General features: G+C 44.7%; 1 protein-coding gene across 5 annotated transcripts; it reads right to left on the reverse strand.

Moving 5' to 3' along the window:
- Nucleotides 1-38,781: 38,781 nt before the first annotated feature.
- C8H16orf89 (chromosome 8 C16orf89 homolog) lies at nt 38,782-106,007 on the reverse strand. 5 transcript variants are annotated; one of them, XR_010786398.1, is made up of 10 exons: nt 105,747-106,005; nt 85,828-85,974; nt 81,817-81,973; nt 76,909-77,026; nt 70,312-70,450; nt 42,420-42,524; nt 40,109-40,246; nt 39,607-39,705; nt 39,377-39,524; nt 38,782-38,924 (listed from the first exon to the last, which is right to left on the reverse strand). XR_010786398.1 is itself a non-coding variant. In XM_066576143.1 (9 exons), the coding sequence occupies exons 1-9, from the start codon at nt 105,916-105,918 to the stop codon at nt 38,889-38,891; spliced, it is 1,284 nt and encodes a 427-aa protein (XP_066432240.1). In that variant the 5' UTR covers nt 105,919-106,007; the 3' UTR covers nt 38,782-38,888. The 5 variants fall into 5 exon arrangements, 4 of the variants coding, with proteins under 4 accessions (XP_066432240.1, XP_066432239.1, XP_066432242.1 ...); XM_066576143.1 differs by having other exon boundaries at nt 39,377-39,705; nt 40,109-40,189; nt 105,747-106,007; XM_066576142.1 differs by having other exon boundaries at nt 39,377-39,705; nt 105,747-106,006.
- Between the last annotated feature and the right edge of the window lie 921 nt (nt 106,008-106,928).

Below are 106,928 nucleotides of genomic sequence, written 5' to 3' on the forward strand. Positions count from 1 at the left end.
TATAATTTTTGTAAACAATTTTTATACGTTTCAATGCTCATTAAAGCGTTGAAACTTTCACCTGAACCAATTTTTATTTTAACTGGGCTGCCTCCAGGCCTAGTTACCAATTAAGCCACATTACCCAAAGTGATTAATGGGTTTCACCTGCCCTCTTGGTTGGGCATGGGCAATTTTTCTGAGGTACATTAGTACTGTTGGTACACCAATTTTTTGGGGCCCTCGCCTACAGTGTAATCAAATTAATTTTTAGCCCACCTGCATTACAGCTGACGTTACATCAGCTGTGTTGGGCACTGCAATGGGATGTATTTATGTACCGCCGGTGGGTTCCAGGGAGCCACCCATGCTGTGGGTCCACAGGGAGTTGTAACTGCATGTGTCCACCTCTAAAGAACCCCAGTCTGACTGGGGCATGCAGTGTGGGCCGAAGCCCACCTGCATTAAGCACGACATTATCTCAGCTGTGTTGGGCAATGCAATGGGATATATTTATGTACCGCCGGTGGGTTCCAGGGAGCCAACCATGCTGTGGGTGCACACGGAATTCCCATTGCGGAGTTGTACCTGCCTGTGAATATTTATAAAAAAACGCGGTCTGACTGGGGCATGCAGACACCTTGACAGAATGAATAGTGTGTGGCACATAGGTTCCCCATTGCTATGCCCACGTGTGCAGCTCCAGATGGAGGTGGCACAGGATTGGATTTCTCATTGCTTCTGTACAGCATTGTGGACTATCACCGCGCCCCTTTTAAAGAGGGTCGCTGCCTAGCCGTGCCAACCCTCTGCAGTGTGTGCTTGCAGTTCCTCCTCATGGCAGACGCACTTATAAATAGACATGAGGGTGGCGTGGCATGAGGGCAGCTGAAGGCTGGGCAGGGACAGTTTGGTGTGCGCTGTGGACACTGGGTCGTGGGGGGGGGGGGTTGGGCAGCATGTAACCCAGGAGAAGTGGCAGCGGAATGTCATGCAGGCAGTGATTGTGCTTTGTTGGAGGTAGTGTGGTGCTTAGCTAAGGTATGCATTGCTAATGAGGGCTTTTCAGAAGTAAAAGTTTTTGGGAGGGGGGGGCCCACTCTTGCCGCTATTGTGGCTTAATAGTGGGACCTGGGAATTTGAGATGCAGCCCAACATGTAGCCCCTTGCCTGCCCTATCCGTTGCTGTGTCGTTCCCATCACTTTCTTGAATTGCCCCGATTTTCACAAATGGAAACCTTAGTGAGCATCGGCGATATACAAAAATGCTCGGGTCGTCCATTGACTTCAATGCGGTTCGTTACTCGAAACGAACCCTCGAGCATCGCGAAAAGTTCGTCTCGAGTAACAAGCACCCGAGCATTTTGGTGCTCGCTCATCTCTAATCCTGTGGTTTAATCCTGTGCTATCGTAAATATACGGCATGGGCTTGAAGCTCCTGCAATCTAGAAGAATCTGGAGGGAAGGAAAAAAAATGGCTTATAATTGCTTCTGCCTTCTCTTTTCCAGCCTACATAGCGCTCTATAAATTTCACCTGGATATGGCAGATGGACCTCATGTTTTGATCACCATATGAGCTAAGAACCTTGCATTTTCAGTTTGTATAAACAATAGTTGTGCAGTTTTATTCAGATATTAGATGTCCACCACATAATAAACATTTAGGTGGATGGCAGTTCTGACTTCATATCCAGTAACAAAAATATATGCTTCAGCAATCCTACACATTTAATATCTGAATAAAATTGCACAACTGTTGTTTATACTAACTTAAAATGCAAGGTTCTCAGCTCATATTGTGATCAAAACATGGGGACCATCTGCCATATCCAGACAGGTACATGTATATGTATGTACATGTGTGTGATCATCCATATGGTGGAGGAAAGATGGGAATCCACTGAGCTCAATTCCCTTCAAGTTGACACATATTATGGAATATGTGGGCAAAGAAAAGGTGCACAACATTGCCATGATGTCCTGTGGTGAGTGGAAAGTGCTGGTTTCCACTGATTAATGTGTTGCAGCTAGAGAGCCAGGATGGCTGAAAGTTGAGGAATTGAATGTGAAAAGTCTGCTGCTGGGATTGCAGATACTTAAATGGGTAGTAGGCCAATTGCAGTGTCTGTGTATGGGAGACTGTCTTTCCTCTGGATGAAAGGTGGCCGTTACTTTTGAGTTGCCATGGAGTGACTCCTACAGATGTACCTTGTGCAGAAGTGAGAGTGGACTGCTATGCTCAAAGCGGATACTGAAAAAATCCGAGTGTGGTTGGAAGCTGACTGTGTGGCTATGAAGACGAAAGTGGTTTCTTTGTCAAAGGACTCTGTTACTAAAGTCCATTGCAGAGCAAGCCACAGTCCACATTTAGGTTCACTCTGTTCCAGAGAGAGGTCCATGAAGAGATCTAATAGAGTGAGCTCTTGCCGGCTGAACAGCCACAAATCTGACAGGGGTGGACGTCCCCTAGGTTGACACTCTGGATGGGTATGATGTGATGGACTTTCACACTATCTGTTAAGGCTCTAGTCATGTATGGTAGACAGGAGCGGTATTAGTGTATCTTAACGCCAACAGGAATAACTGGTGGAGTCAAGGTTGACAGGGGGGGTCACGCCCCCTATACGTGATTGGCTGCAGAGCTCGATGGGCTCAATGTCCTGGCAGCCAACTAAACTCAAGCAGCAGCTGCACTGATTTATGAGAGGGATCGAGGGTTAGGATGAGGGCAAAGTGTAACAGTTAGTGTTATAGATATAATATAAGGCTAACTGTTAAATGTACCCTTTACCCTAACCCTCCATCCCTGGCACAAATTGTCGGACACTGCTTTGGGTGGTAAAGAAAATATACAATTGTGTGGATAGTGGGCATGGCTAAAATGACAAAATTGCACCAAGAATTTGCTGCATACTAAGCCAACTGATGGATATTGTAGTCTTAGATAGATAGTATAAAGATGCACAAAGTTTATCATCTCGTATGAATCACTATGACCAATTTAGCACATTTTTAGACTCCCTGCTCTAAGTTTACATCTTGACTAACCATTAGACAAGATAAGTAAATCTGTGCTAGTGTGCTGAGTATATGATAATAGAACCCTTGGCTCAGTATAGCTTAGGGCAGTGAAGATAAAAAGCTGGACATATGAATAATCCTTATATATCTCACTGTACAGTAGTTCAGCTGCTGGGTGTGCAACAAGGTCTTTGAACGCTAGATGAAAAGCCTTATGAGTAATGATTTCCAGGCATTTTCATCAGCTTAAGTAAGTGCCACTTCCTTGCCTGTCAGGGAAATGCGTTTTTCCTCCTCTGTCAAAGGTTTATTATAATTAACATTTTATGAACTTTACAAACAAGTGAATAAAATGTAGCTTTGAAGAGATTAACCCAGGATGCTCACACAGAACAAACCCAGGTATGTTTCTTGACAGCCATGAGTTGCCTCTTGCTGCTGCCTTCCTCCAGAGCCACGGGGTGCACAACTCCGAAGCTGGTCTTACCCGTCATTGTCTTTCTCCTCTTTCTGTCCGCAGACTACGCTAGCATACTCTTCTCCTTTTTGGCCTCTGTTGACTGGCTCCCCCTCTCTGCTGTTATGTACTGCTCCCCGGAATAAGCACTGTGGTCTATTCTTCAGCCTGTGACATCAAATTCATTGGTCATATAACTTTTCTGCAGCTCAGTCCCATTCAAGTAAATGGCAATGAACTGCAATATCAGGCATCGCTGCAATGCAGTGTATGATGTTATGCCTGCTGTATGGACGTAGCAATGTTTATCTTGACCTTTAATGTGTTATTATAACTTTCTGTGCAACAATTAGCTTATGATTTTAGTTGCTTTTACAGTGGGTTTTGCTACATTAAAGGGAATCTGTCACCACCGAAGAGCACCATAAATTAAGATATGATGCTCATAAAACGGGTTCCGAGGAGTCCAGGATATCGTTTTTATCCTCATCAGGCTCCCCAACCCTGCGCTATCACCTAAGATGACCCATTTCTGCAGCTGTGTGTGCACTCCTATAGAGTGTGTGTGTGGAAGCACAGCAGTCTCATCTTTGCAGGCTGCACACACACTGTTCTCTATGGGAGTGCACACATATCCTACAGAGATAAGTGATGCTGCTGAGTTCCATGGGTGACAGCACGGGAATAGGGAGCCAGGTGAGTATAAAAACTATGTATTCGCAGATTCTTTCTAACCTGGCCTATGAGCACCATAGCATTGTTTATAGTGCTCATAGATGGTGACAAGTTTCATTTAAGGTACCTTAAGCAACAATAGCTTTTGAATAGCTTAAGAAGATATAACTGGTTGAAGAAAGTTATCTTAGTCAAGTTAAACTTTGTTACATCTGTACATTGAACAGGTTATACCACTCACTTCAGTGTGGTAGCCCCTTCAAACAACTTATTGGTAGAGGTATTGGAAGTGGGAATCCCGCCAATTTGATGTTGATGACCCATCCTAGACAATCAATACTTAAAGAGATTTTGTGACCATATTTTGCACTCTTACTAAGAGTAAGATAACGTAATGCATGTCACACTAAGTACAGTGACATGTCTGCTCTGTTAATCTGTGCAGTAGTTGTGGAGAAACTTGCATTTTATTGGTAGTATCTAGACACAGAACTTGTCCTGACTATTTCTGTGATGCAGACTGGTCACACCCACCCTGCCTTCTAGCCAATGATTGGCAGCTCTCTTTCTATGCACAGTGATAGGCAGAGCGCTGTTAGTCATTGGTTGGAGGGTGGGTGTAGGTACCTGCAGCTCATGAATATACAAGACTACTTCAAGTGGTCCTCTATGCATGTGTGCTGCTATTCATGAATGGCAAGTTTCTTGAAAACTCCTGACAGATCCACAGAGCAGACATATCAGTGTGCCTGTCACTACCTTATGCCGCCCACATAGAGGCGTTTAAAAAGATGGTGACAGAGTCTCTTTAAATTCAGGATGAATCTTGGAATGAAAAAATTGTGGCAGACTATGAGAGTGTTACGGGACATTTGTAGAGAAGAGGCATAGCCCTATTTGATCCTATACTGTTTAATACTGAGAACCTGAGAAGGACTCCACTTTCTAGAGGAACTGCATTGTTAGCAACTATAAGTATGGGAAATTAGCTCCATTGTCAGTTTCATCTTTGCTATGGAGCAGCCACAAGAATACTTTATTCTGAAAACAGTGTCAGACTTGTCTACAGGTTGTGTGGTATTATAGATGATTCCCATTCATTTCAATGAAGCCAAGCTGCAATGCCAGACACCACCCATGGGAAGGTGTGGCATTGTTTCTGGAAGAAAGCAGCCTTATTTGTTTTTAATCCCAAACAATTCTGTTCAAGTTGTTGGATGATCAGGGACAAGTTAATGTTGTTATAAAGAATATATCAATTATTTACACTACATATTTGTCAGCAAGCGATTAATAGGGGCATCTGTTTGAATATGCAGCTCTTTGGGATTGATTGCGATTTGTCCACAAAGGTCTTCAAATAAATCTCTTCATAGGGATGGAGACACATCCTCAGACCTCACAAGAGATTGAATTCATAGAATAATTATGGAAGCTTGAGAGCTCCAACCATGTTCTCATTTGACATTTATATAATTTAGCAGTCCACTGGAATGAAGAGTTAATAGGATTGAAATTGGGTACAGAAATTAAAGTGTCACAGTATAGAGCTTCATCAAGGCCTTTCTGCTGAGCTTCAAAATCAATGCAATTTGACAGAAATACAGCCGTATGCAGATCTTCTTGTCAGAATCTTATAGATCGTGTATATTGTACAACAAATTGAGATAAATATTAGCAGGAGGTTGCATTGTAAGAAAGAGCAGAAGTGCAAGACTCCAGTAATATTAAAGTCACTCTCCAGCTTCGGGACAATATTCTGTCCTGGGATTGGAGGGTGGAGGTGTAGCTTACCTGTACTTTAGCTTCTCTTCCCCTCCGTTTTGCTAGCTTGGTGCCTTATTTTTGGGTGGCCATGATGGCCATTACCTAGTAATTTAATAGATACTGATCACATGGGTAGCACTGTCCAATCACAATGTATTGGTTGTCCTAACACTACTAATGCATTATAGATGCTCTGGTAGTCTAAAGATGATGTCAGACAAGAAAAACGGAATGGATAGAGCGGAATAAAGGGCCAGGAAGAGAAAATACAGTACAAGTAGAATACCCCTCTGGTCCAGGGACAGAATTTTGTCCCAAAATGAGATGGTCACTTTAAAGGGGTTTACTGAGACTTTAGGGCTCAGTCACATGGGCGTTTTTTGGTCCGATTTGCAGACGCACTTGCGATCTGCAAATATATATACCCAATGCATAGCAATGGGATCGGTCACATGGCCGTTTTTGATGCGGATGTGCCGATGATTATATGACACACCGATTCGCAGAACGCATGTAACTGCATTCTGCGTAAATCGGTGTCCTTGTATATGCGATCAATGGGGCCGGCGGCAGCAGTGCCGATCCCATTGAGAACATAAGCTAAAGATTGTTCTCCTCTGCCACAGCTGTGGCAGAGAAGAACAATGTTCTCCCATTGAAGCCAATGGAGCCGGCAAGAGTTGGACCCCACTGATCTGATATTGATGGCCTATTCTAAGAAAGACCGCTAATAGCAAAGTCCCAGAAGCCCCTTTAACCTGGAGATTTACCATGTAATAGAGTAAGTTTTAATTGGAAGAGGTTGCCGGATTTCATTTTTTAAAACTACATTCCCCATGCTGAAGCCTATTTAAAGATCCTGTGCTCATCTTTCCTAGCTTCTCGTCCAGTGTTGCACTTACATACCATACGCCGGATCCATTAACAGGCTGCAGACCAGTCTGTGAATGGAACGTCACAGGTTGCTGCAGCCAATCACAGACCTCAGCGCTCAGGCTCTGAGAAATGTGATTGGCTGCAGCAGGCTGTGATGTCCTGGAGAGTGTCAGGTGGGAAACCGGGGCTGCTGTGTTGGAGCTACAGGGATCTGGGAAACGTATGTATAGGATGTTTCAAAATGTTTGGGAGAGGAGAGCACATTAAAAAAACAGATAACCATTTTAAAGAGTTATTCCCACTATTTTAATCTTAATTTTAGTACTAGAAACTTTATCCATGTTACCCATTGAAAGTAACTAGTGTACCTAATAATAGCTTGAGCCCTCTTGCCACTAGCTATGTCCTCATTAATCTAGATGGCTGTTATTGTTGACAGATCAATGGTATATTGTACTGATATTAGGTCCAGAGTTTGGAAATCAAACCCTTAGAACCTCCTGCTCACCAGATGGGTGACTATTAACACTACTATTACCTCAATGGGTCCACTAAATCTTAACACTGAGAATGTGAACTTGACCATGGACCTTTTAGAGCATTGACATCCAATACTAATTTTTATCTCTACTTATACCAATGTAGATATATAATAAACATGCAACAATCTCTCTTTAAACAGTAAAAATCTTCTAAGATAGCAAGTATGTTTTGTACTACAGAACTTTGTCACCATCACAGTATTTAGTCATCAGAGCAAAATAGTGCACAACGGTCATCGTTTGAAATATGCAATATTTTTCAAAGAAATTTTTGAATATAGTTTATTGCTTTTAATTGATTTTCCCATTGGATGAGCTGGATCCTTTACTTTCTGCATGTTCTACTGCACCTGTTCAATTGTCTCCATGCTATGTTTCTTTGGCAAAAGTGGTTGGTGAGCTGGCTTTCCCCTTTGTTGTCTTGTTATTCCTGAACTTTGCTTTTCACTTTTTTTGGTGTCTCATAAGCTTTTAATTAAATGTTAAGTCAGATTTTTCCTTATGTACAGTACTACACTTATCTTTAAACAGTTGTTTTAACACAAAGGTCTATGGCCTTATTTACAGTGGTGAGTGTGATTGGGATCTGTGAAAAGCAGACTGATTTTTAATGTGATTATCATATGTTTTTCATGACTTGTTGCCATTTTAATGCAAATGTCTCCTATTTTTTCCTCGTGTTAAAAAAAATCAAAGGTAACTCAAATTATGTAATTTATGTACTTTTACATTTTGTCCTGATTTAGGCATGCCTCTGTATTGGGGTCACAAAGAATGGACCGATCTTGCTTTAGATGTTGTGGTATTTTAGCTTTTTGGTGCTAATATTTTAGCCTAGAGAAGATGGACAGATAATGTGTTGTGATGCAGTATATATAAAGCCACTTCACTTTCTGGTTCTGTGCTTTTTTTTCTTTATGGCCTCCATAGTTAAGGCATTAAAAACGGATTGCACTTGCATCATTGACTTGATGGGTGATTTTTGTCCGAGAATCAAACCAAGATAAGACATGCTGCATTTTTTTACTAAGACTATCCATCTCTGTAAAAAGCGCTCATATGAATAGAACCGTTGAAATCAATGTGTTTTATTTCCATCCTCAGAATCTACTTCTCCAGATGCTGACAGTCTCATTTCACTAATTATATGATGCACAAGTACCAAATATAATATTATTATTGAAATCACTCCTATGCAAAGTGATTTTTATAATAGAGCAGGGCAGGGGTGGACAAATCAATTCACTGTCTCTTCTCTATTGGCATCATTAGCAGAACAGAGACACCGTGTCACTATGTGCTTGACATCCCTTGTGAGAACATCATTACTATAAACAGCGTCTTACTCTGCTTTGTTATCAGAATTGATCTAATTTGCAAAGAAACCAAACCAAACAATGCCATGATACAAGGAATTAGTTATATCATTCCCAGTGGCTCTAATTGAGACATCACTTTAGGCTGCAGCTCTGGTTTGAAATTAACTTAGGGTGGTTTTATATGGTACAACAGTTGGCTGAAAAATTGCTTAAACGAGTGACTTTCTATGGTAGTTCTCCGATGTAAACATAGGACTCTACAGTGTACAGAGTGAGAAATCATTCAGTTGTTCATTAAAACACTTTATTTTAGCTCACCTCTCATTCATTGTAAACAGGCAGTTGTTCGTCTTTGAATGACTGCCTGTTCACAGTGGATGAGTGTTGGGGGCCTGAAGATTTCTCAATCACGCTTCCCCTCCATTCACTAAAAGACTGTCACTCTAAAGCACAGGAGCGATAAGTCATTGAGACAACTGTTGGGTGCTTATGGACCAACTGTCGTCCCGTGTAAAGTCCTCTTACAAGCATATGTCAACCTTCGAACAACATTTTGCATATAGAAAGAGTATCTATCTACAAAAAGTTAAAGGGATTTCCCTCCCCAAAAAAGTCTAGAGTTACGTCCGTGGGAGATGACCATGAGATGTTCGCCATTTTGTGTATTTTCTGTTGTAAGCTGTGAAGATGTTAAGATGGGGGAAGGGAACATTCCCTACAAGAATTGAAGGAGCAGTATATTGTGTCCAAAAACAGGTCAAACCAGTTTTGACCAGCAGTAGATATCTACAAGGCTCAAGTTACAGCTGCATGGCCAAAAGGAATGTCTTTGTGTTAAAGGACAGGAAATGGCTGGAGAGAAACAGGAAGTATCTCCTTTGGACAGCAAGTCAAGAATAAATAGAGCATGCTCAACAGAAGCTCCTCCCCGGTGAATGAGCTCACAGCTACCTCACAAATACCTCCCCATGAGAATGACCTATCAGCACTAGAGATGAGCAAGTATACTCGCTAAGGCACTACTCGCTCAAGTAATGTGCCTTAGCCAAGTATCTCCCTGCTCGTCCCTAAAGATTAGGGGGCCGCCGTGGTTGACAGGTGAGTTGCGGCGGGGAGCAGGGGAGAGCGAGGGGGAGAGAGAGATCTCCCCTCTGTTCCTCCCCGCTCTCCCCCACCGCTCCCCGCATCCTGCCGGCCCCCAAATCTTTAGGGACGAGCGGGGAGATACTCGGCTAAGGCACATTACTCGAGCGAGTAGTGCCTTAGCGGGTATACTCGCTCATCTCTAATCAGCACACAAAATGCTGTAACTGGACCCTGAATGACCAAACTTCCTGTGTTTGAAACCTTATTTAAACTTTTACCAGCCTAAATAAAGGTTAGATCCCTTTTGGTGTACACAATGTAGATGTGTGTTCATTGGGGGGGTCTCCGGGCCTGTACATTAATCAAATCTAATATGGCACCCACAGTATATCAAATAGCGAAAATTGCGCTAGCACTCCTATGTTTGCATAACCCAACTAGGTAAGAGCACATTCTCCCCTTTTTTCTTAGCCTTGCTTTTGTCTTTCTGATACACATTGGGTTTGGCATTAACTATGCTTGGGTAGCGCCTCCTCTCTCCATTTTCAATTTTTCCTCTTCCTAAAAAGTCTATTGTCTAATATAATGGTAAACATGGCTTCAAACTAGCTTGATTAGCTAGCTTAGATTAATACCACTTTTGCACAACAGATTTATAACATTTCATAGTTTAGTTCTACAATGCTGAACGTATTTCCAAATAGTTTGCTTGACCTTTTTTTTAATTAGAATTATGTCTTACTCCCAATAAATTCTGAATTCTGTTGGAAAACGAGGTATTAGAGCAGAGTGCATTTAGTGAGTTTAGATAGAAGTCACCAACTTAAAGCTGTAACGTCACATAAATGTCTGGAGAGTGCAGATTAACTACATACATTTCAAGAATGACTTTACCTTTTACTTTGGGTTAGAAACCCTGTAAATCTCCAGATCCTAGCGAGAGAACTATATGGTAGTGTTGCAAACTTTTTATGCAAATTTAAAGTGTGAAATATTGTTTAAAAAGGGGTTTTTATTAATATCAATGTTGTTCATGCCACATCGCTACTCTCAGGCTTTAGGCTATATTATGCTATATTCCTATACAGGAGATTTGTTGCAGAAATTCCTATGTTTGTCTTACCTGTCTTAAAGAGATTTGCAAAAATACAGTAACATTCTGCAGAAATAGCCCCATTCCCACATATGGAAGGAATTTTTCAGTCACACAAAATTGCCATACATTATGTGAATATACCATAATCTTTCCAATATTTTTATTAAAGGGGTTGTCCCGCGACAGCAAGTGTGGTTAAACACTTCTGTATGGCCATATTAACGCACTTTGTAATATACATTGTGCATTAAATATTGGCCATACAGAAGTTATACACTTACCCCCTCCGGTGCTGGCGTCCCCGTCTCCATGGCGACGATCAAACTTATCCTCTGGTCACCGCAACAGTCGCGCTTGCGCAGAGAGGTATCCTCTTCTGCAGGGTCCGGGCTCACGAGCTGCGTCCTGGCTCCTACCCCTTCTCAGCGTCATCGCGTAGCTCCGCCCCCGTCACATGGTGCCGATCAGCCAATGAGGTGGCTGTAATCGGCAGTGGAGCTCAGACTGGAGAAGAACATCCATGGTGCACCATGGGAGAAGACCCGCAGTGCACCATGGGAGAAGACCCGCAGTGCACCATGAGAGAAGACCAGCGGTGCACCTTGGGAAATGACGGTGGCCATCTTGGAAGAAGATTTTTATAACTTCATGAAACAGCTTCATGGTGAGTAGAAATGCTCTAAAAAATCGATTTACATGGGTAGTTTGTGATGCTTGCTTAACATGGGGGACTGGGGTGTGAAATTTTTTTTCGTTTTGGCCGCGGGACAACCCCTTTAAGAAGGGTAACAAGCAAAATGTTTTTTATTACTAGATACTCTGAGTAAAACCCATATTTAAATACCCAAATCACTTCTACCCAAGTAGACAAGATGAGATTACAATAGAGCCACGGGAAATCCCAGCAAACGTACAATTATAGACCTGACCGGTATAGATTGATATATTTATTTAGAAAATACAGATGCAATGAGTTTCAAATCTGAAACGGATTCATTATCAAGTACCTGTAGAGGAATCCTGTTCTAATTCGAAATGCATTAAGTAATACTTTACCTGACAAAGAATTCTGATCGGATTCAAAATGAGTTGTATCTGTATTTTTGAGATAAATATATCAATCTGTACCTTCAAAGTCTGTCATCATGCATGTGCCTGTATTTACAGTGGCTCCATTTCTATTTCATCTTGTCTATTACCTGAGGGATTACTAACAGAAACTAACATTGTCAGCAGCTTGTATCTCTCATTGCTGCTTAAAAGGGTTATCCCCCAATCCAAAGTTATTCCCATCTACAGGACACGGGATAACTTTATAATCAGTCGAGTCTCAACCCTAAGATGCCTACTGATGCTGAGAATGTGAGTCCTATTTCTCCCTCTTCTCTTCATTGTGGGGTCGCTTCTCCCACCCACAGTGACGTCAGACTAAATAGAGCACTGGCTGCTCAATGGGGCTGATGGGAATCACTGAGTGCTTATACTTGGCTATCTCTGACAGACCCCTTGAAATGAATGGAGCATCACCACACATGCTCAGCTGTCACTACATGCAATCTTCACATCATCGGGAGTGGTGCAGTGAGCCTATAGTGGGAAGAAGAGGGGGAAACAAGACCCCCATTCTCAGGATCAGTGGGGGTCTCAGAAATGAGACCCCACCACCAATCATAAATGTATCCTCTCCCTATACTGTGAAAAGAAGATAACTGTAGATTTGGGAAAACCCGTTTAATGTTGTATGTACTCGGCCACCGTGGGTGAGTGCATTGGGTGCAAAACCTATAGAAATCATTAATAAAAAAGGTCCTATACATAAAGCACTTATTCTCAGTATCTGTTTTTTATCTCATCCAAGCAAGCTTACAACAACATTCTTAAAACTAATTGGAACAAGTTGTAGTTCCCAACACAGCCAGTTGTCTGGGAATGCTGCTGTGCAGGGAAAACTTAGAAGAGGGCACAGTGCTAGAGTAGCACTTCTGCCCCTTCATTCTCAGGATGAATAGAGGATCTGGAGTTCAAATTCCCACTGATCATAAAATGATGGCAGATCCCCCCACCCCTCCCGACCCCAATGGCTTCCACCACACCTTTTATGGTGGCCATTAAGAGGTTTCATTCTCATATAGCACCTAAGTATAGTGGCTCTAAGACAGACTATGCAACTCTCATTCAGGTGCAACAGACATAAGGCAATCGTGCTGCTTAACCATTTCCCTTCCCAATGACTAAACTGTATGATCGTTAAGCAGTTAGTGTTCAGAAGTAGCTGCTCGAGCCTACTAGACCAGGATCAACTCTCTATGTGACAAACATCTCATAAAAGTAAAAAAGCTATAGATAAACAACTTTTGCTTTAAAAACAGAAATAAAAAAATCACTCTAATGTGCCTGGCCCTACAGACAGCAGAACCTAAAGGCACAGAAAAGCTATAAAATTGTTAAATGATCAGCAATTAAAAACATCTGGATCTGGAGAGTGAAGCCAGCGGAGCACAACATAAGAATTGTTTTGTCAAGTTATGATCAAGTAGGGAGCTTTAAAGAATACTTTTTTATAATCTGTTCCTGAAATCCAAGTAATTAGTGCAAAATTATATACAATTTTTCACCTGACTCGTTACTCTAAAAAAATGGAACAACCCTTACAGAATGGCTAATGATATTGCATTGTAAATCTAGCAAATTTTACAGCACTGTCTAGAATATGTAAAGTACTGTAACTATCAAAGACCATTATTTGATTCTAGCTGTTTTGTAACATCACATTGCATTTAGTTGTCTAAAGAAAGAGGCCAACTTTTGTGTAGAAATGTCTGTAAACATAGCACATATAAAAGGATTTATTCCCCCTCCTTTCCCTCACACTTTTTTTTTATGTTTTATTATGTAATATCACAATGAATGGAATATTAAGCTTTTTTAACACTGATCAACAAAATAGACTCTTTAGTGTTAGGTAGAAACAAATCTCTTAACAAATTATTTTCATTCATTGCATTTATTGAATACAAAATAATTGCGTATGTAATGTTACATTCTCTTCAAGTCAGTATTCAGTAGATTCTCTCCTAACGAAAGCCTTTTGGACAGGTGGACATTGCAATTTTCCTTCATTCTTCTTTGCAAAACTGTTTGAGTTCTCTCTGTACAGGGAATGTGAATAAACAGCTTTTTTCAAGCCCAGGAACTATTCCTTAATTGGCTTCAACTTTGGTCATTAACGTGGTCACATTTTTGTAACACACTGCTCTGAATACCGGCTGCATACGTACCGTAGACCCAAATTTAAAATAAGAATATCTACAAATATAAAAGCCTCTATTGAAGGGAATGTGTAATCAGAAAATGACTCATTGCTAGAGATGAGCGAGCATACTCGTTAAGGACATATACTCGAGTGAGTATGGTCCTTTTCGAGTATCTGCCTGCTCGTCCGCAACGATTCGGGTGCCAGCGGGGGTGAGCGGTGGGTTACGGGAGTGAGCAAAGGGGGTAGCAGGTGGGGAAGAGAGATCTCCCCCCCCTGTTCCCCTCCACTCTCCCCGACCGTCCCCGCCGGCACCCGAATCTTTGCGGACGAGCAGGCGGATACTCAAAAAGGACGATACTCGCTTGAGTATTTGTCCCTAACGAGTATGCTCGCTCATCTCTACTTATTGCATAAATCACATTTTTGTGTTAAACAAATTTTTAAGAATTTTTGGTGACTAAAATTACATTACTCTGAGAGATAACACCTCTATATCAATAACACAGGGCCCACTATTCAGAATAGGTGATCAGCTGTAAGTATCTAGTCCCCCTCCTTGCTAAATGACCCCTGCACAGGTCACAGAGCATGATTGGAACAGTCTCCCATACAAATCAATGGCTTCCCTGCTGTCCATTGTGTGAATGGCCCATAAGGCTGCTGTAAAGCATCTCTCTAAGGCCGCCTACAGACGAGCGGGTCAGATCCGGTGGCGAGGATTCTCGCCGCGGGACCCGACCCCAGCGCCTCCAGGGAGGAGCGCGTACTCACCCGCGCCTGGTGGCCCCGACTCTTTCATGTGCCGGCTGCCGGGCAGCCGGCGCATGCGCAGACTGGAGCCGGCGGCTGGGTAAGTGACATTTCTGTGCGAGGCCACAGAAATAGGACATGCCGCAGTTTGTTTGTCGCGAAATGTCGCGCGGCCAAACCGCGGCCGTCTGCATAGGAGTGCGTATTGTAATGCACTCCTATGCAGGCTTTTAGTGGCGGAAATCCCGCGGATAATCCCACCGCGGGATTTCCGCCCCTGTGCAGGCGGCCTAAATGCTCTTAAATGTAGCTCTGGCAAGATGGCAGCCCCCATAGTCCTGTATAAACAACAAAATAAAAATATATATATACAATCAGAAAATAAAAACAGATTAGAAAAATGCAAAATGTTTCTCTATCTAGTTTTAATTAGTAGAAACATAAAATGGTGATATATTCACTTTAAGCTTATTTTTTATATAGTCTATACATTGCCATATAAGAGATTTTGTGATTGATACTAATTGTAATACATGAGTAACAAAGGCCAAGACACATTCACATATCATTGCCCTATTGACAGTCAAGGAGTCCCATTCTGTTGGCAAATAACAGTGGAGGGGGAACAACACTGACAGGAACCTTGCAAAAGAGAGATGGAGAATCAAAATCTAGCCATGCCTAGCTTGGCTATAGGATTAGTATATAAGATTTTTATCCAGTTGAAAACATTTCCTTGAAGAATACTAGCTTTTATAAACGGTGTTACAGAGGTAGCCTTGCCGCCATTGAAGCATTCGCTCTTCCCCTCTCTTTTTAAAGTCAGGAGTGATGCTATTTCGAGGTCTCTGTGGCCCTTGATGTCCTGGCTCTTTCCCACTCATTCTTAAGTCATTGGTCAAGTTGTTCACTTGTCTCACTCATTCTTAGTAATTTTGCTTTCGGCTGTACTTGTCTGATGGGTTTCTGTTTTATTAGAGGCATTCTGAATCCACCACATGTCTAAATTATTTGCCATGCATAAATCACAAAGCATTTTATTCTACCATAGATTATATAATAGGCCTCATTTATTTAAACAGTGTAAAAAAACAACTAGGCAACTCGATTTTTGTGTCTTAGAAAAGTTTATTAGTTCCTGTTAGCTTATTGTAAAATATAATGGAAAATAACTTTCATTTCAATAAAAGTTAGCTTTTGTGGTCAGGACATCCATAATTTAAAATATATCATTTTTAATTTCGAATGTTTCAAGGACATACACAGTGAGAAAAGAAATTACTTCCAATTATGAGCCAAAATCATTATACAATGCAGAGTATGTCCATACAGTTCAAAATTAATGAAAATGTCTGGTAATATTTGATTGACGATTATGTACTTGGTTACTTTCATGTACCAGCCCCCAGATGTAGTTGCCCATCATATTCTCATTGTATTGTCCTTAATAGCAACGCTCAAATTGTTGCATATCTTTGTGGAACCTTTTTCCTTGTTCCTCGCAGTATGCTACCATTTTCTGCTTGAAGCTATGTTGATTCGAATCCAGGATATGAACCTTGAGCGATATCCTGCAGCCTATAGCGTGGTATTTCTTCACCAACGTTTCCACCAACTCCACATAGTTGCCTGCTTTGTGATTTCCCAAGAACCCCTGAACCACGGCAACAAAACTGTTTGAAGCTGCTTTCTGTACTTCTGTGAGCATGTCAGGAAATTTCAGACATTCTATGATCCTCTTGATTTGTGGTCCCACAAAGATGCCAACTTTTACCTTGGCCCCAGTCAGCTTCAGGAAGTAGCTTAGTAGATGTTTCATCACTGTAGATTCTTTATCTAGAGCTTTGACAAACTGTTTTATAAGCCCAAGTTTTATGTGAAGATGGGGCATCAGAATCATCTTACGATCTGCTATTCCAAAGACAAAGATAGCAAGGAAACTTTGTGAAACCACTTTGAAGACCCATTAGGAAAGCAACCATCTCAAAGTCTCTAATTACCTCCCAACCATACTGATCGTACTTCAGAACTTGTAACAGGAATTGGACACTACTGTACTTATCCTTGAGATGTGCAGAGTGAGCCACTGGAAGGGATGGAAGTTGATTTTCATTGGGGAGCAGAACTGCTTTCAGGCTCTTGGAAGAACTGTCGATGAAAAAACACAAATCCTTTATGTTACAAGGGATCCCAATTTCACTGAATAGACCTGTCACATCATGGCAGTAACAGAGTCCATCTTGTAAGGTGAAGAAGGTAGAAAACATTTGATGACATTTTCTTTGACTTGTAACTTGCATGCTATCATCCAGAAAATTCCACTACTTCAGCCTGGATGACAGAATTTCTGCTTTAGCTTTTGTAAGATCTCTTTGCTGGCATGGAAAGGATCAGTTGCATCTTCACTGTCTGAGCTGATGTTTTCTGAACATGTCTGCACGCTATGCATGCTCTAATGGAGACATCAGTATAGGGAGATCAGAGCAATGTGGTACCGGGGCCATAGATGAAGGAATGTTTGGATACATCACAGCAACTGCATTTTTTTCACTTTGACATTTGGAGGGGTCTACCATGCACAAATAGCAGTTGGTGAAATGATCAGTTGTCTCCCGCCAAATTCTTGGTTTTGCAAACTTCATGGCTCTATTTTCTCCTCTGAACCAACTTTCAAGAGTTTTCTTGCAATTATCGCAGCTGAAGTGAGGTACCCATCACTTATCTTGATCACCCACAGCTATCCCAAAATATGCTTTGTAGGCTGCATTCATTTTTGCAGTTGTTGCCAAAGAGTGCTTCTTTTGAAGCAAAGAGTTTTAATGAACTCTCTGCATACATAACAGAAAGCATCTGCAGGATATTTACAACCTCTTGATGCCATACTTGATTCAAATAATCACCAATTTATCTACAGATGTAACAAAACAGCATTATATTAGCATACAAAATAATTACTGGACATGTATAATCATGAACCTGCACTGTACATATAATCTTAGTCAGCAATGTGACGATCAGAGTTTTGGCTCAATAACTGTTAATAACTATTTGTTTGTTATCCAAATAATGTGAAAATACCACTGAATTCCCAGACACAATTTTTTTTTGGTTGCCTAGTGTAAAAGATGAAGAAATGCACACGACAAATCTGTATATTTCATATATTTTTATGTATTTAAATGATAGGTTAGAGACATTAAAATTCACATCTGCTCTAGCTGACATTTATGACGTGCTTTGATACAAATTCTGATATATATCATAGAGGAATAACTTTACACATTACAATCGAAATGCAAAAATTCTATAGTAAATAAGTAAAGGAAGCTATCCCTGTTACCAACAGTATTACTGATAAAAAACGTCTGGATGCCCAGTGCATACGGCAGCACAGCGTGATAAATGTGTCGTATCAAGGTTGACCATATGTGTATATCAATTGCCTTGCCAGGTAAATCATTTATTTAACTACAGCACTCTTCTTTGCTCTTTTTACTGCAATAAAAATCCAAATAATTTAGTGCTTTTTTATGAAAGCTGCTATTTTTATGCGTTTAAGGTGTTACCTCTATTTGTTTGATTTCGATAATACTAATGTATTTAAGTATTGCATTGTATATGAGATTTAGTTGCATAATTAGTTTGAGTTTAAAATAGGTACAGATGTGTGAAACGGTTTGCCAGTGTGTGCAATATGGCATATTTTGCCCCCTACCCTTTAAAGGCTGCTACATCAACCTGTAATGCAATTATGATTGTATCATGTGGTGAAAAGTGCGATGTGTAATCACTTGTGGTGTAACAATAAAATTAACACCAGGTTTAAGTATATAATATACAACCAACACTACGAGAGAGTACATTACTTTACAATCCCAAAGCTTTATTCAATACATTCAAAAATAATAAAATATGGAGTGGTTTATCTTGATATTGTCTTTGATTTGAAGCAAAATAGGAATGAACAATGGTATTCCTTTTTTTTTTAGGTAGCGCAGCTAGCACTTGCGTTTCCCACTGCCAAGAACGTGGTACCAAGTTGTGCCGCATTTTCAGCAGCGCTGAAACTGCTGCCCATTCATTTCAATAGGCGACGCAGGGCTGAAAACGGCCAAAGACAGAACATGCATCACCGCTGAAGCGCAGAGTTGAAGATGCTGCACTTTGACGCTTGTTTGAACAGCCCCATTGAAATGAATGGGAACCTTGTATAAAAATGTCTGTGTGAGGGAGGCCTAAAAAGGGACTCAGCGTCAATCCACAAACATATGACAAAAGAATAACATACCAATTGTAAATATAATCAGTTTCCCAAAAAGTCCATATATTTGTTAAACTCATAGTATACAAAGCCAGCAAAGTGGTGTCGACTATAAGAAACAACCTGCGCCCGCAGTGTATGGAGGGAGATTACCGCGAGATCTCTCTATATACATAGACTGCCGTAAAAAGGCGTATCGGCAGTTGTTAAGGGGTTAAAGTGTAGCTGAATAGCTTTACAAACCTGCCCCTAAAAGTATTAATAGCAGCTACTTTAGGTTAAAGAAGCTCCTTGCTCACGGCGTGTTATTTACCTGCTTGTTGTGGTTTAGGAAGGACTTGTGATGATGTACTATGTTCCTTGCCTCAGGGAAGTCAATCAAACATGACTGGGCCTGCTTAGGGACCATCCACCATGAGTCTTTAGCCAAGCAGCTCCACCTTCATAACTACAAGCAGGTAATTGACATATAGCATATGCAGCGAGCAAAGAACTTCTTTTGCCTAAAGCAATTGCTAGTGAAACCTTTTACCGGCCAAATCATTTTTACAAAAAAGTCACCAAATGTTTTAGGCAAAGTGGTAAAATTTAGGCCACTAAAAAAATGTGAAAAGTAATGATTCTATTCGGGAAAATTGGCATGTAAAAGGTTTTAAATACTTATTGAAACGTTTAGTAAGCTATACAGCAATGTTGTAATGCAGTGGTGGTGCTTCGGGGGTGATGGGTCAGAGCTGATATTTTGATTTCTCTTTAAGAATTGCAGTACCTTGAGAAGAATGCTGTATAGAGACCCTAACAACTTTTGTGAAGAGGATGTGTTAGTTTTGTAGTTTGGCCAAATGCAGGGTTGCCAAACCTGAATTTTTCTTTTTTTCTGGGCAATGTGTCCAAAAATCATGGACAGCTAATATTTTTCAAAGACACTTTAGAAAGTCATACTGAATAATTATAGGTGATACATGATTATAGATCAGAGCTGGCTTGGACTGGCCCACAAGGGAACGTGAATTTCCCCGGGTAGGCCCTAAGCAAGGGTGGACCCCCAGCCAACCAACCCCTGCATGAGTTACACACATCATCTGCACATATTGGGTGAGTGGAAGGCTACCAATTCCTGCCTGCTGCATTCTTCATATACGTCAGTGAAAACAAGACCACATGCAAACACAAAAGAAGGGAAGAGTGCAGTGACTAGTGTTAAGGATATGATCTAAATATTAAAAGTAGTTTTCCTGAAATAGTTAGTAGGGTGCTGCCAGTCCAATCACCATCACCATGGGTAATGGGGCATGGAAATACCGATTGTAAAAAGAAGAAAATAATGGTGCCACTTCCTCTTTCCTTGGGCTACAGAGTAAGATTATTGAGGAACACCACTGTACTCTATTCAACCAATTCTGAGGAAGGGGCCATGTCCCCGAAACAAGTTATATGTGCTGACTGTCAATTAATTAATAAAATCGAATCAGGTTAATCCCATTGTCTAAATGTACCTTACATTATATCGCTTATAGTCCTATAGTCCATTGTTTTCTCCTTTTTATGATTAGCATTTACATGCAAACACAGTCACCTTTCTATTATAAGGAGAATGCAGTGGTGAAGAATTTGTGAACAGGGATCAGGTAATATTTGCATGTAACTGTATAGTGGACCCCCTAGAATGAATTTTACTGGTGGGAACTGGGCCTACCAGCCCAACACTGGGTCAGAGTCTGACATGAACTCATTACCAGCATTTACTGTGAGCTGTAAAATTATAATAATTACCATGATAATAGCTGGCTCACATACCAAAGTCCTATTTTTATGGTCTGTCCAGGTATTTAGGGAAGGTTGGCAACCCTGGCCACATGTCTAGATAATAAAAATAGTCCTTTGAGATCAACCTGGTTTGCTATTGTCTTTTATAGACTTATTCAAGGGACCATTCACATGGGATGGAATATTTCCCAACAATGTTGCAGAATATGCCGTCTCTGAATTCCACACCAAAATTCGCACTACTAAGTATAGAATTCTGCTATTTTTAATCCCGCACCAAAATCCGCATGCTAGCAGTGCATATTTTGGTGCTGAATATTCCCCAGAAGGTCATATTCCACAACGCTGTTGCGGAATATTCCGTCCAATGTGAAAGGTACCTAAATAGTTATTCTAATGCTAGATATTCCCAATGTTGTAAACTGCTGATCCAGAATTAGCAGTTTTCAGGACTAGGCTATTGGGTTTTGGAAAATCAATGGAGACAAGTGGAGGAGAAAACACTTTCATTCCTGAGACTTCCCAACTTTAGAAATTCATCACATCCTCACCTGTAAACCAGATGAGCAACTTGTGGAGGCTATTTGGCTCACATTACTTCAAATGCTGAAGGACATCTAAAAGATGTGCATGATTTATTAGGGTGGTACAATAACAGACTGGCTTTTCTGAACCATACAATTCTTGATATGTCTGTGCTCCAAAAAAACACATACTTGAAATAATTAATAGAATGAAATTGCACAGTTCATTGAAACACATTTCACTTTTGCTGAGTATGTTTGTGCCTCTAACAGAACTCCCTGTTCTAGGTGCTCAGACCATCTAATATTCTCTCTGCAGGTGCTAGGAGACAATGCTTCCTCAGAACAAATGAGCGTTGCAGTAAAAATGTCCCCTCAAGTTCATTTTTATTTAATGTAATGGTGTTAGCGAGAAGAAAAAATGTTATTTAACTGGTTCTTAAGCTTCTAAAATTGGCAAGTGACTAATGCATTATTTTATAAATGTTAAAACCAAGAAAGAACACATAATTCTGTAATATCCTTGAGTATATACTCTAAGCTGTAACATCGACTTGATTAATATTCCCATGGTCTGCTGAGCAAGGCTATTTGGCTAAAAACAATTTAAGCTTCTTCTTTATGACTGTCTACAATGCAGATGCTCTGCCCTAAATTTATTTCTAAATACATATTAAACTGTTGTAGGCAAATAGGTTACTGATGAGGAAAACAGAATGTTCACTTGGACTTGATACTTTGGTTTCAGCATGGATCTTTGGGCCCATGCATACAGCCATATTACAGACCCATGTTGCATAGATTCATTATATGGTTTCTACAATCTGCTATGGGCCATTCTGTATTGTTTGGTACCTCCAAATTTATATGGCGACACACAAAAGTTTTTTTTATTTCATGAGAAGAAAAAGCCAATTACTATACAGTCCATCACATACTATATTATGCAGGTATTCTCCCTTAGAATCATTTCATCTAGAGGATAATAAAATATTAAAAGCCAAGCGACTCTGGCAAGTGAGCAATTCTTGCTCACTTGCTCTGTTGGGCTCCATGTTTACACAGGATGACAGTCACCCATAATTGAGCAATTACTTGGGCATCTATTGGTGTAAAGCCACTCTAAAGTTAGACACAATGATTATCGCTCAAAAGCCATCTTTTAAGCGATAATCGTTGCGTCTAAACATGCATTCATCATGCACTGTTCGTTCATTGCTCAGAACTAGAAATGAGCGATAAGCCTTATTAGCACTACACACTGATATCTCAGTGGGCGGTTCTGATAATATTCTTTCAGCTGGTATCCCGCTGGCAGTTCTCAGCGGGACACCAGCTGAAAGCACCAAGAACAAATGCAGCTGTTTGTATAATCAAAACAGCTGCACTGTTCTCCAAGCTATTGCGGCCATATCCCGCTCCGCCTGCATAATTCTTAAGTAGCTAATTAGCTACATAGCGTTATACAATGATGATTGCTCAAAACTGTCACTCAAACTGTCATTTGAGCGATTTTTGAGCGATCATCGCTCTGTGTAAATGGGCCTTAACTATAGATGAGCGAGTATACTCGCTAAAGGCAATTGCTCGAGCGAGCATTGCCTTTAGCGAGTATCTCCCCCTGCTCGGGACTGCAGGTTCGGGTGCCGGCGGCGGGCACGGAGCTGCGGGGGAGAGCGGGGCAGAACGGAAGGGAGATCTCCCTCTCTCCCCCCCGCTCCCTCCTGCTGACTGCCGCTACTCACCGCTCCCCCGCGCCGGCACCCGAACCTGCAGTCTCGAGCGGGGGGAGATACTCGCTAAAGGCAATGCTCGCTCGAGCAATTGCCTTTAGCGAGTATACTCGCTCATCTCTAGCCTTAACACTTTGATGCTGTAGGAAGGAAACTGAGTCAGCTATTGTCCAAAGAGTTCCTACAGGAAGTTAATTAAGATAGTGTCATTGAGAAGCAGGGTGCTTTAGAAAATAAACACCAAGCAGAACTTTCCACATAGCTATCATCGGAGTTAAAGCAAAGTCACCAGGGCCTAGAATCTGCAGAGCTGCAAGTCCAACAAAATATCCTCTGTGACTGCATTCAAGGTGCAAAAGAATAAATAATCTTTACTCCTCCATAGTAAGTGCAACATTTTGATTGTGTTGGCTTTTACCAAGCATAAATATAAGTGCCATAGTTTCCACTTCTCCCAACCAAATCATGTCACACTCATCTCCAACCAAAGGCCCACAAATCAGTACAGAAATTTAGAGCTGAGAATTAAGGACCATAAGCATGGTAAATGCTTAGAGTTGGGTGAATCAGGGTGGAGTAACTGACGGGGGAAGTGGATGGTATGTTCTCTATTTATATGGGTGTATATGGCACTTGCATTAATGCTTGACAAAGACCATAATTGTCAATACTTTGCACCTTTAATTCGTCTCCAGAGAATTAATGAGTAGAAAAGGTAGAAAAGGTGCAGCATGCGAGTGGCCAGAGTGTGAGTGGTGTAGTTGCAGCATGTGAGTGGCTAGAGTGGGAGTTGCATAGGTGCAGCATGCGAGTGGCCAAAGTGGGAGTGGCGTAGGTGCAGCATGTGAGTGGCTAGAGTGGGAGTTGCATAGGTGCAGCATGCGAGTGGCCAGAGTGTGAGTGGCGTAGGTGGAGCATGCGAGTGGCTAGAGTGTGAGTGACATAGGTGCAGCATGCGAGTGGCCAGAGTGGGAGTGGCGTAGGTGCAGCATGCGAGTGGCCAGAGTGTGAGTGGCGTAGGTGCAGCATGCGAGTGGCCAGAGTGTGAGTGACATAAGTGTAGAATGCGTCCAGCACATGTGTAATACATTTTTAATTTTTTTGCAGGCACATGTTTGGTGTGTATCTATAGAGTGGGAGGCAGTTGTACAAAATATATTTAATCTATGGGTGGCATGTATGCCGCATGTGGGTACAGCATGTGTACAATATTTTGGGTAACATGTTAAATATATATTATATATGTATATGAAGAATATAACACTTGTTTTTTGTGCTTTTGTTGACATTGGAGGGAAGAGGGCCCCATATACTCTTTTTTCCATAGTGGCTGTTTACTGCCATTGCCCATCCCTGTTTCAATTACTAATCCTGAAAACAAGCATAATTTTTAATTTTTGACCCTCTAAACTAGAGGTCCAGTATGATGCACATATTCCAGGATACTGCACCCACTTTACAGCCTACTCTAGGTTGGTGAAAACTGATTTTCTGTTGTTGTTTAGCCTTTTGTCCTATTAGATGCACTTCTTGCTGTTAAAACTGCATGATGCTGTATGTAAATAACCTCTGTACTTCTGACTAGTCATTGAGGGGTGACAGAAAATGCATCTATAAAGTCTGTGGGCAGAGAAGACTTTCATTAAGGGAATGCACACATTATTAGGGCATTGTCCATCTAGGGACCCATGTCTTTCAAGGTCAAGACTTTGCAAGACTGTTTGCTGCTATAACAGGCATCTTAACAATCAGTGCATCAAGAAAGTGTCATCCCATATTTATTACAGTGTTCTGAAAGAGGCTAACAATGTATCAAAGGTACAAATATATTCTTTGTCAAGGTGACACTATCTATTAATCATCCTCCGTATTGATGATTTTTGCAGAGTAAACCAATAGGATATTAACTTTAAAGTGCTGCATGTATATTGGCTCAGTTCAAGAAATGACCTTTCGTAATACACTGTAGATCTAAAAGTTGACTTGTAATAAGTCATAAATCATGTAATAAAATAATAATAATTTCAACAACTATTATTAATCATACAAGAAAACAGAGAAGGGAATATTTAACGATGGCCAACTAAGGGCCATATCACTCATATTCCTTTAATGAACTGGCTCCGTATAGCTTCTTACATTATTCTGCACACTAATTAAAACATAAAATCTTGTGCCTAGTATTACGGACTACGAGCATTTCCTTATTCCATATTTCCCATTACAGTTATCAAAATGTCACCTAGTATATAAGAATCAGTCCATACAAACATCTACATCAATGTGCAAAAATATACATTACACAAGGAATGGGCGCTGTTCAACATAGTTGAAATTTTTGAAATTGATATGAATGCTGATTTGCATCCCCTTTAACCTTCACTTTTTCATACCATTTGTTATGTAAATGGTAAATACATTTTTCACATCTTTACACACTTCTGTGTAACTTTATACTGCCAATTTAGGTGCAATTGAGGTGCATGTTGGTGCATTTTTGCCACCACATCGTTAAGCGAAGTGCAGTGGATTTGGTTTTTTTTGGTGCATTTACTTCATAAACAGGTCTACAACTTGATGCAACATTACATAGTATGTTAGGCTGAAAGAAGACAATGTCCATCTGGTTCAGCCTGTTTCCACCCTCCCTTGTTGATCCAGAAGAAGGAAAAAAAGGCAATGAAGCAGAACCCAATTTAGCCTATTTGGTGGAAAGAATTCCTTCCCGACTTCATAATGGCAGTCAGAATAATCCCTGGATCAACATTTGAAAGTTCCTACGGGAACCGGATCAACAACCACGCTGGTTATTTAATGTCTATATTCTGTAATATTATAGCTCTCTAAAAATGACGTCTAGTCCCCTCCTAAACTCCTCTATCGATTTTTTTCCAGGGTGAATAATCCCAATTTTGATAGCCTCTCTGGGTATTCCAGTCCTCCCATTCCATTTATTAATTTAGTTGTCCTTCTTTGAACCCCCTCAAGCACTGCAATATCTTTCTTGAGCACCAGTGTCCAGAACTGTATGCAGTATTCCATGTGGGACCTGACAAGAGCCTTATATAGTGGAAGAATAATGTTCTCATCCCTCGCTCCTATACCTCTTTTAATGCACCCCAAGACTTTATTTGCTTTTGCAGCTGCTGACTGGCATTGATTGCTCCAGTGAAGTCTACAGGCCACTAGTACCCCAAGGTCTTTTTCCATATCACTTTTCCCTAGCAGTACCCCATTTAGTGTATATTGGTGACATCCGTTTCTCCTGCCCATGTGCATAACCTTACATTTATCAACATTAAATTTCATTTGCCATTTTTCTATCCAAGCCCCCAGCTTATATAGGTCCATTTGCAACCGTACATTGTCATTCCATCTGGGCCCGGCGATTTGTCAATTTTAATCTTTTTTAATTGACTCTGCACTTCCTCCTGCGTTAGGCAGTTGATATTTAGCGGGGGCTTCTTTTTATTCCTCTGAGTCTTGTGTGACACTTCTTTTTCTTTCGGGAATACACTTGAGAAAACCTATTTAATAAATTCACTTTCCTCCATCATCTTTTCTCCTGCATTATTTGTTAAAGGGCCAGGGAAATTAATTAAATTGTGGTCACTATTTCCCAAGTGTCCCTCAACCTGTACCCCCCTTGATTCTGTCTGGTTTGTTAGTTAAAAATAGGTCCAGAATGGCCCTCCCACTAGTTGGCTCCTGTACAAGTTGGGTAAGGTAGTTATCTTTAATTGTAGTCAGGAACTTCTCACCCTTGTGAGTTGTGGAGGTTTTATTTTCCCATATTATATCCGGATTATTAAAATCTCCAATAATAATTACTTCATTGCGGTTTGACACCTTTTCTATTTGCCTTATTAATAAGTTTCTTTTTTTATTTTTGGTGGCCTATAGAAAACCCCTGTCAGGATTTTGTTATTTTTCCCTCCCTGTATTTCCACATATAGGGATTCCACTTGTTCATCTCCTACACCTATATCTTCTTGTAGCCTCAGCATTAAGTAGAATTTAATGTACAGACATATCCCTCCCTCTTTCTGGTTCCCACGATCTCTTCCGAAGAAATTATAACCCTTTAAATTCACAGCCCAATCACACTAATCATCAAGTCATCTTTCGTTATTCCTACTATATCGTAATTTTCATCAGACATTCTCACTTCAAGCTCACCCACTCTGCTGATCAGACTTCTTGCTTTCGTTGCCATACAATTTATACAGTTGTCCTTTGTAATAATTATGCTACTTATGGTCCTATTAGCTGTTCTGTTAGTTCTAACTGTACTAACCCCACCCCCCGCTCGACCCCAATTCCCATTACTTGGTCCCAGGTTACTGTCTACACTGTGTTCCCCCATTACTCTTTAACACTCCTACAGCCTTCTAGCTATCTTCTCCCCCAGCACAGCTGCACCCTCCCCATTGAGATGCAGCCCATCCCTAAGTAGAGCCTGTAGCCGACAGCAAAGTCAGCCCAGTTCTCCAGGAATCCAAACCCCTCCTTCCTACACCAACTCTGAAGCAACTTGCTTATCTCCCAAATTTCCCATTGCCTTTCTGGTGTGGCTCATGGTACAGGTACTATTTGGAGGTATTCACCCTAAGCTTATATCCTAGGTCCCTGAAACCATTTTTGTGGGTCCTCCATTGACCTATAACCTTGTCATTGGTACCGATGTGCACCATGACCACCAGATTCTCACCAGCCTCTCCCAGTAATCGGTCAACCCGGTCCGCAATGTGTCAAACTTGAGGGCCAGGAAGGCAGCACACCGGTCTTTGTGGCAGATTACATTGTCTGTCCTCCTTATAATTGAGTCCCCCCACCACTAGGACCTGTCTAGCCTACCCTGTGCTCCACCTCCTCTACTTACTGGAGCAGTCATCTCCCTGGTATTCAGAGGGCATGTTGCACTGCAGCAGTGATGACCCTGTAATGGCATCCCCCTCATCTGCCAACTTTGCAAACTTGTTGGGGTGTGCCAGTTCAGGACTAGCCTCCCTGGTCCTCTTCCCTCTACCCCTTCTAACTGTCACCCAGCTAGCTGCCTGCTTGTCCTGCTCTCTTGAACTACCATCCACCGCCGCATCTACCCTAGCGAGTGCCTGCTCAGTGAGCAGCAAACTCCTTTCCATATTGTCAATAGATCTCAGTGTTGCCAGTCACTTATTTAGATCCAGGATCTGGGCTTACAAATGTGTGACATGCATGCATCTTGCGCAATAGTATGTACCCTCAATCAACTGTTCAAGGACCGCATACATTGCACAAGTAGCACACCAGACGGAATTGTCAAGCGTGGAGCACATTCTAGTGGGGATCTACAAATTTACTTACATAAGTAACAAAAATCAACTAGATCACTCTGCTGGTTTGCAACCACTCACTTGCCTTTGCCTGTTCACAACCACTCATGTGCCTCTGCTCGTTCGCAACCACTCACCTGCCTCTGCCTGTGCGCAACCACTCACGTTCCTCCGCCCTTCGTGTCATAATTTTTTTCCTTTTTTTATTTGTTTTTCTTGTTTTTTAAATTGCTCACATGTTCTCATTACCTGCTCACTCAGTCACACTGATTCCCCTTACTTACACACTCACCTACTCACTTACACTCCCTTACTTACACACTCACTTGCTCTTACACCACCTTACTTATACACCCTCACTTATACACTCACTCTCTTACACCCTCTCGCTTACTCTCTTACACCCCCTCACTTACTCTCTTATACCCTTACTTACACACTCACTCTTTTACACCCCCTCAGTTACACTCACTTTCTTACACCTCCTCACTCACTTACACACTCACTTTCACCCACTTACACACACAAAATATACTTATAAGCCCTTGTCAGCAGCAGCCTTCTTCACAGCTGTTCTTAAGCCTGGTTGGGTAGCCAATGATGTCACCCCCAGACGCAGGCTCAGCGTCAGGACCTCTCTCACTGGTGGTCACACTTTCTGGACTCCTGCCTCCTTCAATATCTCCTGTGGTGTAAGAACCGATTGGCCGACAGGGAGATGTTTCCCTTAGCTGGCCAATCAGCCTTAACTGGTGTGTATTTATTCTGGCCCTGCCCTGAGTTATTCACTTGTGTGCATCCATGCTGTAGAGCTCTGGGTGTCTGGTCTAAGTCCTGTCCCATTTGAGCCACCCGACCGATGTTGATTGGATGCCTGATTTGAGTCCTGCCTGTTCCCTTTGTCCAATTGCTTGTCAAACGCCTGAATCATGTCCTGTCTTTCCCTTCCATCCGAATGGTTGTTGGGCTTCAGAGTAATGTCCTGTCTGTTTACCCTCCGTCCATATGGTTGTCAGACACCTGAATAATGTCCTGAGTATTCCTTCCATTCTAAGAGTTGTTGAATACCTGAATCCTGATCCCAGTTTGAATGCTGTCCCGTCTGAGATGTTTGGTGTGGCAGCAGACTCCTGTCTGCTATGCTGCTTTGCCTAGCTGTGATAGCATTTCCATCTGCTATATATATCCTTCTCTATTTTCAATATAGGGTCAGGCTTGGTCCCTTAGTTTTGAGATGTGGGGTTGTCCCTATCGGGAGGATCACCCTGCCAAGCTGAAGTTGGTTAGGGATAGCATTCCCTCTCTTATATTTGTATTTCCCTCATTTAATTGTTAAAATATATGTACAGGTTGATCCATTATTGACATTATCATGTCTTGCTTAGAAGTCTTGGCGATGTTTATGAGTGGCGCCGTATTTGCACAAACATAACATTAACAATTCCGACTCTTGTAGTTGCCTGGGTTGTGTGGCATGCCCTACACTCCAATAATGTACAATTTCTGCTACGAGACACCAAGAAATATCAACACAACACAGCGCATTACAAAATGTATTACTATAACCTGGACTTTACAAAGTATCGAAAATAGTCCTCGTTACCTTAATGTCTGTATAATTGCATATCATGAATCATTTATAGCTGTGAAAATGGTTTTCTGCTTGTCAACTTAAAATGCAATACAAATATTTAACCACGGATACTATTTTAATGAGAAAAATGCATTAACCCCTTAACGACCAGCCCATAGTGTTTTTACGTCCTCCCGAAGTGGGCTCTATTCTCTGAGGACGTAAAAACATGCTTCCTGCAGAGAATAGTGCCCCTCGGGCTGTGGACGTGACAGCTCCATGCTGTCGGTGTCCGCAGGTAGCTGACAGCATGGAGCTGTCATCCCGGGCTGTTCGGAGCCCCCCCCGGCATTGCGATCGGCGCTATGCAATGGATAGCGCCGATCGCAAAAAAAGTAAATAAAAGTATATAAAAGTTAAAGATTCAGCTGCTCTGATGGATCGGATCAATCGGAGCAGCTGAAATTACTCACCCAGGTCCGGCACGCTGCTCCCCGCTCTCCTGCCGCTCCGGGGCCCGAAGCCGGTCTTCTGCGCATGCGCGCCAGGCGGCATTACGTCAGCCGCATGCGCAGAAGGCCCGGCGGCGCGGGAGATTTAAAATCTCCTGGCTCCCGGCTCCTGTAGGTAGCCGGGAGGCAGGAGATGTCAGCGGGGACTGCGGTGAGCGGTCCCCGGTACCGCGATCGCCGTTATCCAATGGTTAGCGGCGATCGCGAAAAAGTAAAAAAAAAGTCAGTTTCACCTCCCCTCATGGATCGGATCCATGAGGGGAGGTGAAAATACTCACCCCCAGTCCTCAGCGGTGTCCCGATGTCCCGGGACCCGAATCCCCGTCTGCGCATGCGCGCCCGATGATTGACATCGGGCGCGTGAACAGACGGGCTCGAGCCCCGGGAAATTTAAAATCCCTCTGCTTCTGGCTGCCATGTGTAGCTAGGAGCAGAGAGATTATACCGGGGACATGATCACTGTCATCCAATGGATGACAGTGATCATGTAAAGTGAGAAAAAAGTGTAAAAAAGTTAAAAAAAAAAAAAGTTAAAAAAGTTTTTAAAAGTTTAAAAAGCGTACGTTTCATCTCCCCTCATGGATCATATCCATGAGGGAGGATGAAAGTACGTACCTAAGGCCCCCAGATTTATCCGCGGACCTTACCACAGCTTCTGCACACGCGCCCGTCGCCAAAATGGCGGGCGCATGCGCAAAAGCTGTGGATTGCCAGGATAATTTAAATTCTCCCTGCTCCTGGCTACAAAACGTAGCCAAGAGCATGGAGATTTAATGGGGGTCCGCAGTGAGCGGTTCCTGGTCACGTGTTCGCCGTTATCCAATAATGGCGATCACGTAAAAGTTTAAAAAAAAATTTGAAGTTTCATCTCCCCTCACTGATGCGATCGGTGAGAGGAGATGAATCTTTTTACCGGAGGCCTCCGTATTTGAATCCCGACGCGATCTTCCTCCGTGGACCTTCCAGGATTCTGCACATGCGATTGCCGGCAAAAAGCCAGACACATGCGCAGGAGTCAGGGAGCCCAGGAAACTTAAAATCTCCTTGCTCCCAGCGACCAACGGTCACAGGGAGCCTGGAGCAGTGACGGGTGGCCTCGTTGAGCGGTCCCCGGTCACGTGATAAAAAGGTAGCGATCTACCTTAGGCCGGTCTCACATGACCGGATAGGAATGACGGATTCCACATGCGTCTGATCCACGGTATTACGCAGATCAATCGCATTGGATTACACAATTCCGCTCACATTAGCGGGTCAGAATTGCGTAATCCACTCGCAGAAAAGAGAACGCAGCAGGTTCTATTTTACTGCGGATATCGGCAACATAGAGCCCATTGTGCTCCATGGTCGCGGATATACCCGCAGTCCATACGCAACTACATTGTATACGGGCTGCGGGTACCCGCGTCATCGCTAAGCGATGGTGCGGGAAATACAAACAAAGGTGTACTGTGCATGACCGCCTGTGTGAGTACGCAGTTATGCGCAGTACATTACGCAGCCGTACGCAGGGTCACAGCCGGGCTCACAGATGGGATCCGCTGTGGGCCTCCGCAAGCGGATTCCGCCTGCACCCGCGTGAGCCCGGCGTTATTCAGACCGCTACCTGTGATACGTATTTTACAAGAAGCCCCGGGAACGCTCGCTTTCCTGCAGTTCCAGGAGCACCTTGTTGAGCGCCTTCTGTGTGAGACCGCCGCACCTCATCAAGCTTACGGAGACTCACGGAACGCCACTTTTTACACCCCATACCCGCCACTGAGGTCATGAAATACCCCCAAAAAGCATGAGAGGAGGGGGGGGGGGGGGGGATACCCGGTTTTATTGCCCCATGGGCCCATTCAACCAGCCTCCGTAATTACCCCTGTCTTCGGAAATACTACACATTTCACATTTTTACTTTTATCTAAGATTTGCGAACGCCAAAAAGGGCGCGGAGGGGGAGGGGGGGAATTTTTAGGGAGTCAATCTTTATTCTGTACAAATAAGCAATGGGGCCTGGAATTTATTCAGTTGTGCCCTAAAATCCAACAGGTGTTCCGTCCTTTATAGGCCTTGCCATGCGTCCTGTAAGTAGATTAGGGCCACAATGGGTATGTTTCTGAACTCGGGACAAACGGGGGTATCCATTTTGGGGTGAACGTCTTCATTCCTATGTGCACTGTACAAAAAAACTGTTTTTAAATTGAAAAAATTGCCAAAAAAATTGAAAATCGTAACTTTTTCCTTCTGCTTTGCTTAGATTCATTCAAATACTGTGGGGTCAAAATACGCAGTACAGCCCTAGATGAATTCGTTAAGGGGTCTAGTTTTCAAAATGGGGTCATTTGAGGGGGTTCTTTATAGTTTTGGCCGCTCAATGGCTCTACAAGGGGGCAATGGGGCCTGGAATTTATTCAGTGGTATCCTGAAATCCAACGGGTATTCCTTTCATTGTAGGCCTAGCCATGGGTCCTGTAAGTCTATTAGGGCCACAATGGGTATGTTTCTGAACACGGGACAAACAGGGGTATCCATTTTGGGGTGAAAGCCTTCATTTATATGTGTGCTGTACAAAAAAAACTGTTTTTAAATTGACACAATAGCCCAAAAAATGAAAATCCTATTTTTTTCCTTTTGCTTTGCTTAAATTTATTCAAAAACTGTGGGGTCAAAATATGCAGTACATCCCTAGATAAATTCGTTAAGGGGTCTAGTTTTCAAAATGGGGTCATTTGTGGGGGTTCTATATGGTTTTGGGCGCTCAAGAGCTCTACAAGTGGGCAATGGGGCCTAAAAGGACTTCAAGCAAAATCTATGTTCTGAAAGCCACCGATTACTCCTTTTATTTTGGGCCCCGTTGTGCATGCGGACATAAGATTAGGGCCACAATGGGTATATTTCTGAAAACAGCACAAACAGGGGTATCCATTTTGGGGTGTAAGTCTTCCTTCATATGTGTGCTGTACAAAAAAAGCTGTTTTTAAAATGACAGAATTGCCAAAAAAACAAAAATCCAAATTTTTTCCTTTTGCTTTGCTTGAATTTATTCAAAAACTGTGGGGTCAAAATGCGCAGTACACCCCTAGATAAATTCGTTAAGGAGTCTAGTTTTCAAAATGGGGTCATTTGTGGGGGTTCTCTATGGTTTTGGGCGCTCAAGAACTCTACAAGTGGGCAATGGGGCCTAAAAGGACTTCAAGCAAAATTTGTGTTCCGAAAGCCACCGGTCGCTCCTTTCATTTTGGGCTCCGTTGTGTATCCAGACATAAGATTAGGGCCACAATGGGTATGTCTCTGAACACGGGACAAACAGGGGTATCCATTTTTGGGTGCAAGTCTTCCTTCATATGTGTGCTGTACAAAAAAAGCTGTTTTTAAAATGACAGAATTGCCGAAAAAACGAAAATCACAATTTTTTCCTTTTGCTTGGTTTGAATTCATTCAAAAACTGTGGGGTCAAAATATGCAGTACACCCCTAGATAAATTCCTTAAGGGGTCTAGTTTTCAAAATGGGGTCATTTGTGGGGGTTTTCTATGGTTTTGGGCGCTCAAGAACTCTACATGTGTGCTATGGGGCCTAAAAGGACTTCAAGCAAAATTTCTGTTTTGAAAGACACTGACTACTCCTTTCATTTTGGGCCCCGTTGTGGACTCAGATATAACAATAGGGCCACAATGGGTATATTTCTGAACACGGCAGAAATAGGGGTATCCATTTTGGGGTGTAAATCCTGATTTTCATGTAAACTATAGGAAAAAAATATGTCTTTAAAATGACAGATTTGCAAAAATATGAAATTTTACTTTTTCTCCTCTAAATTGAATTAATTCCTGAAAAAAAACTGTGGGGTCAAAATACTCATGACACCCCTCAGTGAATACATTAAGGGGTGTAGTTTTTAAAATGAGGTCATTTGGGGGGGTATCTATTATTCTGACACTCATGAGCCTTTCCAATCTCGGCTTGGTATAGGAAAATAAAGTGTTCCTCAAAATGCTAAAAAGTAATGTTAAATTTGTACGTCTCCTAAATAGTTAAAAAAAAACGAAAGTTTTTCCAATGTGCGCCCAAAATAAAGTAAACGGGTGGAAATATAAATCTTAGCAAAAATTTCTATATTATGTTTGCACATATTTAAGATATTGCAGTTGTAAATGTGAAAAAATGACGATTTTTTCAAAATTTTCCCAATTTTGGCGCTTTTAATAAATAAACACAATTTCTATCGGTCTATTTTTTCCGCCTAAATGAAGCACAACATGTGGCGAAAAAACAATGTCAGAATCGCTTGGATATGCAAAACCTTTCTGGTGTTTTTCCATGTTAAAGTGACACATGTCAGATTTGCAAAATTTGGCCTGGTCATTAAGGCGCAAACAGGCTTGGTCACTAAGGGGTTAACATACAAGTTGTAAAATAAATGAGAACTTTCATTATACAGATCCTGCGTCTTATGGGTATCTAATGGATTTTCACTTGACTATACTTAAAAATACTCTTGGGTAAAAAATAAAGCTTTGTAGTGCCACTTGACATTATTCACCAAGGTTACCTATGGTGCTTACAATTCAGGTTGTATAGATTTATATGTCATTTCTCTTTTTAAGCTGGCAGTATGTTTCTTAAGCAAGGGCTGAGAGTAGGAAAGTATGATTATTATACACAGTATTACACTGTGAGTTTTTCTATAGTTTTTTTTTTTTCAAGATTTCTCATTTTAAGGATGTCTATTATTTGTTCAATACATAATATGACAACACTTTATCTTTTCATGTATTTGTTTTCTTTTCTTTGTATTGTTGGTAAATTACCCTTAAATACTAATATGCTCTGATCATTTTTTGCCTTTATGACCATAAGTCATTAGTAAAGAGCATTCATCGAAAAACCCTGGCTCAGCTTCAATTCATCTGATGGTAGCTCTACTGCTTGTGGATTCTATCAGCGACTACATTGGTTATCGGTCTCTTCTATAATGAACTTCAGTTCTCTGCCTAGTGTAGAAAGCGCTGAACAATGCAGTACCCTCACGCATCTTAGGTATCATCTCTATCTAGCAACCTGTTTATAGTCTTCCTACATAGTCTTCCTAGTCATCATCCCCTTCATTGCATCCTCTCACTCCGCTCTCCAATATTTGTGCTGCACTTACCCAACCAGAACATTTGAGGATATGCATTAAACCAGGTGCAAAGAAAATGTGAAGTTATTGCCCATGGGAACCAATCAAATTTCACATCTCAATTATTAAAGACCCAGTAAAAAAATCAAAGCAGTGACCCTATTGGTTGCCATGGGCTAGTTCTCTATACTTCATTCCACCAGTTCTGATGTTTCTCCTCATAGTTTTTACACTTCCTCCAAACAGTCACAGATGTTAGTTCACCTGTCTACATTTGATAATAATCCTTTTTCGTAAGAAAGGTCTTGCATCAATAAGAAAATTGCAACATTCTGCTACTTGCCCTCTACATCAGCAACTGTTAAATTTTCCTACAGCACCACTACAGGTGAAATGAGGTATTACAAAAAAGACATTGAAATTAATGTGCAGTCTTGGTAATGCAGTCTCCAGAATGAGAAACTGAATGAGGAATTCCTTCTTTTGAATAGATATACACACACACACACACATATTTCAAAGAAAGGATGCCTAATGTTTTATACTGCAGGTAACTTGGCTAAGCAAATCATGGAAAATTATTTCAAATAATGGAGCCTCAAAATAGATAGAATTTCATTTTAGTAGCCCAGGTGGTCAAACATAAACACATTAGCTGCAATTAAGAGCTATTCCATCATTAAATCATGATAATGGGTTAGGAGATGTTTCATAAAATTCTGTGATGTGGATGGGATACATATTAGCAGAAAAATTATGTTCAGTTAACACTTTCCAGCCAATTGCAATACAAGCTGTCAGACATTATTCTTTTTTCCTGCCATGGATGTGAAAGTCTAGCCTTGGTATGGATGGTATTTCCTAGCTAGAGATGTAACAGTCATGTCATGACTATAAAACTCCATAGTAAGTTTGAAATCTTGGCTGGTTACTGTGTGATCATGATGCATGATCACAGCGCAGGATGATGATGCCCCAAGAAACCCCCATTTATAAGTAGAGGAGATATTCGCACAGCTTTCACATTGCTTGCAACTATCCCTTGAAGGCTCCAGCATGGAGGACAGAGATGCGACACTGGAGTTGCTGGGAGCCATGAGAGATAATTATATGGTCTTTTATTATTTTTATGTATGGGGAATAGGAATAAAAAATAACTTTGACAACTCCTTTAATTATTGTTTTCATGAAAGTTTTGCCAAAAAAACAGTTAACTGTAAAGTTATGTCTCCATTTTGCCTACATTAAAGGGGTCTTCCAAATTTATAAAAATTAAGAAAAGTACCTATATGCGTCTGAATGCTCACTAGATGATGCCATCATAGATCTGCAGTAGTTCTGATTTCATTATCATGTCCAGCTCTGTGTAGCACCTTTGTTTTGATGCTGCCGGGGTTTGCTATGGATGAGAATACCAATGTGAAGAACTACTGTTCCTATGACTCTTCTCCCCTTCAAAGGCATTTGTAAGGTAGTGCTTCTGTATTTGGTTTTGCTCACAGAATCTGCATTATCTGCTACCCAGCATGTGAAACACAGGAGATAGGAAGGGTGTGCCAGGGGTTTTCTATAATCAAACTGATTAATAGGGCCCATGGTATAGATGTATTCTGCCCCTAGCTGGGACAGACTTTATATTATATCCCCATCTCTTCCTTATTACAAAAATACAAAATTCATTTTCTCCTCTACTTTAGTCCTATTTGCAAACTTTATCATCCCCGTCTCTCATTTTTTTTCATGTGTTATATGTGCTTTGTCCACTGGATGATTATTGACTACCCTTCTATCTTCTCCCAACAACTTTCTGTGTTCCTTGATTATACAATTAAATCCCTGCTTCAGGCTCCAGGATGCATCAACCCTGTAGAATTCATGCAAAACTTGTTATTATGTTACAACTGGAGAGTTTAATCAAGTACCCTCCTAGTTATTTGTAACCTTTCGCTGGACCAGTCCCGTGTGCTGTCTGATGGGAGTTGCGCTTGACTCAGGTGCAACCCGCATTATAGCTAGTGTGCACCTAGACTTAGACTCTGAAATAGTCTTTTAGTCACAAGAATGAACTTCATGCTGAGGTATAAAAATTTCCCCAGATACAGGAAGTCCAAAATGATCAGGCAACCCTAGCAGTGAAAGGGTTAAAATGTAAATACATTTTTTTAAAAACCTAATTTAAAGGGAACCTATCAAGTAAACCTACCTATCAATTTTATTAAAAACTCACAAGTCCCCCTCAATTAAAATGTAACTAATTGGCACCATTCTGCACCACACTTTCACTGACTTTCTAAGAAAGTTGGCCAGGCACTTTCAGTTCACAGCTCCCAGTGGCTCCCATCATGTCCCAACTCCATACCAGCATGTCCCGTCACTCCAGACACTCTAAAAACACAAGCCCTTACCCTTATCGTGATGCATGTATCTCATGTTATGGCTTTAATAAAGAAGTAATGGATCAATAAGCATTATTAAGTCAGTAAATACAGTAGCTCAACTTTAGTCGAAATGCAAGATCTCATGATAAGTTGCGAAATCTTGCATTTCAAGAGTGTCTGAAGCCATGGTGCGAGTCGGGAGCTGCAAAGCAAATGCTTGCTGGAATTTCTTGGAAAGGTCAGCAAAGATGTAGTACAGTATGGGGCCTCTTTTTATTTATTTTTTTAATGTGTCCTAAGTAGTTACAATTTTATTTTTTCTTTTGGGGAGGGACCAGTGAGTTTAAGTGAAAACAATAGGTGGGTTCACTTTATAGGTCTCTTTAAGACTATATCCTGAATTGCTGACATAGACTTTTTTTGATACGTTGTTATGAATAAACTAAATCCTGTTACCTTTAGAAGCAACTATTACTAATGTTATTGTACATTAGGTGAAGCTATTTATAGGAAGTAGCATTTAGCATTTTGGAACGTTACTAGTCTCACGAAACAGCTTTCAGCTATGAACTATTCCTTGGGTTAATAATAATGACATTTTATATAGTCCCTCCACTTTATATCTATTATGTATGTATTTATTTATTTTTCCACTTATTCTGCATATTTCTTATTTTACTGTATACATGTATGGCTTTCTGCTGAATAAAATGAAATTCCAGTGGCAATAATGTATCCTGCTACCATAGGCTCTAATATTATACGGATTCATGTCTGCAGTATGCAATGAAACGAATATTTAAACATTTTTATTTGAAGATATTACTTCATAACATTTTATTGCAATATTAAGTTACATGAATGTCATGGAATACAGATAGCCTCCAAGAGCGCCTACTGCCATTCCTGTTTTGTGGCTCTTGCATATATCTGTGGGGAAAGAGAAAATGTATTACTTAGTAGGATCCAAGCAATTCTCAGAATGAACAGTTCCCGTTTGCCCCAATTCCTGTCGCTTCTGTATCGCAACTCAGAGCAGAGTGACCTCACATTAAATGGAGGGCTGGTTGCGCATTTGCACTGCCACTCCATTCATTTCAGCGGGGCTGACAGAAATAAGTAGTTCTACTATTTTTTTTCAACCCCACTGATTGAATGGAACAGCAGCGTGCATATGTGGCCAGCCTTTCATTTAACGTGAGGTCACTCCGGTCTCGGTTGCGATGCAGACGTCACTGGAGGTTGGGCAAACAAGACCCCCTCTCTCTTTCTCATGATCAGTGCGGGTCTTAGCAGTCATATCCCCAGTGATCACATAGTTATTCCCTATCCCGTAGATAAGGAATAACGTCTTGTTACTGGAATATTTCTTTAAAGGTTACCTGGTTTGAAGATACTTTACATTTGGCCCGTATGCACACAGCATAGGTATTTGTTTGGAGCGTTATGGAAATTAAGCCCAAACTGACAGTCTGCTCTACCAGGCAGATTCCTAGTGGCTTGCTCCATAGTGGACCACTTGGCTCACTCCTGTAAAATAGAACCCGTTGCCTTTCAATTCTACATCTTGCAGGGGCACACAAGTCCCTGATGCTAGACACAAGGTGCTCACCTGAAGCACAGGTAAGAGACATTGGCTTCACCTCCCTCTTTCTCTTGCCCACACTGCCTTCCAGTGTCCTGCTCCTATCTCCAAAGCAGCGGCCAGCTCCTGCAGTAATGCCGTAATTACTAATGCGCAGCAGTTCATTGGAAATCTTGCTGCTACCTACAGTTCCCATGCTTACAGGTAAAATGAAGAAAAGGTTTGGTACCGTGTTAGCCAGTAGAGCAAAATGTGATTATTCTCAGTAAGAGAAACCAAGTAATCTTGTAGATATGATACCTTTTAATGAATAACAAAAATACATGATGTTATTGCGAGCTTTCGAACCTCTCAGGATTCTTATGCCTGAGAGGTTCGAAAGCCCTCAATAACATCATGTATTTTTACTAGCCATTAAAAGGTATCATATCTATAAGATTACTTGGTTTCTCTTACTGAGAACAATCACGTCATGCCTACAGGTACACCAGTTAGATATACTTTAAACTATATCATTTCTTTAACTTACCTGAAAATATTTTCTCCTCTCTTTTAACCCTTTTCCGAGAATGATTTTCATTGACAGCTTTCTTTGAATTTACATCATCTTCTAGGACAGGGATGTAAAACGCATTTTCACCGAGGGCCACATCAGGCTTATGGTGACCTTCAAAGGGCCGATTGTAAGACCATATAGTAAGAGCCTGTTCACACAAGTGTATTTGCGTACATAATATGCAGTGAATATAAGCCATTGATTTCAATCAGTTCAATCACATGATGGATATTTTCACACAGCATGACCTATTTTGTTGCGTACTACGCACCGCAAAGGGCCATTGAAGTGAATGGGCTGCGCAAATAGGTGGTGAATGTGCGGGAAACCTATGTATTCACTGCATATTTGGGCACCATCTCAGTGGGCCCATCTGCATTCTTTTTGGCGTGCGCAAATATGCAGGAAAGAGCGATTTCTGCTTGCGCAAATACACGGCGTATTTGTGCTACCGAAATACCCATGTGAACGAGCCCTAATAGTGACCCCCCACAGTGGCCCCAGTAGTAACATTACCCCCCCCCCCAGTAGCCACCATTAACCCCACCTCTCAGCAGCCACCATTAACCCCCTCTCGTAGCCACCATTAACCCCCCTCTCGGCAACCACCATTAACCCCCCCTCTCAGCAACCACCATTAACCCCCCCTCTCAGCAACCACCATTAACCCCCCCTCTCAGCAGCCACCATTAACCCCCCCTCTCAGCAGCCACCATTAACCCCCCCCTCTCAGCAGCCACCATTAACCCTCCCCCTCTCAGCAGCCACCATTAACCCTCCCCCTCTCTCAGCAGGCACCATTAACCCCCCTCCTCTCAGCAGGCACCACTAACCCCTCAGCAGCCCCCATTAACCCCCCCCTCTCAGCAGCCACCATTAACCCCTCAGCAGCCACCACTTGCCCCTCCCCCCTTAGGCCACCATTACACCCCTCCCCTCCAGCAGCCATCCTTAACCCCCCCTCCCCCAGCAGCAACCACCACCACATTAACTCCCTCCCAGCAGGCACCATTAGCCTTCCTAAACCACATGCTTACCTCCTCCTTGCTGTCTGCGCTGCTTCCCCTCCGCTTGCATATTAAGATTTTCCACATCACTTCTGCCCTATTCAGCAGTTCCAGCAATCTGATTGGTTGTTTGGGTTGGCTGATTCACCTAACAACCAATCAGGTTGCTGGAATTGCTGAATAGGGCAGAAGTGTTGTGGAAAATGTTAATATGCAAGCGGGGAGCTGCAGCACTCCAGCTGGTAATCACTTAGTGGTGAGCAGCGTCGGCACGCCGCGGGCCACATGAAACGAGGCAGCGGGCCGGATTCGGCCCGCGGGCCTTGTGTTTGACATATGTGTTCTAGGATGAATTTAGAATAATATTTCACATACAAGTTCATTCATTATAAGACTTTGATCGTGGGGGTCTCAGTGGTTCTGAGAACAGGGGTCCCATTTCCTCCTCTTTTCATTACTTTGGGGATGCTCCTTTCACCTGCAGTGACATCACATTGAATAGAGCGATGCCAGAGCATACACAGGCATTGCTCCATTCATTTCAATAGAAACTGCCAAGCAATCATACCTTGGCTATTTCCAAAAGTCCCATTGAAAGTGAATTGAGCATGTACGACCATCACGCCATTCAATCTCCTCCTCCCTGCAAGGTCCGCAGTGAGCACAAGGGGGAACACAAGACCCCGGTTCTCAGTGGGAAGGTATCTCAGTGGTGAGAACCCCCCCACTTATAAAGGTATCCCCGATCCTGTGGATTAAGGGCTTACTATACATTTTAGGATAACCCCTTTAAGAAATCTAAAATGCCATATATATTCTAATGAATCACAGAGTATGTTGTATAATATCACATTAAGTGTGGTAATCCATTTTTAAATATGCTATATCTTTATGATGAGTTATGTTTGTAAGATAGTTCTTTTAATTATTTCTGGCTATTAACAGTGACGGCAGGTGTTTGTGTCTACGCCAGACTATTTAAATGAGGAGACTAGATCACTTAATTAGATTACGCAATCAGTGTGACATTGACTTATAATCAAAAATATAATTATAGAGGTTACTGATTAAATTGTAAGACTGATCACTTCCAAATAACTCAGTGATTATACATTTGCTCTAAAAATTAGCTCAAAACAATCCCGCTTCACAAGGAATTTTTTGCAATAAAAGATAATTGCTACTGGAACAGAATTGCTGCACTAAGTAACATAATGAAACATATGGGTGAACTATTTGTGTATGCAGAGAGCTGAAATGATGACTATAAATCTTACCTGTATCACCAAAACAGCCAATATTTGGAAGTTGCCAGCTGATAATTTTATTCATCCATTCTAGTTTGTAAAAGTCTGAATATCCACATAAACCACACAGCATGACTGCAAGAAAAACAAGTCAACTATCTGAAAATATCTGAATTTAAGTGATTTTCCTTTTCGGAAAAATAAATATAAAAAAAGACATCTGTCCTGACAATTGTTTGCAAATTAGGACTCTTATCCAAGGTAAGAATAAATGACATACAGGCCCATTATTGTATCTTTTGATGTCACCTATGCACATTCTGGGCAGAATTACTTTGCATAGAGATATGCAGAAATTGCGGGGGGGCCTGAAAGGCATAATGTGAGCAATGCAAAGGGGCTGTTCCAACTGGCCATTAGCATAGGAATGGTTCATGCATATATCAGGTGACAACAGCAGATGGGCGTCATCCTGCGTGAACTGATATTGCCACTGAGAAACTCAATGAGCCTATTTGTTTTGCTGTATATGGCCTTGGTTGTCAAATGTCATCTACAGTAATTCACTGCCCAGAACTTTGGCTAGATACCAAATAATGGCACTGCTGCGTCCTACTGAGGAACACCAGAGTTTTTTAGTAAGCACTACAGCTGCTAGAATCGGTATTGCAATGTTCAAGTAAATGGGTTAAATTTGTCTGTAACAAAAAAGTATAGCAGCTTTATGAAGGTGGTTACAAGGGTTGGTCACCTCATCAAATACACTGCTTGTCAAAATAATCAAGCACCTAGAAGGAGTCACTTTGCTGCAAAACTCGGCATGCAGTTACATCTCAGGCAGAAATACAAATGATTAGAGTTGGAATGTGAGTAAATGAACGGTCTTGCCACCTTGAACCCTATAAGTGGTTCCACCCTTGGCCTATAAAAAGGCCCTGAGGCTCCTTGTGTGTAGTGGACCTCTTTTTCTACTTGTGTAGAGCTTGCTGACCATTAGCATCCCTCAACAACACAATGGAAGAGATTTTGCCCAGTTAACAGAGTTTGAGACAGGGCGAATTATTGGAATGTGAGAAGCTGGATGGTTGTATTGATGATTACCCACTACCTGGGCCATTCTGACCAGACTGTTAGGTGGTGTTGAAACCAGTGGCTGTGTGAGGGCATGTGCACATGGTGACCGGGCTCTCGATGCCCTCAACAGACCGCCAGTAGAGAGGATCATCTGATCATCCAACTAGCATGAACAGCTCCAACTGCAGCCAATGACAAGTGGCATCATTCATACAGGGTCTTGTGTCTGTCCGAAGCATTTCTATGTGCTTGGCTGAAGGACATTTGGTCTCACGACGCCCATTACTTTGACACCCACCATCGCCTCCCTTTGCAGTGGTGTCGTGAATGACAAAACTGGACAGCTGCGCAGTGGAACCAGGTTGTCTTCAGTGATGAATCCAGGTTGGGTTTGGGCATTGATAATGGCCAAGTTCATGTCTGTAGACCTAGGGGTAAGAACCTCAATCCTACCTTTGCTGCGGAGCGGCACACTGTCCCTACTACTGTGATGGTCTGGGACCATCGTATATGACAGTCGGTCACCACTAGTAGTGATATGAGGGACAATGACAGCTCAGCAATATATTTGGGACATCCTGCAGCCACATGTGTTGCCTCTCATGGAAGGGCTTCCAAGAGGCATTTTCCAGCAGGGTTATGCTCGACTGCACACAGCAGGGGTGTCCCAGGAATGCCTCCACAACCTTGCCACATTTCTGTGTTCTGCTTAGTCACCAGATTTATCACTAATAAAACATGTATAGGACCATATGGGATGCCAATTTTGATAGCCTACACATTTGCACGATCTAGAGGCTCAGTTACAGCAAGTGTAAAGCTATATGCTGCAGGATACAATACAGAAACTGCAAACTTCCATTCCCACCCATTTCACATTTTTCATCCAGGCTAGAGGTGGCCCAGCATGGTACTAGAGCCCCCATGCCCATCCGTTTCACATCTTGCATCCAAGCTAGAGGTGCCCCAACAGGCTACTAGAGCCTGTCTTCAAGTGTTCAGTTTTGCACAATAAATTATCCTTTTGATCTGATATTGCAATCACTTAAATCAACATTACAATCGCACATCTAAAGTTTCATTCAATTCCGACAACTCCTTCTAGGTACTTTCTGTTTTTTTTCCACAATGAGTATTTTCTAAATGCCCCTAAACTGTCTACTGTTGCACAATAAATGGCTGAACTGCTCATATTTATCTAAACTGCTCATCAGAAAGCAAGCACTGTCTACCTGCATATAGCCAATGTAAGGCCAATGTAGGGCCACAGGCCCCGTGCTCATAGCAAACAAGATGGTGGTGGTCAGGAAATTTACCCACATGACCACTTTCTTGGTTATGCCTGGCTGCATTCTCTTCTGTGCAGCTGCTGAACACTAACTGATTACTTTCAGAGCTGTCAAAAAAGCTGCAGAAATAAAATATAAGCAGCACTACAGTTTATTGTACCACAGCAGATAGTTTAGGGCATTTAGACAATATTTTGCTCAGTGGACAACCTCTTTTCAACTCGAGGAGTGTTTCCCAACCAATGTTCTTTGAAACATGCCTGGGGTTCCCAAGGATATGGCAGCGTAAAATTCAGACACTTTTATAGTAAAGATTACAAAACTGTCATCAACTCTTAGCCAGAATATCATAGGTAGTTTTGAGCAAACCTTTGAAAAGTTCATTTTGGTTGATTTGCTGAACTTCGACAACAAAGTTAGGTTTAGTCTGAACTAGCTCTGAGCGAAAACTAGTGTATAACATTGTCTAAGAGCAATAAAAGTTATTCTTCTCTTTCTAATCAATGTATGTGCTATGTAAATAAAGGTGATCATCATAAAGAAGAAACCCACACAACTTCATGCAGATATTGTCCTTGGTCAGATTTGAACCTAGGACCCCAGTGCTACAAGGCAACAGTGCTAGCCCCTGTGCTTCTTTTTTCTTCTCTTCCTCCTTCTCCTTCCTTCTCCTCAGGAGGAGGAGAAAAAAAGGAGGAGAAAAAGCATGGTGGCTCAGGGGTTAGCATTGCTGCTCTGTAGTGTTGGGGTCCTAGATTCAATGCTGACCAACAGCAATATCTGCATGGAGTTTGTATGTGGTCCTTGTGTTTATGTGGGTTTCTCCTTTATAATAATCACCTTTATTTATATAGTGCAAACAATGTACTACATGGAAGATGAAAAAATAATTTGAGTGGATTTGACTGAGGTGAACTGTCTGAGGTTCAGGTTTTGTGCTGAACCAAACTTATAGCAAAATTCGACCCGAAACAAGGTTCGACTGTTTTGGTTCACTCAACACTAATTCTTAATAAGTAAACTGTAGATTTCTTCACCAGCCCCAAAGCAAAGCTTCCATAGTGCAGTAGTGAGAGTTTGAATTCTGCAGTAGTAGAAAGAATATTCAGCATTGAAGGTATAGTGTTAATAGACAATAGTCATTATTGCAAAATAGGAAAAGCTCTGCTACTATTTTCTTGCTATCTAGCTAGGCAGTCACTTCTTAATAGAGCATAAACTTTATGAGCAGAGCTGAGAATGACAGGTAAAATGTATTGAGTACATCAAGACTATAATATAAATTTCCAGCTTTGTACAGAGACCAATATGGCCAAATGATACTTTGTCAGATACTAAAATTTATGTTTATACAAGAAATGAAAATACTTGTTTTAATTTTAGGTTTGAACTTTCAAGAATTTATATCCTTTACGACAATCGGTATTTTTGAACAATTCTATTTGTATAATGCCTATATGATACAGTGTTTATTGCACTCAGACGAAAATTAGAGATAATTGAGGCTCTCGGTGGTATTGTATTGTCCTTGTAAATCATAATAAATTACAAAAAAGTATGCATTGTTTTTCTTCATAGTTGTCTGTGATGTCTTTCACAAATCTTTGTCAACTGAAATTGTTCTCAATGTCTTTCTCAAGGACACCTCGAGGACATCGATACATTTAGTAAAACATTTTTTAATATCTTTCTTATGGATGATTTTAAGATTTTGCCTAATTTAAGGTAACTATTCAAGCATATATTTCTTTCAATAAAACAGTACAGCCACATGCACTGCATATTGTAAACCTTTTGTCCAAATGAGATTCTAAGGATAAAAGAGAACTGTTAAAGGATACATAAAAAATACATAACCATAAATCAGAATAAGGGAAAAAATGTTTAAAGAAAAGAGCTCTGAGCTCTCTCTTTTGTCCAATTAGCTGCATGGGAAGAAAGTTTGTCTAAGCAGATTACAAGAAACACGTCTCTGGTATATATTGTATATAAACTTTGTGGTTCAAAGTTGGACCAACTACTTTCTCAGGTATTACAATACAAAACATACACTTTGCACTTACTTTAAATAGACTCTGTCACCATGTTTTTGCAACCTTCACTGAGAGCATCATAAAGTAGTGCCTGTCACACCAAGTACATTGATATGTCTGCTGTATAGGTCTGTGCAGTAGTTTTGAAGAAACTTGCATGTAATTAGTATCAGCCAAACACAGGACTAGTTCTGCATATTCATGAGCTGCAGACTAGCCAGACCCACCAGTTCCACCCTCCAACAAATGATTGGCAGTTCTTTCTCTCAATGCACAGTAATATGTAGAAAGCAGTCAATCACTGGCTGGAGGGTGCAGTGAGTGTATCTAGCCTGCAGCTCATGTACTGTATATCCAGGACTACTTTAAGTAGTTCTCTATGCGAGTGATGCTACTAATGAAAGGTATGTTTTTTGAAAACTACTGCACAGATCCACACAGCCGACATATCACTCTAGTCAGCATGACAGTCACTACTAGAGATGAGCGAGCACCAAAATGCTCGGGTGCTCGTTACTCGAGACGAACTTTTCGCGATGCTCCAGGGTTCGTTTCGAGTAACGAACCCCATTGAAGTCAATGGGCGACCCGAGCATTTTTGTATATCGCCGATGCTCGCTACGGTTTTCATTTGTGAAAATCTGGGCAATTCAAGAAAGTGATGGGAACGACACAGCAACGGATAGGGCAGGCGAGGGGCAACATGTTGGGCTGCATCTCAAGTTCACAGGTCCCACTATTAAGCCACAATAGCGGCAAGAGTGAGCCCCCCCCCCAACAACTTTTACTTCTGAAAAGCCCTCATTAGCAATGGATACCTTAGCTAAGCACCACACTACCTCCAACAAAGCACAATCACTGCCTGCATGACACTCCGCTGCCACTTCTCCTGGGTTACATGCTGACCAACCACCCCCCCCCACGACCCAGTGTCCACAGCGCACACCAAACTGTCCCTGCCCAGCCTTCAGCTGCCCTCATGCCACGCCACCCTCATGTCTATTTATAAGTGTGTCTGCCATGAGGAGGAACCGCAGGCACACACTGCAGAGGGTTGGCACGGCTAGGCAGCGACCCTCTTTAAAAGGGGCGGGGCGATAGCCCACAATGCTGTACAGAAGCAATGAGAAATCCAATCCTGTGCCACCTCCATCAGGAGCTGCACACGTGGGCATAGCAATGGGGAACCTATGTGCCACACACTATTCATTCTGTCAAGGTGTCTGCATGCCCCAGTCAGACCGCGTTTTTTTATAAATAGTCACAGGCAGCTACAACTGGGAATCCCCAACTCCGCAATGGGAATTCCGTGTGCACCCACAGCATGGGTGGCTCCCTGGAACCCACCCGCTGTACATAAATGTATCCCATTGCAGTGCCCTGGACAGCAGAGCTAACGTCAGATGAAATGCAGGTGGGCTTCGGCCCACACTGCATGCCCCAGTCAGACTGGGGTTCTTTAGAAGTGGACACAGATGCATTTACAACTCTCTTTGGACCCACAGCATGGGTGGGTGGCAGGAAGCCACCGGCGGTACATAAATATATCCCATTGCATTGCCCATCACAGCTGAGGTAATAATGTCATGTTTAATGCAGGTGGGCTTCGGCCCACACTGCATGCCCCAGTCAGACTGGGGTTCTTTAGAAGTGGACACAGATGCATTTACAACTCCCTGTGGACCCACAGCATGGGTGGGTGCCAGGAAGCCACCGGCGGTACATAAATATATCCCATTGCATTGCCCATCACAGCTGAGGTAATAATGTCATGTTTAATGCAGGTGGGCTTCGGCCCACACTGCATGCCCCAGTCAGACTGGGGTTCTTTAGAAGTGGACACATGTAGTTACAACTCCGTGTGGACCCACAGCATGGATGGCTCCCTGGAACCCACCGGCGGTACATAAATATATCCCATTGCATTGCCCATCACAGCTGAGGTAATAATGTCATGTTTAATGCAGGTGGGCTTCGGCCCACACTGCATGCCCCAGTCAGACTGGGGTTCTTTAGAAGTGGACACATGTAGTTACAACTCCGTGTGGACCGGCAGCATGGGTGGCTCCCTGGAACCCACCGGCGGTACATAAATATATCCCATTGCAGTGCCCAACACAGCTGATGTAACGTCAGCTGTAATGCAGGTGGGCTAAAAATTAATTTGATTACACTGTAGGCGAGGGCCCCCAAAAATTGGTGTATGAACAGTACTAATGTACCTCTGAAAAATTGCCCATGCCCAACCAAGAGGGCAGGTGAAACCCATTAATCGTTTTGGTTAATGTGGCTTAATTGGTAACTAGGCCAGGAGGCAGCCCAGTTAAAATAAAAATTGGTTGAGGTGAAAGTTTCAACGCTTTAATGAGCATTGAAACGTATAAAAATTGTTTAGAAAAATTATATGACTGAGCCTTGTGGGCCTAAGAAAAATTGCCCGTTCGACGTGATTATGTGAGGTTCCAGGAGGAGGAGCAGGAGGAGGAGGAGGAATATTATACACAGATTGATGAAGCGAAAAGGTCCCTGTTTTTGATGGTGATAGAGAACGATGCTTCCATCCGCGGGTGCAGCCTACGTATTGCTTAGGTATCGCTGCTGTCCGCTGGTGGAGAAGAGAAGTCTGGGGAAATCCAGGCTTTGTTCATCTTGATGAGTGTTAGCCTGTCGGCACTGTCGGTTGACAGGCGGGTACGCTTATCTGTGATGATTCCCCCAGCCGCACTAAACACCCTCTCTGACAAGACGCTAGCCGCAGGACAAGCAAGCACCTCCAGGGCATACAGCGCGAGTTCAGGCCACGTGTCCAGCTTCGACACCCAGTAGTTGTAGGGGGCAGAGGCGTCACGGAGGACGGTCGTGCGATCGGCTACGTACTCCCTCACCATCCTTTTACAGTGCTCTCGCCGACTCAGCCGTGACTGGGGAGCGGTGACACAGTCTTGCTGGGGAGCCAGAAAGCAGTCAAGGGCCTTAAAGAGTGTTGCCCTGCCTGTGCTGTACATGATGCCTGATCTCCGCGCCTCCCCTGCTACCTGGCTCTCGGAACTGCGCCTTCAACCACTAGCGCTGTCGTATGGGAATTTTACCATCAGTTTGTCCGCCAGGGTCCTGTGGTATAGCAACACTCTCTAACCCCTTTCCTCTTCGGGTATGAGAGTTGAAAGGTTCTCCTTATACCGTGGGTCGAGCAGTGTGTACACCCAGTAATCCGTAGTGGCCAGAATGCGTGTAACGCGAGGGTCACGAGAAAGGCATCCTAACATGAAGTCAGCCATGTGTGCCAGGGTACCTGTACGCAACACATGGCTGTCCTCACTAGGAAGATCACTTTCAGGATCCTCCTCCTCCTCCTCCTCCTCCTCAGGCCATACACGCTGAAAGGATGACAGGCCAGCAGCATATGTACCCTCACAAGTGGGCCAAGCTGTCTCTTCCCCCTCCTCCTCATCTTCCTCCTCCTCCTCCTCCTCACCGCGCTGAGATATAGACAGGAGGGTGCTCTGACTATCCAGCGACATACTGTCTTCCCCCGGCTCTGTTTCCGAGCGCAAAGCGTCTGCCTTTATGCTTTGCAGGGAACTTCTCAAGAGGCATAGCAGAGGAATGGTGACGCTAATGATTGCAGCATCGCCGCTCACCACCTGGGTAGACTCCTCAAACTTTCCAAGGACCTGGCAGATGTCTGCCAACCAGGCCCACTCTTCTGAAAATAATTGAGGAGGCTGGCTCCCACTGCGCCGCCCATGTTGGAGTTGGTATTCCACTATAGCTCTACGCTGCTCATAGAGCCTGGCCAACATGTGGAGCGTAGAGTTCCACCGTGTGGGCACGTCGCACAGCAGTCGGTGCACTGGCAGATGAAACCGATGTTGCAGGGTGCGCAGGGTGGCAGCGTCCGTGTGGGACTTGCGGAAATGTGCGCAGAGCCGGCGCACCTTTCCGAGCAGGTCTGACAAGCGTGGGTAGCTTTTCAGAAAGCGCTGAACCACCAAATTAAAGACGTGGGCCAGGCATGGCACGTGCGTGAGGCTGCCGAGCTGCAGAGCCGCCACCAGGTTACGGCCGTTGTCACACACGACCATGCCCGGTTGGAGGCTCAGCGGCGCAAGCCAGCGGTCGGTCTGCTCTGTCAGAGCCTGCAGCAGTTCGTGGGCCGTGTGCCTCTTCTCTCCTAAGCTGAGTAGTTTCAGCACGGCATGCTGACGCTTGCCCACCGCTGTGCTGCCACGCCGCGCGACACCGACTGCTGGCGACGTGCTGCTGCTGCTGACACATCTTGATTGCGAGACAGAGGTTTCGTTGGAGGAGGGGGAGGAGGAGGGTGGTTTAGTGGAGGAAGCATACACCGCCGCAGATACCACCACCGAGCTGTGGCCCGCAATTCTGGGGGTGGGTAGGACGTGAGCGGTCCCAGGCTCTGACTCTGTCCCAGCCTCCACTAAATTCACCCAATGTGCCGTCAGGGAGATATAGTGGCCCTGCCCGCCTGTGCTTGTCCTCGTGTCCGTTGTTAAGTGGACCTTGGCAGTAACCGCGTTGGTGAGGGCGCGTACAATGTTGCGGGAGACGTGGTCGTGCAGGGCTGGGACGGCACATCGGGAAAAATAGTGGCGACTGGGAACTGAGTAGCTCGGGGCCGCTGCCGCCATAATACTTTTGAAGGACTCCGTTTCCACAACCCTATACGGCAGCATCTCCAGGCTGATAAATTTGGCTACGTGCGCTTTTAACGCTTGAGCGTGCGGGTGTGTGGCGGCGTACTTGCGCTCAAACACTTGCGCTAGCGACGGCTGGACGGTGCGCTGAGAGACATTGGTGGATGGGGCCGAGGACAGCGGAGGTGAGGGTGTGGGTTCAGGCCAGGAGACGGTAGTGCCTGTGTCCTCAGAGCGGGGTTGGATCTCAGTGGCAGGTTGGGGCACAGGGGGAGAGGCAGTGGTGCAAACCGGAGGCGGTGAACGGCCTTCGTCCCACCTTGTGGGGTGCTTGGCCATCATATGTCTGCGCATGCTGGTGGTGGTGAGGCTGGTGGTGGTGGCTCCCCGGCTGATCTTGGCGCGACAAAGGTTGCACACCACTGTTCGTCGGTCGTCTGCACACTCAGTGAAAAACAGCCAGACCTTTGAGCACCTCGGCCTCTGCAGGGTCGCATGGCGCGAGGGGGCGCTTTGGGAAACAGTTGGTGGATTATTCAGTCTGGCCCTGCCTCTACCCCTGGCCACCGCACTGCCTCTTGCAACCTGCCCTGCTGCTGCCCTTGCCTCCCCCTCTGAAGACCTGTCCTCAGTAGGCGTAGCAAACCAGGTAGGGTCAGTCACCTCATTGTCCTGCTGCTCTTCCTCAGAATCCTCGGTGCGCTCCTCCCTCGGACTTAATGCCCTTACTACTACCTCACTGATAGGCAACTGTGTCTCATCGTCATCGGCCTCCTCACCCACTGAAAGGTCTTGAGACAGTTGCCGGAAGTCCCCAGCCTCATCCCCCGGACCCCGGGAACTTTGCAATGGTTGGGCATCAGTCACAATAAACTCCTCTGGTGGGAGAGGAACCACTGCTGCCCAATCTGAGCAGGGGCCCGAGAACAGTTCCTGGGAGTCTGCCCGCTCCTCAGAATGTCTCATTTTCATGGAGTGAGGAGGCTGGGAGGAAGGAGGAGCAGCAGCCAGAGGATTCTGAGTTGCAGCAGTGGACGGCGCAGAACTGTGGGTGGACGATAGGTTGCTGGAAGCACTTTCTGCCATCCACGACAGGACCTGCTCACACTGCTCATTTTCTAATAAAGGTCTACCGCGTGGACCCATTAAATGTGCGATGAATGTGGGGATGCCAGAAACGTGCCTCTCTCCTAATCCCGCAGCAGTCGGCTGCGATACACCTGGATCAGGAGCTCGGCCTGTGCCCACACCCGGACTAGGGCCTCCGCGTCCTCGGCCGCGCCCACGTCCTCTAGGCCTACCCTTACCCCTCAGCATGCTGTATTACCAGTAATGCAGAAACACAACGCTGTAATTAAATGTGCCGCTTATTGGCCTGTGGTTGGAGGCTGAGTTCGCTTACGGAACGCCAGGAAATAATTTGGCGCAAGCCTGCTGTAACACTTAGCTGGCTGCGTATGATTTTGTAGAACTACTACACCCAGCACACACGGACCCAGAACACTGAGCACAGTGACAGGCAGGCCAAATAGATCTTTTGCCCAATATTTTTTAGAAAAGGCCCACTGCCTATATTCAATCAATAATATATGTCTTCTGTCCCTGGAGTGTGTCACAGAACTACAGAGTGTTGCACTGTTATTAACTGCAACAGAGCGGTGATTTCAGAGGCAGGAAATAATTTGGCGCAAGCCTGCTGTAACACTTAGCTGGCTGCGTATGATTTTGTAGAACTACTACATCCAGCACACACGGACCCAGAACACTGAGCACAGTGACAGGCAGGCCAAATAGATTTTTTGCCCAATATTTTTTTGAAAAGGCCCACTGCCTATATTCAATCGATAATATATGTCTTCTGTCCCTGCCTACACACTTCTGTCCCTGGAGTATTACTGCAGGGCGCAATGCTCTGCACGGCCGATATACCCAAAAAAAAAAATGTGCAACACTGCAAAAAGCAGACTCCACAGTACTGCACACCGTTAGATGTGGCCCTAAGAAGGACCGTTGGGGTTCTTGAAGCCTACACTAACTCCTAACACTCTCCCTACAGCAGCTCCAACACGGTAGCACTGTCCCTCAGCTATTTCACAACGCATCTGAGGCGAGCCGCGGGAGGGGCCGATTTTTATACTCGGGTGACACCTGATCTCACCAGCCACTCACTGCAGGGGGGTGGTATAGGGCTTGAACGTTGCAGGGGGAGGTTGTAATGCCTTCCCTGTCTTTCAATTGGCCAGAAAAGCGCGCTAACGTCTCAGAGATGAAAGTGAAAGTAACCCGAACATCGCGTGGTGCTCGTTACGAGTAACGAGCATCTCGAACACACTAATACTCGAACGAGTATCAAGCTCGGACGAGTACGTTCGCTCATCTCTAGTCACTACCTTATGCTGCCCTCAGAGAGGTGCAAAAAGATGGTGACTGAATCTCTTTAAAGACATATTGCCAATAAAGATGGGCTACACAGGTCATAGTTAGAGATGAGCGAACACCAAAATGTTCGGGTGTTCGTTATTCGGAACGAACTTCCCGGGATGCTCGAGGGTTCGTTTCGAACAACGAACCCCATTGAAGTCAATGGGCGACCAGAACATTTTTGTATTTCGCCGATGCTCGCTAAGGTTTTCATGTGTGAAAATCTGGGCAATTCAACAAAGTGATGGGAACGACACAGAAACGGATAGGGCAGGCGAGGGGCTACATGTTGGGCTGCATCTCAAGTTCCCAGGTCCCACTATTAAGCCACAATACCGGCAAGAGTGGGCCCCCCCCCCTCCCAACAACTTTTACTTCTGAAAAGCCCTCATTAGCATGGCATACCTTTGCTAAGCACCACACTACCTCCAACAAAGCACAATCACTGCCTGCATGACACTCCACTGACACTTCTCCTGGGTTACATGCTGCCCAACCGCCCCCCCTCCCCCCCCACAGCGCACACCAAAGTGTCCCTGGGCAGCCTTCAGCTGCCCTCATGCCACACCACGCTCATGTCTATTTAGAATTGCGTCTGCCATGACGAGGGACCGCAGGCACACACTGCAGAGGTTGGCACGGCTAGGCAGCGACCCTCTTTAAAAGTGGCGGAGCGATAGCCCACAATGCTGTACAGAAGCAATGAGAAATAGAATCCTGTGCCACCGCCATCAGGAGCTGCACACGTGGGCATAGCAATGGGGAACCTATGTGCCACACACTATTCATTCTGTCAAGGTGTCTGCATGCCCCAGTCAGACCGGGCTTTTTAATTCATAGACACAGGCAGGTACAACTCCCTATTGTGAAGTCCCTGTCGACCCACAGCATGGGTGGCTCCCTGGAACCCACCGGCGGTACACAGAAATATCCCATTGCATTGCCCAACACAGCTGAGGTAGTAATGTCGTGCTTAATGCAGGTGGGCTTCGGCCCACACTGCATGCCCCAGTCTGACTGGGGTTCTTTATAAGTGTACAGATGTAGTAAAAGCTCCGTGTGCACCTACAGCATGGGTGGGTGCCAGGAAGCCACCGGCGGTACATAGAAATATCCCATTGCATTGCCCAACACAGCTGAGGTAGTAATGTTGTGCTTAACCCTTTCCAATCCAATTTGTATATGGTTTTCCTAGGGGGCTTACTCTTTTTCTGCCGTTATACAACGGCGCTATATGCTGGCTAAAGCCAGTACTGCATGAGCTGACACGTAGGATAGGCTCCGACAGCAGAGAGTCTGGCAATATACAGTAAGAGAACCCCGACGGACGTCTACCAACAACGGAGCTGTACAGCCTTAAACCCTAATGTCTTCACAGGTCACACAGTGGACTGGAAAGGGTTAATGCAGGTGGGTTTCGGCCCACACTGCATGCCCCAGTCAGACTGGGGTTCTTTACAAGTGGACACATGTAGGTTAAACTCCCTGTGGACCCACTGCCTGGGTGGGTGCCAGGAAGCCACCGGCGGTACATAGAAATATCCCATTGCATTGCCCAACACAGCTGAGGTAGTAATGTCGTGCGTAATACAGGTGGGCTTCGGCCCACACTGCATGCCCCAGTCAGACGGGTTCTTTAGAAGTGTACAGATGTATTAAAAACTCAGTGTGCACCTACAGCATGGGTGGCTCCCTGGAACCCACCGGCGGTACATAAAAATATCCCATTGCATTGCCCAACACAGCTGAGGTAACGTCAGCTGTAATGCAGGTGGGCTAAAAATTAATTTGATTACACTGTAGGCGAGGGCCCACAAAAATTGCTGTATCAACAGTACTAATGTACATCCCAAAAATTGGCCATGGCCAGCCAAGAGGGCAGGTGAAACCCATTAATCGCTTTGGTTAATGTGGCTTAAGTGGTAACTAGGCCTGGAGGCAGCCCAGTGTAACGAAAAATTGGTTCCAGTTAAAGTTCCAATGCTTTTAAGCGCATTGAAACTTATAAAAATTGTTCTGAAAAATTATTTGAGTGAGCCTTGTGGCCCTAAGAAAAATTGCCCGTTCAGCGTGATTACGTGAGGTTTCAGGAGGAGGAGCAGGAGGAGGAGGAGGAGGAATATTAGACACAGATTGATGAAGCAGAAATGTCCCCGTTTTGGATGGTGAGAGAGAACGTAGCTTCCATCCGCGGGTGCAGCCTACGTATTGCTTACGTATCGCTGCTGTCCGCTGGTGGAGAACAGAAGTCTGGGGAAATCCAGCCTTTGTTCATCTTGATGAGTGTTAGCCTGTCGGCACTGTCGGTTGACAAGCGGCTACGCTTATCTGTGATGATTCCCCCAGCCGCACTAAACACCCTCTCCGACAAGACGCTAGCCGCAGGACAAGCAAGCACCTCCAGGGCATACAGCGCGAGTTCAGGCCACGTGTCCAGCTTCGACACCCAGTAGTTGTAGGGGGCAGAGGCGTCACCAAGGATGGTCGTGCGATCCGCTACGTACTCCCTCACCATCCTTTTACAGTGCTCCCGCCGACTCAGCCGTGACTGGGGAGCGGTGACACAGTCTTGGTGGGGAGCCATAAAGCTGGCCAGGCCCTTAAAGACTGTTGCACTGCCTGGGATGTACATGCTGCTCGATCTACGCACATCCCCTGCTACCTTGCCCTCGGTACTGCGCCTTCTGCCACTAGCGCTGTCGGCTGGGAATTTTACCATCAGCTTGTCCGCAAGGGTCCTGTGGTATAGCAACACTCTCGAACCCCTTTCCTCTTCGGGAATCAGAGTGGGCAGGTTCTCCTTATACCGTGGATCGAGCAGTGTGTACACCCAGTAATCCGTCGTGGCCAGAATGCATGCAACGCGAGGGTCACGAGAAAGGCATCCTAACATGAAGTCAGCCATGTGTGCCAGGGTACCTGTACGCAACACATGGCTGTCTTCACTAGGAAGATCACTTTCAGGATCCTCCTCCTCCTCCTCCTCCTCAGGCCATACACGCTGAAAGGATGACAGGCAATCAGCAGGTGTACCGTCAGCAGCGGCCCAAGCTGTCTCTTCCCCCTCCTCCTCATCCTCCTCATGCTCCTCCTCCTGTACGCGCTGAGAAATAGACAGGAGGGTGCCCTGACTATCCAGCGGCATACTGTCTTCCCCCGCCCCCGTTTCCGAGCGCAAAGCAGCTGCCTTTATGGTTTGCAGGGAATTTCTCAAGATGCATAGCAGAGGAATGGTGACGCTAATGATTGTAGCATCGCCGCTCACCACCTGGGTAGACTCCTCAAAATTACCAAGGACATGGCAGATGTCTGCCAACCAGGCCCACTCTTCTGAAAGGAATTGAGGAGGCTGACTCCCACTGCGCTGCCCATGTTGGAGTTGGTATTCGACTATAGCTCTACGTTGTTCATAGAGCCTGGCCAACATGTGGAGCGTAGAGTTCCACCGTGTGGGCACGTCGCACAGCAGTCAGTGCACTGGCAGCTTAAAGTGATGTTGCAGGGTGCGCAGGGTGGCAGCGTCCGTGTGGGACTTGCGGAAATGTGCGCAGAGCCGGCGCGCCTTAACGAGCAGGTCTGACAAGCGTGGGTAGCTTTTCAGAAAGCGCTGAACCACCAAATTAAAGACGTGGGCCAGGCATGGCACGTGCGTGAGGCTGCCGAGCTGCAGAGCCGCCACCAGGTTACGGCCGTTGTCACACACGACCATGCCCGGTTGGAGGCTCAACGGCGCAAGCCAGCGGTCGGTCTGCTCTGTCAGACCCTGCAGCAGTTCGTGGGCCGTGTGCCTCTTATCGCCTAAGCTGAGTAGTTTCAGCACGGCCTGCTGACGCTTGCCCACCGCTGTGCTGCCACACCGCGCGACACCGACTGCTGGCGACATGCTGCTGCTAACACATCTTGATTGCGAGACAGAGGAGGAGGAGGAGGAGGAGGGTGCTTTAGTGGAGGAAGCATACACCTCCGCAGATACCAGCACCGAGCTGGGGCCCGCAATTCTGGGGGTGGGTAGGACGTGAGCGGTCCCAGGCTCTGACTCTGTCCCAGCCTCCACTAAATTCACCCAATGTGCCGTCAGGGAGATGTAGTGGCCCTGCCCGCCTGTGCTTGTCCACGTGTCCGTAGTTAAGTGGACCGTGGCAGTAACCGCGTTGGTGAGGGCGCGTACAATGTTGCGGGAGACGTGGTCGTGCAGGGCTGGGACGGCACATCGGGAAAAGTAGTGGCGACTGGGAACTGAGTAGCGCGGGGCCGCCGCCTCCATGATACTTTTAAAGGACTCCGTTTCCACAACCCTATACGGCAGCATCTCAAGGCTGATGAATTTTGCGATGCGGACGGTTAACGTTTGAGCGTGCGGGTGCGTGGCGGCGTACTTGCGCTTGCGCTCCAACAGTTGCGCTAGCGACGGCTGGACTGTGCGGTGCGAGACATTGGTGGATGGGGCCGAGGACAGCGGAGGTGAGGGTGTGGGTGCAGGCCATGAGACGGTCGTGCCTGTGTCCTGAGAGGGGGGTTGCATCTCAGTGGCAGGTTGGGGCACAGGGGGAGAGGCAGGGGTGCAAACCGGAGGCGCTGAACGGCCTTCGTCCCACCTTGCGGGGTGCTTGGCCATCATATGTCTGCGCATGGTGGTGGTGGTGAGGCTGTTGGTGTTGGCTCCCCGGCTGAGCTTTGCGCGACAAAGGTTGCACACCACTGTTCGTCGGTCGTCAGGCGTCTCTGTGAAAAACTGCCAGACCTTAGAGCACCTCGGCCTCTGCAGGGTGGCATGGCGCGAGGGGGCGCTTTGGGAAACACTTGGTGGATTATTCGGTCTGGCCCTGCCTCTACCCCTGGCCACCGCACTGCCTCTTGCAACCTGCCCTGCTGATGCCCTTGACTCCCCCTCTGAAGACCTGTCCTCCTGAGTAAGCGTTGCACACCAGGTGGGGTCAGTCACCTCATCGTCCTGCTGCTCTTCCTCCGAATCCTCTGTGCGCTGCTCCCTCGGACTTACTGCCCTTACTACTACCTCACTGCAAGACAACTGTGTCTGATCGTCATCTTCCTCCTCACCCACAGAAAGTTGTTGAGACAGTTGGCGTAAGTCCCCAGCCTCTTCCCCCGGACCCCGGGAACTTTCGAATGGTTGGGCATCAGTGACGATAAACTCCTCTGGTGGGAGAGGAACCGCTGCTGCCCAATCTAAGCAGGGGCCTGAGAACAGTTCCTGGGAGTGTTCCCGCTCCTGAGCAGGTGTTATTGTAGTGGAGTGAGGAGGCTGGGAGGAAGGAGGAGCAGCAGACAGAGGATTCGGATTGGCAGCAGTGGACGGCGCAGAACTGTGGGTAGACGATAGGTTGCTCGAAGCACTTTCTGCCATCCAGGACAGGACCTGCTCACACTGCTCATTTTCTAATAACCGTCTCCCGCGTGGACCCATTAATTGGGCGATGAATGTGGGGACGCCAGAAACGTGCCTCTCTCCTAATCGCGCAGCAGTCGGCTGCGACACACCGGGATCAGGAGCTCGGGCTGTGCCCACACCCTGACTTGGCCCTCCGCGTCCTCGGCCGCGTCCACGTCCTCTAGGCCTACCCCTACCCCTCAGCATGCTGTATTACCAGTGATTTGATTTCACAGGCAGGAAATAAATTGGCGCAAGACTGCAGGCCAAATATAATTTTTGCCCTTTTTGGAAAACGAAAGGCCCCACTGCCTCTAGTGAATGAATTATCTAAGTTTAATAACTGTGCTGTGTCCCTGCTTATGTGTCACAGAACGTGAGGGTAGCAGAGTTATTATAACTCTTGGAGAGCAGGTATTTTTTTCCCAATTAAGGAAAGCAAATGGCGAAGCCAGCAGTAAAGCGTAGCTGGGTGCGTCTGATTTAGCAATGTTGTTCACGCAGCTCACACGTGTCCACTGCCCTTAGGACGGACAGAGGCTGGACAAATAGATTTGTTTTCAGTTTTTTTCCACCAAAAGGCAGCACTGCGTATATTCAATGAACATGAGAAGTTTAATAACTGTGCTGTGTCCCTGCTTATGTGTCACAGAACGTGAGGGTAGCAGAGTTATTATAACTCTTGGAGAGCAGGTATTTTTTTCCCAATTAAGGAAAGCAAATGGCGAAGCCAGCAGTAAAGCGTAGCTGGGTGCGTCTGATTTAGCAATGTTGTTCACGCAGCTCACACGTGTCCACCGCCCTTAGGACGGACAGAGGCTGGACAAATAGATTTGTTTTCAGTTTTTTTCCACCAAAAGGCAGCACTGCGTATATTCAATGAACATGAGAAGTTTAATAACTGTGCTGTGTCCCTGCTTATGTGTCACAGAACGTGAGGGTAGCAGAGTTATTATAACTCTTGGAGAGCAGGTATTTTTTTCCCAATTAAGGAAAGCAAATGGCGAAGCCAGCAGTAAAGCGTAGCTGGGTGCGTCTGATTTAGCAATGTTGTTCACGCAGCTCACACGTGTCCACCGCCCTTAGGACGGACAGAGGCTGGACAAATAGATTTGTTTTCAGTTTTTTTCCACCAAAAGGCAGCACTGCGTATATTCAATGAACATGAGAAGTTTAATAACTGTGCTGTGTCCCTGCTTATGTGTCACAGAACGTGAGGGTAGCAGAGTTATTATAACTCTGGCAGAGCAGGTATTTTTTTCCCAATTAAGGAAAGCAAATGGCGAAGCCAGCAGTAAAGCGTAGCTGGGTGCGTCTGATTTAGCAATGTTGTTCACGCAGCTCACACGTGTCCACCGCCCTTAGGACGGACAGAGGCTGGACAAATAGATTTGTTTTCAGTTTTTTTCCACCAAAAGGCAGCACTGCGTATATTCAATGAACATGAGAAGTTTAATAACTGTGCTGTGTCCCTGCTTATGTGTCACAGAACGTGAGGGTAGCAGAGTTATTATAACTCTTGGAGAGCAGGTATTTTTTTCCCAATTAAGGAAAGCAAATGGCGAAGCCAGCAGTAAAGCGTAGCTGGGTGCGTCTGATTTAGCAATGTTGTTCACGCAGCTCACACGTGTCCACCGCCCTTAGGACGGACAGAGGCTGGACAAATAGATTTGTTTTCAGTTTTTTTCCACCAAAAGGCAGCACTGCGTATATTCAATGAACATGAGAAGTTTAATAACTGTGCTGTGTCCCTGCTTATGTGTCACAGAACGTGAGGGTAGCAGAGTTATTATAACTCTGGCAGAGCAGGTATTTTTTTCCCAATTAAGGAAAGCAAATGGCGAAGCCAGCAGTAAAGCGTAGCTGGGTGCGTCTGATTTAGCAATGTTGTTCACGCAGCTCACACGTGTCCACCGCCCTTAGGACGGACAGAGGCTGGACAAATAGATTTGTTTTCAGTTTTTTTCCACCAAAAGGCAGCACTGCGTATATTCAATGAACATGAGAAGTTTAATAACTGTGCTGTGTCCCTGCTTATGTGTCACAGAACGTGAGGGTAGCAGAGTTATTATAACTCTTGGAGAGCAGGTATTTTTTTCCCAATTAAGGAAAGCAAATGGCGAAGCCAGCAGTAAAGCGTAGCTGGGTGCGTCTGATTTAGCAATGTTGTTCACGCAGCTCACACGTGTCCACCGCCCTTAGGACGGACAGAGGCTGGACAAATAGATTTGTTTTCAGTTTTTTTCCACCAAAAGGCAGCACTGCGTATATTCAATGAACATGAGAAGTTTAATAACTGTACTGTGTCCCTGCTTATGTGTCACAGAACGTGAGGGTAGCAGAGTTATTATAACTCTTGGAGAGCAGGTATTTTTTTCCCAATTAAGGAAAGCAAATGGCGAAGCCAGCAGTAAAGCGTAGCTGGGTGCGTCTGATTTAGCAATGTTGTTCACGCAGCTCACACGTGTCCACAGCCCTTAGGACGGACAGAGGCTGGACAAATAGATTTGTTTTCAGTTTTTTGGCACCAAAAGGCAGCACTGCATATATTCAATGAATAACAACTGTGTTGTCGCCCTGCCTATACAATTCTTTCCCTGCAGTATCAATGGAGGGTGCAATGGTCTGCAGAGGCGATTTTGAGAAGCAAAAAAAAATGCAGCACAGCTAACAGCAGCCTGGACAGTACTGCACACGGATAAATATGGCCCTAGAAAGGACCGTTGAGGTTCTTGAAGGCTACACTCACTCCTAACACTCTCCCTGCCTATGCAGCACTTCTGTCCCTAATGCCAGGTGCAACGGTCTGCAGAGGCGATTTTGAGAAAAAAAAAATTGCCACTGCTAACAGCAGCCAACACACAGCTATCAGTGGCCCTAATAAGGACCTTTGGGGGGTCTTGAAGCCTACACTAACTACCAATTCTTTCCCTACAGCAGCTCCGGTACAAACAGCACTGTCCCTCATCTAACTCACACCGCATCTGAGGCGAACCGCGGGAGGGGCCGACTTTTATGTTCGGGTGACACCTGATCTTCCCAGCCACTCACTGCAGGGGGGTGGTATAGGGCTTGAACGTCACAGGGGGAAGTTGTAATGCCTTCCCTGTCTTTCAATTGGCCAGAAAAGCGCGCTAACGTCTCAGGGAAGGAAGTGAAAATAACCAGAACACCGCATGGTGTTCGTTACGAATAACGAACATCCCGAACACCCTAATATTCGCACGAATATCAAGCTCGGAAGAACACGTTCGCTCATCTCTAGTCATAGTTCAATATTAACCCCTTAAGGACCAGGTTATTTTGTACCTTAAGGACCAGACACTTTTTAGGGATTTTACCCATGTGGCGGTTTTACTGCTCTATTTTTTTTCCTTTAGCAACCAAAATTATTTTTGCTGCGTTTTTTTTTCCGTGACATATAGGACTATTTTTTTTTTATATCTTTTTCACTGACTTTTTTTCCGTTTTTTTGTTTTATGATTTTTTTAACATTTAAAGTTTTTTTTACAATTACTTTTATATTTACACTAAAATAAAGTATGGGAATGGGTTCCTTTATTTGTTTCGGACGTTTTGATATATAGTATGTATGGTTTTGGTTTACAGGGTGCATACATCGACGGTTTTTGTTGGCGTCTGCTTTGTGTTATTTTTTTCTTATGTATGTGTTGTTGTTTTATTCTGGAATTTTATTTTACTTATGTATGGATTCATGTTTTTTACTATCTATGTCCCCCATGACGTCACGTAAGACCTCTGGGGGACATTCACTTTTTTTTTCTTTATTTGACACTTTCCCGCTGTAGCTGGGGCATCCATAGGAGCCCCAGTTACAGGGGAAAGCAGCCCCTGTAGTGACAGTAGTCACTTGCAGAGCTGCCAGGGTCTAGTTTGACCCTCCAGCTCTGCAGCAGCAGGCAATCCCGGGAGGTCACATGACCCCCCGAGGCTCCCGTAGTGAAAGTGCATGTTACTTTCACTTTCCCCACACAGTGCTCATTGAGCACTGTATATCGGGGGAACCGAAGTCAGGAAGGGTTAAAAAACCCTCCTGCCTTCTGCTCCGGGTTATCAGCTGATTGCAGAGGCAGGAGACTTAAAGCACCGCCGTAATTTTACTATTGGCGGTGCTCTAAGCCCAGGACCAGCCGCTGTAAATTTACTGTGGCTGGTCCTAAACGGGTTAAGCATGCAAATTAAAATCAGAACAAAGGCTTTGTTTCTTGAAAATCAATAAGTAGATGCTTCAATGAGTTACTCATCAGAGCAATAACTACACGAGGCCCATATATAATGAAATACTATTTAACAATCTTTGTTAGTTATCAAGATATTGCTTGTTAAATAGCATTTCATTATATATGGGCCACTCTGTGTGTGTGTGTACGTACAGGCCTGGGTTTAGGCAAGGGCAACATGAGCAGCCACCCAGGGGCCCCCACCAAGCAAAGTGAAAAAAAGGGAAAATCCCTTTGAAATATCCAATTCCATAAATTTGTGTAGAAAATAATTCTATGTATTTTTCTAGTTTTAAATCTCCCGTGCAGTAACGTTGCATAGTTAGTTTCAGTGTGATGGTGTATGCCCTATTTCCGAAGACGGTGACATATAGACCTAAAATACCTCATCAGCGGCGTGGGTCGTGATGGTGCACACAACTTAAAATCAAAGAGCTGTAATGGTTGATTTTAAAAGATAAAGAAAGTCTATTAATCCTGGCAGTATTAATTAATTTCAATACTATTATTGTTTAATTGGTTTTAAATAGATAAGGCTTTATACCGATATTCTTAAAAGAAGCAAATCACGTAAAGTTTACTAGCGGTATGTAGCTGGAGTTAGGATTGTGATTCGTGTATCATGAGTGGCAAACAACAATCTAAACAGATCTGAGGGTCGCCACAAAGTTCCTCGCATATATGAAAGTGGTGCTGCGAAATGAAAAAGAAACCAAGAACGTGCCAAGGAACAGGAACAACTTTTACATAAAACTGACCGTATTAGCAACTTTCTTAGTGCAGGAAGCTCGTTGCCCAAGAAACACCTGAGGACAGTGCACAGTCAACTGACTCAGGTCCTGGAGAAACAGAAAAGGATCCAGAATTTTCAGGCAACAAAAAAAATGAAAATGAGGGGAGCCTTGAAGATGAAACTGGTAAACAGCAGAATAAAGTGGATGAGGAGGAGACTGATGACAAGGCTGAGACCGAAAGCACAGATCTAACTAAAACTGAAGCAAATGTATCAGCTCCTCCAGTGGTCCAATACGATGTGGGTTTGTAGCCTTCAGAAAACTGGATTTTTGGGTTCAGGAAATAGACAGACAAAAGCATCAACAGTGTAAAAACTAACTGTTCAACGAGAAATCTTTGAACAACAAGACAGCAGTGCAACCAGAAAATGCACAATGAACATGTTTTACAGAGAAAACCAAGATGGAGAAGTTGTAAGATGGGAATTTTCATGTTTTTCACCGGCAACTGGTCGTGTGTACTGCTACATGTGCAAACTGATGAATCCAAATATAATCCAGTTTAATGGTGATGGATTCTGCGATTGGAAGCATGCAACAAGCCGTTTTCATGAACATGAACAGTGGAAGGAACACGTGGAATCTATGGTGGCATTTACATGAATATCAGCAGAAAAAGGGTGTGTTGACATAGAACATGCCAAGAAAGTTAGAGAAATGGCTAGCTCTTGGAAAGAAATTCTAAAACGCTCAGTCTCTGTCATTACATTTCTATGCGAATGTGGTTTGGCACTCCAGGGTACAGATGAAAAAAATTGGAACCCCTTTAAATGGAAACTATCTTGGAATGTTAGAGCTTCTAACAGAATATGATGAAATTTTACATTTACAAGTCCAGAAGCACGCGAATAGAGGATCCAGACACACCAACTATTTATAGCCAACTATCTGCGATGTACTTGGCGAAATTGCAGGAAATACGTTCAAAATATTACTCCATATCGCTTGATTTATCATCTTCCGATGAAGGGCACATTGACCAGCTAGCATTGGTATTTCGATACATGGAGAACAGGGTGCCAGTAGAACAATTTATACAATTTCTTCCAAATCAAGGTCACTTGGTGGAGGAAATGCTACAAGGATTGACAACATTTTTTAACGAACATAGACTAGATATTAAAGACTGTCGAGGTCAGTCATATGACAATGCAGCAGCCATGAGTAGGAAATTCAATGGTCTTCGAGCAAAGATTAGAGTAGAAAATCCGAAGGCAATCTGGGTACTTCGGGCCACCCACAGCTTAAATCTTGTGGGAAAAGAGGCAGTTGAGTGCTGCCTAGCAGCTGTCTGATGTCTTAGCTTTCTTGAGGAGCTCTAAGTATTTTTCACTGCTTTAGATCGTCGGTTTGAAATATTAACAATAGCGCTTAAGTTGGCCATAAAACGTGAAAGGAAATTTTCTCTACCTCAAAAAATTTCCACAACACAATGGTCTTGTCGGGCTGATGCCACAAAAGCTTCAGCAAAAATCCCCATAAAAAGGCTGAAGTCCGTTGCACTGCGAGTGGCCTGTATGATCAGATGTCTACAGTATGTTGGAGACTGGAATATATGCCACATTCTGGAATGACATTCTTCAAGCTTTCAACAAAACAAATTTGTGCCTACAAAACCCACACCTGAATTTGAAGACTGCTCTATAATCTTTGCAATCCATTGTGCAATCAAAGTGAAACTTCTTTGCCGATTATGAACATCAGGGAGCCCAGTTGTCCAGTACAAATGAGTACCAGCAACCACAACAGCATATAGTAAACATTCGTTTATGACCCCTGGATTGTGGCAGCACTTCTGGGGTTGAACTCTCCACTTCTAATAATTTTAGCATAAACTCCTTCTTGCAAGTCATCGATCAGTTCTCAGTTTTGTTTGAATGGCAACTTTCCACTTACAAGTTAATTTGCTCATGATTCGATTTTTTTGGCAAACTCGACGTCTTTACTCCTGAAGAGATTCGCTCCAAAGCCAAGAAGCTGGTGAGTGATGATCTCGAGAATTACTTGGAAGATGAGCTGACTTAGTTTTCCGAGTTCACAAAAGTTTTTTCTTTAAACTATGACCATAACACCTGTTGCTGAGAAGTTTTTGAATCTGTTACAGGACGATCCGATGCTGATGGAGAAGGTGATATGGACAGATGAGGCAAAATTTCATCTGTCAGGATCATTAACTTTCTTCACTGTATTTATTGGTGCACAGAAAATCCTCAGGACCAGATTGAGCATTATAGCCAAAACCCAAGTGTGATGGTTTGGGGCAGGATGGCTTGTGATGGTTTGATCGTGCCCTTCTTTTTTGACAGAGCGCGTTAAAGGAAAAAACCTACCTGGAACTGTTGCAGCATACTATGTACCTACTTCTTATTGATCGCTACATCATCGACAAACTGTGGTGGCAGCAGGACGGTGTGCTACCACATTATGCCACAGTGATTTGCAAGTGGCTCAACAGCATGTTCCCAGATCGCTGGATCGGACGGAGAGGTAAAGTAGAGTGGCCTCCTCTGTCCCTGGACTTCACAACCTCCGACTTTTTTCTGTGGGGCTATCTGAAAGACAAAGTCTACAGCCACAGAATTGAATCAGCTGAGGAACTGAAGCACCGCATGGTAGAAGAACTCAATGCTGTCCCACCTGAATTTTGCAGAATAGTGTATATGAAATGTTCAGTTATATTTCCAACCCTATCCCTTCTTGTTTTACTTTTTTATGTTATGGCCTTGTAAAAATTGAAAAAAAAAAGTCTTTCACCATCATTCTGCACTCAATACGCCATCATGAAAGAGGGAAAACAGAATGTTAGAAAGCTCTGTACATTTTTTAAGGATGAAAAACAAATATTTTGCATTGACATAAGTATTCACACCCCTTACTGAGTACTTAGTTGAAGCACCTTTGGCAGCGATAGTAGCCTCCAGTGTCCTTGGCTATGATTCCACAAGGCTTGCACACCTGGATTTGGAAATTTTCTGCCATTTTTTTTTGCAGATCCTCCCAAGCTTTGTTAAGTTGGATGAGGACACTCTATGGACAGCCATTTTAGGTCTTTCCAGAGATGTTCGATTGAGTTGTCCCTCCTACGTTGTTTTGGCTGTGTGATTAGGGAAATTATCCTGTTGGAAGGTGAACCTTTTGCCCAGTCTGAGGTCCCATGTACTCTGGATCAGGTTTTCATTAATAATATCTCTGTACTTTGGTCAGGGTTGATGGAAAGCTGAATGGAGCAGTCTCCCTGTCCCAGCCACTAAAAACACCCCCGTAAAATGATACTGCTACCACCATGCTTCACTGTAGGGATGGTATTGGGCAGGTGATGAGCAGCACCTGGTTTCCTCTTGACATAATATGTAGAGTTCCAAATATACTTAGGCCAAAAAGTTCACTCTTTGCTTTATCAGACCAGAGAATCTTGTTTCGAACAGTCTGAGAGTCCTTTAAGTGCTTTTTGGCAAATTCCAGGCAGGCTTTCATGTGTCTTTTACTAAGGAGTTGCTTCTTTCTGACAACTCTGCCATAATGCTTATATTGGTGAAGTACTGCAATGATGGTTGATCTTCTGGAAGTTTCTCCCATCTGTACATAGGATCTTTGGAGCTCAGCCACAGTTGCCATTGGATTCTTCTCCCCCAATTACTTAGTTCAGTGGTTGGCCAGCTGCAGGATGAATCCTGGTTGTTCGAAACATCTTCCATTTATAGAGGCCACTGTGCTCTTGGGAACTTCCACTGCAGCAGAACTTTTTACATAGCTTTCTCCAAATTAATGCCTCTCCACATTCCTGTCTATGGACTCTACAGGCATTTTTTTCCCTCATGGTTTGGTTTTGGTTCTGATATGCAATATGAGGTCTGATTCCTTATGTAGACCTTATATATTAAAATTATGTCCAATCAACTGAATTTACCACAGGTGGATCCCAATTAAGGTGTAGAAACATCTTAAAGATGATCAAGAGTAATCAGCAGCCCAGGAGCTAAATTTCAAGTGTGAAATGTTAGTTTTTAAAACATTTATAAAGATTTCTAACATTCTGTTTTTCCTTTGTCATTACGGGGTATTGAGTGCAGAAAGATGGTGAAAAACTAGGCTTTTTTTGAAATCTGCACAAGGCCGCGACATAACTATAAACATCTATAACATGTCTATAAAGATAGCAGTTAAGACATCACTGGCTGCACAGAGGTCAGGACAAGTCTGATTACAAACCAATCATTTAAAGCACTTTAAGCTTTTGGAATAAAACAAAGGTGAATGACACACAACATTGTTCTTCCTCTTTGCAAGTCACTGGTCAGACCACACATGGAATATTGTATACAGGTTTGGGTACTAAAGAAGGACATATCAGAGGTTGTGCGGGTATAAAGGCGGGCAACTAAAGTAATAAATGGAATAGGTGGACTGCAATACCCAGAGAGATTATCAAAATTGGGGTTATTCAGTTTAGAAAAAAGAGGAGCGACCTAATAACTCTGTATGAATATGTATGTCCAGTTGGTGAAAATATCTCCGTGTTCTGCATCACCATCATGTGATCAGGGGCGGAGCTCAGAGCCCTGGTGACTGATTACATGACGGTGATATCACATGTAACTCACACAGTTACTTATCACTCACAGACAGTTGGTCATTTGTATTTTGACTAGAACTTACTATTATAGTAAAGCAAATTGGAGCACATGAAACCAGCACAGTTAAAAAAAAACCCTGCTCTTCCAATGCCATTCAAATACACAACTATTAACACTATTGAAACATATGGCATATAATATAATATGTTTATTGCTTAGGTACAGAAGCCGACCCTTATAGAATTACTAGTTATTAGTATTATTTATAGTAGCAGTGTTTCTATAAAGTAATATAGTGAATGACATCACCACATGTAACTCACTGAAGGACCTGTGATGATGGTTGAAGTTGATCATGTGATCAGGGGCGGAGCTCAGAGCCCCAGTGAGTCAACTGTTCGCTGAGGTGAAATCATCGCTGGGATGAAGGACCTGTGATGACTGTCATGTGATCAGGGGCGGAGCATGTAACTCACTCATGGACAAGTGTTTGTTAGTACTTTGATACATATGTATATAAGCATTTTATTTACAGTCTTCTGTAGGGAATATTTATTATCCTTTTCACTGTAGACTAAAACATAAATAAGTATACTGTATGTTTTATCACAATTATTTATCAAGACATTTTGTTTAATTTTTAACTTTTACAAAAGTTTAAACAAAAAGTTGCTTTTCTGCAACTCAGTAGAATCCCATCCCTTAGTCATCAAGTAATTTGCATGCTTATAAAAATAAATATAGTTGGTGGCTACAGTACAGTAATGGTTTTATGGTAGACCTGGCTTCACAATAGTCTTTGTGGAAATATAATATCTGGAAATACCTTACTAGCTACTGGAGAAAGAAGTACAGGAATTAAATGAGTCAGAGCTCTAGCCAGGCATCATTTGGTGCTAATCCTATTCCTGTTTTTCAATGCCTACTGTTTTCCTAAAAAGCAAGCATGCTTTTAATAATTATCAGGTAATTTACGTATGACAACCATAGTACCCAACTGAGAGGATGGGAAATATTTATGATATGACCTAGTTTTCATACTATGAAAAGTTACCCAGGAGGCAGCGCAATTATATTGCCGTCTGTAAATCAAACATTATTCAATCTCAGCTGAGCATCAATCCGAAGAATCATATTTACATGTCAAATATGCACAGACAAAAAGCAATCTGTGAAGATTTAATCACTCTTACTTTCATTTCTTATTTATAGAAACAAACTAAAAGTATATGAATGGCAATAGGCAAAAATTTACAATTTTTGGAGTAATCATTTCCATTCAATTCTCACTACATTTCTCAAATGACATATAAGAATTAAAATGCTAAGCTATTCTTACATACATTTATTTGACGGTGGAATAAAAGATATACAGTGAATTTTGAATTCTAATACCTAGAAAACAATTGATTATATCTTCTTTACATGCTTAAATATTTTAATTCTTACTATTTTCCATGAAAAGATCTTGATGAGACTCGGGGTAACCACTCTGCTCAATCTCCACATTGGTTTTCATCATATCAGCACAATATGCATTTGTGTAATTTCCAAAATCCTTCCCAAACATATCATTGCTGCAGTGTTTCTGGGGGAAAGGAAGGATAAATCATTATCTCCCTATTAGTACAGTGTATCCTATATATATGACGATGACTTGGATATGCCCCAAATGCAGGTTCGAAAAGGTTTGTGACACTGAACACAGATTTGTGCTTGTGTACTGTAGAATGCATGGGGATCATTAAGTAACTCTTGATCGGCAGGTGTAGCAAGGATGGTGTTATGTCAGAGGCCACGGTTCACGTGACTGTGCTATTTGTGCACGCTCAATGTCATTTGACGCTGGGTGCTTTTGAGCACCTTCTTCCTGTCACTGCAGAAGTTTCCTGAGGTGCTGCCTGTCGAAAATCCCTCAGTGGGCCCTTCTTTATAACCCTGCTACAACATCTTCTATGGTGCATGGACTGAATGGCTGACAGGGAGGTGTTTCCCTAGATGGCCTATAGTCATAATGGATGTACGATTATATTGGGCCCGCCTCTACAAGAGTGCTGGTTATTCTCCTATCGCTGATATTTAGTGAAACAGCAAACTACTGTCAACTAAGTACTTATTTATACTGTGTTATATACCTTGCTATTTCCTTCTGCTTTTAACCTATTCTCTTTCCCCATCTAGGGTCAGACTAGGCCCTCTAGGTTCCTGACATGAGACCATAAGTTAACACATAATCATGCTATTTTTGATATTATGTGGAGAAGGTAACATGCACAGACCAAGAAGATTTAACATTAAAGGGGTTGTCCCGCGGCAGCAAGTGGGTCTATACACTTCTGTATGGCCATATTAATGCACTTTGTAATGTACATTGTGCATTAATTATGAGCCATACAGAAGTTATCAAAAGTTTTATACTTACCTGCTCCGTTGCTGGCGTCCTCGTCTCCATGGTGCCGACTAATTTTCGGCCTCCGATGGCCAAATTAGCCGCGCTTGCGCAGTCCGGGTCTTCTGCTGTCTTCTATGGGGCCGCTCGTGCAGAATGCCGGCTCCGTGTAGCTCCGCCCGGTCACGTGCCGATTCCAGCCAATCAGGAGGCTGGAATCGGCAATGGACCGCACAGAAGAGCTGCGGTCCACGGAGGGAGCGGACCCCGGCGGCCATCTTCAGCAGGTGAGTATGAAGACGCCGGACCGCCGGGATTCAGGTAAGCACTCTCCGGTGTTCTTTTTTAACCCCTGCATCGGGGTTGTCTCGCGCCGAACGGGGGGGGGGGGGGGGGGTTAAAAAAAAAACCGTTTCGGCGCGGGAAAACCCCTTTAACCCATGCTAAATAAAATTACTGGATTTCCTTAGTAGAGTAAGTTCCAATATATACATGTGTAGTGCCCCAGAGTAATAGGGCCCTTACATAAGTATGAGTGCATTTGTCTTGTGTCTGTATGCTGTCATTGTCTTCTATGTGAGTAAATTTTATGTGTGTTTCATCTCTGCAGCACTGAATGGGTTAATGTCTGGGTTATGGCTGAAAAATTAATCTGTTTGTTAGTCATGTGATCGTGTTATGTATATGTGATTGCAAGGTGTGTGCAAAAGAGTTCTGTTCTGGCCTTGCAAGAGAGAGGAGTGAGGTTCTGCAAGCGAGCCACACAGAGACCTTCGGTTCTGTGCGGGCCAGGATGTTAGAGGCAGAGCGATTGCCTTGTGTGATGTTCGTGTGGGCAAGTGAGCAGCGGGCCCACACAAACGTTACTAGAGATAGGGACTCCCAGACTGAACCCTAACACTCACCTTGCATACCAGCGCACATAACAGATGGAATTGCTATGCAAGTACGAGGTACTGGTTTGTAGATTGGCCAAGTCACTTAAGCCATGAGCCCAGCGATGAAGGGTCCTCGTGTCTCGGTCACTACACTAGCAAGAGAACTGCATGTACAATGGCAAGGCGATCACCTCGATAAAGGCGGCCCCACGCTGGAACCTCAGTCCTGACTATTAGTGAAGGGTTAATACATGAAACCAGACAGACTGGCACACAGGACACAGATCACACAGCAAGCTACACGGATAAGGAAACCAGACAGCAAACATACAGCAAGCTGCAAAGGAAACATGACTGCTCACCAGGGAAACCAAACTATAGAGTGAAGGGATACCAGCTTCCTCTTACAAAAGGCAGATATTTATCTGCAAACAGACCAGTGGTGATTGGCTAGCAGGAGAACACCACACCCAGCCAGCTTAATCATTCCACACCTGTGGGGCTGTGCTGTTAGAATCCTATGTGTTACAACAGATTCCAGCCAGCACAATCCTTACAGTACCTTTCCCTTAAAGAGGGGCCTCTGGGGATGCAGGTGCCTAACACCTTGTGTGTGCTGGGCCCAATCTACCCAGCCCCCTTATACCAGTGACTTAGAAGCAATTATGCAAGAACCCACCATGCAGTGCTGAGTGCCCTTTTCCTAACCATGAGTGTGTACTGGGAGGGAGAGAGGGAGAGAGAGGGAGAGAGAGAGGTAGAGAGAGAGAGAGAGAGAGAGAGAGAGAGAGAAAAGAGGTTTGCTGGGAAGCGGGTCACGCAGATAACTCGACTGCGGATCATCTGGAGCAACCAGAGAGAACTCCCCTGTAACACCACTAGTTTGCCTACACCAGTGTCCTGATGGTGGATGTAATTTGTTCCTTGGACTGTAATTTCCACTTTAAGTAAACCCGAGCTCTACCAACTGTTCCTCGTTTTGGTCTGAAATGTTAACTCTGTGTGTGTGGACTTTTGATTTTCATTTTATGGATTCACCACAGAGGACGGAACGGTGGCGTCACGAGTGACAAAGACTCCAAGGTAAACCACAGATTGGGTTACCTCCAGTGATAGGCCTGCCCTCGGGTCCTTGGACGGGTCCCGTGTCACCCTCAGCGTGGAAGACAGTAGAGCTCCAGGACAAGGCCCAAACTATACCCTGCTGTCTACTAGGCTGAGGGCCCACTCCTTGGATGCTGCACATGTTTAAAGGGATAAATAGGAGTTCAATATCCCAACCTGACATCAATATTAAGAAAATACAATTTAAGTAAAGATCAAAAAGTCAACAAAATAAATTAAAGGGCCAAGTGTATCAGCAATACTACAGAGTTAAAAGGGTTGCTCCATGGTTAAATATTTTTTTTCTGTAAGAACACAAAAAACATAACACGTTTTCAATTGGAAATAAAGTTCCCGCATATAGATATTGCTACTACATACTTGTTACGGTGCCCCCTGTTCTTTTAATGCTCTACCAAAATGTCCACCTCATGTTGTCAGTGGTGGTGAGAAAAAGTTGCTTCCAATGTGGCAATTCTAATTAGCTGATGTGGACAAGAGTAGGAATCACTCCACTTTGTACAAGAGAATCCGGGTGGTGTGACTGAGCTGCTGAGCACATGTGACTACTGCCACTGGATGATATAGGTGGATGTTCTGAGAAGAAATCAAAAGAATAGTGGGCGCACCTAAGCAAGTATGTAGCAGCAATTTCTAGACGCAGGAACAGTTTTTCTAACTATTTCAATTGAAAATACATTATCTTTTTGTTATCTAATACAGCAAATTAATATTTTTTTTGTGGGACAACCTCTTTAAATAAATACAAGGAATGTATGTAAGGCCGGCTGCACACGGCTGTGATGGGCTCCGCCGCGGAATATTCCGCGGCGAAGCCCGTCACGGCGCCCCCCAGAGACCCCATACTTACCAGCGGATCCGGTTTCTGGGTCCCGCATGACGCTTCGGCGTGACGCGCCGCAGCGTCATGTGACACGCCGGCCATGTCACAAGCCACGCCCACAGCGTCACATGACGCGGCCAGCCGCGTCATATGACGCAGCGGCGGTGGGCGGAGAGGCAACTTCATGCTATCTTCCGCTGTGCTACAGCGGAAGATAGCGTGAGCGGACGGCTTCCATTGACTGCAATGTACACGCGGGTGAGGACGGGAGATTTCACGGTGCGGAATTCCGCGATGGTGTCTTCCTGGGACCGGTGTCTTCCTGGGACCCACCCATGCTGTCGGTCCACACGGAGTTGTACCTGCCTGTGTCTACTTATAAAGAACCCCAGTCTGACTGGGGCATGCAGTGTGGGCCGAAGACAACCTGTATTTAATCTGACGTTAGCTCTACTATCCGGGGCACTGCATTGGGACAAACTACAGGAGCAATACAGCGCTAATGAGACGTGCACAGCTACGCTAGCATTGGAGTCCGCTGTAGGCATGCGATTGCTGAGGGTTTGTGCAGAGGCCTATGTCCTGGGTGCAGTGAAAGTCCGCTTCCAGCCTAGGATTGCTGAATCTGTGGGCCGAGGCCTATGCCGTGGGCGCGGTGCAAGTCTGCCATGTTTGGCCGCTCAGATCAATTTTTTGTTCATGTCTTGGGTTTCCTAGGACCCACCTATGCTGTTGGTGCAAACTTAGTTCCCATTGCGGTGTTTGACCTGTCTGGCACAAAGGCACTGACTGACTTGGGTAGGGGGCAGAGCGCTGACAGCTTTCCCCTTGCAGTGTGGATTGAGCTATACGACACCTTGACAGAATGAATACTGTGTGGCACATGGATTCCCCATTGCTATGCCCACGTTTGCAGCTCCTGACGGAGGTGGCACAGGATTGGAGTTCTCATTGCTTCTGTACAGCATTGTGGGCTATCGCCCCGCCCCTTTTAAAGAGGGTCGCTGCCTGGCCCTGCCAACCCTCTGCAGTGTGTGCCTCCAGTTCCTCCTCATGGCTGACGCACTTATAAATAGACATGAGGGTGGTGTGGCTATGAGGCCAGCGTGTGGCATGAGGGCAGCTGAAGGCTGCGCAGGGACACTTTGGTGTGCGCTGTGGACACTGGGTCGTGCGGGGGGGTTGGACAGCATGTAACCCAGAAGAAGTGGCAGCGGAGTGTCATGCAGGCAGTGATTGTGCTTTGTTGGAGGTAGTGTGGTGCTTAGCTAAGGTATGCCTTGCTAATGAGGGTTTTTCAGAAGTAAAAATTGTTGGGGGAGGGGGGGCACTCTTGCCGCTATTGTGGCTTAATAGTGGGACCTGGGAACTTGAGATGCAGCCCAACATGTAGCCCCTCGCCTGCCCTATCTGTTTCTGTGTCGTTCCCATCACTTTCTTGAATTTCCCAGATTTTCACAAATGAAAACCTTAGCGAGCATCGGCGATATACAAAAATGCTCAAGTCGCCCATTGACTTCAATGGGGTTCGTTACTCGAAATGAACCCTCGAGCATCCCTCGAGCATCGCGGGAAGTTCGACTCGAGTAACGAGCACCCGAGCATTTTGGTGCTCGCTCATCTCTAGTCACTTTCCCAAACTCCTGCCACCAGGGTGCCCAGGATGTGATACACTCTGGAAACCAAGGCCATGGGATACACTCAACTATGTCTCATTAGGCTATATAGTTAAATTTTTTATTGTACGCCAGGCCCAGCTGCTAGAACATTTTTTGTGGTAGTGACAAACCCCCTTTAAATTTAAGTTTCTATAGACATATTTCTTTAAAGGGGTTTCCCACTTTAAAAAAAAATTTCAACATTCAACCCCGAGCTCTGTGAATACGATGTCCTGTAAACAAGTTGAGTGCAACAATAGGGGATGTAAAGTTACACAAAAGTATCTAAATGCGCCGTATTTAAACTTGGCGCATCTTCAGACTGCCTGGTTTATGTCTATGCAAAGTATTAGACAAGATTAGTAAATTTGCCCTATTGTGTATAAACGTGTGCATACTGATGAGTAAAAGGTTATAAAGTTATATAATGGGAGAAATAAATAAAAGCTTTACAAACACACTCATCCCCACTTAACCCTTTGCAATCCAATTTTGCATTCAGGGTTTCCTAGGGGGTTTTCTCTTTCTGCCATTATACAATGGCACCACCTGCTGGCTAAAGCCAGTACTGTGGTATTGGACATGCTGGAGAGGCCCCCGACAACAGAGCGGCCAGTAATATACAGTAAGAATACCCTGCTGGACGTCTTCTGACATCCGAAACTGTACAGCCTTCAATCAGAATGTCTTTAAACGTCAGACAGTGGATTGAAAAGGGTTGAAGCTTTCTCTCGTAACTTGGCTTAGCGGGTGTGTTTATCTCAATAGAGAGAGGGGAAAATGTATTGACAAAATCATGCCCGTCTGCTAGCCTGGTGACTCCCAGAAAAAGGCTGCTTTACTTACTACAAGAAAGTGCTTCAAAAGCTTTATGAGGGACACCCCTTTGGTATTCTTATGACATGACCACCTTCCTTACAGCGGTATGATACTGCTGGCTTCTTAATTGGTGTTTTAATTTGGGCTGCAATTAAGAAGTCAACGTTAAGTTTATAAATCCACTGTGGTTCTGTTGGGAGGAGAGAAATCCCATTATATCCTGTGGCCCAAATTGAACCCTTCACTTTTTCTTGAACAAAGCCTAAGTAGTGTACATCTATCATTATACTGGCGCTGCGTAGATGACAACTGGCTGTATACTAATGCCTAATGTTATTTATTTCCCATACATACCATTTTTCCAATAATGAAATACAACAACTGATGGTTCAACGCGTAGCGTATACATCCCTTTTGATTCATTATCTTCCTGCAAGGTGCAGTCACAACACATGGCTCCTTGTTTTTCTTGCTTTAGAAGACATATAAGTGAAAATAATTAAATCGTGTTATGTATTACATCGGATCTTAGACTGCACTTTTAATATATTAACAAAACAGTAAAAAAGCCACAAAGACTGCAAAGAAGAAAATGTTATCTACGTGCTGCATATTTGACAGGACTTAAACATTGGACACAGTGCTCCCTGCTGGTGCAGTTAATGAGCTCACTTTGAAATAAATCTGTTGCAAATTAAGAACTACGCATTCTATTAGTTTCATGGTTATTTTTTCTTCCGCAGCAGCCACTTGTTTTAGTTTATTGCTGTCGCCTTTTCACCTCTATTAAATTTGTTATACTTACAAGAAGATGAAAGAATCAATATGTTTTGTGTTGTTAAACTTTATAGACAATTTAACCCATCAAGTTATTACTGAGCCTTGTCATACCACACAGCTCAAAAAAATTAAGTCAACACTTAAGCTTTGAGCCATTTTCACATTGGCCAGATTTGCTACAGTTTTTCCTTACGGAAAAGCCGCAACATTTACAGCAGCAGCTACAAGGATGCGATTTTCAAAATCTTGTCCACGTGCTGCAGAAACAAATTGCACTAAATCAGGACAGAAATTGATCTGTGGCAAATTTAGATTTGTAGGATGTCAATTTTGACAGCGGACTTGGTGCAGAAAACTTGCTGATTTCTGCCATAGACTTAAATGAAGAAGCTGAAATCCACACCCAAATCCCCAGCAAATCTGCAATAGATTGGTTTATATGCAGAAATAATGCAGAATTTCTGTACACATAATCTATAGCAAATCCGCCTGTGTCAACATGGCCACACAGTATAACCCCAACTCACTTAAAAGGAATTTGTCAGCTCGAACATGCGGTTTAAACTGCAGATATCATGTTATAGAGCAGGAGGAGCTGAGCAGATTGATATATAGTTTTATGGGAAAAGATTCAGAATAACTTTTTTTCATTTAAACCTGTGCTCATTCTGAGCTGAAGAGTCCAGTGGGCGGTCCTATCAGTGATTGACAGTCTTCTCTGTATGTACACTCCTACACAGATCGCTGTCAATCACTGATAGGCCTGCCTCTTGGACTATTAAGCTCAGAAATTGAAGAAGTTTAAATGAATAACATACAAGTTGTACTGAATCTTTCCCCATAAACTATATATCAATCTGCTCAGCTCCTCTTGCTCTGATGCCTGCAGTTTCAACAGCGTGTTTGAGCTGACAAATTCCCTTTAAACTTCAAAGATATAAATCTTACTACGGATAAGAGGAGACTGTGAATCAATTGTACCTGCTTTTGTGAAAATGAAAGTGGCAACAGGTGTGCTGGAGAGGCAACAGCAATACAATCCCCAAAAGGGAATGGAGACAATCACTGACTGATTCTTCTCTAGTGTGTGGTTTTGCTACTATTGGTAGCATGAGGTGGTACCTGCAGCCCAATCAGGTTGTTCAGGTAGTTCTGATCCTGCAGAATGTGTGATTGTTCTCAGTGAGAGAAAACAAGTAATCTTGTAGATATGATACCTTTTAATGGCTAAAAAAAATGCATGCAAGCAAGCTTTTGGGGATATCTCGCCCCCTTCGTCAAGCTATTGAATGAAACTAGTTTGAATGGCACATAATTATAACATACAGATGCAGAGGGGAGGAGAACACATTGCTTCTCCTCCTCTCTGCATCTGTATGTTATAATTGTGTGCCATCCAAACTAGTTTCATTCATTAGCCTGACAAAGGTGGCGAGATATCCCCGAAAGCTTGCTGTAACATCATGCATTTTTGTTAGTCATTAAAAGGTATCATATCTACAAGATTACTTGGTTTCTCTTAGTGTCAATCACACATTGCTCTACAGGCTAACACGGTACCAAACCTTTTGATTCTACAGAATGGCACATTCATAGGTGCCACCACTAGAAGGTTTGCTGTATCTTCCTGCACAGTCTCCAGGGCATGGAGCAAATACTAGAGCATCTTTACATGAAAAGAGCTGCACATAAACATACAAGGGCATCAACTCAACATCAGGACCAGTATCTGCTTCTTTGTGCGAGGAGGAACAGGAGGAGCACTGCCAGAGTCCTACAAAATGACCTCCCGAGACTACAGGTCTGCAAGCTGCTGACTAAACTGTGAGAAACAGACCCCATGAGGGTGGTATGGCCCGATGTAGTCGGAGCTGTACTAACAGCCCAGCAACATTCAGCTTTAATTTGATATTTGCCGGAGAACATCAACGTTGGCAAGTCTGCCATTGGCGCTTTATTTACCTTACAAATAAGAGCAGGTTCATACTAACCATGTGTGACAGACATGAAAGAATCTAGTGATGCCATATTGAAGTTATGCTTCCTACAACATTAGTGTTCCCTTAACTTTTTGCGCAGTGTACTAAATTCTTTACATTGAAGGTACAGCGTTCCCTCAAGTTACAATGGTAACATAGTAATATAGTATGCAAGGCTGAAAAAAGTTAATGTCCATCCTGTTTCCATCCCCCCTTTGTTGATCCCGAGGAAGGCAAAAAAACAAAACAAATGAGGCCGACTACAAATTACTCCATTTGGTGGGAAAAAAATTTGGTTGCAATATTGTCAACTCACAATCGCAGTTCCTGAGCCACTCGAACTACATTGAATGTATAGTAAACGCCAATCTGTGACATAATTGATTGACTAGTAGACCCAGCTGATTAAATGTATTTTACTAGTAATAGGCCTGTGTTTGGCACCGCCAATCAGCACATACTTTTGTGGGTATACAGGGCCAAGCAGCAAGTATAGTACTGCTGATTGGATGTCTAGTAGTACCTTTCTATGCTGCATGTACTGTATTGCTTTCTATATTTTTTGCATATCTCAATATTAACTCATTGGTATTCCAGATATGGCATTGCTCTTGTCCATAGACTGTGTCTACTATTGCTTCTCAGTCCCATTCGCTTAAACACAAACACAGATATCTAGAGATGAGCGAGCGTACTCGGAAAAGCACTATTCGCTCGAGTAATTTGCTTTATCCGAGTATCGCTGTGCTCGGGTCTGAAGATTCGGGTGCCGGCACGGAGCGGGGAGCTGCAGGGGAGAGCGGGGAGGAACGGAGGTAAGATCTTTCTCTCCCTCTCTCCCGCCCGCTCTCCCCTGGTCCCTGCTGCGACTCACCTGTCAGCCGCAGCGGCACCCGAATCTTCAGGGACGAGCACAGCGATACTCGGATAAAGCAAATTACTCGAGCGAGTAGTGCTTTTCCTAGTACGCTCGCTCATCTCTACAGATATCAAATATCATAGCATATGGATTAGAGAGGTGTCGTGTATCAACAAATGTAAAGAAGCTACAGCATTACATTAAAGAGGTATTCCCATCTAAGCACTTCCTGGCTGAGATGAGAAACTTGCAGCTGGTTTCCGGAACACCTTACCAGGTTTTTAGGAAACAGCCAAGAGTGGCAGCACTTTTTCTGTAACTCCCATTGAAGTGAACAAGAGTTACGGAAACAATGAAGTACAGAATTCTACGATGTTTGCTTAAAGGGGTTGTCCCGCGATAGCAAGTGGGGTTATGCACTTCTGTATGGCCATATTAATGCACTGTAATATACATCGTTCATTAAATATTGGCCATACAGAAGTTATACACTTACCCCCTCCGGTGCTGGCTTCCCCGTCTCCATGGCGCCGACCAAAGCCGCCTTCTCCCTGGATTAGACGCGCTTGCGCTGAAGGGGCCGCTCCGGCGTGCTCGCGCCGCACAGGTCTTCTGCGCACCCATACAGCGCCAGCGCGTCTAATCCAGGGAGAAGGCGGCTTTGGTCGGCGCCATGGAGACGGGGACGCCAGCACTGGAGGGGGTAAGTGTATAACTTCTCTATGGCTCATATTTAATGCACGATGTATATTACAAAGTGCATTAATATGGCCATACAGAAGTACTTAACCCCACTTGCTATCACGGGACAACCCCTTTAACTCCCATATTATGCGAACAGTGTAGCGAACGGCACTGTTTCCGCAACAGTCATTCACTTCAATAGGAGTTTCTAAAACTGTGTAAGGCTGCCATGCTTGGCTTTTTCCGTAACACCTGTCAAGGTGGTCGGGAAAACAGCCATGAGGTTCTCATCTTAACCAGGATGTGCTGAGATAGGGTAACCCCTTTAAGCACTGTGTCCCATCTGCCCTCATGAGGAGTTGAAGTTCAACTGGTCCAATCTGCCATCAATGTCTCATATTGATATTACTTTTATGCTTCTTTGTCCGCTTATGGACATATGGACAAGACTGACCACATACATACAACATTGTACCCCCACCTTTCATTCAAAAACACTTACTTGAAGAAAGGACAGTACCACTCATAGCACCACTCACAATCCCTATGTTTCTGTACTGTGAAGCTGTAGGTGTTCTGTGTTGCCATATGTGTCCCTGTAAGGGACCATATCACAGAGATATCCTCCTTAATATGTCATCATAACGAGAATACCAGGATATTTTTCTGTCATTTTTCAATTCAACAGAAAAACGTCTGTATTGCTCTGTACAAAATTGGAGGCATGCACAGGTAGGGTAGGACATCATATATTTATTAGTACTATGTTACTGCTTCAAAAAACTCTGAGCTTGTAAGCAACTATTTATCTCTTATGCAACATAGGTTGGATCGATTTCTGGACAAATTTGTACAACTTGAGTAAAAGGCTGACAACAAAAATAATTATTGCATTTACAGCCTTTATAGACCTTCATACATGTAAGTTAATTTAAAATATGCACCAAACTGCTTACTTACATACTTCCCAAAAGAGAGATAATACATTCATTACTACTTTCTCCAGTTAAGCACAAAGACTCATTAGCCAACGGTCCTCTATAGGCTAGTCCTGGGTTCGTCTGGTTCCAAGAGGTAGTGGGAGTCCAAAATTGGCCTTTCAAAAGATCATGAAAGTCTGAAAAATTAAAAAATATAGTTGATTTTTTTTTGCCTATAGAAAGGTGCAAAATAGACTTTTTAATCATTATAGCTATCTTCTCCATAACCAAAATGTTAATGGTTATGTAAAACCTGCTAACTTTATATATTTTATCCTAATAAATATGACATTTGTAATTTCAAATCTCCAGTTTTCCCCTATTCAATACAAGGTAATAATCAGGATCCATAACCAGCATAACTCAATGAATAGTTGCAATTTAAAATGTTAGCTTGCATTATTTCAAATGTAAAATGCTAAGCTGAATTTTTGTAGCTGTCTCAGAATTCATGCACATGGTAGAGCTGTAGGATACTGTTAGTGAAATGAATATGACTCCATGTTCTATCCTATGCATAGCCATTTTGTGAACAAGTGGTCATCTTCTGTACCTCTTTTCACTGTTTTCTTTCTTGAGGATTTCTGGATATTAACTAGTTATTCAAAAAGCCTTCAGTGAATGGCTAAGGCTAGAGCTCCAGAAGATAGCTATGCGACATTTAGACTGGCCAGCAGGTCAAACTGACATGTTCCTAGCTTTTCACATATGTTCCTAAACATTCTCTCTAAACAACTTATTGTTTAGATTTGCTGTACTCTAGTGTTCCAAGAAGTTAATGATGTATGATTATTTCTACGCATGCGTGCGTTTACCTGGCATTTTGGATGTTAAATTCCTTATCTTGCATATTCATATTGTGTTTATGCTTCATTAAAGGGGTTGTCTTGCGAAATCAAGTGGGGTTATATCAAGTGGAGAAGACCCATCTGCGCAAGCGCGTCTAAAAAAGCAAGAAGACACCGAAATTAGACGGAACCATGGCGACGGGGACGCTAGCAACGGAGCAGGTAAGTGAATAACTTCTGTATGGCTCATATTTAATGCACGATGTATATTACAAAGTGCATTAATATGGCCATACAGAAGTGTATAACCCCACTTGCTTTCGCGAGACAACCCCTTTAACCAATGGTAATAAATAAATGAATTATAATAATAGATTTGAATTATTGTAATTGAAGCATGTGCCCCTATAAAAACTACTGCCTGTCAATCAATAAACAGATAACTTTGATCATGGTAAGTGTTGTTGTGGTAAGAGTTATTCTCAGCTACACTCTAACTAAAAATTTGGATCCCAGAAGCATATTGTATAGCAAATAGTTTTCTTTGCACTAACAATATGCTACAATATGCTACAGAGTGTTCCCCCAATATATACAGTACCTACCAGAGAGTGCACACAGAAACTCAACATGGTATCAATTTCACAAGTTGACAGAAGCTGTCTGGAGGGATGTTGCGCGATGCAATCTGGATAACCACCCATAGTTCCAGATTATTTGTAGGTGCAGGATCTTGGTTGTGAATGAACCTCTCAACCACATCCCATAAATGCTAAGGCTACACCATTTATAGGAACTCTCCAGAATGCTCCTTACAACTTGCGCCCAATTGTATGGTACATTATTCTGCTGGAATATCCCATTCTGCTGGAATATGCCATTTTAGGGGTACGTGATATCTATAAAGGGCTGCAAATGGTCAACGTTATGGGCATCAGTCAATGACATGTTTAGGTGGATCAGTGGATCCAACACATGCCATGAGTACATACCCCAATCTAGTATGGAATCACCACCAGCCTGGGATTGATGGCTTTGTGGGGTCTGCACCACACACAAACCCTACCATCAGCCAGAAACAATTGGTACCACGACTAATCGGATCATGCCACATATTGCCAATCCTCTTAGCAATCGAATAAGTAATCTGATGAGCCCAGGTGAGGTGCTGTGTGTTGGGGTCATGGTGTTAACACAGGCATTCTGGTGGGTCTTCTGCTCCCATATCCCATGGAAGCTAAAGAATACTGCACTGACATTTGAGATATGCATGTAGGGCCTCCTGCACTAAATGTGGACGTGATTCCTGCCAGAATCACTTGTCTGTTTGCATAGACAATTCTAGCCAGATGTCATCGGTCTCAATCAGTAAGCACCCATAGACAGCCACAGAGCTGTCCATTGCGGCTGGTAATGCCTTTAATGGTGTTTTCCCGAAATATTAAATGCCTGCAAAACTTCAGAAATGTCCCATCCATCTGGTGCCCACTATTATGCCTCATTTGAATTCCAATTTAGGTCACCTTGCCATGAGAATGCTGACTGATATGCAACTTCACTCACAAGTTAACACAACTTAGAGTTCACATAGCATCTTGGGGGTTCTGTGACAGCTACTGGGACAGCGCTGTGATGGAATACCTGGGTGGAAACAAAAAAGGACCCAGTCAGTTCTATTGTGAAAAAGGACACCTCTTTGGTGTCCATATTACAAGGTTCCTATTTGTTACAGCTATATTTGAAATACAGAATAGCGCAGTCAACTACGTTATTCTGTACTACAAATATAACAGACACAAACAGAATCTTGTACTATGGATATCAGTGAGGTGTGTGCTTCACAGTAGAAGTGAACGGCCACGTTTGTTTCCAGCTGGTGGTTCCATTATATTCCCGTTCTGAGCCCCCGAGTGTAGTCACATGCCATGTACAATAATGCTATGTGAACACTCCCTTATACAGGTGTGGGTGTTCCCAAGCTGTCACCTGTGTAACAACACTTCATAATCAAATTACATATTGCTATCCTGTGACTTTTGGCATGTCAGTATATATATATGCTTGCCGAAGAGTGTCCCACACAGCACAATGATATTACTATATTGCTTCTAGGGAAAATAGCACCACAAAATGGAATGTCTCAATAGAACATGGCACAATTTTTTTTCCTGTTGGAGCATATGGAATTCGGCAAAAAAAAAAAATCTCTGCACGCCTACTTATCAAACTGGAAGCGTAAAGACGTTCAGTTGGGCCAATCAGAAGAGTATAGGTGTCATATTATGGCTCCATGCAACTTGGAAGTTGTATAGAACCATAAGGGTGCGGGCAGACGAGCGTAGGCGTATTTACGTTCGCACGTGCGCAGCGTATAATCGCCCGAGAGAACGTTTTTCACCGATCACGACCAGAGCTAGAAAGCGTATTTTAGTTTGTTCCTACTTTTCAAACGGTCTTTTCGGCCATCGAATATGCGTTGGCGCGTATTTCGGTCGCATATGTTCCGTTTTTTTTCGGGTTGCCGTTTTTACGCGCCGTAAAATCGCCCATGTGAACGAATACATTCGAAACCATTGCCTCAGATGGTCACGTTTATACGTTTGGTCGCAAAAACGCGCCGTTTATGCGCTCGTCTGCCCGCACCCTAATACTGTATGCTTGTGTGCCTAAGCCCTAAAGTAATAATAATCTTTATTAGTATAGCGCCAACTTATTCCGCATCGCTTGTGTTGCAAACTCTCATTTACTGTCTTTTCCAATTTTGAACCTTTGCATGAAAGCACTAAGCAAGTGGAGAACAAGTAGCTTGCCCATAGTAAAGGCTTTCTTTTTGCCTCCTGATGAGATTTGACCCCTTATTAAAGGAAGATTTTGAAGTCCTAATGCATTTAACAGAACAGATGGCCTTGCACCGACTGAGCGTCCACACCTGTGCAGGCTTTCATTAGTCAGGCTTCAGAGCATATCAGATGGATATTTGTATCCTATCCTACTGAACAGTGAAATAGAAAAATATCATTACGCTTATCAGTGAGAAAATAGCTTTTAATCAATCTATGAAATATCGGCCAAGATTCAGAATGTACAAAAAGTACTTTTTTAAATGTGAAATGCTATCAGCATGTTATATAAGCAACAGGATATCAAGTACACATGTTTCAGCTATAGAACACCTAGACTCATTTATAGAAGAGTTGTCTTACCTTCAAAGTATTCCAGATCACTTTGCTTTAAAAAGTAAGTTGTGTTATTAATTACTTCAATTAATACTTTCTTCACCTGTTTCATGGCTTTGTAAGCATATAGATCTTTCTTAGGATCAAATCTTTCAAGTGTGCCTTTAATCTGCCCTACAACACAAGAAAAATAAGGACCGGCAAATTATTACGGAAAGTTCATAATTACAATTAAAAGGAATTGAAATGTGTATGATTACATCCGCTAAGTATCTTATTAATGGCTACTTATCTTCCTATAGCTTTCTGAAGAGTTACTTGCTGTCTGATGCAATCCTATAACATTGCTTCTATTAAACACTCTGAAATAAAATAACAGTTCATTTGTCTTCTACTTTTATAAAAACTTTAAAAAAGCTCCAATAGTTAATCCTTGTCTATGTAGAGCTTACCTGATTTTTATTTCAATCATTTTTTATTGAACTTTTTCGATAAACATTAAACAGTAGTACATTATACTGATCTGCAGTTACCCTTTTATCTAAACATAGCCACGCTGATTCTCTCGTGTCATAAATCGTGGTTTTTCCCTGCAGAATACATTTATTTTGTAAAACAAAAAACTAAAAAATAATCAATTGAGAAAGAAAAAATAAATAAATAAATTAAAAAAAAATACAACTTTATGATGCGTTAATACAAGGCACATGTCTGACTAGAGGGGTGGCAGGTAGGGGAGGGGGGATGTTGGGGTAAGGGGTCGGGGGGGGTGTAGTTCTTGCTTGTAGGCTTATTAGGCTCTCAGGGGTCCCTAAGGGTCTAAAGTACCTGTATATAACCAGTTTTCAAAAGATTTAGATGCTCTCATGGCAATCCACGGGCTCCAAAGATCATAGGACCTTTTGCGGTCTTTTTCCTCCTCTGCTCCCTCCATTTCGTATCTCATAAGAGTATTAAATTTTTCTGTCCATATAACCTTTGTGGGTGGGACCGTGGAACGCCATAGGCCCGGGACAGACATCCTGACCGCTAGGATGGCCAATCTCAGGAGTTCGGTTTTGATCTTTGCCATGGACCCCGGGAGCATTAGTAGTAGGGCCATTTTTGGTGTAAAGGACACTGTCGACCTGGTCATGTTATTGTAGAGGAGCTCTACACTTTTCCATAGTTCAGCTACTAGTGGGCATTCCCACCAGATATGCAGCATAGTTCCTATGCTATTCTGGCATCTCCAACATGTATCAGGAACTTGTGCGTCCATTTGGTGCAGTTTCGACGGTGTCCTGTACCATCGTGATAAAATTTTGAAATTTTGCTCCTGTATTCTGCCGAATTTGGTACTCTTATGACACATAAGGTAGGCCCTCTTCCAGTCTATACTGGTGAACGTTACTCCCATTTCCCTTTCCCTTTGTGCCACGTAGCTGGGCGGGTCGTCCTCTGTCCCACGGGCCACCAACATTCTGTATATCAGCGAGATCCCGTGGTCCACGGATGATGATGTCATGCATGCAGTTTCAAACTGGGTTAGCGGTATGCTGCCACTTCCCCTGGGCGTCAGGGACTCCACATACCCCCTCACCTGGAAATATTTCAACCATGCCCCTGGTGGGGGTCTGGTTTCTCCATAGAAGTCTCTCAGGGGTTTCACTCCTGACTGTGTGATTACGTCTCTCACTCGTGGTATCGGGGTGTTAGGTAGGGACAGGACCGGGCCCCCTCCTCCAAAAGCCTGGAACAGGGGGTTGGCTGTCAGTGGGGTCAATGGTCCCGGGACAGAGATCAAACCCAATTTCTGGGCAAATGTGCCCCAGACGCTGAGCACTTCCCTTACTTGCGGTGAAAGGGTAGTTATCTCCTTCACATATTGTCTCGGAATCCATGGGGCCCCCTAAACCGCCGTAGATGTAGTGTTGTGTTCTAATTCTACCCATAACTTTGCATTCTTGTCTCTCAGGAGTGATAGCACATAGTTGCTCACGCTCGCCCTATAATACAGGGTGAAATCTGGGAGTCCCAGTCCTCCCTGTTCCTTGGGGCGTGTGAGAAGCGCATATCTAAGCCGGGGTCTACGACCCCTCCAGACAAAATTGGTTATTACCATGCGCAAGTCAAGCAGGAATCGTCTATTGAGGTGGATAGGTAGTGTCTGACACAGGTAAATGAATTTTGGTAGGGTGTCCATTTTTACAGCATTTATTCTACCTGTCCAGGATATGTAAAGTGGGCTCCACTTTTCTAGGTCCCCTTTAAGTTTGGCAAGGAAGGGTTGGAAATTTAAATCAAAGATCTGGTCCGGGTTTGCGGGGAGTTGGACTCCGAGGTATTTTATAGATGTGGGTTTCCACTTAAACGGGAAAGTCTCTTCTAGATCCAGGGCTTCTCTCTGGGGGATCGTTACATTTAATATCTCTGACTTTTGTAGATTTACTTTGAAATTGCTTATCCGCCCGTACTTTGCGAATTCATTCATCACTACCGGGAGGCCTATTCTGGGGTTTGACACGAACAGAAGGAGGTCGTCCGCAAACAATGCCATTTTATGTTCAGAGGTACCATCATGTATGCCTCTAATTGATATATTACTTCGAATGGCATTAGCTAATGACTCCATGGACAAGATATATAGCAAAGGCGACAGCGGGCAGCCTTGTCTAGTGCCATTATGGATCATTATAGGTTCTGAAAGGGCTCCATTTATTTTGATCTTGGCTGAGGGGCCATTGTACAGAGCCATGATCCATCCTCTTGTCCTCTGCCTGAGGCCTACTTGTCGTAGGGTCCCCTCCAGGTATCTCCATCTGACCCTGTCAAAAGCCTTTTCTGCGTCTACCGAAAGCAGACACAGTGGTTTATTTTGTGCTCTAGCCAGGTTGATCAGGGACATAGATTTAATGGTGTTGTCCCTGGCTTCTCTACCAGGGACAAAGCCCACTTGTTCTTTGTGAATCAGGCCCGGTATATGCTTGCCAAGCCTATTAGCAATCAGCTTAGCGAACATTTTGACGTCGATGTTTATCAGTGATATTGGCCTGAAATTGGAACAGTGCGTTGGATCCTTACCCGGTTTTGGGACTACTGCTATGTGCGCTTGAAGGGCTTGGGGGGGGGGAAGGGATTTTCCCTGGACACCTCGTTAAATGTTTGTACTAGGAGGGGGGATAGTTCGTCTTTGAACTGTTTGTAAAAATGTGCCGAGTAGCCGTCTGGGCCTCGGCTCTTCCCTATTTTTAACTCACCAATGCATTCTAAGACTTCTTCCTGAGTAAAGTCCTGATCTAGGTTTTCTGCTATTTCCTCCTCTAATGGACCTGGTCCGAATTCTTTTAGGTACTCCTCTTCTTCCTTATTGTTGGTCTCGTTTAGTTTCTGGTCCTTTTCTATATTGTAAAGTCCGTCATAGTAGCTGTGGAATTCGTCAAGTATATCCCTTGTTGAGAAAGCTAAGTCCCCTCTGGCTTTGTGAAGTTTTGCAACGAATGTCTGAGGTATTCGTGGGTGTAGGGATTGCGCTAACTTTCTACCGCATTTGTCCCCGTGTTCGAAGTCGATTCCTCGCATCCTATCTCTATAGGCTAAAGCTTTCTGGTCTAGGATTACCCTGATTCGTTGCCGTAGAGATGATATCTCTGCCTGCAACCCGCTATTTGGCGCTTTTTTATTTGCTAATTCTTGCTTCTGGAGGTTTGCCAATAAGTCTCCCAGCTCACGCGCTCTCTTTTTTAAGTCTTGCCCCATGCGAAATTAATGTGCCTCTCACAACGCATTTGAGCGCTTCCCAATTCAACGGGGCCCGGGTTTCATCGTCCTGGTGGTCTATTATGTAGTTTGCTATGGTGGTTTTAATTTCTTGTATACACAGGGGATCCTTTAGAAGGTTATCATTTAACCTCCAATTTTTTTGTCTTGTGTCTCCTTGCGTGTCTGCAAATTCTGCGTATACTGGTGTGTGGTCAGACCATATCAGGGGTCCTATGGAGCTGGACGGCTGGGTGTCCAATAACGAGTGAGAGACCCACACGTAGTCTAATCTGCTATAGCTGTTATGTGCAGATGAGTGGTATGTGTAGTCCCTTTCCCCTGGATGCATGACCCTCCATAAGTCAACCAGACGCATCCCTCCCAATTCCTTGAGAAGGGCGCGTGTGGCGGCCCGTGAAACAGAGGACTTACCTGAGGAAGTATCATGTTCTGGGTTGAATGCGAGGTTGAAGTCTCCTCCCAGTATAATGGTTGAGCCCTCTGCGAACCTTGCTAGCTTCTCCAATGTGGTCAGTCCAAATGATGTCTGTCCCTGATTTGGGAAATAAACATTGGCAAAAGAGATTATTTTACCTAACACCTCTGCTTTAATAAACAGGAAGCGTCCCTCTGGGTCACGTAGTATGCCAAGGGGCTGAACTTATAAAGAATTATGGAAGGCGATAGAGACGCCTCCTGCTTTGCGATTGGGGTCGGGGCTGTGGTACCAAGCAGGGAACCTTGTAGTGGAGCATGTCGGGATCTCACCCGCTTTGAAGTGTGTCTCCTGGAGCAGAAGGACTTTGATTCCTTTCCTCTGCATGTGGAATAGGATTTGACCTCTTTTGGATGGTATGTTCAGCCCCTTGGCGTTGTAGGTACAGATTTTTAAGCTAGCCATGATGTTTCCCACAGAGACGCTGCCCTGCCTTCATATGTACCTGACCCGACCAGCAAGTTGGGGTAGGGTTGGGAGAGTCTGAGGGAATGGGGATGGGGAGCGGGATGGGGAGGTGTCAGAGCATGCAGTTTTCCTTTTGTTTTTTGTGCCGTAGAGAGCACCATCAATACACATAAGAAAAAAAACAGTTAACCGTACTAAAAAAGAAAAAAGAAAGACAAATACAAAACACCAACAATCCCCAAAACAGGAGGGGATAAAAACTTAAGTAGAAACCAATATATGCCGTGAAGGGCAGGGTTCTGCTGCCCGTCAAACTGGACTTCGGGGAACACACTATATCTTTTAGTGCAGCTCCGGGCTGCGTAATCTATGTGGGAAGCGGAGAGGCCAAAAACAGAGGTCTTCCCCCGACTTCACCATCGCCGTGGCTCACCCCTTGGTAAGGAGCGAGGTCTGTGTGAGTGGCAGTATGCCACCAGAGACAGGGGGGAGAAAAGAGGGAGTTTAGAGAAAATAAGAAGGACTAGTAGGGAAGTGGGAGGGGGGGGGGAGAAAAGAATGGGATAGAGCGGGTGGGATAGATCGGGGGGGTTAGAGGTGAGTGGGGGATAGAGATGAGAAAAAGAAGAGAGGAGAAAAAAAAAAGGGGGGGGGGAAATATTTTTGTGCTACTGAAGACGAATTTCCAGCCCGCCGCAGGGCCATCCCGTTAACGGGAGTCTAAGGTGAGTCCATATTCGGTCAATTAGGAGTGTGGAAGGAGGGGGTTCTTTTTCCTTTCCTCTTTCTTCAACCCCAGGGTTTCGTGAGTCCGTTTAACTTGGGTCTTCCAGTGGAGGCGATTTCTTTAGGTTCCGTTGCTGCCTTGATTCTTGGCTTCGGTATTTCTTACTTTGCGCCCACCTTTTCCCGCTTTTTGCCATTCGGACCTTGGTGGGGGGACCGGGGGCCCAATTTCTGTAGAAGCGAGTTCATCTCTGATTTTGTGGGGATCGCCCTTAGGTGAGCTTTCCAATCCCACTCTTCCTCTGTAATCTCACTCCTTTCGCCGTCTGTGGGGCTAGCGCATGTAGCAGGCTGATGCTTTAAGGCGGTTGTTGTTCCCCCCTGGGCTATTGTTGGCGCACAGCCTTTGTTTCTTATATAAGTGCTTGCTTTGCTGGGGATTATAGTACCTCTGGGGTGTTCAGCTTCTTCTGTATGGGAACGGTCCTGCTGGGCTCGTGTCTGTCTCTGTGGGAGGGGGGAGGCTTTGGGGTCAGCTTTGGCTTTCTGCCTTGTCCCTGTCATGGGGTTCATCTGCCCCTCTTCTGCTTTTCCCCATGTAGGCTGAGGGGGTTGGGAGTCCCCTGCCTTGTCTGCAATTGTGCCTTTGGGAGTTTCTGGGTGCTTCTCTGGGGTTATTGTTTCCCCTTTGCTGCCCTGTGCCTCGGGGTTAACTGCTTCTGCAGGGTCTGTGGCTGGGGGTGGGGGGGACGCTCTCTGCCTGGTGTGCGGCTGCTTCCCCTCCCCCCTCCGCAGCTCCCGCTGCTTCCCGCTGGTACCTGGGGGGTTGCTTGCCTTTCTTCCAGCCTCCCTAGCTTGTCGGCCTCCCGATCCTCCGGCGCTTCGCTGCGGTGAGTGCCCAGGCTCTCACTCTCCCTGCGCTCCGCAGCTGCTGGTCTCCCCTCCTCCTCATGTGCGGCGGTGTGCGGCGCCATCTTGGAAGCACCTCGCGGCGGCTGTGTTCCTCCCAGGGAGCGCAGAAAACGCTCCATTGCGGCTGGAGGTAGGATTTTCTGTTGCTCCTGGGTGTTTGCTCCTTTTCTCCTTCCCATGCCCGATGACTCTTGGGATTTGCGGCGGCTGGATCGTCTCTACAGGCGGCGGTTTGGACGGGAGCTAAGGGCACACGCTACCTACTCCATTGGTGGCGAGCTCTGCCCCCCTTACCTGATTTTTATGAAAGGTAAATGGAAGGCCGAGCCCAAAGCAAGCAGGATAGATGTTGAGCTTAAAAAGGTTTTCCACGCAAAAATTACTGATAGCTAGAGATGAGCGAGCACCAAAATGCTCGGGTGCTCATTACTCGAGACGAACTTTTCGCAATGCTCGAGGGTTCATTTCGAGTAACGAACCCCATTAAAGTCAATGGGCGACCCGAGCATTTTTGTATATCGCCGATGCTCGCTAAGGTTTTCATTTGTGAAAATCTGGGCAATTCAAGAAAGTGATGGGAACGACACAGCAACGGATAGGGCAGGCGAGGGGCTACATGTTGGGCTGCATCTCAAGTTCACAGGTCCCACTATTAAGCCACAATAGCGGCAAGAGTGCCCCCCCCCCCTCCCAACAACTTTTACTTCAGAAAAGCCCTCAGTAGCAATGCATACCTTAGCTAAGCACCACACTACCTCCAACAAAGCACAATCACTGCCTGCATGACACTCCGCTGCCACTTCTCCTGGGTTACATGCTGCCCAACCCCCCCCCCCCCCACGACCCAGTGTCCACAGCGCACACCAAACTGTCCCTGCCCAGCCTTCAGCTGCCCTCATGCCACGCCACCCTCATGTCTATTTATAAGTGCGTCTGCCAGAGGAAAAGCAGGCACACACTGCAGAGGGTTGGCACGGCTAGGCAGCGACCCTCTTTAAAAGGGGCGGGGCGATAGTCCACAATGCTGTACAGAAGCAATGAGAAATCCAATCCTGTACCACCTCCATCTGGAGCTGCACACGTGGGCATAGCAATGGGGAACCTATGTGCCACACAGTATTCATTCTGTCAAGGTGTCTGCATGCCTCAGTCAGACCGCGTTTTTTTATAAATAGTCACAGGCAGGTACAACTCCGCAATGGGAATTCCGTGTGCACCCACAGCATGGGTGGCTCCCTGGAACCCACCGGCTGTACATAAATGTATCCCATTGCAGTGCCCTGGACAGCAGAGCTAACGTCAGATTAAATGCAGGTGGGCTTCGGCCCACACTGCATGCCCCAACCTGACCGGGGTTTTTAATTCATAGACACAGGCAGGTACAACTCCCTATTGTGAAGTCCCTGTGGACCGACAGCATGGGTGGGTGCCAGGAAGCCACCGGCGGTACATAAATATATCCCTTTGCATTGCCCATCACAGCTGAGGTAATGTCATGTTTAATGCAGGTGGGCTTCGGCCCACACTGCATGTCCCAGTCAGACTGGGGTTCTTTAGAAGTGGACACATGCAGTTACAACTCCCTGTGGACCCACGGCATGGGTGGCTCCCTGGAACCCACCGGCGGTACATAAATATATCCCATTGCATTGCCCATCACAGCTGAGGTAATGTCGTGCTTAATGCAGGTGGGCTTCGGCCCACACTGCATGCCCCAGTCAGACAGGGGTTCTTTAGAAGTGGACACATGCAGTTACAACTCCCTGTGGACCGACAGCATGGGTGGGTGCCAGGAAGCCACCGGCGGTACATAAATATATCCCATTGCAGTGCCAAACACAGCTGATGTAACGTCAGCTGTAAAGCAGGTGGGCTAAAAAATCATTTGATTACACTGTAGGCGAGGGCCCCCAAAAATTGGTGTACCAACAGTACTAATGTACCTGAGAAAAATTGCCCATGCCCAACCAAGAGGGCAGGTGAAATCCATTAATCACTTTGGTTAATGTGGCTTAATTGGTAACTAGGCCTGGAGGCAGCCCAGTTAAAATAAAAATTGGTTGAGGTGAAAGTTTCAACGCTTTAATGAGCATTGAAACGTATAAAAATTGTTTAGAAAAATTATATGACTGAGCCTTGTGGGCCTAAGAAAAATTGCCCGTTCGGCGTGATTATGTGAGGTTTCAGGAGGAGAAGCAGGAGGAGGAGGAGGAATATTATACACAGATTGATGAAGCAAAAAGGTCCCCGTTTTTGATGAGGATAGAGAACGATGCTTCCATCCGCGGGTGCAGCCTACGTATTGCTTAGGTATCGCTGCTGTCCGCTGGTGGAGAAGAGAAGTCTGGGGAAATCCAGGCTTTGTTCATCTTGATGAGTGTAAGCCTGTCGGCACTGTCGGTTGACAGGCGGGTACACTTATCCGTGATGATTCCCCCAGCCGCACTAAACACCCTCTCTGACAAGATGCTAGCCGCAGGACAAGCAAGCACCTCCAGGGCATACAGCGCGAGTTCAGGCCACGTGTCCAGCTTCGACAACCAGTAGTTGTAGGGGGCAGAGGCGTCACGGAGGACGGTCGTGCAATCGGCTACGTACTCCCTCACCATCCTTTTACAGTGCTCCCGCTGACTCAGCCTTGACTGGGGAGCGGTGACACAGTCTTGCTGGGGAGCCATAAAGCTGTCCAGGGCCTTAGAGAGTGTTCCCCTGCCTGTGCTGTACATGCTGCCTGATCTCCGCGCCTCCCCTGCTACCTGGCCCTCGGAACTGCGCCTTCGGCCACTAGCGCTGTCGGATGGGAATTTTACCATCAGTTTGTCCGCCAGGGTCCTGTGGTATAGCATCACTCTCGAACCCCTTTCCTCTTCGGGTATGAGAGTGGAAAGGTTCTCCTTATACCGTGGGTCAAGCAGTGTGTACACCCAGTAATCCGTAGTGGCCAGAATGCGTGTAACGCGAGGGTCACGAGAAAGGCATCCTAACATGAAGTCAGCCATGTGTGCCAGAGTACCTGTACGCAACACATGGCTGTCCTCACTAGGAAGATCACTTTCAGGATCCTCCTCCTCCTCAGGCCATACACGCTGAAAGGATGACAGGCAAGCAGCATGTGTACCGTCAGCAGTGGGCCAAGCTGTCTCTTCCCCCTCCTCCTCATGCTCCTCCTCCTCACCGCACTGAGATATAGACAGGAGGGTGCTCTGACTATCCAGCGACATACTGTTTCCCCCGGCTCTGTTTCCGAGCGCAGAGCGCCTGCCTTTATGCTTTGCAGGGAACTTCTCAAGAGGCATAGCAGAGGAATGGTGACGCTAATGATTGCAGCATCGCCGCTCACCACCTGGGTAGACTCCTCAAACTTTCCAAGGACCTGGCAGATGTCTGCCAACCAGGCCCACTCTTCTGAAAAGAATTGAGGAGGCTGACTCCCACTGCGCCGCCCATGTTGGAGTTGGTATTCCACTATAGCTCTACGCTGCTCATAGAGCCTGGCCAACATGTGGAGCATAGAGTTCCACCGTCTTGGCACGTTGCACAGCAGTCGGTGCACTGACAGATTAAACCGATGTTGCAGGGTGCGCAGGGTGGCAGCGTCCGTGTGGGACTTGCGGAAATGTGCGCAGAGCCGGCGCACCTTTCCGAGCAGGTCTGTCAAGCATGGGTAGCTTTTCAGAAAGCGCTGAACCACCAAATTAAAGACGTGGGCCAGGCATGGCACGTGCGTGAGGCTGCCGAGCTGCAGAGCCGCCACCAGCTTACGGCCGTTGTCACACACGACCATGCCCGGTTGGAGGCTCAGCGGCGCAAGCCAGCGGTCGGTCTGCTCTGTCAGACCCTGCAGCAGTTCGTGGGCCGTGTGCCTCATATCTCCTAAGCTGAGTAGTTTCAGCACGGCCTGCTGACGCTTGCCCACCGCTGTGATGCCACGCCGCGCGACACCGACTGCTGGCGACGTGCTGCTGCTGCTGACACATCTTGATTGCGAGACAGAGGTTGCGTTGGAGGAGGAGGAGGGTGGTTTAGTGGAGGAAGCATACACCGCCGCAGATACCATCACCGAGCTGGGGCCCGCAATTCTGGGGGTGGGTAGGACGTGAGCGGTCCCAGGCTCTGACTCTGTCCCAGCCTCCACTAAATTCACCCAATGTGCCATCAGGGAGATATAGTGGCCCTGCCCGCCTGTGCTTGTCCACGTGTCCGTTGTTAAATGGACCTTGGCAGTAACCGCGTTGGTGAGGGCGCGTACAATGTTGCGGGAGACGTGGTCGTGCAGGGCTGGGACGGCACATCGGGAAAAGTAGTGGCGACTGGGAACTGAGTAGCGCGGGGCCGCCGCCGCCATCATATTTTTGAAAGACTTCGTTTCCACAACCCTATACGGCAGCATCTCCAGGCTGATAAATTTGGCAATGTGCACGTTTAACGTTTCAGCGTGCGGGTGCGTGGCGGCGTACTTGCGCTTGCGCTCAAACACTTGCGCTAGCGACGGCTGAACAGTGCGCTGACAGACATTGGTGGATTGGCCGAGGACAGCGGAGGTGAGGGTGTGGGTGCAGGCCAGGAGACGGTAGTGCCTGTGTCTTCAGAGGGGGGTTGGATCTCAGTGGCAGGTTGGGGCACAGGGGGAGAGGCAGTGGTGCAAACCGGAGGCGGTTAACGGCCTTCGTCCCACCTTGTGGGGTGCTTGGCCATCATATGTCTGCGCATGCTGGTGGTGGTGAGGCTGGTGGTGGTGGCTCCCCGACTGATCTTGGCGCGACAAAGGTTGCACACCACTGTTCGTCGGTCGTCTGCGCTCTCAGTGAAAAACTGCCAGACCTTTGAGCACCTCGGCCTCTGCAGGGTGGCATGGCGCGAGGGGGTGCTTTGGGAAACAGTTGGTGGATTATTCGGTCTGGCCCTGCCTCTACCCCTGGCCACCGCACTGCCTCTTGCAACCTGCCCTGCTGCTGCCTTTGCCTCCTCCTCTGAAGACCTGTCCTCAGTAGGCGTAGCAAACCAGGTGGGGTCAGTCACCTCATTGTCCTGCTGCTCTTCCTCAGAATCCTCGGTGCGCTCCTCCCTCGGACTTAATGCCCTTACTACTACCTCACTGATAGACAACTGTGTCTCATCGTCATCGGCCTCCTCACCCACTGAAAGGTCTTGAGACAGTTGCCGGAAGTCCCCAGCCTCATCCCCCGGACCCCCGGAACTTTCCAATGGTTGGGCATCAGTCACGATAAACTCCTCTGGTGGGAGAGGAACCACTGCTGCCCAATCTGAGCAGGGGCCCGAGAACAGTTCCTGGGAGTCTGCCCGCTCCTCAGAATGTGTCATTTTCATGGAGTGAGGAGGCTGGGAGGAAGGAGGAGCAGCAGCCAGAGGATTCTGAGTTGCAGCAGTGGACGGCGCAGAACTCTGGGTGGACGATAGGTGGCTGGAAGCACTTTCTGCCATCCACGACAGGACCTGCTCACACTGCTCATTTTCTAATAAAGGTCTACCGCGTGGACCCATTAAATGTGCTATGAATGTGGGGACACCAGAAACGTGCCTCTCTCCTAATCCCGCAGCAATCGGCTGCGATACACCTGGATCAGGAGCTCGGCCTGTGCCCACACCCGGACTAGGGCCTCTGCGTCCTCGGCTGCGCCCACGTCCTCTAGGCGTACCCCTACCCCTCAGCATGCTGTATTACCAGTAATGCAGAAACACAACGCTGTAATTAAATGTGCCGCTTATTGGCCTGTGGTTGGAGGCTGAGTTCGCTTATGGAACGCCAGGAAATAATTTGGCGCAAGCCTGCTGTAACACTTAGCTGGCTGCGTATGATTTTGTAGAACTACTACCCCCAGCACACACGGACCCAGAACACTGAGCACAGTGACAGGCAGGCCAAATAGATTTTTTGCCCAATATTTTTTTGAAAAGGACCACTGCGTATATTCAATCAATAATATATGTCTTCTGTCCCTGCCTCCACAATTCTGTCCCTGGAGTATTACTGCAGGGCGCAATGCTCTGCACTGCCGATATACCAAAAAAAAAAAGTGCAACACTGCAAAAAGCAGCCTCCACAGTACTGCACACGGTTAGATGTGGCCCTAAGAAGGACCGTTGGGGTTCTTGAAGCCTACAATCACTCCTAACACTCTCCCTGCCTAACCACCACTTCTGTCCCTGTAGTATTACTGCAGGGCGCAATGCTCTGCACGGCCGATATACCAAAAAAAAAAATTGTGCAACACTGCAAAAAAGCAGCCTCCACAGTACTGCACACGGTTAGATGTGGCCCTAAGAAGAACCGTTGGGGTTCTTGAAGCCTACAATAACTCCTAACACTCTCCCTATAGCAGCTCCAACACGATACCACTTTCCCTTAGCTATGTCACAACGCATCTGTGGCGAGCCGCGGGAGGGGCCGATTTTTATACTCGGGTGACACCTTATCTCCCCAGCCACTCACAGCAGGGGGGTGGTATAGGGCTTGAACGTCGCAGGGGGAAGTTGTAATGCCTTCCCTGTCTTTCAATTGGCCAGAAAAGCGCGCTAACGTCTCAGAGATGAAAGTGAAAGTAACCCGAACATCGCATGGTGCTCGTTACGAGTAACGAGCATCTCGAACACGCTAATACTCGAACGAGTATCAAGCTCGGACGAGTACGTTCGCTCATCTCTAGTAACAATGCGACATCGCTATAAAACGCATGTATGTGAAGCCCATGGTTTCCAATGGGTTCTTTCACATGAGAGATGTTTTGTAGCCTGAAAGAACCCATTGGAAACCATGAGCTTCACATACATGTGTTTTGTAGTGATGCTGCATTACTCCAAAATTGTGCAATTTTGTAGCCCATGTGAAACAGGCCTAATAGAGGGATCCTCACAACAACCCCCCCCCCCCCACACCTCTCTATTAGACCATATTTCCAGGGAAATATGATCAAATCCACAGAATGCTCGTTATCTTAAAAAAGAGGCACTGACTTTCATTGAGCAGTTCACCCCTCAATGTATATAGGTATTCGCAAAATCTGCATGCGAGGGCACTTTTACAGAATTAGGGTGGCTTCACATGACTGCATGCGCAAATACACTTGCCGCAGCACAGCATATTTGTGCATGAACGAGGTTTGAAGAGGTCCATAATCTGTGCACATACTACTATACTTTTTGCGCACGCAAGCCTAGTTTACACGCACATGTTACACACCGTTTCCATGGATTTCATGGCTATTTAGATCCTGGAAAATAGAGCAGGTCCTACTTTTTCCTATACACACGACATGCACATGCAACACGCGATTATGAGAATAAAGCCATTGAAATTAATGGGTTCTATTCTCTGTGTTAAACGTGCGCAAATTTCACATGTGTTAATACCTGCACAAACCGGTTCGTGTGAAGAAGCCCTTGGGGCAACTTGACAAGGGCGTATTTGCACACCTATTTTGCATGCATAAAACTTTCCTGTGCATTATACAGAGGCTAGAACCCACTGATGTCAATGAGTTCATACACATTTACGCACGGCAGGCATGCCCTGATATTAATGGCTATTTAGTCCAATGAGTTCCAGATGTGTTCTTTTCCCCACAGAATTGCGCAGCGTATTGTGCATCTCGTTGCGCAGTGCACACGCATTTGTGCACTCCACATGCAATTCTATTGGGACCTTTGGTGCACAAATGTGCAGAAAAGTAGAGCAAGCTGCATTTTTTTCTGTGCACATGCAACATGCGTCCAAAAAAAAGGAAATGAGAACAAAATTAGAATGGGTTCTAGTCTCTATGTATTGCGCTGGCTAATTTTGCATATGCAAATACGAGGCCAAATATGCCCATGTAAAGCCGCCCTCACTATAACATATTTCCTATTTAGACGGCTGCAGGGAACACTAGTTTACATGAATCTCCTCTTTTGAGTTTCGATTCTTCATCATTTTCCAGATAATGGCTTGCTGTGAGTGAAGGTTGCTGCAGTTATTCACATTCCGAAAACCAAGTAGTAGCTGGTCCTGCTCTGCGCTCACAAGTGGATGCAATTGTATCCCATTTGGGCAATCATCTGTGACTCCAGACTGATACAGTATATTGTATCCGAGAGATGTGCAGCGGGATACAATTCTATCCACTTGTCAGCTGACAGCAGCACTTGCCGGTTTGGGGTTTTCTGGCATGTAAACAAGACTGTCCTCATTCACTGACAGCAAGCTAACATCTTGCATCTGGTGAAGAATCAACACAAAGTATATAAAAAAGTTGCATTAATTTTTGTTAATATAGTGATTACATTTTATTAACTGGAAAACCTCTATATGTCTCTTTTTAGGGAATCCCCCATTTCTTCTCACCCTGAAACATGAGGGCTGCATTATGCTCATCTGTGCTTGTATGCTCAAAAATGAAAATACAGTATGCTGTCTTTGGAAGTTGGTTAATCAGATGCATTTTTCTACTAAATACGGTTCCACCCTTAATACAGTTCCCAAAATAGAAAGATAGATACATATTGCCACTTAGTGGTTCTAAGTGGCACTGCAGCAATCTCAATTTTTTTTCTCCTTAAAGCACATGTGTCAAACACAAGGCCCGCGGGCCGAATCCGGCCCGCTGCCTTATGCTATGTGGCCCGCGGCATGCCGACGGCCGCTCACCACTGTAGTGATTACCAGCTGGGGTGCCGCAGCTCCCCACTTGTAATCACACTGACAGCGCTGATCCCAGCGCACACTCTGACATCAGAATCCTTCTCCCCTGAGTCCCCTGCTCTTCAGTTCCGCAGGAGAGGACTCAGGGAGGAAGCGTGCCGTGCTGCACCCGGGCGCATAGGAACTTTTTCCACCAGGCTTTTGCACTATTGAGCAATTCCAGCAACCTGATTGGTTGTCTGGGTTGGCTGATTCGCAGTGATTGGTTGTTTGGGTTCGCTGATTCACCAAGCAACCAATCAGGTTGCTGGAATTGCTCAATAGTGCAGAAGTCTTGTGGAAAAAGATAATATGCCACCCGGGCTCACCACGATCCGAGGAGGAGCAGCGCTGACAGCAAGGAGGAGGTAAGCATATGGCTGGGGAAGGGGGAAGTTAATATTGCTGCTGGGGGGTGGGGAGTTAATATTGTTGTTGCTGGGATGAGGTTAATATTGCTGATTGCTGCCGGGGGTGAGGGGGTTAATATTGCTGGTGTGTTGGGGGGGTGAGGGGGTAAATATAGCTGATGTGTTGGGGGGGGGGGTTAATATTGCTGCTGGGAGGGGTTAATATTGCTGCTGGCAGGGGGTTAATACTGTTGCTGGGAGGGGGTTAAGATTTTTTTGGGGGGAGGGGTTAATATTGCTGGGAGGGTTAATATTGTTGCTGGGTGTGGGGGAATAATATTGTTGCTCGGTGGGGGGTTAATATTGCTGCTGGCAGGGGGTTAATATTGCTGCCGGGTTGGGAAGGGGATGGGGGGTTAATATTGCTGCTGGGAGAGGGTTAATATTGCTGCGGGGGTGGGGTGGTAATATTGCTGGTGGGGGTTAATATTGCTGGGAGGGGGTTAATATTGCTGCTGGGTGGGTGGGGGTTAATACTGTTGCTGGCAGGGGGTTAATATTGCTGCCGGGTTGGGAAGGGGATGGGGGGTTAATATTGCTGCTGGGAGAGGGTTAATATTGCTGCGGGGGTGGGGTGGTAATATTGCTGGTGGGGGTTAATATTGCTGGGAGGGGGTTAATATTGCTGCTGGGTGGGTGGGGGTTAATACTGTTGCTGGGAGGGGGTTAAAGGGGTTGTCCCGCGCCGAGACAGGTTTTTTTTTTTTTTCAACCCCCCCCCCCCCCCCCCCCGTTCGGCGCGAGACAACCCCGATGCAGGGGTTAAAAAAGATCACCGGACAGCGCTTACCTGAATCCCCGCGCTCCGGTGACTTCTTACTTACCCTGTGAAGATGGCCGCCAGCATCTTCTCCCTCCGTGGACCGCAGGGCTTCTGTGCGGTCCATTGCCGATTCCAGCCTCCTGATTGGCTGGAATCGGCACGTGACGGGGCGGAGCTACACGGAGCCCCATTGAGAAGATAAGAAGACCTGGACTGCGCAAGCGCGTCTAATTTGGCCATTAGACGGCGAAAATTAGACGGCACCATGGAGACGAGGACGCCAGCAACGGAGCAGGTAAGTGTATAACTTCTCTATGGCTCATAATTAATGCACAATGTACATTACAAAGTGCATTAATATGGCCATACAGAAGTGTATAGACCCACTTGCTGCCGCGGGACAACCCCTTTAATATTGTTGCGGGGGAAGGGGTTAATATTGCTGCTGGTTGGGGGGGGGGTTATATTGCTGCTGGGAGGAGGTTAATATTACTGTGGGGTACCCTGTTACTACTGGGGCCACTGCGGGGATCGCTATTACTAATTGGACCACTGTGGGGGGCAATATTTTTACTGGGGCCACTATGAGAGTCACTATTATTACTGCAACCACTATAGGGGTCACTATTAGGGCTCGTTCACACGGGTGTAATTGCATTTTGGTCGCACAAATACGCTATGTATTTGCGCAATCAAAAACCGCTTATGCTTACGTATTTGGGCATGCAGAAAAGAACGCAGATGGGCCCACTGAAATGGTGCGCAAATATGCAGTGAATACATCGGTTTCCTGTGCATTCGCCACGTATTCACTTCAATGGCCTATTGGGGTGCGTAGTAGGTCCTGCTGTGTGAAAATATGCATCATATGAATGAAATTACTGAGATCAATGGTTTCTATTCACTGCATATTATGTACGCAAATACGCTGGTGTGAACGGACCTTTACTGTACTGTCTTACCATCGGCCCTTTGAAGGTCCCCATAAGCCTGATGTGGCCCTCGGTGAAAATGAGTTTGACACCCCTGCCTTAAAGGGCGCCTTCACACGTATCGGAATATTCCACAAGACCCTGTAAAATATACCACCATGCTGGAAATCTGCACTGATATCCGAATGTCCAACAAGCAGATTTTGTCACAGATTTGAAAATGACTTAATTCTGCCGACAATTCCATGTCAAAATATGGTATTAATAAAAGCTACAGCTCGTCATAGCCCTCATACAGTTATGTTGATGGACAAATAAAAAAAGTTATGGCTTTTGAAATGTGGAGATGAAAATCCCCCCCAAAATCGTCGTGTCCTTACGCCCAAAATAGGCCATGTCCTTAAGGGGTTAAAGATGTGCAGCATTTTTTGGCATAACATGTTAGGAGTGCATGTTTATTGGTCATTAGGTCTAACATGCCTCCGAAGTTGCATCATATTCATCACTATAACATGCCATCCTCTTATGATCAAGAGGGGTATCACCTCTGGAACCCTCACCAATACTGAGAAAGTAAGGCCGCAATATTCATTCAGCGCTGCAGCCCCTTGACAAAATTTCTTTGCACAGCAGCACCCCAGCCGCCCGCTGTGCAGGGGACCTGCAGAACAGCTCCATACAAGTGAATTGGGTTGCTGGGGTGCACAGTGAAGGGACCGCAGTACAGAATCAGCACTGCAGCCTCTTCATTCTCAAGATCAGTGGGGATCCCAGCAGTCAGACCCCACCAATCAGAAACTCCTGGAATATCTTAGTGATATGAGACTCTTGGAAATTGGAAAACTTTTCTAATGGTGGATTCACATATGTCGTAAATGTCTGATGTGGATTTAGGTGCAGATTGCTGTGGAAATTGTGTGAAATGCTGCAGATTCTGTAATCAGTAGCAATTCTACTCCAATTTTGCGACAAATCCGAACCCAAATTCACGTTAGAATACAGCCCATATTTCTTTGCAGTGTATTTTTACATTACACCAGAAGGCCAATTTCAGATGAGGGTATTATTGTAACATGTCAGTATTACAGATCCGTAATGATGACGTGTTACTGATGACATTACAACCATATGATCTAAACTTGCCTCTGTATTTACTGTCACTGGTTTGATTTTCCTCTGGCCAAATACTGAATACTGACCCGTATCGCCCAATAAAAAGACAGTACTTAGGGCTTCTTCATCCGACCGTGTTTGCGTGGGTATTTCAATGGGTTCATGCTCATTCATGCACATGGAAAAAAGTAAGTTCTGCTCTCTTTCTGTATTTAGCACAGCAAAGCTTCCATAGATGTCTATGGAAATTGCACAAATATACAAGTGGAAGCATGAAACGCTGCGCAAAATGTGGGAAAAACAACACATCTGGACCTCATTCGACAAAATAGTCTTTTAATATATAGAAATGGTGTGTCACATGGGTGTGAACTGGCCCTGCATGTGCAAACAGTAGAGTAATAAGCGAAGACACACACGCAGGTCTACCTGAAAAACCTAGTTTATGTACAAATACATTGCGATGTCGTGAGCATTTTTGTACAATTATCTGAGAAAGCCCTAAGGGCTTCAGTGCAACATATTTGGCATATTGGCACATAGTACTGTACTGTTTGCGCACACGTAAGGCTAGTTCACATGTGCGCCCGACACACTATTTAGCCTAAGGTCCAAATGTGTCGTTTTTCCCGCTCCCATGATGGCAAAAGGGAATGGAAAGCTGAACCCAAGTGTGAACTCTCCCTAAGACAGCTTTCAGATGAGCGTATTTTAACTCTATATTTGGTGTGTGTTCTGCGGACCGTAATACGGAGCTAATGTAACTCTATATATCTATTCACATGGACGTATTTTTCATTTTTAGAGACTCAGCACAACCCGCTTTTTGCGTTTTTGCCTCTGTATTGCTATTTTTTTCTGTTGAGCAAATATGGATTGGTATTTGCCCAACAGAAAATAAAATATACGGAGGCAAATACAGATCCCATACTGATGACATATGGATGACATATGCTTGTAATGTCATCTATAACACATCCGTACTATGGATGTTTTACAATAGGTTTGTCTGAAACTGGCCTTATACAACATATGCCTGTTGCACACAACAGGGCTGGATCCGGCAAGCGGGATCCGACCCTGTGCCCAGCTGGTGACCACGCTCACCTGTCCGGATTCTTCTTCATCTGTACTGCGGAAGCGCTGTCCGTGGCTAGGTGCAGTACACTTTATGCCGTGCTGACGCTAGGCGATGATACGGATCCCATGACCTTTCTGCAATGATGATTGCGGAAGGGCCGAAGAACGGACAGCCTCCATTGACTTCAATGTAAGCCATCCAGGCGGAAACTACACAGAAATGGAGCATGCTGCGAGTTTTCTGCCCCAAGTGGAAATCGCAGTTGGTTTCCGCATGTGTACAGGAAGCAGCAGTTCTCCATAGGAGGCTGTGGGCAGTATTTACTGAGCAATCCGGGGGCAGCTACCAGCGCCGGATTCCACAATTCAAATCTGCCTATGTGCAGGAGCCCTTACACTCCAGAAAAATATCACATGATCTTCAGAGATAACCCTGTATATGCCAATAATATATTAATTTCAAGGTCAGTTTATCTTTACATTTAGAGTCTGAAATACTAAAACATACATTAAAAATATGTTTAAACTGGTGAACAATCCCACAACTAATTACAATGTAGCAGAGCTAAGCTTGTGAGACAACTCTGCTACATACAGAAAACTGTGTTGCAGAAAAGTAAAAAAAATAGAGGAAATGTTTTGTTTTCTATTTGTATAAAGTGGATTTAGTTACTTAAGTTCCATACTGTACCTAATAAGACGTTGTAGCCTAGCACGCCATCCAGATTGAAACCCTTATGTTCCTTCTTGAAGAGTTGTACGGCTTTCAAAATTGCTGATATAGCACATCTTACAGCACTCTCAGTATTAGTTACACAAGGAGTCGCCAGACATAAAGGAATGAGCAAAAGTAACAGCCGCATTGTCTGCTGAGAAATACACCTGCACCTGCCTTACAAAGAAGTAGAAGTGGAAGGAAACTCTTCTGCTTGCTTAGTGGCTCAAGTAGGTTGTAGCTAAACTTTTGTTCTAGTTGTGGGCGGGATCACTCTCATCACAGCAGAGATGCACATCAATTAGTAGGCTTGCCAAGTACACACCTACAGTTGGCATTACACCATCAACATTATAATATGTAAGAATAACTTATAATTATTGGCACCTATCTAAGTCAAAGGGCAGGAAAAGTAGGAGCAGGAGGTATAAGCAGCTGAGCCAAATGTGCAGGTTAGCGCAGCAGGAACCACTCTACGCTACACGGTTACAGGGCACATGATGGCACGGTGCCCACATTATGCTGAACATTACTGTAGAGCGCTTTGATGTGGGGCGCTGATTATGAATGTAGCAATGTAGCAGCTCTCTACTACACTGGTGAGTCGGTGGCATGGCATCATTCTTCCTCACCCCCCCCCCCCCCCGACTGCCATAGGACATATATTGGATACGTAGAAATTGATATCATCTGTACTTCCCATGGCTTTCAGAAAATCATGAGCAGTTTCTCAGTAGTATGTGAGATAGATAGCACTGTGTTCTTCTGTGTTCAGCAATACCCCCTATTGTAGCCCTAATCTGCTTACAGGACACATGGCTAGGCTTGCAATGGAGGGAACAGCTATTGGCTTTAAGGGCGCAACTGAATAAATTCCAGGCCCCATTGCACACTTGTGCAGAAAAAAAAAGGCTCACTAAAAAGAATCCTCCTATCCCTCTTTTTTGCATTCTCTAAATCCTATATAAAATTAATAATGTAAAACTGTGTGATATGTCTCAAAACCGAGGTAATTACAGGGGTCTAGTTGGGATGGGCACATGGGGCAATAAAACAGAGTGCCCCTTCTCCACCCATGCTTGCTGCAAATCCAACAGTTTTTTGGAGGGTATTTCTTGGCCTCAGTGGTGGATGGGCATACATGGATTTGATCAAATC

This window comes from Eleutherodactylus coqui, chromosome 8 (assembly GCF_035609145.1).
Source record: "Eleutherodactylus coqui strain aEleCoq1 chromosome 8, aEleCoq1.hap1, whole genome shotgun sequence".
Classification (NCBI taxonomy): Eukaryota; Metazoa; Chordata; class Amphibia; order Anura; family Eleutherodactylidae; genus Eleutherodactylus; species Eleutherodactylus coqui.

Coding starts and splice junctions, on each gene's coding strand:
- C8H16orf89 (XM_066576142.1), bottom strand. CDS start 105,918: ATGCGGCTGTTACTTTTGCTCATTCCTTTATGTCTGGCGACTCCTTGT. Junction 70,451..76,908: donor ATTTCATTATTGGAAAAATG/GTATGTATGGGA, acceptor CCTTTCCCCCAG/AAACACTGCAGCAATGATAT. Junction 39,706..40,108: donor AGAGGAGAAAATATTTTCAG/GTAAGTTAAAGA, acceptor GCATTACTGCAG/GAGCTGGCCGCTGCTTTGGA.